A 144,179-nucleotide genomic window follows, 5' to 3' on the forward strand; every position below is an offset into this window, starting at 1 on the left:
TTATTTATTAAAATACAAATGAAATATCATTACAGAATGGTGAGCAAAGCATGGGAACCAAACCAGTGTTTCTCCATTATCTCTGCATCAGTTCCTGTCCTGACCTCCATTCATGATAGACTGTGAGGTTGAAAATGAAATGAACCTTTTTCATCCCCAAGTTGCTTTTAGTCATGGTGCATTATTACAGCAATATAAAGCAAACTAAGGCAAAAATTGGTACGAGGGTCCTGGTGGTATGACTATTATAAACCTGACCACGTTTATATGATGACATTTGAAATTTAGGGAGGGAAACTGAGAGTTTAGAGCTTAAGGAGATGTGGGAACTTAGAGGATAAGAAGGTTGAGTGCATTGCAGACAGTGGAGGTCTTGGCTGTGAAGTGTCAGAGGGAAGTTTGAAAAGCCTTTAAAGATTCTATGGGGACCCTTTATATGATACTGCCAATAGAAAATCTGTGCTTCTGGATGCTAGGGCTGAAGAATCAGTGTAATTAATAAAGCATCATAACATAGGAGATGAGCTTTGTGTACTGAGAATGGCAGAGCCCAAGAGGTGGAGCTACCCAAGGCTTTTGGCGCCCAGAAGTGAATCCCAGATGTTACATATTAAACTACAGAATTTAATTTGCGCTGTGAAAGTTTTGTTTTGGTTTGTTTGGATTGGTACTGTGCCCTAGTTCTTCCCTCTCACAATAAGAAGTACAGAACTTACTATTTTATGTTATAAAATGTACTATAGAAGTCTTACTTAGCCAATACAAGAATTAACCAGACCCCAAGTCTATACAACTCAAAGAACTCCCATACTGTTAGAATAGGCATTCGGAATGGAAGCTGTGGAACTTCCTGTTAAATTTTACACTTTCAGTGCTGAGTGTGGCTTATGCTCTCATCTACCATCAAAACAAAACAAAACATCCATGGTAGAAATAGAACTATAAAACAACTAGCTTCAGGTCCCCTTTATAGCTCACGTCCGTTACCTGAACTCAGTCCTTGTCACTTTATTTAGTTTTTCTTGTGCTCTTTTCCTCATGTTTTACTCTCCCATATATACATTGGTTCCATATATACGTATGCTATTGACTAGATTCTGTATAGTGAAAGACAGTGGGGTTTGTTTACTTACTTGTTCTATACTGCTGTATTTTTTTTCTTTTTAAGATTGTGTGACTGTGCTTAATATAATGCATTAACTTTTTTTTTTTGCTTTGTTTTTTTTTTTTGTTGTTGTTGTTGTTTTCGAGACAGGGTTTCTCTGTAGCTTTGGTGCTTGTCCCAGAACTAGCTCTGGTAGACCAGGCTGGCCTCGAACTCCCAGAGATCTGCCTGCCTCTGCCTCCCGAGTGCTGGGATTAAAGGCATGCGCCACCATCGTAAAAGATCCCACAGTTAAGAGACTTTTGAGTTTTAGAGAGACTTTGGATGTTATAAGGAATCTTAACTTTTAAAGTTTTGAAGTTTTTAAATATTATGGGACTTTTAAAAGTTGAAATGTGTTTTATATTGTGATATTGATATTAATATGCAATCTAGAGGAAGGTTATGGTTTAATAGTGAAATGATTATATGTCATGCTAACAAAGAGTCTCTTATACTGATTAATTTTTTGTAAATTTGAAACAATCCAATCATCTTGGAAAAAGAGAATTTCAGCTTTTAAAAACCTGCCTCCATTAGACTTGACTATATGCATTCTGTGGGGGCATTTTCCTGATTATTGATTGATATGGGAGGGTCAAAACCACAGTGGGAAGTTAGTCCTGGGTTATATAAGACAGTGTGCCGAGCAAGCCACGAGGAGAAAGACAGTAAGAAAGATTCCTCCATGGTCTTCAGTTCTTGCCTCCTCCAGTTTCCTGCTTTGAGTTCTTTCATGGGTGGACTGGAAATGGTAAGGTTAAAAATAATTGCTTTCCTTCACTGCTTTAGCTGTGTTTGCTCAAGGTTAAAGGAATTGGTATCAGCCTAAGAGACCCCAAGATTAAGTTCTCAGCACAAAGATTTATTTGCCCTAGAGAGAAAAGGAACAGGGAATAAGAGATAAAGACAGGAGGAAGAGGATAAGGAAGATGGAGAAGAGAAAAAGGGAGGGATATTTGTCTCTGGATAGAGAGAAGGCAGATATGGCCCATAGTTTATTTTTTTCTTTTTTTATTGATTTTTATTGAGCTCTACATTTTTCTCTGCTCCCCTCCCTTCCTATCCCTCCCCCTTTCAACCCTCCCCCAAGTTCCCTCATGCTCCCAATTTACTCAGGAGAGCTTGTCTTTTTCTCCTTCCCATGTAGATCAGATCTATGTAAGTCTCTCTTGTTAGTGTCCTCATTGTTGTCTAAGTTCTTTGGGCTTGTGATTAGTAGGCTGGTTTTCTTTGCTTTATGTTTAAAAGCCACCTATGAGTCAGTACATGTGATAATTGTCTTTTTGTGTCTGAGTTACCTCACTCAAAATAATTTTTTTCTAGCTCCATCTATTTGCTGCAAAATTCAAGATGTCGTTATTTTTTCTGCTGTGTAGTACTCCATTGTGTAAATGTACCACATTTTCCTTACCCATTCTTCAGTCGAGGGGCATTTAGGTTGTTTCCAGGTTCTAGCTATGACAAACAATGCTGCTATGAACATAGTTGAGCACATGTCCTTGTGGCACGATTGAGCATCCTTTGGATATATACCCAAAAGTGGTATTACTGGGTCTTGAGGAAGGTTGTTTCTTAATTTTCTGAGAAATTGCCACACTGACATCCAAATGAATTGCACCAGCTTGCATTCCCACCAGCAATGTAGAGTTGTTCCCTTTCCCCACAACCTCCCCAGCATAAGTTGTCATCAGTGTTTTTGATCTTGGCCATTCTGACAGGTGTAAGATAGAATCTGAGAGATGTTTTGGTTTGCATTTCTCTGATGCCTAAGGATCTTGAACATTTCCTTAAGTATCTTTCAGCCATTTTAGATTCCTCTGCTGAGAGTTCTCTAATTTGGGTCTGTACTCCATTTTTTAAATTGGATTATTTGTTCTTTTGAGGACCAATTTCTTGAGTTCTTTGTATATTTTGGAGATCAAACTGATGTGGGGTTAGGGAAGATCTTTTCCCATTCTGTAAGCTGTTGTTTTGTCTTGTTGACCATGTCCTTTGCGTTACAGACACTTTTCAGTTTCAGGAGGTCCCATTTATTAATTGTTTCTTTCAGTGTCTGTGCTGCTGAGGTTATATTTAGGAAGTAGTCTCCTGTGCCAATGCGTTCAAGTGTACTTCCCACTTTCTCTTCTATAAGGTTCGGTGTGGCTGGCTTTATGTTGAGGTCGTTGATCAATTTGGACTTGAGTTTTGTGCATGGTGATAGATATGGGTCTATTTTCATTCTTCTAGATGCTGATATCCAGTTATACCAGCACCATTTGTTAAATATGCTTTCTTTATTCCATTTGATATTTTTTGCTTTTTTGTCAAAAATCAGGTGTTCAATGGTGTGTGGATTAATATCCAGGTCTTCTATTTGGTTCCATTGTTCTTCCTGTCTGTTCTTATGCCAATAGCAGGCTGTTTTCAGTAATGTAGCTCTGTAATAGAGGTTGAAGTCAGAGATTGTGATGCCTCAGAAGTTCTTTTATTGTGCAGGATTGTTTTGGCTATCATGGATTTTTTGCTTTTCCATATGAAGTTGAGTGCCCTTCTTTCGAGGTCTGTGAAGAATTTTGCTGGGATTTTGATGGGCCCACAGTTTATAAAAGCATGGGGAGAAACCTCATGTTAGGATGAGTTGATTAATTTTGATTGACATGTTAATTAAGGTGGCCAAAAGGGGGCCTTTTCTTTCTGGACTACCAATACTTTTATAGCTGGACCTCAGTAGTCAACCTCACGGGGAGGAAGTGGCCACATAAAGGAATGGACCTTGGGGTGTAGCTTCAGGAATGTAATGTAATGATTTTTAGCAAGGCAGAGGGATTATGGGAAAAGAAAAAGGCCTGCCAGAACCGTGTTAGCCATACTTGGACTGGCTAGATTCCCTTCGACAGTGTTTTATCTCATCAATGAAAACTGAACTAAGACTATGCATAAATGTAAATATTTAGGAGGCAGTTTGACTACACATCCATTCACCAAGAACAAAAACCATACCAGAAGTAGTACATTCCTTCATAGTGCCTGTAACTCCTGGCTATAATCTATTAAATAAATTTAGAGTACCAGGTGTAATCAGACTTTCCTATCCCAAACACCCAGTCCCAAATAAATGACTCAGGGACTGAATATGAATTATAAATGCTCACACAATAGTTCAGGCTTGTTACTAACTAACTCTTGCACTTAAATTAACCAATATTTCTATTTACGCTTTGCCACGTGATTCGTGACTTGTTATCTCATTTTTCACATATTCTGCTTGCTCAGTTGCTGTCTGGCATCTCCCCTGACTCTCCTGTCTCCATCCTTGTTTTTATCATCATTCACTGTATCAGGCTGTCTCGCCCAATCTCTTCTTGCCTTGATATTGGTCAATTGGTTTTTATTAACAATGAGCATTATCCACAGCAATCAGGCAAGCATTCTCTCCCGCTGTGTAAGACTCACATCCAATCAGAAATGGTGGGTTATCCTCTAATAGTGTCATACCACGGTTGTTCCCATATGTGTATCTTGTCTGACTGTTCAGTACTGTAGCACATAGGGTCACACCTGGATAAAAACACTGATAGTTTTCCTTGTTCAGTGGCCTGTTGAGAACCTTACTATGAAAACTAGCCAGTAGGAAGGAAGCTTCCAGCTCAGTTTCAACCTTAACTTGTCTATGTCCAAATCTTAGGATCTTAACTACTGATTCTGATAGTCAACCATGAGCATTGGAAATATCTTGTATTGTTTTGGGAGCTCCCAAGGACTGATGGGCCGTCATCCCACATTCGGTCCTATGGTTGTCTTTGTTTATTTATTTGTTTTAACATAAAAACTTATGGCTTTAATAACACTATCCATCCATGCAGGTACTTCTGTTCAAGCCAATTTTAAAAAATATATTTAGATCATAAAGTAATAGGTTTCCACATAGGGGTTTTGATTTTGGTTTGGTTTTGCCAGATCTGCTGAAGAAGAAACTCTAAAGAAATAAGCGGCCCCAGAAATCTCTGTTTTCATAAGCTTGGTAGTGATTTGAACACAAATTGAAGTTGAGAACTTCTGGACTAGATATTTCTGTGAATATTTTTTATTAGAAGGCTCATTAAAATATTATTGAATTTTTGTCATGGAAGAATGTTATATTTTATATATTATTTTCTGATTCTATTGCAACCATATGGCTTTTGCTTCCTAATTAGTTATTATAGATTAGATTAATGACATTTTTTATTTTTAATTTCTGGCTGGGCATTTACCCCAGGGACTTTGCTCTTATATATTTACACTACTGAGCTACAATAATAGCCTCTTAATTGCTTAAAAGATAACTAAATAATAAAAGACTGTAGAGATGGCTCATCAGCTAAAACATTAGCAGCTTTTTCAGAGGACTTCAGTTCAATTTCCAGCACCGACATAGAAACTAACCACTATCTATAATTTCTGTCATAGGGCCTCTGAGGACACTAGGTGTGTGATGTGCAGACATACATGAAAACAACACATCCATGCAGTTAAGGAAATAAGTTAAATTAATGAAACATAACGAAACAAAAATCCCATAAAAACCCCAACAAAAATATCTTTGACTTTGAGAATAATACCAACTTAACCATAAAGTACTTTTTGCAATTTGCTAATATTAATTATAGATTAAAAGTTCATAGGAAAATAGGCTACAAAGACTACGTTGAATCATCATCAATGAATAATGAAAGCAAACTGGGCACAAAGGTTTATACCTGTGATCAGAATGTTTGGAAGGGGGAACAAAGGAATCTCTGTAAATCCATCCTGATCGACATGGATTTTCTAGGCCTGCCTGAGTCAAGAATCAGACCTTATCTCAAAGGACAAAAACAAACCAAAAAAAAAAAATGTGAAAAGAAAAATATGTAACCAAATAACTGCCTCAGAATTCTGTTTGCTTTCTTCACAGTAGTTAACACACTTGATGTGTATTTTAACTGTTTATCTTGGGTATATGTTGCTCTCAGCCCGTTAGTGCTTTGAGCTAACTTTTGACTTGCTTTCCTTTGTCTGATTTTCCAGTGTCAATACAGAACCTCCCATGCAGCTAGCTTCTAGAAAGGGTGCTGCGAAAACAGACCCGGCAAGTCGCTGTACTATGAAGCAGGCTAAACTTATAAATGTCAACTCTTTCTTGACACTAAAGCAATCTCTATGACCTGTATTGTTGGCTTTGTTGGTCTCCTTTCATTCTCCATTGAAAGATTATATTCTGCCCACATAGCTTCTACCCTAGGACACATGTTTGAACTAAGCTTAGGTACAACATCTATTCCAGAAATATTTATAAAGCATGTTAAATGAAAGATGGTTGCATGGGAGGACACTGAACAAATCTAACATAGCAGGTAGCTTCCAGCAAGCAAATGACTTCAAGCTTCAGTTTACCAAGGGCTTCACTTACAGTGCAAGACAACAATGACACTTTCCCTGTCAGGTGTTATTAGTCGTAGCAAAATTAAATGATAAATTAATATTGACTATTTCCTGAATACTGATTCCACACCTAACACACACACACACACATATATATATATAATGTTGCATATAGCATATATATTGATTTGGAAATAGGAATGTGTCAACTTAGTATCTAACAAAATAATGAATAGAAAATTTTAAATTGTTTTAAAAGAAAATATAGTGTTGATAGCAACTGGATGTGTACCAGATCCAGTGAAACAGAGGAAGACGGGCTACAACATATTCAATACACTTCTTGCTTTCAGGACCTTCTGGTCAGCTGTTACTGTGAGAACTAGACTTTTTCAAGGAAAGAGTTAAAAGCTATTGTTTTTTAACCTTTTTTTATGGATGACAGTAATGACATTGTATACTGGTATTTGCAATTTATTTCATGTGAAAGGTAAAGAATACTAGCTAACAAAATAAATATTTTAAATTATACCATGTTCACTTAGCGACAACAAGATTAGATGGTTAAAGCAGCAATTCTTATTTAGATGATTATAAAGTCTGAAATAACAAACAATAATTTAAGCAAGGTTTCAATTTTCCTTTTTTTTTTCTATTGCAAGGACTTAATTCACTCAGAAAATTGACTCTGGGTGTGGTAAGTGTTTAGCAGAGACAATGCCGTCATAGAAGAGAAGAAGGGGTGAGTCCTCAGTCACTCACCACAGTGAGTTTTTGCTAAGCTTTTTAATTTCTGGCCAAGTCAAACAATCCAGTATAGTGACTCAAGAATTATGCAATATTAGCTCTCTGCCTTGGTCAGTGGTCACACTGCCAGACTGAACAAAGGAGAAACAATGTTACCCAAGTCTTTCCCACTCATCAGCAAAGTGTGTGAAGGTTGACTTCAAGGTGTATGGAATTGCAAAGGACAACATCATTTCTCAAAAGCTAATTGTCACTTAAAGTTTTGTAATGCACATAAAAGTGACATAGTTTTTGTGGGACAGTGGTCTGTATTCTGTCAATTATATTTTAAATAAACGCTGATTGGCCAGTAGCAAGGAAGGAAATATAGGCAGGACAACTGACAGGAAGTAGAGGTGGGTCAATGAGAACAGGAGAATTATGGGAAGAAGGAAGTCCTAGTCTGCAGTGTGACCCAGCCACAGAAGAAGTAAAATGTGACTGCCTTGCCAAATAAGGTACTGAGTCATGTGGCTAACATAGACAAGAATAATGGGCTAATATAAGTTATAAGAGTTAATAAGAAGCATGAGCTAATGCGCCAGTTTATAATTGATGTAGACCTCTGTGTGATTTCTTTGGGATTTAATGATTGTGGGAACTGGGCAGAAAAGAAACCTCAGCCTACAGGTTTTCATCTGCAGACCCCCTCACTGAGTGGCCTGTGATAAACCACTTGCTGAGCTCTGTGAACTGACATTCTCAACAGAAGTGGGTAAATGATTTTCATGACTTGGTGATCAACACCTTCGTTTCCTTGACTGCCTTTTCAAATCAGCTTGTCACTTGCTTCTATCTGCTCGCTGAAGCTTTCCTCCCATCCTGATTCCTTTGGTTCCATACATTAGAATGATCCTATAATGTAGCCATTCCTTTATCAAATAAGCTCTTGCTGCAATCTGCTATGTGACCTGCACTCTACTAGTTGCTAGCATTATATGAGGAAACAAAAGAAAAGTAAAAGCTGTGCTCTGAGGACTTTAACCCTACATGATTTTCTCAAACTCTTTGGCATCTAGCTACTTGCCTGAAGCATTTCCTTCAGTCCCTTTGCTTAATTAATGGCTGATCCCAATTCTTTCATAAAATCAAGTTAAATACTACTTCCATAGGAGGCCTTCAAGTCCTCCACATACACATACACACATCAGGTTGGACTTCCAATAAATAAATGTTAACAACTCATATTTTCTTAAAAATAGCATTCAAATAGTATGGTTATTTTTGTGTGCAGACTTTGGAGGTAGCAATTTTCCCAAGCCTGGCACCACAGTGTGCCTTACTCATCACTAAATGTTCAATCTGAAAGAGTTACTGAGGTAAAGAAAATGCTGTAGTAAAATACTATTTCAAGGAAATTATGTATAAATAGATTCACTTCAAGTTGAAATTTTACCACCATAATTCACCAGCATGACACATCTATTTGTCATCCATTTCCTGAATCCCCTTCTTCTCAACAGCCCTGGGTCATTCTTAAAGTCCACAGGCACAGGAAGCATTTGCTTTTTTAATTAACAATATATCTCAAAGTACCTTTGATTTGTATTTTCCTGATGAGTAAAAATGTTGAATATTTTTAAGCATTTCTTAGCACTTTGAGGTTCATCTACTGAATAATCTCTGTTTAAATCTGTACTCCAGTTTTAACTGAATTATTATGTTTTTATATATCTTGGATATTAGCTCTCTATGGGATATGGAGTTAGCAAAATCTTTTCCCATTCTATAGGCTGCCATTTTGTCCAATTGACAGTGTCCTCTGCCTAACAGGAGCCTTTTAGTTTCATAAGGTCACACTTATTAATTGTCAATCTAAAAGGCTGTGCTGTCAATGTTCTGTTATGGAAATTGCCTCTTGTGCCAATATTTTCAAGGCTATTCTCCACTTTCTCTTCTGTTAGGCTCAGTGTGTCTGATTTTATATTGAGGTCTTTGATCAACTAGGTCCTGAGTTCTGTGCGGGGTGGTAAATATGGACCTATTTACGTTCTTCTACATGTAGACACCCAGTTTGACCAACACCATTTGTTGAAGATGCTTTCTTTTTTTCCAGTGCTTAATTCTAGCTTCTTTATAAAAATTCAGGTACTCAGTCTGGATCTTCAATCATATTCCATTGATCAATGTGTCTATTTTTATGCCAAGATGTTTTTGGTTTGGTTTTTTTTTTTTTTTTTGGTTTGTTTGTTTGTTTTGTTTTTCAAGACAGGGTTTCTCTGTGTTGCTTTAGAGCCAGTCCTAGAACTTATTCTGTAGACCATGTTGGCCTTAAACTCACAGAGATCTGACAGCCTCTGCCTCCTAAATTCTGGGATTAAAGGCATAAGCTAACCCCCTCCTGGATGCGATGACGTTTTTATTACTATGGTTCTAAAATATATCTTGAGATAAAAGATGGTGATATCTCCAGAAGTTATTTTATTATGTAGGTTTGTTTTAGCTATCCTGGGTTATTTGTTTTTCCATATGAAGCTGAAAATTATTCTTTCAAAGTCTGTAAAGTATCGAGTTGTGATTTTGATAGGAATTGCATTGAATATAATGGTTGTTTTTGGTAAGATGCCCAATTTTACTATGTTAATCTCACCAGTCCACGAACATGGGTGATATTTCCATCTTCTTATTTCTTCTTCTATTTCTTTCTTCAAAGACTTGAAAGTTTTTATCATAAAAGTTTTTCAGTTGCTTTGTTAGAGCTATTCCAAGGTCTAGTCTATTATTTGAGGCTATTGTGAATGGTATTATTTCCCTGATTTCTTTCTCAGTACAATAATCATTTGTATATAGGAAGGATACTGATTTCTCTGACTTAATCATATCCAGCGACTTTGCTAAAAGTGTTTATCAGTTGTAAGAGTTCCCTAGTAGAATTTCTAGGGTTACTTATGTATACTATCATATCATTTTCAAATAACAATACTTTGATTTCTTCTTTTCCAATTTGTATCCCCTTGATCTCATGTGGTTGCACTGTTGCTCTTACCATCTTCTCAGACACAAAGCAAGTATCAATAGATACAAGAACAATTGAAATAACTCCCTGCATCCTATCAGAACACCACTAAAGCTGGGTATCAGAAAGAACAGAAAGGTTACAATCTCATGGAAATAGAACTACTCTCTACTAAAAGAAAAATGGGGCCTATTCCCTACGAGCTCCATGTAACCCTGCTACACAGCCCCCTCCAATGCTGAGTGAATCCAAGCGCTGCCAGCAGGGAGTTTTCCTGCTATACCTCAACTCACTCTGTCCCCAACCCCACCTGTTCCCTGTGAGCTCTGTGGAACCCTGATACACAGCCAGCTCCAATACTGAGTGGACCTAAGAGGTGAGTCAGTAGTGGCCCTGTGGATCGACAGCCAGACACCCCACTCCCTAGGACTTCCACATGGGAGAAAAACCAGGGGCCCCTCCCCAGCTCCCTCTGCTTTTCTAGCCACCAGCAGGGAGTTTTCCTGCTATCCCTCAATCCATGCTGCCCCCAACCTGCCTGTTCCCTGTGAGCTCCCTGGAACCCTGCTACACAGCCTGATCCAATACTGCCTGGACCTAAGAGAGCCACAGCAAGGATTGGACCAAGACACCAAGACACTGCCAGCCTCATTTGAAGGAAGAGATGGATAGGCACCAATGCAAGAATTCCTCCAACATCCTAAAAGGCAACATGGTAACACCAGAACCCAGTGGGCACACAACATGAAGACTTGATTGTCCTAACCCAGAAGAAGTAGAATAAAATGACTTTAAACATAACTTTATGAAAATGATGGAGACATTTAAAGAGGAAGTGAAAAACTCCCTTAAAGAAATGGGAGAGAAGACAAATAAAAAGCTGGAAGAAATTAATAAATCCCTCAAAGTAACGCAAGAAAACCAAGAAAAAGCAATCAAACAGGTGAAGGAAACAGTTCAAGACTTGAAGACTGACATAGATTAATAAAGAAAACACAAACCAAGGGAATTCTGGATATGAAAAACCTGGGTAAACAGACAGGAACAGCAGAGACAAGTACAACCAACAGAATATAAGAGATAGGAGAAAGAATCTCAGGCAATGAAAATACTTTAGAGGAAATAGTCTCATTGGTCAAAGAAAACAGTAAATCCAACAAATTCTTACACAAAACATCCAGGAAATCTTGGATACCATAAAAAGACCAAACCTAAGAATAATAGGGATAGAAGAAGAAGAACTCCAGCTCAAAGGCACAGAAAATATATTCAACAAAATTATGGAAGAAAACTTTCCCAACCTAAAGAAGGATATCCCTATAAAGGTATAAGAAGCTTACAGAACACCAAATAGACTGGATCAAAAAAATCCCCTCACCATAATCAAAACACAAAACATACAGAATAAAGAAAGAATATTAAGAGCAGCAAAGGAAAAAGGTCAAGTAACATATAAAGGTAAACCTATCAGAATTACACCTGATTTCTCTATGGAAACTATGAAAGCCAGAAGGTCCTGGATAGATGTACTGCAGACACTAAGAGACCATGGATGCAAGCACAGACTACTGTACTCAGGAAAGCTTTCATTCACCATGGATAGAGAAAACAGGATATTCAATGACAAAAACAGATTTAAACAATACATATCCACAAACCCAGCATTACAGAAGGTACTAGAAGGAAAACCTCAACCCAAGGAAGCTAACTATACCCACAATAACACAGACATCTGATAACTCCCCACCAGTATAACCCAAAGAAGGGAAACACACAAACACTACTACTGAAAAATAACCGAAGTTAACAAACGACTGGTCATTAATTTCACTTAATATCAATGGATTCAATTCCTTTTAAAAAGACACAGGCTAAGAGAATGGATATAAAAACAGGATCCATCATTCTGCTGTGTAGTAGAAGGAGCAGGCTGCATCCTGCTGCCTGGGTAGCTTAACCCCTGAAATAAGCACACAGAAATTGTGTTAATTAAATTATTGCCTGGCCTATTATACCTAGCCTTTTATTGGCTAACTCTCACATCTTGATTTAACCCCTTTCCATTAATGTGTATCGCCACTTGACTGTGGCTTACTGGCATGAGTCTAACCAGTGTCCATCTTAGGCAAGAGAATCATGGGATCTGCCACACTTTCCTTCTTCCCAGCATTCTGTTCTGTCTCCTCTACCCACTTAAGGGCTGCCCTATCAAAAGGCCAAGGCAGTCTCCTTATTCAACCAATGAAAGCAGCACACAAACAGAATAACCTCAAAGATAGACACTACCTCAGAGTAAAGGGTTGTGAAAAGCTTTTCCAATCAAATGGACCTAAGGAACAAGCAGGTGTAGCTATCCTAATATCTAACAAAATTGATTTCAAACTAAAATCAATCAGAACATATAAACATAAACCATTGTAAACATTGGTTCTGTTTCCTCCTAGACAGTTCACCACAGAGTATAATTTGCCTATACTTCTGCATTGTGCATGCTTAGGTCCCAAGGAGGTCATGGGGTCTGATTGTATCTCAGATCTTGGCATCAATATCAAAGCTTCAGATAGAAAGTGATTGAACATGAAATTATCAGGTTGTCCCCATATAAAGTTGATTAGAACTCCTACAACCAGTACCAGTTGGCAACTGGCACAAGAATTAGTGTGGGAGAGAACCTGAAGCACTTCTAATATCTACAATCAGATATCCGGGGACTATAATTTAGTGATATCCTTCCTTTATGTCTATTTACCAACTGCTCAAGTACTGCCACTACTTGAAAGTCCTTGTGTAGGTGGGCATTGAAGTATCTTCTTTCACGTACAGTGGGTAGCCTAATTCTTCTGTATCTTACCAGTGTTTCTTAGGGCTTTCTCTAGTTCAATACAGTAGTAGTGATACATCTTGATGAGAAATTTACCACGCCAATCCATCTGTGAAGCAGGTTCACTTACTTTCTACCTGATAATTGAAAAATGAAAATACAACTAACAAAAACTTATATGGTCATAGGTGTGAGTTAGAGTAGGGATGGAGGTGTATTCGATAGGTACACTAAAATAACCAGACCAGCTCAAAACAACAGATATAATTTAATAACTGAAAACAGGGAAACTCACGCTACCAGACTAAAAGTTCCGATGTCCAAATGGATCAGGCGAACACTGCGCACAGAGAGTGAGCACACCTGGATCTCCAGGTTTATCTACCTGGTTCCAGGCAGCCACACCCTAGCCAGATGAGATTGCCTGAGCTTCCCCATCATCTCCCCCTTTTGTCTAAACAAGATCAATCCAAACCCAATACAACTATTTACAATAGGAACAGATAACAAATATAAAATTACAAGCAATAAACAATATTAAGCAAGAAACACATAACAAAAGTTTTACTAAGCATTCTATTTCAAGGAGTCTAAATAATGTATTGAAATTAAGTTTAGCTAAATCATGAGGAGGGTAGATACAGTTATTTAATCTTCAACTCCATCAAGGATCTGAGAAGGGAAATAATATTACTTGAGTAACCAGGAAGTACAATAGAGAAACTTCCAAAATGTGCAACAAATGACAGAGACAACTGACTACCTGGGCAACCACGAAGTCTCATTTGCAATGTTGAGGCAACCAACTTTGGCTAAGGCCTAACGTAACTGACATACCATTTTCAAAGGCAAGAAACTTTTCCAAACTATCTTACCCTGTCTTGGCGGATATGACAATCCTGTTTTATCCATTTATGGATACTCTGTATCTTTGTCAGTGGTCGAGGTATGGGCTTTTCTTTGCCCAAAGGCCAGTTCTGCCAAGAAGAAGACAAGCTCAAAGTGGAGTGTCTTTGGTGCTCAATAATGTCTTGGGAATAGATCAGTGTTGCGAGGAGCGATTGTGTCTCCCTACCACAGAACTCTAAACTAGCTTAAATGCCATTTTCTACAGCTCTTTGAAGAGGTTGAAGATTATACTATCTATACTGAATATAATCTCTATGTATCTATGTATAGATACATAGAACCTGGTTAGCCTAACTATAAATATGACAGACATAGATGACTATTGATCTATAATTCTCGATACCTATCTAATTTAAAGACTAAGAGAATAAACAACTGTGCAATAAATGAGGACAATGACCTCCAAATGTAAACAATGTATATCATTACATAAACAATACATAAATATCTTAATCAGAGGCAGAAATGTACACTGCAACATGGTAAATATATATATATATATATCAATACAATATATATCAATACATAAAAATGTTTTATACAGAGGTAGAAGCATACTCACATACAATATTCAATATAATTTAACTTTGTATCAATATACAAGAATTGATACCAGTATAATTGTCTAAAAACAATAACTCACAAATGCCAATCTATTATCACATCACCAATTATCCCTCTTTTTTTTTTCAAGAACACCCATGAGTCTATAAAATACCTCCCCAATCCCTCAACCACATACCAATTATAACCAACCCCTAAATGATGTCCCTAAACTTGAGGGCAAACTCTGCTGGGAGAGGGGACATTGTCCTCTAAAATTGCTTCCAGCTGTCATGGGGGTGATGTTTTTCCTAGGATCTCCAGGTTTATCTACCTGGCTCCAGGTGGCCACACCCTAGCCAGGTGTGAATGGCTGAGCTTCCCCATCATAGGGATAACAGCCTAAAAAGGGTGATGCAGATGCTGTTACTCATGCTTCCTAAAATTGCTTATACACAACAGCTCAAATATAATTTGTTTTTTGAAACAGAATACTACTCTTTTGTCTTGCCTTAAAAGTCAGCTTCGTTTATGATGAAAAGATCTAGTTAAATAGTCATTTCATAAAACATTATTGCACACTTGAGATATGTACGGACCTAAGTATTCTGGGAACTATTGGTTTGTCCTTGACTAATTAGTCTTGCTGTGATACCCTAGGAACACAATGTTATTGAGGCTTGTAAGAATCCATAGTGCATCCTTGTTTAAGTGGATGTCACTAGCATTGTTGGACTGTCTTGTCTGTGGTCCAAGTAGCAGGGCAGCATACACCATACCAGTCAAGCCTACTACAGATTCTATTTTCACTACAATCACCATTCAAAGCTCGTAGGCTTTTGAGTCTCCAGATAAATTGATTTCAGTATGTAGTTGTTACTTTTCTCTCCCTATGATAAATTGCCATGACCAAAGGGAAATTAAGAAACTATTTTGATTTACAGTCCTTGAAGTCTAGATGTTCATAATGATAGGGGTAGGCATGGCAGCAAAAGTATAAAAATGATATATCACATGTTGCCTGTATACAAAAATCAAAGAGAGCAAGCAGGAAGAAGGGTGAGGCTATAAATAGTCAAAGTCTACCCCAGTAAAGTGCTCCCTCCAGAAAGGTTCCACCTCCTTAAGGTTTCATAAATTTCCCCAAAGTGCATCACCAACTAGAAACCAAAAATTCAAATACACAAGCCTATGGAGGACATTTTTCATTCAAAAGATGACACCATTCTACTGATAACACCATAGGTTTATGGTTAGAGTATAATACAAAATGCATCTAGGTACACTTGTTCAACCATGTTCATTGCTGCTGTATTTATAATAACCAGAAACTGTAAACAATCTAGGTGTTCCTCAATAGAAGAGTGAATAACTCAGCTGTTTAAAAAAAAGTGACATCATAAAATTTGTAGGCAAATGGATAGAACTAGAAAAAAACAATCCTGAGTGAGGTAACCCAGACCCAGAAAGATTGATGTGATATCTATTCACTTATATCTGGATATTAGTCAATAAATAAATGATAACCAAGCTATAATCCATAGACCCAGAGAGTTTAGACATAGAGTAACTGACTGGGGGGGGGGGCACATGAATCTCCCTGGGAGGGGAAAATAGAATAGATTTTATGGATGGACTGGGAAAGAGAGGGGAGGCATTGTGTAGGATGAGAATGAAATGATCAGGTGGCAAGTGAGAGTGGAGGTTGGATTGAGGGAGGGAATAAGGGGTGTATTGTTTAGAATTGAAAGACATTTGAGGGGCTGTATGGAAATCCAGTGCAATGAAACCTTCCTATAATATATGAAGCTGATTCAAATGAAGTCTCCAAATAATGAAGAAGATGGAACCCAAATGGCCATCTTCTTGTCATCAAATGAAGCTTCCAGTACCAGGACTGCACTTCATCCAGTTGAATTGCTGGCCACAAAGATTTTAAGGAAATTCTCAAACAATCCAGGTTGTTTCCAAGACAATAGTTGGCTTGCCACACACTGACACCAAGTTCCCATTGTTGTAGACAGTACCCACACAACTCATAGAACATGGAGAGGTTTAGCTGAAGCCTACATAGAACCATCGCTTCCATGTTCTAGTGTCTATAACATGGAAAGGTGCTCTGCAGGCTACTAAAAAAGAAAAGTAAACATCAATCCAAGCATGAAACCTTTGACCTACGATCTGTCCTGCCTGCAAAATATGCTAGGGCAATGATGGCACAGACCTAGTGGGAGTAACCCACAGACAGACCTACGTCTGATTTGACTTAAGGCCCACTCCATGAGATGGGATCCATACCTGGTACCTGTGACCAAATCCCTAGTCTAGATAGCCCACGGACGTAGGGTAAAATCAATACTACTGGTCTAAATAATAATGATGATGTTAGGAGTTGTGGTGCATGTCTTTAATCCCAGTACTCAGGAGACAGAGGCAGGTGGCTCTTTATGGGTTTGAGGCCAACGTTGCCTACAGAGCAAGTACCAGGATATCCAGGGCTACACAGACAAACTCTGTCAACAAAAGCCAAAACAGAAAATAAATAAATAAAGCAGCAATAATAGTGAGCAAAAATAAAATAACTCCTAATGATAGTCTGCTAATGATTACTCCTAATGAAGAATCATCAGAGATTCTTCTTTCTGCAGCAGAAGGGAACAAATACAGAGACCTACAGGTAGATATTACACACACACACACACACACACACACGGTGGGGGTGAATCTTGGAACACAGAGCTCTAAATAAGATGCCTACATCAAATCCTTCACTTCAGAGGTCATGAAAGTGGAAGTGAAGGTAGAAGGAGCTGTGGAGACATAGGACTGTGGACACCAGGAGAGTAAGACAGTCTGAAACAACTGAACAGGGCTGATGTGACTCACAGAGACTGAAGCCGCAGCACAGGGCCCCCAGAAGCCTGTATAATCCCTCTGCATCTATGTTATCGTTTTCAGTTTAGCACTTTGATGGGACTCCTGAGTTTATAAATGAGTAGGTCTCTAATTCTTGTGCCTTATTTTTGAGCCCTTTTATTTTTCTATTAGCTTGTTCTGTCCAACTTTGATATGATGATTTTCATCTTATATTTTATTTTGTTGTTCTCTTCCTGGTATGACGTATGCTGACTAGGTGGCATTGTTTTTCTTTGTCTGCATCTTTGTCAATTTTGCACAAGCTAGGATCACCTGGGAAGTGGGAACCTCAACTGAGAAAATTTATCCATCAGAATGGTTTCTAGGGAAGTCTATGAGGCATTTTTCTTGAATAAGGATTGATGCAGGAAGGCGCAGCCCACTGGGGTTGGTGCCACTCTTGGACACATGGTCTTGGGTTGAATAAAAAAAAAATAAGCCAAGAAAGCCATGGCAAGCATGGCAATAAGCAGCTTCCTTCATAGCCTGTTTTAGTTCCTAGCTCTAGGCTTCCCTAAGTTCCCACACCAACCTTGCTTCATGATGAACTGAAAGTTATAATCTGAAATAAATCTTTTTTTCTCCAAGTTGCTTTTCATAGTCTTTATCACAGTAATAGAAAGTAAACTAAGAAAGTAAACTAAGCTATAATCACATACTATAAAGGCCATAGGTAACAGACATAGTAAAGTTTCATCAAAGTGACCAATGTTTCAAGATTAATGGAACTTAATTCTGGACTCATATTCACCTTAGTCATATCTAGTATATTCATCACTTACAGCTTATCAAGGCAAAGAAGTAGATCACTACTAACTTAATGAGTCAATTTGATGCTCTAATTTATTGAAACATTTTCCATTTGTTAGACTATTTTCCCCTCCATTGCAAATTTATTTTCATAATACTCAAGCTCAGTTTCAAATGCCTTATTAGCCAATAATTCCTTCTTATTCAACCCAGACTTTACTCTCAGAGACTTGGCATCAGGAGTCTTTAGACATATGCTTTTTCTGGTGCTGTTGGTCTGTGACTGAAATATAAGAATACAGATAAATTCAAATTTAATTTTACTTTTCTAAATGGTGTCATGAACAAATATGATAGCAATGAAGGGATTTCTTCCCTTTCCAGACCATATTCATCTGAAGTCCACCAATTCTTTAAATACTTGATGAGTTCTAATGGTTAAGTATTAGAATATGACACATGAGACATGTGGAGGCACCAACATTGGTCATAACTCACAACTCACAATGACCTCCCAAATCCATGCAGAAACAACTGGGTGAGATACTAATAGTCTTCTTAAAACATTTAATAATGAACAAAATAATTTACCTATGAGAAAGTTGGTACACTATTTGCAACTGTAATAGGACTATTGTCTAGAATTAGGAAATTCTAGTTTTTTAAAAAAATATTCAGGTCAGATAGAATGATATTGTAGTTTTGTGGCAGAATGTTTTTCAGAGTTAGAGAAGATTGTATCCAATGCCCCTTCCCAGCAGTAATAACACCACATAAAAGAAAGATAGTATTTTTGTTCAGCCTCTCGTTTTACCAAGAATGAGATTTCTGTGCCAGGGAAGAGCTGAGACAGTTTCCCTACAGTCAGCTTTCTGAGAAAGAGTGAATTAACTTTCTCATTCCAGACATTAAAATATTCTAAAGCTGGCCTCCATCTAAAGTTAAACGTCTTGTAAGCTCAGACTCTACCATCTTAAACCCTAAGGATATAAGTAATAGATTTAAAATGTGAGACACGTATGAATTTTAATCTGAATCCTGTTTGAGTGTGCATGGTTGCCAAAAATGCATATGTAGAGCCTGCTTATCTTGTGATTTAGCACCTTGCTTCTCTTTGGCCTAATGTACATGTGGGTTTTTAATAACCAAAGCATTGCATATGTTTTCTTATTGGATAGTTTTAAAGTACATAGCTACGATCTCTTTTCTGAAATTCTGATAAGGGTCTCAGAGGAATTAGTGTTTGCATGTTTAGGAATTCGTATTGGTCTTGAATTACATTTATTTCTCTAAAGTGATTAAAAGCACAAAGTCTTATAAAAAGGGACAGAGTAAAAAGAGAATTCATCAAATTGATATTGGTTGCATCACTTCTCAAAGCAATAATATAGGGTTAAACTGCCTGCATTCTCTCTTTCTGTGTGTCTGTCTCTCTCTCTCCTGTTTCTATTTAAAATTGTTACAGTGTTGAAACCTGTCTTTTCTATTAGTGATTGGTTTTAGATACTACTTCTATCCATAGTTTTGGGACTGAACTCAGGGACTTGTGTTCAAGTATATATGTCTGACTTTCTATGTTGTCCTCTGTTATCAATTGCGATCTTCCAAATATTTGTACAGTAAAATGAGTTGTAAAAGCAACCTCATTATAATTTTACAACTGTATTAAATTTATCAGTAACCCTATGATGTAAAAATTTTAATCCTAGAAAACTCTATTTTCTGTTACATTGTATTGATGTAATATGTCCATAACTATATTTTCTGTTACATTGTATTGATGTAATATGTCCATAACTATATTTTCTGTTACATTGTATTGATGTATTTAGTCCATAACTGTGCTTTTGATGGCTTAATTTCATCTCCCTTAACTCATTTACACTGAATTATATTTTTTTGTAAAATCAGTGAAAATTAGGTTAAGAGAGTACTTTTTTCATTTTCTGTAGTGTACATCTTTCTGAAGTGTCTTTCTTAGTTTTCATTGGGTTCTATGTATGTCTTGGTTTTGGTTTTCCTTTAGTACCTATATTCGCCAGGATCCTCTGGAGGAACAGAACTGATACAATGAATATATATATATATATATTCTCACTTTCTTCTTCTCTCTGTGTGTGGGTTTCTGTGTGTGTGCATAAGTATGTGTGTGGGTGGGATTTGTTAGAATGGCTTGTTAGGCTGAGATTCAGTTAGTCCAACAATGGTTGTCTACCGACAAACTATCCAAGAATCCAATAGTTGTTCAGTCCATGAGGGACTCTTCTGTATACATTGGAATGGCAAAGAAGCAGGTTCTAATAGCTGGGAAGGAATGCCTTAGTAGCAGGATAGATGAACTTGCCATCAAGAATGAGGTCAAGCAGCAAAAGCCCAAATCTTTCTTCTTCCATGTCCTTTTATATAGGTTGCCACAGACGACATGGCCCAGACTTAATGTATGTCTTCTCACTTTAAATGATCCTGTCAATAAAATCCTTCCAAGGCATGCCCAGATGTTTGGGATTTAGTAGATTCCAGATGGAGTCAAATTGACAGCCAAGATTAACTATCACAGTACCTGTCTTAGTTAGGATGGCTATTGCTATGATAAAACACCATGACCAAAAGGAAGTTGAAGAGGAAATGGTTTACTTGTCTTATATTCCACAGCACAGTCCATAATTGAAGGAAGTCAGTGCAGGAATTCTAACAGTGTGGGAATCTGGGGGCAGGAACTAACGCAAGAGGACCTGAGGGGTACAGCTTACTGGCTTGTTCCCATGGTTTGATCAGCCTGCTTTCTTCTTTCTTATTGAACCTGAACCACCAGTCCAGGGTGGCATCACCCACAATATCTAAGAACTCCCTCATCAATCAACTAAGGAAATGCTCCACAGGCTTACCTAAAGACTAGTCTAATGGAAGCATTTTTTTTTTCTATTGAGGCGCCCTTTTCCCTGATGACTCTAGCTTGTATCAAATGGACACAAGAGCAGTGAACAAAGTACCTGAATACTTGTCTATTTTTCCAATGTCTGTGGGTATTTTGCCTGCAAGTATGTCTGTGCATCATGTGCGGGAAGGTCCCACGTAGGCCAGAAGGGGACATCAGAAGCCCTGATACTAGAGTTACAGGTGGTTACAAGCACCATGTGTATGCTAGATTCTGGGAATGGAACCTGGGTTATTTAGGAGAACAGCCAATACTCTTAACGAGAAGTCATCTCTCTAGTCCCTGCTTTTTTGTCCTCGTGGGACCATAAGGAAATCCCCTGAAGTTCCATATCAGTTAATCTGCTGCTAATGGAATTGTGTGTTCTTTCTGAGCTGCTGTGTGAGAAAGTGCTTCTGAAAGTCTCTGTATTTATTTACAATGAAGTGGTACCTGCCAATATGCCCAGTTTGTTAGAGTCTGACAGAAGCCCTTCATCACCCCAGGTTTGTGAAATAACTTTGCCTAAAAGGTAAATAGATTGTTAATAAGGAGAATGTTTGTCACATTATTCTGTGTGATATTTACACAGCTTCCTCTTTGTACTATGCAATCTTATTATTTGTTTCAAACTGTCTCCATGTTTAAGGAGGATGTGAGTGGGAGGTGAAGTGGCAGCTTGGACACTTGCCATGTTTCCTGATCAGTGAGTCAACACAGGTCAGTAGGTGTCTGCTTTCTTTAAAAGGAATTATTGTAAAATTAAAAAAAAAAAAATGTAGGTCCCAATAGCTTTTCTCAGGTTCTAGACCTCAAATCAAGTTGGAGAGAGAGGTTATGATAGGAGTAGAGATACGTATTCAGAAGACCAGAAAGCTTTAGTTTCTGAAGAGACTCCTTTCCATAAGACACAACTTATGAAATTGCATTATGATTAATTCCGATTGTCAAAATGACAGGATCTAGAGCAACCTTGTAGACACATATCTGGGCTTGTCAGTGAGGAAATTTCTACACCACTCTGTGAGAAGCACCCTACCATAAGCTGGGATTCTGAACTGAATAAAAGGAAAAAGCAAGCTGAGTGTTAGCTCTCTCTCTCTCTCTCTCTCTCTCTCTCTCTCTCTCTCTCTCTCTCTCCTTCCTCTCCTCCTCCTCCTCCTCCTCCTCCTCCTCCTCCTCCTCCTCCTCCTCCTCCTCCTCCTCCTCCTCCTCCTCCTCCTCCTCCTTCTTCCTGACTGCAGATGCAGCATGCCCAGTTTCCTGGCATTCCTGATAGACTGTGCATACAATGTGGACCAGAATAAATCCTTCCTTCCTTAAGTTGCTTCTGGAAAAAATTTGATCACAGCAGCAGACAAAGAGCCAGTACAATGGCCTCAGTGAGTCGCTTTGTAGAGAAATGTCTGTATGGCATCACTGTGTGTCCAGCACTTTAGTAGTGACCAAACTTGAAACCAGAAATGTAGTTGGATATTTTTTCTTTGGCCACCAGCTCACAAATAACAACCTATAGACTTATTATTATTTATAAAAACTTTGCCTTAGCTTCAACTTCTTCCTATCTAGACCTTATTACTTAAATTATTTCACACATTTTAATCTATATTCTTTCACATGACTTGTTACCACATCTCCCTTTTACCCATCCTGTTTCTTCTGCATCTGGCTGGTGATTCTGCCCTTCTTCCCAGAGTTCTCAGTCTACCTGGAAGTCCTGCCTATACCTCCTGCCTAGCTATTGGCCATTCATATTTTTATTACACTATCAGAGCAATACATATTCACACAGTACAGAAATATCTCACATACCCAAGATGTGAGTGGCTCTCATTCGATGAGAACAGAGATTGGAAAAAAAAAATTAACTATGTGATATTTAAAGCATGAACCAAAGAGGTTCTTTTAGATAAGGGGTTCTCATCCTTCGAGTCATGATCCCTTTTTTGGTCAAACAAACATTTCACAGAGGTCACCTAAGGCCATCAGAAAACACAGAGATTAGCATTACAGTTCATAACAGTATCAAAATTATAGTTATGAAGTAGCAATAAAATAATTTTATGGTTGGGAGTCACCGCAGGAGGAACTATATCAAAGGGTCACAGTATTAAGAAAACCTTATCTATCTGAGATAGACAAGGACCAATCCTTGCTGAGAGATACACAGAGAGCAAGCGGTGGGAGACCCTGGAAGTTTTTTGTTCACTTTTCTGACCTTCTCAGAAAAATATTTGATTTGAATTTTAAAAAGAGAAGAAGAATTTCTTTCACTGTAAGCTAGTTTGAATAATAACTCATGAATTGCAGGCAAAAGGTCATGGCTAAGAGCAACACATTCGTAAATACAGGTAGATAATCTTTTATGTCCCTATTATAAAACAGGACATTGATTAATAGTTTTTTAACAGTATGTGGCCAGAGGGAGAACACTGCAGTTTAAGATACAGCCCAAGAACAGAAAATTGGCGAATCTTTGGGCTTATACCCTGGCTCACACAACAGCCGAGGACATAGAGAACAGAAGATAATTTACAAAGAAAGAAAAATAAATAAATAAGTAAAAACGTTTCTCAGCAGCTTTGAGGGCAACTTCATGAGAGTTAGAACAAATATTTACATAGAAAACCCTCAGCAATGTAATGTTGTTACAATCAGTTGTCTATGAAAACAGATGTATCACTATAAATCGTAGTCTTAAGGGGAAGATGTATACTCAAAGCTATTTTAATGCTTTGCACAACCCTCTTTTACAGTTCTTGCACTGGGGAAATAGTATTCAAGACAAACTCCAAACAGAGAGACCTTCATCATTTAAGGGGAAATAAAGTCCCATCGAGAAGTCATATTCACTTATGAATACAATGGCACAGGGACATTAGAAGTGACCCTTGAATCTCCTCCATTTCTTATTAAGTAGACATGCTGTAAAAGTTCATTACAAAGACAGTTTGTAATACCAGTTTGGAACACTATGCTTTTACTTCTTGAAAATGATCATAGACCTTTTAATCTAAAATATTCTCTACTTGGCAGTCAAGGCATTTATTTATTGGGCTAGAGAGTTGGATCAGCACTTAAGAGCACTTGTTGCTCTCACAGGTGACCTGGGTTTGGTTCTCAGTACTCTCGTGGAGGCTCACAACTGTCTGTAACTCCAGTCCCAGGGGACCTGGCACCCTTTTCTGACTTCTATAGACACTAGGCACATAAGTCTGCACATTTGTACATGCAAGCAAAAGACTCCTACACATAAAATAGTAAAACAAATAAATTTAAAAATATTTTTAAAACTGTGTAACTTATTAATTTTCTCTACCACTTCCAGAAATAATAATTTTGCCATTTTAACATAAGAATACCAAAGTGATATGATATTAGTTCCTTTACATGTGTAACTTAGATTTTCATTCCTCGGGTTATTTGTTGTAAAAAGTCCTTTTCTAAGAATTATAGATGGAGTTTTAAACACATGAAGAAATCTATTGCACTATTCCAGCCAATCCCACAAAGGAAAAGAAGACACCAGAGGGAGGCAGATCCTGATAACTGTAAATTCCAATGTAAAACTCTCAGCTCTTTCTCCAGCACCATGTCTGCCTGCACACTGCCATCTTTCCACGATGAAGAAAACGTATAAACCTCTGAACCTATAAGCCAGTCCCTGTTAAATGTTTTCCTTTATAGGAGTTGCCGTGGTCATGGTGTCTCTTCACAGCAATAGAACCCCCAACTAAAATGACTAACTATAATGTTTCTCTAAATCTTTTAGGTTGATCACACTGTCTTGCAGTTTTTGATGTTTGCTGTGTAGAGCTTTCCTTCAAACAAGCATCTGTTCCTGTGAGGATTTTCATTGACACTCAGGAAATAGAACTAGGGGTTCCACAAGTAAAGGTGCTTGCCACAAAGTCTGGAAACCCAAGTTTGATCCCTGGAGCCTACATAGTGGAAGGAGAAAACTAACTTCTTCAATTTTTTTAGAAGACATATATATGCTTGTGCATGCTTGAACACATATACACACACATACATACTCACTAAATAAATAAATAAATAAATAAAAATTATTTTAAAAGTGAAGGAAGTAAACAAATTTGATGGAGGAAGGTCATTGGTTAATTAATAAAAAAACTGCTTGGCCTCATAGGTTAGAACATAGGTGGGTGGAGAAAACAGAACAGAATGCTGGGAGGAAGAGGAAGTGAGCTCAAATGCAGGGCAGCTCCTCTCAGAGCCAGACGCAATGAAGCTCAGACCCAGGATGGACGTAGGCTAGAATTTTCCTGGTAAGCACACCTCAAGGTGCTACACACATTAATAGAAATGGGCCAGGCAGTGTTTAAAAGAATACAGTTTGTGTGTCGTTATTTTGGGGCATAAGCTAGCCAGGCAGCCGGGAGCTGGGCAGGAATGCTGCCCGCAGCCACTTCAACACAAATTGACACAGTTCAGGAAGAAAACAACACATAAATCATAGGAAATTCCTGAATCTCATAGTCAGCAAATGGGCTCTGGCAAAGGTTAAAGAAGTATGGAGTGTGAGTAAGAGGAGACTCTAAACCATAGAGCTGCCTATCAATTGCACAGAGAGCTGCAATGATCAGTTCTCACCCCTGTAGGGGTGAGATTTTCGGGGTGATGAACCTACATTGTGTGATTATATAAGTAACTCCTCACTGTTGCTTCTGTGGGAAACCCTAATTAATTAACTCATCAGTTCACTAAGCTAGATTTTGTAAGGATTCTTTCTTATGTCTTTTGTTGGTGTCTTGCAAAAATGTCTAGATATTTGCTCATATTTCCTCAGGAAAAGTCACTCAATAATATTCTTTCCATCAAGTTTCTTTTTGTGTTTATTGTCTATAAGCCTTAAGTTAGAGTTTAAATTGCAGTAAATATAAAGTGGAAAAAAACACCTCTGTAACTACAACCTCTGTCGAGAGTTTAGATACTGTGCATATACATTACACATATTCATAGTTACTACTGTTTTGACAAATGATTTTGGAAGGGAAAGTCAATATACCAGCTGACTTAAGGGTTAACTCTTTACAATCATTTCTCACATGTTCTCACACAATTCAGGAACACCATAGACCTTTTCTTTTTGCCTTGGTTTCTAGTTGTTGCCTAATTCTAGGCAATGTTTGGACTTAAAATGTGTCATGTTATAGCAAGCTTTTAAAGCAATTAACTTTTTAATGGAAGGTAAAAGCTTTTGACTATTAATAGCAGTTTTCAAATAACTTAAATAGTCTTGATAAGAAAGAAATTCAGGAGAATAAACATTTGTAGCAATTCTGTTACACAATTAAATAAACTTCACTTCAGGAATGTTCCCAAAGAAGAATTTTGGTGTGTGTGTGTGTGTGTGTGTGTGTGTGCATGCACACATGCTCATGCAAAACTATTACACAAGGAAATGAGAAAGAATAAACGTTTAAATTTTGAAATTAATATTTATGGGATCTATTTTGTCCTTTCAACAAAGTGATGATGTTTTGCCCAAGTCTTTTTCCTGCTGTTGTAATAGGAGCGGCAGGGTTGCATCCCCGGCACCTGGCCGCCCGCATGGCTAGCTTATGCCCTGAAATAATTACACGGAAACTGTATTCTTTTGATCACTGCCTGGCCCATTAGCTACAGCCTCTTATTGGCTAGCTCTTACATATTGATCTAACCCATTTCTAAGATTCTGTGTAGCACCACGAGCTGGCTTACCAGGAAAGATCTTAACCTGCGTCTGTCTGGAGTGGGAGAATCATGGCGACTCCTTACTCGGCTTCTTTCTCCCAGCATCCTGTCTGTTTACTCCACCCACCTAAGGGCTGGCCTATAAATGGGCCTAGGCAGTTTCTTTATTATTTAACCAATGACCTTCCTCCATCATTTCCCCTTTTTCTGTTTAAACAAAAAAAGGCTTTCATTTTAACATAGTAAGATTACATATAGCAAAACAGTTATCAAGCAAGAATTACAGTTACAATATTTATATCTATTTTATCTTTTATCATAACTAAGGAAAACCATAACTATAACTAACCATTCTTCAACTCCATCAAAGACTCCAGAAGGATACAATATTACCTAAGTAAACAAGAAATAAGAAACTTCAAACTCTAGAAATGACAGAGACATCTCGCTGCCTGGACAGTCACCCAAAGTTCCTCTGTACCGTTGGGGCATCCATCTTCAGCCTACAGGCCCATAGTATCCAGCAGACACATTTTCATCAAGCAGGAAATTCCAAAGACAGTTTAGTCACTTTTTGCTGTGTCCTGCAGAATGTCTCGTAGACTCTTTCATGAGTCAGGAACCCCGAAAGACCATCTCACCTTTAGGCAAGTTCAGCAGTCCTCTTTCTGTGGGTTCTCTGTGTCCAGTTTATGCAACAGTCCAGGCATGAGCAGTTTCATGCCCAAATGGCTATCAAACTCCATAAGGAGCCTCTTCAATGCCCATCTTCCTCTTGAAGTAGATTGGTGCTGCCAGGAGCAGACATGTCTCATTGTCATGAAAAGCCCTAAGTTATTAAAACATTTAAATGCCATATTCTGCAGTCTTTGAAAGATATGAAGAATGCCTATCTACCTGAAATATATCTATGCACATCTAGAAAATCTAACTAACATGACTAAAAGCTTGACAATTATCAATGATTATCCATTAACAACCTATATACATTACATTTTTAAATGAACTATACAATCACAATACCTTAATCAAGATTAGAAATATGCATATACATATAACAAAATTGACCTTAAAATCCACACCAATGTAAATTATTCATATCTATATCATGTCCCCCTTTAAATGTAAAAGAACATTTATAAACCATATTTGGGAACATGGGCGCAGTTTTTTCTCTCCAAACTGCTTCCTGCTGAATGGGGGCGTCGTTAATTAGGTCTTTCATGGTGTAACCTGTGTGCCAGGTTCATCTCAGTGGGCAGTTGAGTGAAGGAATTTTTTGAGGGTGTTCACAGCAACCTTTCAGGAGGGCGTGGTCTATCATACCATATTGGGATAGAAGCAATTAACAGGGTCTCGTCCTCTGTGAAAACAAAAGAAGACCCTCTCCAAAGCATCATATCCTTAGACCCATATTCTGAAATCATAATACCCTTATATCCATTCTGGTTTAGCTTGGCAGCCCATATAATGAAATGTCTCTCTGCAGTTAGCTCCTTTACAGTCAAAAATTTTAAAGAAAACACAATAATACAAAAAATCCAGACTCTCTGTGAATTTTCCATTTTTACGTGGCTTATTTTTCTTTATTTCTTTTAATCTATAACTATCTGTACTCTGTCTCTTTAAAGACTTTATCCTTTTTTTAAGACATTAACTTTATTCTTTATATATATTTTTTCTCTCTCTCAAGCCTACGTACATTCATCCAACAGTGTCTGAATCAGTTCTATTGTGAATCTGTAATTTTTTTACTATCCAGGAGCATTTCTTAAAATGTTAAGCACTTCTTAAAAACTTAAGTTGCACCATGTACAGATAATATGGTACCGCCTGTGTCCTGCTCAGTCCAAACCTTAACTGCGCTGTTATTACGGTAATTACGGTAGTTCCTGCCTGAGACCAGCACAGTTCAGCATGGCGGAGCTGAGCTGCTCCTGCATCAGAACCATTTGGTGCCCCTGAGTCACACACAGTTCCAGGCACACAGCAGTCCACATTGCCATCAAGCAAGCCATAGCACTTTACTCCAAAAGATCCATTCAAAGACTCTGTCTCCCGCAGGAGCCAGACAGAGATGGCAATGGCGGCACAGCCCAGAAAGCCGGCATTTTAAAACAGCCAATTTTTTCCTGCTGCTGAGTCAGGACAATTTCTTTGCGGCACGCAACCCAGAAACAGCAAAAAGCTGTCTTAAATTCTCTCTCTCTTCTTTTTAAGCCCTCTCAGGTTTTATGTGGAGTTCATTATCACGCTGGGCGCCACTCTGTTGTAATATGAGCGGCAGGGTTGCGTCCCCGGCACCTGGCCGCTCGCATGGCTAGCTTATGCCCTGAAATAATTACACGGAAACTGTATTCTTTTGATCACTGCCTGGCCCATTAGCTACAGCCTCTTATTGGCTAGCTCTTACATATTGATCTAACCCATTTCTAAGATTCTGTGTAGCACCACGAGCTGGCTTACCAGGAAAGATCTTAACCTGCATCTGTCTGGAGTGGGAGAATCATGGCGACTCCTTACTCGGCTTCTTTCTCCCAGCATCCTGTCTGTTTACTCCACCCACCTAAGGGCTGGCCTATAAATGGGCCTAGGCAGTTTCTTTATTATTTAACCAATGACCTTCCTCCATCATCCTGCTATACTGTTTTACAGCATATTAACTATGACTGAATTTCTTGGGTACTTTCCTAAATGATTGGAAGGCTCACGTTAGAAAAACCTGAAAATAAAACTTAATTATAACTGCTTGTTCCCCAAAATAAAACACTGCAAGCACCATCAATCGTTCAGGGTTGAGCCTTGTCAAAGCAAACAAGTACCAAGTCCTCTCCTAGTATGGCAAAGTGCGTTCAACAGTCCTGACCAAATGCATGAGTCACACAAGAAGCGTCCATTTATCTTGCTTGCGCTGACCAATTAAAGCATGCCCCACTTTCTATTCCTGTCTGTTGCTGTCTTTTCCTTGTTATAGCAAAGAGGTTGAGTATTTTGAGAGGAAGAGCAAGAATAGCATTTAGTGTCAGCTTAAATTTTATATTGTTTTTTTTTTAAAAAGGAATATGCTCTTGTGCACTTAAAAATATTTTTATTCTTTGACAATTTTATACACACATATAATGGATTCCACCCATTCTCACCTCCTGCCCCTATCTTACTCATCTCTTTCTCCTCCCAAAATTTAACGTGTTCCCCCAAATCCCTATCCTCACTTTCATGTCCTTTTTTGTTATTAATCATTGTATTTAGTTAGAGTTATTTTCACAAACATGGATGTGCTGCTATTTATTGGAGCCTGGACAACTTACCAACACTCCTGAAGAAAAACGAGTCCCAGCAGTTGTTAACTGCCACCAGCTCCTCAGGGGAGTCGCAATCAACAGATGAATGGATAATGAAAATGTGACAAGTATACACAATGGAATTTTATCCCCCTAAAGATAATTAAATTATTTAAATCTTATATTGAGTAAGGTAACAAAGATTCAGAAAAAATCAAATAGTTCTTATCTTGTATTATATATGGATCATCTATCTATCATCTATCTATCTATCTATCTATCTATCTATCTATCTATCTATCTATCATATATCTATCTATCATCTATCTATCTATCTATCTATCTATCTATCTATCTATCTATCTATCGTCTATCTATCATTTATCTATCTATCATCTATCTACTTATACACAGGGGTGGAGAACGTAGGGCATGTGAACAGAAAAGGGGCAACTAGTGGGTAAAGGGCGGTGAAGAAAGGAAGCTAATGTGACCTGAAAGAAGAGATAATCTATTAGTGATAGAGGAATACAAGATGGAGTCAGGTGGAGGAAGCAAATATGTTTCAAAATACCATCATGAAGCCTAATTGGTTGGATGTAATTTAAGACTTAAATTTTTCAACGCAGAACAAGATAATTAAATGAAATAAATGTAGCATGTGTCATTTGGTTTCTAATACCTAATTAGAGTCATTTCAATAATCTAGCCACTCAAGAGATTTGCAATTAATTTCTTGGCAGAGCACAGGACTTAAAACTGACCTGTGTCATACAGCTAGAGAAAGTGCGGGGCGGGGTGTTTGCAGCAGCGATACTGTCCTGTCTAGTCATTCTCTTATTTCTATCACTTTTCTTTGATAATACATTCTGTGTGTTTTTAAATCAATTTAATTTTAGATGTAAACAATCTGCTTTTATGTTTTAAGCTGTGTATTAAGTTTGTCTCAAGGAAATGTTAGAACAGGCATAATTAATCACCTTTTGCCCCTGTATCCATTTGCAGAATTTCTGTTTATGGATTGGTGTGTGGGATGTTTGTCACACACTGTTGGTACAGCAAGCCCAGCACTAAGGAAGATCATGCTCACAATGTATCAGGAAGAGTTTATTTTATCTTAAAATGGGCAAAACTGCTAAAAGTTGGCAATTTATTATAGTGCTCACTACTGATAGACAGGTGCAACTTGTTTTAGGTGGTTTTTATTTGCTTAAAATAAAAACATGGACCATAGACAATAACTGTTGAATTATCTACAAATTTTGCTGATTTACTTTTGGACATAAATTTCACTCTCTGTTTCTATTTAGGACCAGCTGTTTTACATAATGTTTTGGGTTCTGCAGACTTTTTAGTGTACCCGAGGTGTTGTATGAATTGCTTTTCCATTGTCTGTTGAGCAGTGTTCCTTGTTAGGATGTAGGAAATGGACACATGTCAATGTGTTGGTAAAATTACTTCTCTGTTGGAGACATAAAAAACAGTTACACCCCTCTTAATGTGCTAAAAGCAAATCCAGCTACAATTGCACCAAAATTTACTCTGGGGAGGCAATGGGTTTATTCTTCTTACTTATAGAGCAATAGGTGAGTTGTTATGATCAGAAACATAAACTTAATGTAGCCATACTCGAAGATTGCACACAGCATGACAATGGATCCCCAGGGTAGTGCCAGTGGAGCCCATTCTCCTCTTCCTTCATTGTCTGTCTCCACACTCTGGCTCTCACTGAGGTTCTTACAGGGGCCTTGGGGTGAAGGATGGCCACATAGCTGATTAACTGAGGTCATTCCAAGGGCAAAGGCAGAAATGTGTAAGGAGCAACAGAAGCAGGTGCCAAGAAAGTAAAACTGGTATAAAGGACCGAGAAGGACAAGGAGATCTGCATGCATGCCCAAGAATGTCTGACCCAGGCACCAAGGAGGAAGGAAGCATCGTCCTGCCCAACACCATTATGGACTGAGCACAACAAGGAGACCCACATGCAGGCCTGGGACACTCGAAGGAGAAAACACTGACCTACCTGGTGCCTTGTACCTCCAGGCAGGCAGGCACTATTATGATAAGCAAATGTATGGTGTGTTTTAGGAAAGACAGAGACAGAATGGTTTGTGTCCTGTGGACAGAGGCATAACTGGAGAGGTGACAGTGGTGAGGAATAGGCCAATGACGGGGGCTTGATTGCCACAAAAGTCTATGATGATGTTTTGGCCAGAGCTGTCTGTGTTCATGGCTGAGATACAGCTGCAGTCTGTGTTGATGTTCAAGGCTCCTGAAACCATGAAGGATAGGAGAACTGTACAGATTTGAATTTGCTGCTTACTGACTGCAACTCTAGGACCTAGAGAGTGGGTTGTCCAGCTGGGAGTCTAGTCACTCACCTCTTGGTCTAATCTATGCAGTAGGAGTCTGCGCAATTTCCTTCTTTCAACCTTTTGTCCTACACAATGTTCTGATATGGTTTTCATTTGCTTTGAAGTGCCTTTCTAGCACACATGCTTTTTGCAGAGGTCGTTGGATAAAGATGCTTGATGAGAACACAGGGTTCCGACTTTGGTAGGAAGTAAGACTTAGGTGAGGTTAACAGTCTACTTTATCTCACCATCACACTTTGATAATAAAATTTTCCCAACATAGGCTCTCTTCAAAGACTACACTCATGAGGTAGTTGTTTCCATGTCCTAGTCATTCATTTACAGAATAAGTGAGTTCTTCATCTTTTCCCATGATGTTGAAGGTATCATCCATACCAATGTTGTGAACTGTTTGAGCCAGTCAGCTACACTTAACCCTAAGGTCATATTTAGATGGATCTTGGAAGACAGACACACAAATGCAGCCAAAAGAATAAGTGAAAATCAACTTTCCTTTTACAGAATGTCACAGGGGAGGTCATGCAAATGTGTGACCCAGTGAAACATCCCATGTCTGAGTTGGAGCTCTTTTTCGTTACCAGACATTCATCATTTTCTTTTTATAACAACTTCCTTTCAGGATCTGACTCTAGACTTTTATATTACAACCAATTTTGACTCTTTTCTAGATTTAGACTTTTAGTCTTTGGCCCAACCCTCAAACTTTCTCACATTTTCTCTCCTGAAGCTCCTATCCTAATTTGAAAGTTAGTCAAAGTCTTGGGGCTCAGTGACTCTTGTAGTCCACTAATGACTTAGTGAAATAATCATCATTTAATCTGGTCTTGATTAAAAATACACAGTGTTAACAAAGCTGAGAAAAAAGTGAATACCTAGATTCCTTCCAAGATTCCCATTGTAATTTTTCCCAAAGTCATTTTAGTCAGTATGGTAGCTTACAAGGTAACAAGCTGTTTGAAACAAGAGTCAACCTTTTTCTTTTTAACTCCAACAATGCACGCACTGCAGCTAAAGGAATATCTTCAGTTTGATTTTAGCTGAATGACTGCTTGCAAAGATGAGACATATCGTCATAAAACTATTCCTTTTTCACATCCTCTGTTGCTGTTCTTTGGCAAAAGTATTTTATTTATTTGTTTCATATATATGTGTTGTATGTGGAAGTAATTCATGCCAGAGATCATGTGTGGAGGTCATAAGACAACCTGGAAAACTTTGTTATCTCCTACCAGGAATTGAAATAAGGTGATCATACTTGGCAAAAGGCACATTGACCACTAAATCATTTCTCCAACCCTGTGTCACTGTTCTTCCCAAAACAGGAATACAGTAGTTTTGCAAATTCAATGATTAATCAGAATTTTTAAAATAATAAAACACTTTAATTCATAAAGCACATGAATATAGTTTTTGATAGTCTGTTTTATTTGTGAATAAATGTATTCTTTTCTTCACAATTTCAAGATTCTACTGGAATCTTTGTATTAAACCAAGATTTTCCTTTCTTTTATTAGCATTAAGTCAAATATAATCCCATTCTTAGGATCTCAAGGTGGCAAATATTAATAATTTTTGGTTAAGCTGCCAGATAGAAACATCCATCCATGAACAGACATGAATGGATGTTCTCACAATAGTGGGATGAGACACATTTAATTCAGAGTTTCCTTCTGAAATCAAGCATCACCCCACATATGTAATGGTCAGATCACAGACACATCTTACAAGACTGAAAAGTAAAAATCTGACTCCAAACTCAAGTGATAAAATACATTACAGAAAATTTAATTGAAAACTAACTTAAGAGTATTGAAAGGCCTCCTGGGAAATAACTTATTAGTGAGCAATTTTTCTGGCACTAGTCATATAATCCATATGTTCTACAATGTCAAGTCCAGAGCCTAAAACTAAAGCTCAGGAACTAAGTCTCAAGAGCAGATAAGAACCATATCCATATTTCTTATCTACATCATTTATCATGATTTTTATGGAATTATTCACTAAAAATCCTTTTGGATTCGTCATTAATAAACATCACAGTAATTCAACAATACCAAATAATTTCCAGAACTTTCATACAGAGCTGCTTTCTGTGCAGGGATACAAGCCACATCATGAGGGAAGAAGGAGGTGCCTTGCAGAGGGCCTAGAGTTTGTAATGCTATCTAATTTCTTCTTGCATAGTCTTGAAAACTATGTTGTCCATTGTATTCATTAAAAATCAAACAAGCACACAAACAAATCAACAAGCCAGGCTTGCTTATTGATGGAGGAAGGTCATTGGTTAAAAATAAAGAAACTGCTTGGCCCTCATAGGTTAGAACATAGGTGGGTGGAGTAAACAGAACAGAATGCTGGGAGGAAGAGGAAGTGAGCTCAGATGCAGGGCAGCTCCTCTGAGAGACAGCTGCCATGCTCTCCTCTCCAGAGAAGATGCGATGAAGCTCTGACCCAGGATGGACGTAGGCTAGAATCTTCCCGGTAAGCACACCTTGGGGTGCTACACACATGAACAGAAATGGGTCAAGCAGTGTTTAAACGAATAGAGTTTGTGTGTTGTTATTTTGGGGCATAAGCTAGCCAGGCGACCATAAGCTGGGGCGGCAGGAACACAGCCCACAGCTCCTACTACAGAATGGCGCCCAGACATGGGGCACTGAATCTACAGAAAGCCTGAGAAAGCTTGGGAAAGAATAGAGTAAAGCATGTTTTCTTCGTAGCAGCAATTTCTTGGGTCTGCTCTGCTTGCTAGATGCAAGCAAGCACTCTCATCTAAGAGAGCCTTCCTGACTCAGCTTTAGCGGCAAAACCCTGCAGAGCTCTTAAGAGGTCCTGCCACAAAACACTTAAATGGTATTGATAAAAGTTGCCTGAATGCTTGTTTGTTTTCAGCTGTAGCAGGAAAAAGGTTGTGCTGTTTTAAAATGCTGGCTTTGTGGGCCATCCTGCCAGGACAAACTCTGACTCTTTGAGGCAGGAGGTCAGCTACAGAGAGAGCATTTGAGTGTTGTAACTCGTTTGCTGGCAAGGACCTTGAAACGCCACAGAGTTGTGGTGATAAACATGGCTACAGCTGGTACCTCTGCCATGAGGCTGTAAAGCTAAGGAATGGGCTGGATTTAGCTGGCAAAGTGAAGGCTCATGTGGTCAGATAAAAAAAAGAGAGATACGCAGTAAAGAGAGACTCAAAAACAAAACAAAAGAAAATTTCTAAATGATTTACAGTGTGTAAAAAAATATATGCAGGCCAAAAGACAGAAAGGAAGAAAGTAGTTGGGTGTGGTAGTACACACCTTTAATCCCAACACTTAGGAGACAGAGGGAGATTGACCTCTGTGACTTCAAGGTGTGGCAGTACACACCTTTAATCCCAATGCCTGGGAGGCAGAGACAGAAGAATCTCTGAGAGTTTAAGGACAGTTTGGTCTACAGAGTTATTCCAGGACAAATATATACAGAGAATATAAAACAAAAGTAAAAATAAACAAAATAGAGTTAAAATAAAGCCGCACAAAGATGGAAAATACACAGAGAATCTTAATACTTTATGCTATTATGCTGTCTTTGAATTGTCTGAATGCTGAGGAAGGAGCAACAGATGCTAAAAGATATTTGTTTATAAATGCTGCTGAACTAATCCAAGATAGATATTTTCAAAATACCTTGACTTCAAAATTTGGATCTAAGGATATGATACTTTGGAAAAGAGTTTCTTCTTTTGTTTTCACAGAGGATTAGAACCTGTGGATTTCTTCTATTTCAATATGGTATGATAGACCACGCCCTCCTGAAAGGTTGCTGTGAACACCTTCAGAAAATTACTTTGCTCAACTGCCTAGCAGACAGGTTATCCCATAAAAGACCCAAATAACAGCCCCCCCCCCCATTCAGCAGGAAGCAGTTTGGAGAGAAATAACTATGTCCATATTCCCAAATATTGTTTATAAATGTTCTTTTACATTTAAAGAGGGATATGATATAGGTATGAATAATTTGCATTGATATGGATTTTGCTTTAGTGATTTAAATTTAAGGTCAATTTTGTTATATGTATATGTATTTCTGATATTGATTAAGGTACTGTGATTGTGTAGCTCATGTAAAAATGTTTGTATTTAAGTTGTTAATGAATAGTTATCTATAATAGTCAAGTTTGTAGTCATGTTAGATTTTCTAGATGTACATAGATATATTTTAGATAGGCATTCTTCATATCTTTCAAAGATTATAAAATATGGCATTTTAAGTGTTTTAATAACTTAGGGTTTTTCATGACAATGAGACATGTCTGCTCCTGGCAGCACCAATCTACTTCAAGAAGAAAGAAGATGGGCATCGAAGAGGCACCTTATGGAGTTTGATAGCTATTTGGGCAAGAAACTGCTCTTGCCTGGATTGTTGTATAAACTGGACATAGAGAACCCGCAGAGAGAGGACTACTGAACTTGCTTAAAGGTGAGATGATCTTTTGGGGTTCCTGATTCATGAAAGAGTCTGCGAGACATTCTACAGGACACAACAGATAGTGACTGAACTGCCTTCGAAATTTCCTGCTTCATGGAAAAGTCTGCTGGAAACTATGGGCCTGTAGGCAGAAGATGGATGCCCCAATGGTACAGAGAAACTTTGGGTGACTGTCAAGGCAGCGAGATGTCTCTGTCATTTCTAGAGTTTGAAAGTTGCTTATTTTTTGTTTGCTTGGATAATATTGTATCCTTCTCGAGTCTTTGATGGAGTTAAAGAATAGATAGTTATAGTTATAGTTTTCCTTAGTTATGATAAAGATAAAATAGATGTAAATATTGTAATTTTTACTTGATAACTGCTTTGTTATATGTAATTTTGCTATGTTAAAGTTAAAGCCTTCCTTTTTTTGTTTAAACAGAAAAAGGGGAAATGATGGAGGAAGGTCATTGGTTAAAAATAAAGAAACTGCTTGGCCCTCATAGGTTAGAACATAGGTGGGTGGAGTAAGCAGAACAGAATGCTGGGAGGAAGAGGAAGTGAGCTCAGATGCAGGGCAGCTCCTCTGAGAGACAGCTGCCATGCTCTCCTCTCCAGAGAAGATGCGATGAAGCTCTGACCCAGGATGGACGTAGGCTAGAATCTTCCCGGTAAGCGCACCTTGGGGTGCTACACACATGAACAGAAATGGGTCAAGCAGTGTTTAAATGAATAGAGTTTGTGTATTTTGGGGCATAAGCTAGCCAGGCGACCATGAGCTGGGGCGGCAGGAACACAGCCCACAGCTCCTACTACAGCTTATGAGTCTCAGTTCATGAGCAGAACTGCTTTAATTCCAGTACAGATAATCATGGGTATAAAGAATTTCTCATTAAAGTATGTGAATCTCAAGCTTCACATGAGAGGAGTTGGACATAATAATAACTATAATAATAATAATAAACTATCTAAAATTTAATCTTTTAAAATGGTGTGCAAAAATAAAAATTTAAATATCTTAAATCAAAATTGCTATGAATTAATGAAGTTATGAATTTTTATGTTTCATGCAAAGATCAAAGAACCAACAGATAGCACTAAGCCTTAAAGCCTTTACATTTAAAAGAGAATTTTAGACACTGAGAGCCCTTGCCTCAATGAATAAGGTAGGAAGGGGTATAGGAAAATCTCTGAAGACAGTCTCTGACTCCCACATGTGTGCATAGACATATATACATATGTACTCACACGTACATACACACACAAATGCAAACATACAGACACACACGTATGCAAACTACATAGATACAAATTAAAAATTAAATTAACAAAAGGGAGTCTGTTCATAGAATACTGAAAGGTGAATGAGGAAGGGCAGATACTCAATACTACCAAATAGGAAAGAAAATAAAAGATGATAATAGGAATTAATTTGTAATTAAACTATCAAAGTTAAAAGGATATATAATATTTATAAATCATGAAAGCCCTAAATATTCTCTAGTAAGTGTATGGACAAAGTGCTAAGCATAATTGGAAGGAAATTTGGCAATTTATTTTTAAATTGTCTTTTTAAAAATTACTTATTTTTACTATTGTGTGCATAAAGTGTGTGTGTGTTTGTGTGTGTGTGTCTGCCACAGTGCATGTGTTGAGGTTTGACAACTTTTGAAAGTCAGTTCTATATTCCCACTCTGGAGCCTGGGGAATGAGCTGAGATTTCTAGGCTTGTCCTCAAGCACCTTTTCCCCCTGAACCATCTTGCCTGCCCTAAAGTTAACTTTAATTCGAAGTATGTGTACAGTGTTCTAGTATTTCATAACAAATGAGCAAAGCATCTCATTCTGCACATTGTTTAAAATTGTGGGCTGTAAGGATGGTTACATGGTTGAATGTGCACAATGCTCTTGGAGGGGATCTGAGTTTGGTTCCCAACATCTACATTATGGAGTCGTTCACAACCACCTATAACTCTAGTTCCCAGTGGTTCTGGCGTCCCTGGCTTCCAAATCCGTCTGCACTCATTGCACATATCCGTAACGAAGACACACAAGCATAGACTTAATTAGAAATGACAAGTCTTTTTCTTACAGCTCACACACATGCATTTATTTCCATAATTACAATCATTCAACAGAAACTATAAATAGCTATTTTATATTTGATCAAATATATTTCTATCTGATTGTGCAAACTTTGTAATTATTAATATTCAGGGTTATATGGTTATAATTTATTCCTTGGCACATTGTTAAATTGCATTCTCTCAGTAAATACTTTGGTATTTCTGGCTTTGTAGTTTAATGTGATAAACACTTCCAGGAGTTTTTGTTTTCCAAAATTTTAAATTTAGAAGTTTTTAACTTACAGAGAATAACATATATTTACTTCAGCACTAGTAATTTAGGCATGCTATATGTTTTGGAAGATTTGGGGAATTTAAGAAAAAATAGAATTTTTGTAACCATTATTCATTTAATACCATAGTGAAGTTGAGATGTTTTATCTTTCAAGCTTTTTACATTCTTTGTTCATTTAGTTATGAGCATAGTAACAATATTCTTTCCAATAATATTCTATTTACTTAATTTTTAATAACCTATTTTGCCATTTTCTGAACTTCTTTGACTTTTTTACAGAAACATTTTTGGGCCATGTGGTATAGAATCCATGATGCTTCCTCTTGAGCCACTAAAGTCCTGGGATTACAAACATGGTGTGATGGCTGTAGGAGTTTTCAGGTGGTGTTTTATACAAACTCTGGGTTATTTGGGTTTGTGCTGTGTGTTGGAGGTATATATCTTAGTTTGCTTTCCATTGCTGTGATAAAATAACACGACTGAGAGTCACTTGGAAAGGAAAAAATGTGTTTGTCTTACTTGTTCCAATCACTATCCAACATGAAAAGAACTCAAAGTAGGAACTCAAGGAGAAATGTGGAGGCAGAGATCGCAGAAGAATGCTGCTAGTTGCTTGCTCTTAGTGATTTGTTCTGCTCTGCTCCCAATGGTCTGAACTATTGATAATGGGCTGGGCCCTCGCTCACCAATTATTAATCAAGAAACACTCTAGGCATATTCATGGGGACTGCACAGGTCCAAACCACATTGGTTTCTAGCGTTGAGAGGGTGAAGTTGACATGTGATTCCAAGTTCAACCTAGAATCTGCTTCCAATTGATAATTGCTAACAAAGGAAACTGTTTCCTCAAGTTTCCTTTTGACAAATGTATAAAAATACGCATACCAAACAAAACAAAACTCTGAACGTGGTGGACAAGGAGGGCTGACTGAGAAGCCAAGGACAATGGCACTGGGTTTTGATCCTACTGCATATACTGGCTTCATGGGAGCCTAGTCTGTTTGGATGCTCACCTTCCTAGACCTGGATGGATCAGGGAGGACCTTGGACTTCCCACAGGGCAGGGAATGCAGACTGCTCTTTGAACTGGAGAGGGAGGGGGAGGAGAATGGGGGAGGGGGAGGGAAATGGGAGGAGGGGAGGAGGTGGAAATTTTTAAGTAAAAATAAAAAAAAGTAAAAAAATAATAAAAAAATTAAAAAAAAAATAAGAAAGAAAAAAATAAAAGACAGACCTTCATACCCAACAGCAGATGGTCAACAGAAAACAAATTCAAAGGTATTTATAGAGATTTTCTGTCTTATTTATTATGATTTCTGATTTGTATTTTTATGACTTTGTGTGTATATTTCTTATGCTCTTTGTTTTATTTTTTATTTCTCTTATTTTATTCTTTTGTATTTGAATTTTTGTTTCTAAAGAGAGAGAGAAAGAAGGTATAGAGCTGGAAGGGAGGAAAGATAGGGAGGATATGAGAGGAGATAAGATAGGGAAATCCTGATCAAAATATATGGCATGAAATGAACCTTATTTTTAATAACAATAATAAAAAAGCAAACATACAAAAGCAGAAAAGACATAACCTTACAGTCTTGCCTACTGGTCAATTAAAAAAAGGCGGTTCCTCAGTTGAGTTCCCCTCTTCCCAGGTAACTCAGTTTGTCTGCCAAGTTGACAAACACTAGCACAGTGTACAAAAGACTTTATTCAAATTCCTAACATATTCTCTCTGCTCTTGGTCAAATAACTATTTTCTCTATTGTTTTAAGGTGTTTGTATTTCTGTGTGTTTTTATTGGCATGTTCCTTCAGATCTCTTGTTTTATCAGACATGTATTTTGAAAATCAGTTATCCAATAAAGTTTTCTAACTTTTTCTGGACAAATTAATTTTTTGTTTAAGAAAATTTAATATAGAATACAATGACATCACTTCCTCCCTTCCCTATTCACTCTCAAACCCTTCCCATGTAACCTTCCTCACTACCTCTCAAAGAATGACATATTTTAATTATTAGTGTTATATATACAAGCATAATTGTATAAATATAACTTGCTGAGTTTATTTAGTGTTGTTTGTATGTATGTGACTTTGGAATTGACCATTTTGTATTAGATAACAAATTAGATTTTTGTTAAACCATCTGGTGGATTTTTTATTTTATTAATATTTTTATTTATTCTACTTATTGACCACATTTTCCCCTCCCTCCTCTCCTCCTGTTCCCTCCCAGCTTCCCATCCACTCCTCCTCCATCTCTGTTTAGAAAGGGGCAGGCCTCCAATGGACATGAACAAAGAAAGCATGGCACATCAAGTTGAGGCACAGTCAGTTTCTCCCCCTGCATCAAGGCTGGGTGAGGGAATCCAGCATGGGGAACAGGTTCTTAGAAGCCAGCTAAGTGCCATGGACCGGTATTGATCTCACTGCTAGGAGCCTTGAAAACAACTCAAGCTACACAACTGTCAAACACATGCAGAGGGCCTAGGTCAGTCCCGTGCAGGATCCCTAAATGGTGGTCCAGGGTCCATGAGCTTCCATGAACTCAGGTCAGCTGTCTCTGTGAGGTCCCTGTCTTGACCTTGACCCCTCTGGTTTATAAACCCTCCTTCTTTTCTTCAGCAGGACTCCTGGTTGGGCCTAGTGCTTGGTTGTGGATCTCTGCATCGACTTCCATCAGTTACTGGATATAGGCTCTGTGATGACAAACGGTAGAAACAAATCTGATTACAGAAAATTTAAGGCACACTCTTCACTCTTGCTAGGGGTCTTAGCTGGGTCATCCTTGTATTTTGTGAATGCTGAAAGAACAGAATGATCCCTGTGATAAACACTAAATATGACTATAAATAATGTCCTTATTTCTTTGCCTATAGTTTTCTTACACATTCATTTCATAAAACAAATAGGAAAAAGAACCCTATTTACATGTTATTGACTTCATTTCAATGTATAGAAATATAAAACTAAGCCATCACCTTTTATCTCTTGCCATGTCTGTAAGAGATCTGAGGAAGCTGACATGTAATGTGGACCCATTTTTTTTACCATAAATTAAAATAAAAATTGATGCAGGAAATTGACAATATTTTAGAAAGTAGTAATTTCTTAATAATTTTTTCTGTACATCTGTTGGTTTCTAGAAAACAAACTCAAGGAAACAGAATCTAAATTTAGTGCCTTTCTTGGAAGATTTATTACTTAAAAAAAGTATAAGCCCAGTTAAACTAACTGTTTTATAGTAATCTCGGGGACAGAATAAAAACTACTGTATTAGGTTTTTTTTTAATTCACTACTGGCACTGTCGTCTAGGATTTTACAACTTCCACAGCAAGTTAGGATGTGAAAACCACAAAATATCAAGTTCAAGAACAGTTTATATAAACAGCTCCAAGACAGCAACAGGTTTTCCAGAAGCCTGTTTCATGTCTGCCAACAGTTTGTTGGCCATAACTTTGTCCCATGGTCATGGAGAGATACAAGTATAACTTACCTCTGTGGTATCTGCAGAAGATGTCAAGTGAGAACTTAGTTAAATGATTTCTGGATTGAGTTATCTATACTATATATTATTAGGGTGCATGCAATATGATGACCAAGCAAACATGACTTCTTAAATGTCAAATCCCCCTTTACTTATCTATTGTAAGTGACAGTGGCATCATTCATTACATCTTTGTGTGTCTTAAGGGATGTACTGACACATTATTAGTTGTTCAACAATTCTGTGTCAGGTTTCTTTACATTCATTTTGCAGACAAGAAAACTGACATACAAAGAAGTAAAGATCCTTTCTCTCAAGGTTACAATCTAGTATAAGTAAACATAGAGACTTTCAAATCAGTCTTTGTGTTTTATACCGCCCTTAGTTGCAAGTTATTCTGCTACTTAATCCCTTAAATATTTTCTTTTTATGTTTCATAATTTGAACTTTAAGTGAATTTCATTTATTTCATTTATATTATACTTTCAACTGTAATACTGTCCTATAAGTGTGGATCAGATAATTTTCTGAAGAGTATTCTACAAAGACAATTGAGCTTATGTCCATCACATGGTAATAGCTGCTCTTAAATGTCTCATCCTTCTTGATTTCCAAAAGGATATTATTCCATGTCCTTAAGCAACCTTCTCTGACTTAACACCATATATTTTCAGATTTTTTTAAAAAGGGTTTTGAGAGTTTAAGTAGAATATACATCATCATCTCTATCCTTTAGCACTGCAAACAACTTTCAGGGAGTATTTAAAAACAATTATGCTAATATTTTTCATATAATGTTCAATAAAAATCACAGTGAAAGTGATTTAGAGAAAAACCAAGGGAGAATAACTTGAAATGCACCATGGGTAAAGGAAAGGAGAATCTTCCAACTCCTCAGACCCTCCTCTGCACCAGGGGAAAGTGCAGAGCTCAGTGCCAGAAGTCTAGCTGATTTATAGGTGGATTTGGTTGTTGTAAAATTAATTGTCATAAATTACTCTGAGAACAATGTAAAATGAAGAATACATGTATTGCTCTAGTAGGACAGGCTCCTCATGGGTAAATCATGAAATGTCACAGCCTCTGATAAAGTTTTTCCCATATTGAATAAATAGATTTTGCACATACAAGGGCTTGAAGAAATGCCAACTTTAGTAAAAAAATGCTTGGAATTTAATTCATGGTCAAATACAGATAGATGTGATTCCAGTGCTGGCTCTGGTTTTGCTCAACTAGACTTTGGGCTAATAACGCTACACCAAATAATTCACAATGATAGGTGAGAATATTGAAATGTTTGGTTAGTGTTTAATGGGAATGATTTACTGAACATCAAACAATGATCAGTGGGATTACACAGAGATACCATAAGGCTGATGTATCAGTTAATAAAATCTGCACTGCAGAGAAACAAACTCTTCTTTGTTGTACATTCTTTGCTTCATGGCCCCCTTTGGACTCCCAGATAGCAGTATAATATTTTAAAATACTTAGAGTCTCTTATTCATCTGCTCTCATTTTTAAAAAGCACCATTTAGATCAACCAAGAACATCGTCCATCTTCTCAAGGTCTTCAACTTCATAGCATCTTCAAAGTTCCTTTGGCATTCAAGGTCACCAATTCAGAGGCTTCAAAGGTTAAGACACAAATGTTTTTAGGGGTAGGAGTAAGGATATTTTTCTTCATTACAGAGAAATGTACTAGACAGTTGGTCTCATTAATGGAAATATCACATCTTAAGTACCTTTGTATCACTCCAATATAACGTAGTTACTGTGTGGTTCTTCCATAACACATCAAGCAAACATGTAAAAGTACTTCAATTAAAATATTTACTGGGTATCTACTATGTGAAAGATACTCATGTAGGTGGTGAGAAATATGACGTGGATTAAAAAAATCATTCGTGTTCTTATAATCCCTAGCTTTGGTTTAGACAAACAAAGAGTGCACACACAAATTATGTGTTGGTAATGACTATGGGTAAGAAAGGCAAAAGTGTTCTGGACTACTACAGAAGAGGCTCTTTTATGAAAAGGGCTATTTGACCAGAGACCACAGAGAACTCTAGAAATAGAAGAAGATGCCCACAAATATATCTTCAGAAAGAATTAAGAAGTCCAATGTTTCTGAGGTTGGAATGTATTTTGAAACTCTTTATAGAATAAAAGTGATGCCTTTGACGTTTTGTCACGAAAGATAAGCTCTATGGTAGAAGATGAGGTCAGGGAGCAGAGATGTAGCATGGCTGACTGCATAGTATTTTATAGTCAATAGTATGGATTTGGATTAGACACCAGGGGTCTAGATGGAACTCATACAATTTGGATCCTGTGTGAGGAAAGAGAGTTACTAAGATTGACTAGAAGGATTTGGGCTGAGAATTTTGTTTGGGAATTTGACAATAAGAAAGTACCACTTACTTAACCTGGGGAGATTGTGAAAGGTTGTGGATATGTTCAAAATGAGTTACATATCGGAAATTAAGGAAAAAACTTATGTGGGCAGATGGGCATGGGAGAGTGGGGTTCTAGAAAGAGACTGTGGAATATGGTATATGTTCAGAAACCTCAGAATGTTGAGGTCCTGCAAAACTGTGGCATTGAATAAAACTTCCAAAGTGATCTTTTTGAAGAGAATAAAGCCTAGCACACTGAGGTTTGGAGATAAAAAAAAAAAAAAAAAAAAAAAAAAAGGAGGCGGGGGGGGGGGAAGCAGCAGTGGAGTCTGAAGAAGCAGGCAACATAGAAAAAAGGGAAAGTGGCATTCTGGATCCATGCAAAGATAGACTTTCAAAAGAGTAATCAAATGTGTCAACTACTGCTGATATGTTAGTAGGTTCAGTATCTCCAAATTGCCATTTGTTCTTGTGGATATGACTATATTGATAGAGTTGTGGAATTACACATGCTTTAAGTGAAGTTATTTGTGGTGATACAGATGTCTTATAACCCAGCCACCTGTAAGGAGTCTATACTGCATCTCTGAGCACAGAAGACTATTTAGAACTCTAAACTCTAACCCCATGTAGAAAAATAGTGCCAAAAACATATTAGCATTGCCTTTCCTGAATTGCTTTTATTCAATTATTTTACTTCTATTAAAATAGATCAAGATAACCCAGGCACATTCCAATTTCCATGACAAAATCAGTGTAGGCAGAATAGTTTGGAAAACATAGTTGATTTAATTTCTTAGCCCACTTCCCTACAATGCTAACAAAGACCAAATATCAGGCTCAAGATCAAAGATTGGTAATAGACATTTCTTTGTTGAAAAGGAGGCACTTCTATAGATTCATTCTTATGAGACAATGATCATTACTAGTCTTGTTTAAGCACACATTCCCTAGTGAAGACACTGTTGTTATTTAAGTGATTCTAATATCTAAAGCATACAATATGTGTTAGCTTTTTACAAAAAAGGAAGTCGGATATAGTAGTGCACAGCTTTAAAACCAGCTCTTGAGATGCAGAGGCAGGTGGGTCTCCAAGTTCAAGGCCAGCCTAGACTAAAGCAAATTTCAAGACAAGCCAGGGCTACACAGAGAAAAAGCCTATTTCAAAAGAAAAAATGGAATAAGTCCTAAAATTATAAAATATTGAAACTCAATGGTAATGAGGCACAAAATGATCTAACCTATTTTACCACTGTTTCTACTAGGTTCCTTATGATATAACATCTAAATAAAAACCATTCCATATGTTTCTCTCACATTGTCCTCTTAAGATTTTTCTCATTTCCTTGACGAAGAAGGGATATTCACAGGGAGTATGGACAAATGTTGGGACACTTGGTTAGACAAGAAAGGTATAAAAGAAATTTGCCAGCCTGAGTTCACAGTCTGAAGTTGTACCAAGAACTTGCTGGTGCATGGCTTGTTCTAGGCAAATGGTGGGACTTACAGATGTTTGAATCTGCGCTTGTGACTCTTCTATTGCTTCAAGCCAACTTTATTCTTGTTAAGAATCACCTCTTCTCTATGCTGTAGACATATGCTTACATAGTTCATTGCCTTCTGCTTGAAATTTATCAGTCTTGTTTGGAAGAATGTGTCCTCTGTTGAGCCACAACGTATGCTCTTGACTTTTAATCTGATAATCTATGTTAAAAATATTTTGCTATGATTCCAGACTAAAGCTAAAGAAAAAAGTTCATCAAATACCCCTTACTAAAGTGAAAATAAAAGTATGCAGAAAAAGGGAACTAGATGAGGAAGAATTGGCAATTGGCCAACTATTTGTGACTGCCTTCTCTGGCTATGTGATTTCAAGAAAAAGCTTGGTAGTTCACATTGGAAAACCTGGAGACGCTGATTGCATAAAAACAGTTGGTTGCATTTTTATAATTGTAGACAGATCTGTATTTCCTCTCTCAACTACATTTTATTATTTAATATCAACAAAGAGTAAAAAAAAATGAGCCATTGTTAATGAGCGTAGTCTTTAGGAACAACAGAGACCTCGGCCCAATTCAAGCCCAAAGCTTGACACTGGAGGAATCTGACATCCCCCTCCCCACAACACACACACACATAGTTTATGTTCTATGTACTTCAATTTCCTTAAACAAAAATTGGCGGCAGTCCTTACATCCAGAAACAGTTCTGATGCTATAAGAATTTTAGGTGAAAATTTTAGAGTGCAAAATATTAAGACGTGACAGACTTTAAATTGACAGACTTGAAATTGAGTGGTATGTCTTAGAGACAAACAATGAATTTATATACACAGAGAAAATATTTATTGAATAAGGACATTCCTTGGTTGCAGTGCAAGGTCTTTTTGATTTACTGTCAAATGTTTAATGCGCAAACATGTATTATTCCTTAGGATACTTTGAAATCTTAATAAAGTTGTCTCACTAGAAATCATCAAGAAAAAATATATGGGAATGATAATGTGTATATGAATAATACGTATGGGGATAATAATATCATATCAAAATTAAGTGGGGGGTACAGAGATGTCTTAGCTCTTATGAGCTTGGGCTGCTCCTTCAGTAGACCAGAGTTTGATTCCCAGCACTCATGTTGGGTGGTCCACAGATGCCTATAATTCCATAAGACCTAACATAGCTGACCATCACATGCACAGGTATCAATGTGCACATATGCCTCAAACCCATACATATAAAGTAAATGTCAAAAGGACAAAAAAAAAGTGTTTTGACTTATTGCACAAATGAAAATATACCCAGGTCATGTTGGTCTTAATAGTATAGCAAAATGTTTTTGTTGTGCTGTGGGAATTTATTTAGTCAACAGCTTTTGGGGGTACTGGACTTAAAGGTGAGGGTTTGATCACTTTTAAAAGAGAGATGGGGTTCATTCTCTCTTTCTCTCTTGGATGATGGTCAGCGATCTGATCACAGCTGCCAGCACCCACAGAGCAGGGGACCGTGGCGATTCTACCTTGTTGTTCATGAGTGTTTCCCAATAAATATTTGCCACCCCTTTATCTCAGGTTCTCGTGGATTCACTTCCCCATGTTTACCCTGCTCTTGGCTGTCTGTCTATCTGACTGTACATGTTTATACTTTTGCTAGCATAGCAAAATATATACAAAAAATATAGATAAAGCTCTAACTATCTTTAAATTTAGGACATTTTAACAGTTTCCTGTCGAAATACTACACTTACCAGCTTTCTTGTAACCAGGCAAGTCAACTTCTGAAGGGAGGGGACTTTGAGATGAACCTTAATATACATGTGTAGTCATTTCCGCCGCATGAGGCTGCATCTTCATCCTGGGAGGGTTTCTCATCTGGCTGCCTGGTCCCACTATGTACGCTGCTGAGACACTGCTCTTCACTGTGTGTCCACCAACAAGCATGGTCCTGCATAAGATCAGACTCACTTCTCCTTCAGTCTTCCATCTCTCTCTCTCTCTTAAGACACTCAGTGAAATCTAAGGTTCCATGGAAACTACTGTCCATGCTTCTTTGAAATCTAGTAGAGTAATACATATTGCAATGGAAGTAAACTCAAGATTTGAGTTAAACTCATTGATTATAAAACACCAGTCTACAATGTTAACACCAGAGCGGACTGACCCAAGTCTACGCAGTTAGGATCTTCCAAATGTCAATCACGCTGATGCTCGTGACTGACAGCATTGCTCATTACGTACTAACATGTCTTGGCTTTGAATTAATGTTTTCTTTAGCCAAATATTTTGCTCAACTTATTATACAAACAGTAAAATATCTTCATATTTTCAGACACATAAAAATATCAAATCACTTAAGGACACAAGCAGCACAATGAAGTTATCAGACTTTGGTTTATTGTAAAATTTAGCAAAGTTTTTCTTATAATCCCTGACCCCTTGCTCTGAAAACAAAAGCGAAAACAATTATTGCTTATCCTTTCCCCTCTACTTATCTGTGATACTATAAGAGGGGAGAGAGCTTATTATAATAAATAAAAATAAAGATGTAACAGAGAAAAATAAATCAGTCTAGATGAGAAATATTAGGAGCAACAGAAATACCATTAAGCAGTTTAAAAATAAGCTTCTTTAAAAAGGTTGCCTTATTAAAATAAATCACACCAAAAATATAGCAGCAGAGAAGAAGGATACATACAAGTTAATTGCACACCAGTCCCATGCAAAAAAACTGGGTCATTGGCCAAAGCAGTAGTACTCAGAATCCAACTTGGGATGCTTGTGCAGAGCCTGTGAGTCCTCTATGATGGAGCTGTCACTGAACTGATCCAAGTCTGAAGGGGTCTGATGCCCTGGTACATCATCTGCCAGAGTGTCCAGGTAGCTCCCTACAGAGATGCCATCCAGCCCATCACTGCCATCATGGAGGCTGTTGTAGCTGCCATGTAAGGAGGTACCCTGACTCTCCAGCAGGCTGCACAGGCTGCCACTGAGACTGCTGCCTCTGCTGGTGATGGTGGCTTTTTCCTCAATCATCCACTTGATGGACTCGATGCTCTCATTGATGAGGAGCAGCTGGCGCATGAGCCTCACATCGGTGGCTCTGAGGTTAACCTACGGCAGAGAGGAAGAGAAGAAACACATGCTAGTTATTCTATGTTCTAGGAAAATCGCAAATTTGCTCATCCTATGTACTGAAATCCACAATTTTAAATTCATGGAATTTTTAAAAATGTTCTTTCATTTTCCTTGTGAACTGATGTCTTCTGGTGGAAGTCAGAATCAAGAACTCACTTCCGCAATATGCATCAGTCTACCCATGAGCAAATAAAAGCTCTACTGAATTTCCAACTCCAATCAAACTTATTGAATACACCCCTCAAATGGCAAGTTTGTCCGTTAAAAAAATCATTCTTCTTTTGGATAAACTAATAACTTATCTATTTTTATATGGTACTTGGCTGACAAAAAAGTGGAGAAATTCAAGAATCCTCATTAGTTTTATAGAAACCTCTGCTTATTAAATGATAACATGCCAAGCAATATTATGAAAGATCAACATTCATTAGAAAAACCTAGTTACCATATACTGCAGGAAATATCACTTTCGTGTTCTTTTGAAAAGAAATGAAAACTGCAGGGGAAAAAACTGAAGAATAGCTCTCTCTTCTTGTCCCACCCAGCTTGCATCCAGAACCCTTCTTCCTTCTGTCCCCTTTCCTCTTTGGGCACATAACACCATCCAGCTCAGTCTGTCTGGCGCTGGGGGCAAACCCTCAGGGCAAGTAGGCAGGCGAGACCTCCTTTGTCTCACTGGCCCGCCTGCACCAACCAAGGTAGGCGCTTTGTTTAGGAACTACCCAACCTGCACGGAGATCTGATCTCGGCACCAGGAGAGACAGCAGGGCGGTGAGTTTGTGACCAGTGGCGGCGGAAGCAGCCCTGGACAGGGAACTCTGAAGTTCCTCATCCCCCTCCCTATACTCCCCGGGCTCCCTGCAGAGGCTCTACCCCCCCATACTGCCTCTCTCTTCTTGTCCCACCCAGCTTGCATCCAGAACCCTTCTTCCTTCTGTCCCCTTTCCTCTTTGGGCACATAACACCATCCAGCTCAGTCTGTCTGGCGCTGGGGGCAAATCCTCAGGGCAAGTAGGCAGGCGAGACCTCCTTTGTCTCACTGGCCCGCCTGCACCAACCAAGGTAGGCGCTTTGTTTACGAACTACCCAACCTGCACGGAGATCTGATCTCGGCACCAGGAGAGACAGCAGGGCGGTGAGTTTGTGACCAGTGGCGGCGGAAGCAGCCCTGGACAGGGAACTCTGAAGTCCCTCATCCCCCTCCCTATACTCCCCGGGCTCCCTGCAGGGGCTCTACCCCCCCATACTGCCTCTCTCTTCTTGTCCCACCCAGCTTGCATCCAGAACCCTTCTTCCTTCTGTCCCCTTTCCTCTTTGGGCACATAACACCATCCAGCTCAGTCTGTCTGGCGCTGGGGGCAAACCCTCAGGGCAAGTAGGCAGGCGAGACCTCCTTTGTCTCACTGGCCTGCCTGCAACAAGCAAGGAGAGACATCACTATAACACCAGGAGACTAGCACTGCAGAGAGCCATCACTGGGAAGGTACATCAGTAGGCAAGGAGACCTGATCCGGTAAAAGAAGATCCAGAGGGGAGCATTCGGAGAAAGAGATGGGCAGGCGCCAATGCAAGAATTCACCTAACAATCTGAAAAACTATATGAAACCACCAGAACCCAGCGACCTCCCAACAGGTGGACATGAACACCTTAATCATGAAGAAGTAGATAAAATTGACTTTATGAAAGTGATTGACGCCCTTAAACAACATGTAAAAAATGCCCTTATAGAAATGGATGAGAAGTATAACAGAAAGTTTGAAGAATTGAGTAAATCAGTGAATGATACCCTAGGAAACCAAGGAAAAACAATCAAACAGATAATGGAAACAGTTCAAGACTTAAAAACTGAAATGGAGGCAAAGAAGAAAACACAAACAGAAGGTCAGCTGGACAGGGAAAATCTAGGTAAACGAATAGAGACTACAGAAGCAAGCATAACCAACAGAATACAAGAGATAGAAGAAAGAATCTCAGATTCTGAAGATACCATAGAGAAAATAAACACGCTGATCAAAGAAAACAGCAAGGCCAACAAATTCTCATCACAAAACATTCAGGAAATATGGGACACAATAAAAAGACCAAACCTAAGAATAATAGGAATAGAAGAAGGAGAAGAAGCGCAGCTCAACGGTCCAGAAAATATATTTAATAAAATTATAGAAGAAAACTTTCCCAACCTAAAGAAAGATATACCTATGAAGATTCAAGAAGCATACAGAACACCGAATAGGCTGGATCAAAAAAAAACATCCTCTCGCCATATAATAATCAAAACACAAAGCATACAGAATAAAGAAAGAATACTAAGAGCAGCAAAGGAAAAAGGCCAAGTTACTTATAAAGGTAAACCTATCAGACTTACACCTGACTTCTCTATGGAAACCATGAAAGCCAGAAGGTCCTGGATAGATGTACTGCAGAAACTAAGAGACCATGGATGCAAGCCCAGACTACTATACCCAGCCAAGCTTTCGTTCACTATAAATGGAGAAAACAAAATTTTCCAGGATAAAAACAAATTTAAACAATACGTAGCCACAAATCCAGCCTTACAGAAAGTAATAGAAGGAAAATCACTAACCAAGGAGTCCAACAATGACCACAATATCTCAGACAACTAGAGACCCTTCACCAGCGCAACACAAAGAAGGGGAACACACAAAATTTACAACTTAAAAAATGACCGGAGTTAACAACCACTGGTCATTAATATCACTTAATGTCAATGGACTCAACTCTCCTATAAAAAGGCACAGACTAAGAGATTGGATACGAAAACAGGATCCAACATTCTGCTGTTTACAAGAAACACACCTCAACCACAAAGACAGGCACCTACTCAGAATAAAGGGTTGGGATAAGGCTTATCAAGTAAATGGACCTAAGAAACAAGCAGGGGTGGCCATACTAATTTCTAACAAAGTTGACTTCAAACTTAAATCAATCAGGAGAGATGGAGAGGGACATTTTCTACTCATAACAGGAACAATTCATCAGGATGAAGTCTCAATCCTGAATATCTATGCCCCTAATATAAAAGCACCCACGTACGTAAAAGAAACATTGTTAAAACTCAAGGCAGCCATCAAACCGCACACATTAATAGTAGGAGACTTTAATACTCCTCTCTCACCAATGGACAGGTCAAGTAGACAGAAACCTAACAGAGAAATAAGAGAATTAATGGAGGTAATGAATCAAATGGACTTAACAGACATCTATAGAATATTCCACCCAAATAGGAAAGAATATACCTTCTTCTCTGCAGCTCATGGAACCTTCTCAAAAGTCGACCACATACTCGGTAACAAAGCAAACATCCACAGTTACAAAAAAATATTAATAACCACCTGTATCTTATCAGATCACCATGGATTAAAGCTAGAATTCTGCAACAATGCTACCCCCAGAAAGCCTACAAACTCATGGAAACTGAATAGTCAACTACTGAACCATTCCTGGATTAAGGAAGAAATAAAGAAAGAAATTAAACTCTTCCTTGAAGACAATGAAAATAAAGAAACAACATACTCAAACCTATGGGACACTATGAAAGCAGTTCTGAGAGGAAAGTTCATAGCACTAACTGCCCACTTAAAGAAAACAGAGAAAGCACACATTGGAGACTTAACAGCCCACCTGAAAGCTCTAGAAAAAAAAGAAGCAGACTCACCTAGAAGGGGTAGAAGACTGGAAATAATCAAACTGAGGGCTGAAATCAACAAAATAGAGACACAGAAAACAATTGAAAGAATCAATGAATCAAAAAGCTGGTTCCTGGAGAAAATCAACAAGATTGATAAACCCCTATCCAAACTAATCAAACGGCAGAGAGAGAATTTGCAAATTAATAAGATCAGAAATGAAAAGGGAGACATAACCACAGACACAGAGGAAATTCAGAGAATCATTAGATCTTACTACAAAGGCCTGTATGCCACAAAACTGGAAAATGTAAAAGAAATGGACGCTTTTTTAGATAAATACCATTTACCAAAGTTAAACCAGGACCAGGTGAACAACCTAAATAGACCGGTTAGTCGTGAAGAATTAGAAGCTGTTATCAAAAACCTCCCTTCCAAAAAAAGTCCAGGACCAGATGGTTTCAATGCAGAATTCTACCAGAACTTCCAAGAAGACCTAATACCTATTCTCCTTAATGTATTTCACAATATAGAAACAGAAGAGTCATTGCCAAATTCCTTTTATGAAGCTACAGTAACTCTGATACCAAAACCACACAAAGACACAACCAAGAAAGAGAATTACAGGCCAATCTCACTCATGAACATCGACGCAAAAATCCTCAACAAAATTCTGGCAAACCGAATCCAAGAACACATTAGAAAAATTATCCATTATGATCAAGTAGGCTTCATACCAGAGATGCAGGGCTGGTTTAACATACGCAAATCTATCAATGTAATCCATCATATAAATAAACTGAAAGAAAAAAACCATATGATCGTTTCATTAGATGCTGAAAAAGCATTTGACAAAATTCAACATCCCTTTATGATAAAAGTCTTGGAGAGATTAGGGATACAAGGGTCATACCTAAATATAATTAAAGCTATATACAGCAAGCCGACAGCTAATATCAAATTAAATGGAGAGAAACTTAAAGCCATCCCACTAAAATCAGGAACACGCCAAGGCTGTCCACTCTCTCCATACCTCTTCAATATAGTTCTCGAAGTTTTAGCAATAGCAATAAGACAACATAAGGGGATAAAGGGGATTCAAATTGGAAAGGAAGAAGTTAAACTTGCATTATTTGCAGATGATATGATAGTGTACATGAGCGACCCCAAAAACTCCTCCAAAGAACTCCTACAGCTGATAAACGCCTTTAGTAATGTGGCAGGATACAAGATCAACTCCAAAAAATCAGTCGCCCTCTTATACACAAAGGATCTGGAAGCAGAGAGAGAAATAAGAGAATCATCACCTTTCACGATAGCCACAAACAGCATAAAATATCTTGGGGTAACTCTAACCAAGGAAGTGAAAGATCTATTTGACAAAAACTTTAAGGCATTGAAGAAAGAAATTGAAGAGGATACCAGAAAATGGAAGGATCTCCCTTGCTCTTGGATTGGGAGAATCAACATAGTAAAAATGGCAATTCTACCAAGGGCAATTTATAGATTCAATGCAATCCCCATTAAAATCCCATCAAAATTCTTCACAGATCTTGAAAGGACAATAATCAACTTTATATGGAGAAACAAAAAACCCAGGATAGCCAAAACAATCTTATACAATAAAGGAACTTCTGGAGGCATTACCATCCCTGACTTCAAACTCTATTACAGAGCTACAGTAATGAAAACAGCGTGGTACTGGCATAAAAACAGAGAAGTCGACCAATGGAATCGTATAGAAGACCCGGATTTTAACCCACAAACCTATGAACAACTGATTTTTGATAAAGGAGCTAAAAGTATACAATGGAAGAAAGAAAGCATCTTCAACAAATGGTGCTGGCACAATTGGATGTCAACCTGTAGAAGAATGAAAATAGACCCATATCTATCACCATGCACAAAACTCAAGTCCAAATGGATCAAAGACCTCAATATCAATCTGAACACACTGAACCTGATAGAAGAGAAAATGGGAAGTACCCTACAACATATGGGCACTGGAGATCGCTTCCTATGTATAACCCCAGCAGCACAGACATTAAGGACAACATTGAATAAATGGGACCTCCTGAAACTGAGAAGCTTCTGTAAAGCAAAGGACACTGTCATTAAGACAAAAAGGCAGCCTACTGACTGGGAGAAGATCTTCACCAACCCCGCAACAGACAAAGGTCTGATCTCCAAAATATATAAAGAACTCAAGAAACTAGACTTTAAAAGGATAATTAACCCAATTAAAAAATGGGGCACTGAACTGAACAGAGAATTCTCAACAGAAGAAGTTAAAATGGCCAAAAGATACTTAAGGTCATGCTCAACCTCCTTAGCGATCAGAGAAATGCAAATCAAAACAACTTTGAGATATCATCTTACACCTGTCAGAATGGCTAAAATCAAAAACACCAAGGATAGCCTTTGCTGGAGAGGTTGTGGAGAAAGGGGTACCCTCATCCATTGCTGGTGGGACTGCAAACTTGTGCAACCACTTTGGAAATCAGTGTGGCGGTTTCTCAGAAAAATTGGGATCAACCTACCCCTGGACCCAGCAATACCACTCTTGGGAATATACCCAAGAGATGCCCTATCATATGACAAAAGCATTTGTCCAACTATGTTCATAGCAGCATTATCTGTAATAGCCAGAACCTGGAAGCAACCTAGATGCCCTTCAATGGAAGAATGGATGAAGAAAGTGTGGAATATATACACATTAGAGTACTACTCTGCGGTAAAAAACAATGACTTCTCGAATTTTGCATGCAAATGGATGGAAATAGAAAATACGATCCTTAGTGAGGTAACCCAGACCCAAAAAGAAGAACATGGGATGTACTCACTCATAATTGGTTTCTAGCCATGGATAGGGGCCACTGAGTCTATAATTTGTGATCCTAAAGAAGCTAAACAAGAGGGTAAACCCAAGGGAAAACATATAGATATCCTCCCAGCTATGGGAAATAGTCATGACTGATGGGCAAAAAATTGGAATCTTGGGGGTGGGGTGGGATGGGGATGAGGGGTGATGGGGAGAGAAAAGTGTGAAGGAGAGGATGAGGGGAACTGGGGGAATCGGGGTGAATGGGGATAAAGAAAGGTTGGATAGGGGAGCAGGGAAACTCATACCTTAGGTAAGGGAGCCACCTAAGGGGTGACAAGAGACTTGAACTTGGAATGGCTACCAGATGCCCAGGGCAATGTCCCCAGTTAGTTCATTGGGGCACCTGAGGATAGGGAACCTGAAATGAACCTATCCTATAATCTTACTGATGAATATCTTGCATATCGCCATAGAACCTTCATCTAGCGATGGATGGAGATAGAGCCAGAGACCCACACTGGAGCACCGGACTGAGCTCCCAAGCTTATAATGAGGAGCAGAAGGAGAGAGAACATGAACAAGGAAGTCAGGACCATGAGGGGTGCACCCAACCACTGAGACAGTGGGGCCGATCTATTGGGAGCTCACCAAGGTCAGCTGGACTGCTACTGAAAAAAACATGGGATAAAACCGGACTCTCGGATTGTGGCGGACAATGAGAGCTGACGAGAGGCCAAGGAGAATGGCACAGGAACTTTCATCTGGCGATGGATCGAGAGAGAGACAGAGACCCAATTTGGATCAACCGTCTGAGCTCTTAAGGTCCAAATGAAGAGCAGAAGGAGGGAGAACATGAGCAAGGAAATCAGGACCACGAGGCGTGCACCCACCCACAGTGACAGTGGAACTGATCTATTGGGAGCTCTCCAAGGCCAGCTGGACTGGGACTGAATAAGCATGGGTTGAAACTGGACTCTCTGAACATGGCGGACAATGAAGGCTGATGAGAAGCCAAGGACAATGGCACTAGGTTTCGATCCTAATACATGAACTGGCTTTGTGGGAGCTTAGCCTGTTTTGATGCTCACCTTCCTGGGCCTGGATGGAGTGGGAGGACCTTGGTCTTCCTGTAGGGCAGGGAATTTGGACTGCTCTTCAGTAGCGAGAGGGAGGGGGAATGGACTGGGGGGAGGAGAAGAGGAGTGGGGATAGGGGAGGGGAGAGGGGGGAGGGGGCAATGTGTGGGAGGAGGGGAGGGAAATGGGAAACGGGGAGCAGTTGGAAATTTTAATTAAAAAAGAATAAAAAAAATATATAATAAAAAAAATAAATTAAAAAAAAAAAAAAAAAAAAAAAAAAAAAAAAAAAAAAAAAAAAAACTGAAGAATACAGTAGAGACTGGGAACCCTTCCGACTGCCTCTCCACAAAGAATGCTGGATCATTAATGCATTTGCTTCTGAGGAGAACCAAACTGGGAGACAGGGACTTCTCTGGCCACAAGAGGGCCTACTCACAGCCGTTATGGTTTGAAAATGGATTCTCATTCTTCCACTTGGGATAGCAAGCAAAAACCTGATCATGCCAATTCTCTTTCAGAGATAGGACTAATTCATATATGGAGGTTTCTAGACTTATCAAAACCATTCATTCTTGAGTGACTCAAACCACAAAGAAAAAGAAGCCTATTGTCATCAGAAATTTGCTTTCATTCAAGAGGACTTCCTGTTGGGGAGTTAATTCATAACTGAAGGTGAACTTTGGATGGAGTGAATGTGTGAACAAACAGGAAGGGGTAAAATCTCCAGTAGATAACAGCTGGGGGTAGTGCTGGGAGAACAGAGTCCTTGCCTAATTAAGTGCTCTGGGTTCAACCCAAAGAGACAGACAGAGACACAGAAAGAGAGACAGAGAGAAGAAAGAAGAAAGTTCCACTCTAGAGTAGAATTTTCAAAACATAATGAAAATATAAGTGTAAATACAGGAAGTACAAAGTGCACTTCTAAAATACCTTGGATACACTCAAATATTAAAGCAACTTCAGTATATTCTCAGTAAAAGGCACAAAGGATAAATCCACACGGAAAGTAACAGGTAAAAATTGGCCTCATGATATTCCCAAACAGAAGGATATGAACTCATTAGGCCTCAAGTTGCTTATTATTTTATGGTGTTTCAATGACTTTGTAATGACTGTGACCAAGAAGGAGGCATTCTGAGAGTCCTTGTGTCCAAATTCACCCACATACCTTAAAAGCCATCGACAGTTCAAAGTATAAATAATGCAAATATTTACAAATCATCAACAATGCAGACAATCCACTGGTGAGTACAGAAAAACTCCTACAGAATTCTTCAGTAAGCCTCTGAAGTTGAAGACATTTCGCATGCCTATTAGATGCATGGGGCAAGATTAGCATTACCATTTCCCAACCACTCCCCAGATGGACAATAGACGTCTGTTCCCGTATGTGTGCTTTATCCCCAGAAAACACCCATCTGGGTCCAGGTCTGACTAGGTCCATCACCACTCTTCATTTCTCAAAGTCTCCTCAATCTTTCAGATAGACTGTTCCCAGTTACTAACTCTAGTCGCTTCTGCTGATCCACAAGGCCTCTATGGTGCTTTGTGTTTCTATCTCACAACATTGCTGAATTTTGTGCAGTTTTATACTATGACTGACTGGTGATATATATCACAAATATATGTGTATACATTGTTCTTCTCAATTAAGTAACAAGTCCCTTAAAGAAGCCATTCTTACCATTCTTTTCTACTGTAAAATCATTCCTAAGTACTTTTAAAAAGTATTTGGTCATAATTTTAGATCTTTGAAATATCTTAAGATACTAATAAATTTACACTTCCAGAAACTAAATAACTCAAGGGTTAATATGTACTAAGAATACATTTTTTTTGTCAGCAATTTTGGTCTTGTAGAGTGGTAACATCCCATACACATTTTTCAATTTTATCAAGCAATAAGAATAAAAAGAAAATAGGCTATGAACAAACAAAAGTTTCCTTTGACCATAACATGATTTAAGTAAGGAAGTCTTTTGTTTCTATGTGCAAAACATTCAGATGCGATTGAGTCATTGTATGGGGTGGGTTAGGAAAGTAACGTGGTTGAAGCCTGTTGATGCAGATAATGATTATAAATATAAGAGCATGTAACCCCATGTGCTCTAGGGCAGTAAACAGTGTCTGCCAGATTGCTGGGTGTGCTGGTTTCTGTGGTTGGCTGCTGCTGGTCCCTTCCAGGAGCTCTTGTCTGTTCCACAGGGCCTTCTCCCAGAACGAAGGTGTGGCTATGGTATTGATGAGCCCAGGGAGTATGAGCATTCCACAAAAACTGAATCACAATGTTACTCCTGTCTCCAGTGGTTGCCCCGCCTTTCTATGCGGTAATTCATCTCAGTCTCTGTGATGACTGCACCAAGAACAGTGTAGCTTTGCCACAGTGGCAGGAACCTGTGGGGCTCTCAGCTGGAGTCTTGAGAGCCCCTTGACTTTATTCTAAGCATACTGAGAGATGGCCCTCATCAAGCTCTGAGCTTCAATGTTACCGGAAAGCCCATTCCTGATTAATCATGCCCAGTCCTCAAGTCCAGTTACAGATTGAATTTCATGACTATCATTTCCTGCATATTTATGACTTGTTAGAATCAATTAGCTTATTAATTGTGCATGAAGGAGTTTCAGACTACATGGGGACTTTGTCTGCTTAATCATCACCACTTGCTAAGACCTAGAACAGTGTCTGGCACATAGTACCTATTCAGTCAAGCTCTGTCCAATGACTGAACACTAGTTTTGCTCCAGATTGGACCCTTGGTCAGCAGCCTGGAGCTCTGTGTGTGTTGGTAGTAATAAGGCTTGAAAGGAAGGAAAATCATCAGGAAAAAACACCCCAGGACTGACGCACTCCCAAGCATATACTCTTATTTCTATTCATTCTCAGCACTCTGGCACTGAGTATAGAGTCTCCCAAACTTAAATTTACAGAGTATAAGATAGCATCTCAAAGGGAAGCGGACTTCAAGCTGTGAGTCACAGTGCACACATGATTCTGTTTGCTCAGGGGTGATAACTTGTTCTAGCACAGCACAGGTGTTCTGCAAATACCCAGTGAAAGGAACTGAACAAAGAGACCAAACAAACCACGTTTCTCCTCCCCAGTAAAAGTGTCTGTACCAACTGATTCAAAGCCACTCCAGTATCGGGCCCCTTTCCCTCCTCACTCCCCACACCCTATCCTGATCTTTACAATTCCTGCTGTGTGCTTTGCCTTCACCCTGCGACTTCTAACCTTCACGTTGGTGCCAAGTAAGTTTTTGGCTTCCGGGGAAAGTGCTGAAACTTCATGTCATTTCTAACAAGTGGTGGACTGGGTTGGTACAAAATTTGAAATGAAGAATTTACAAAGAGCAAATATTCCTAAGAACAAAAATGTCAAGATCTGTTCTCTTCTGAACAATCCTTTTTAAAAAAAATTTGTTCATTTATTTATGTATTTATCTGTATAGAGGGTGAGGGTGTACAAGTGTCTAAGACAGGAGTTTAAGTCATTCTAGAGTCTGTTCTCTCCACAGTGTGGGTCACAGGGATCAAAGTCGGGTCACTGGGCTTGACTGTAGTGTATGTGCTGTTCTTTTGGAGACAAGGCCACACATGCGCAGAAAATACAGCCTCTCAGTGGACTACGAATCCCAGCGGTACAATGGAGAACCACGCATGCGCAGGACATTTTCTCCAAAAAGGCCCAGAGCCCTTTAAAAAGCAGTGCGTTGCAACCCGCCTCCCCTTCTTTTTACTTTCGTCTCTTCACCCCGGTCCCTTACCTGTTGTTCCCCCCATTAAAGTTTGCCCACATGGGACCCCGCGTGTCTCGTGTCTCCTTCCCAACCCCGCAGAAATAATAACAGTATGTGCTAATGTTCTCCAGAGTATTTCATTGGTCCCATATGGTCCTTCTCATGGGAAAGGAACCAGTCATGAATTAGCATGATGGAATCCAAAGAAGAACACAGTTACATTTTCAATTAACCAAAGAACTGAGGAGGCTGGAGAGATGGTTCAGTAACAGAGAACTGGACTGCCCTTGCAGAGGACTGGATTTCAATTTCCAATATCCAGAGGGTGACTTACAACCGTCTCTAACTCCAATTCCAGGGGATCTGAGGGCACTAGGCCTGCGAGTGGTGCACGGGCACACATGCGAGAAAAACACCCATATGAATAAACAAAAGTAATATTCTCTCAAAGTTAGCGAACTGATCTTCAAGATGGTGATGAAGAGGAATGTGACACACGGTACACGTCTGCCCTTGACATGATCTACCTGTGATCTGTAGTCAAACAAGCTTGGTGTGTGGGACTTCAGATTCCCCAAAACAAAGAAAAATCATGGATTTCTATTTTGTTCCCTACGAACCACAGGGCTTGGTATGGACAGCAAAGCAAGTCCTGTGAAATAAAGAGGAATCCTGCTGGGCGGTGGTGGCGTACACCTTTAATCCCAGCACTTGGGAGGCAGAGGTAGGCGGATCTCTGTTAGTTCGAGGCCAGCCTGGTCTACAAGAGCTAGTTCCAGGACAGGAACCAAAAGCAATGGAGAAACCCAGTCTCGAAAAATCAAAAAAAAAAAAAAGAAGAAGAAGAATCCTGATCACTGAGACGCTTGTCTCCATTCCCCTCCGAGGTTTCATTTCAGGCATTACTTTATAAGAAAGCATTACTGATCCTAAACTGCCACACTTTACTTTCATATTCTTTGTCTTCCTTGAGGCTGTGTGATAACTAAATCGTTTTTGCTATGAGGAAATCAGATGGGCCATAAGAAGACAGTGAATTTTTGCTCAAAAGCTCCAGCATGAAATGTTAGCAAAAAACTTTTGGTTAAAACTGAAATTATAATTCAACATGAATTATAATTAGCCTATCAGAAATTGTGTGAAAATAATTATTTGAATCCTCACCATTTGAACTTAATGAAAATCACATTAATGTTCCCAGGCAAACATGTTTTTTTTACTTATTATTACTTTGTGAGTGCAAATGTCTGATGAATATATATAAATAAAGGCATGTGTCTATCACAGCATGTGTGTGTGTCACAGCATGTATGTGTCACAGCATATGTGTGTGTCATAGCTTGTGTGTGTCACAGCAAGTGTGTGTCATAGCATGTATGTGTCACAGCATGTGTGTGTCACAGCATGTGTGTATGTGTCATGCTTGAGGACTAGGTAAGATACCTCCCATAAAGACCTCTATCTTTTCACCCTTTCATTTATTAACACCAAGTTCAGTAAACAAAGCAGGCCGTCTCCTAGTTACATGTTCCTACTGTAAAACCCATGATACAATTCCTGAAAGAGCCAAAGCTATGATATAAATTAGGAAAAGGAAAGTTCATTGCAAGTCCATCATGAAGTCTATGGGACAAGGGAAAGAGGATAGATGGGCTTTAATGATATACTCTATGCCTAGTGTCCAGCCAGAAGGAGCAATGAACATCTCTTTCTTTCTTTATCCCTCCCAATTACAGTTGGAGAAAGTATATGGTTCTCGACAACACTCTGTTAGAGTCACATTTATTTCCAACTTTTTTATCAAACTTATTTTACAGATATTTAAATTTTAAGCATGAATTGGAGGGATATTGGAAAGGTACCTGGAAGATTACTTTTTTAGCAACTTGGCCTAGTTTACGCATTTTCTTAGGGCTTCTATTCTGTGATAAAATGCCATGACCAAAGTAACGTGGTGAATAAAGGTATGTTTTCACCTTCTACTTCCACTCACAGTCTATTAACAAGGAAAGTCAGGGCAGGAATCTGGAGGCAGATAGTGAAGCAGATGCCACGGAGGAGTGCTTCCTGGCTTACTTCTCAAGGACTGTTCCTTCTTACCCACCCTAGGACCATCTGCCCAGAGGGCACCCACCACCCACAATGGCCTGGGCCCACCTCCATCAATCTGGTAGAGTCATTTTTTGATTGTGGTTCCTTCATCTCAAATTACTCTAGGTGTTGTCATATTGACATAAGCTATCCAGAAAATGCACGTCTCCATTGTGTGACCTTCTGGTCCTAATTCTGCTCCTTCTATGAATCACCATGTAATGATCTGACAATCACAAGAGACTTCCTGCCTACTCATGGTTGGATCCGCTGAGAGCTTTATTGATAGCTGTATTACACAGCACATTTTTCTATCTGCCTTTCTCAGCAGACCCATGAGGACACTGCTGTCTCTCTGCAGTCTGGGAAGATACTGTACGAAGTTTCCCTTCACTGACTTTGGTTTAGAACCTTCAGGAGAAATGCCTGTGACCACATCCACCTTTCTCGTTTGGTTCAAAACTTAGACCAAAATTTGTTTCTAACTGAAAAGGGGAGGGCTTAATTTTGAATTCTGACACCCTTTGTCAGCTTTGACAGCCTTCATTTACATTGCTCTCTGGTAGAACTGAACTATAACTACAATAGTTTGCTCTATTTCCAAAGCCTGATAGCTGAGCAGTTTCCCCAGTGACCACATTACTGAGAAAACACTGCCATCAGTCCAGCTGACCAGTGACATTTTTGATGACACAGACAGCTGAGTTCGGTTATTTGAACAAGGCACGTGTGACTTCTCTAAACCTGAAACCAGTTCCAGGACAAGGGCAGCTTATGAGTACTTCTCAGCTCCTTCCGGTAAGACTTCGCCTTGCTAAAGAGAGGTGCAGAGCTTTTCTTTCTTATCTCATCAGGTTGTGCTCAAAATGATACCTTTTTCATATTCTAATAGACTGAAAGTCAACTTTTTCAATTGTCTGAAGCACATCTGAGGTTAATGCAACAGACTGAAAATTACCTGAGCCAAAATTTCTTTAGAGTGAGTTAAACATGTCTCACATTCACAGCAGAGAAGCTGGTCCACACAGACCATAGACCAGAAGGTTTTCCACTAACATGAATTATTCTCCATATCCATCTTCTCCTTAAAGTAGCATTTCCAAATAATGTTTAGGTCACAGGGTTAACTTCTCGGTGACTGTAGTGACCAGGTTTCTTTTTGTTTGTTTGTTTGGTTGGTTGGTTTTTCAAGACAGGATTTCTCTGTAGCTTTGGAGCCTATCTTAGAACTAGCTTTTGTAGACCAGGCTGGCCTCAAACTCACAGAGATCCATCTGCCTCTCGAGTGCTGGAATTAAAAGTGTGTGTCCGGTTGTGACCAGGTCTCTTTTCTAAGAGGATGCAGGGTGGTATAATGCCAAGTGTTCAACTACCAACCACAGCCAATGCACACATACACACTTATTTACTGCTGTATTGTTGGCTAGTTCATGCCTACTTGATACAAGCTAGAGTTTTCAGGAAGGAGGGAACCTCAACTGAGAAAACACCTCCAGAAAATCCTTTGGGTTGATGGTCCTGGGTTATATAAGAAAACAGACTGATTAAGTCACAGGTGTGGTTGATTATAATAATATAGTCCCAGATTATTTATATATTATTTATATAATAATAAAGTTAGCCCAGATTGGAGTATAATAATGGTTGTATAGCACACAGGGACCAAGCTGGTAAGCAGCACCCCTCCATGGCCTCTGGATCAGTCCCTGCCTCCAGTTTCCTGTCCTATTTGCGTTCCTTTGCTGACTTCCTTCAGTGATGGACTATGATATGAAAGGACAAGGCAAATAAACCCTTTCCTCCCCAGGTTGCTTTTGATCATGATGTTTCATCACAGCAATGGAGCAATGACTGAAACATCCCACCATTGTTTTGCAATAACAGATAATCAATTTATAAGGTGTAAAGATTTATTTGGCTCATGTCTTCACACAACACACTTTGAGCATGTGGCAGAATAGTACCTCACAGGGAGAGTGCATGGGAAGGAGGCCTATTTAACTTGCAATGGATGTGAAACAGAGAAACAGGCTGGGATTCCAGTATCAAGACACAATGCCCAGCAACACAATTTCCTTCTAGAAAGCTGTACATGGTAACTATTTTACCACCTTCCAGTTCCCTGTCCAAGTCAGAAATCAAGCCTTTGGACACATGGACTTTTTGCATTAAGAGCCAAACTCTGCCATATAAATAAACAAATTATAAATTGAGCTAATATGGAAAATGTGTGATAGATACATTTGCAGTAACATACAAGGTAGCCTTTGCTACAAACACCTGTTAACCAATTGCGCCTCAAAGAATGCCTTATTTGTTCTTGATGAACTCTTGGACGTGTGGCAACCTACAAAGACAGAATTGCTGACACCTCACTGATGCTTTTCTCAGTAATTATTTATCCTTAAATTCGAGTTACCTGTGGCTAAACTATCTAGTACAGTAAAAGAGTATGCATTAACACTGAAACCTGTGTTAGCCTTATACTGGTGATGTTACTGCTTTATCCATGATGTCAGCAATTTCTTTGGTGAACTGTATAACTGGTTTTGAATATACAACCAAGATTTCCTGTCCCTTTTCACTGTAAGTAAAGTAACGGGGACATTTGAAAATGTATTTATTTTTTATTTTGTGTGTACAGATTTTTTTGTCTGCATATACATCTATTACAGCTTGTGTGCTTAATGCCTACAGAGTTACAGAAGGTAGGTTGTAAGCTGCCATGAGGGTGCTGGGAATTGAACAAAGTCCTCTAGAAGAACAGCCAGTGTTCTTAACCATTGGGCCATCTCTCAAACCCAACAAGTACATTTTAAAGTTTAGTCTTCAGTATTAAAATCATCTCTGACCTTTTAAAGTCTAGAATCAATTAATTAAAGCGCAAAGACTTATTTATAGTGTTTTCCAGTTTTTGTATATGCATTCTCCTATCATGGCTAATTTTTAGTTAGCAATGTGATGTCAGCAAATGCAGTTGATAGGTATTTGGAACACCTCATATGGAGTATTTTTATCTCTTAGATACAAACAGAAAGATTATATTTTTTATTTTGGGGAATTTCATATTTGCATCATTTCTACTTTTTCCTACAATTGCTCGAGTGTCCCTACCCTCACCTTCTCAAATTTATAAATTCATATTATTTAATTATTAGTGTATGTATGTATATATGTTACATATACTATTATATATTCATATGTACCATGTATACATATAAATTTATAAATACAACTCTTGAATCCATTTAGTCTTAGTGTTGCCATATGTAATCTGTTAAGGACTGACCACTTGGGACTGGATAACATCAGGAGGCTCATCCCTGGGAAAGACTTGTTCTTCATCTCTCAACATCCACCAATGTTGTTCATCTAGGGGGTGAGGCCTAGTGAATTTCCCCTATCCACACAGGCATGTCAACTGACCTTTTCATTCTTCTTTTTTTTTTTTTTTTTTTTTTTTTTTGGTTTTTCGAGACAGGGTTTCTCTGTGGCTTTGGAGCCTGCCCTGGAACTAGTTCTGTAGACCAGGCTGGTCTCGAACTCACAGAGATCCACCTGCCTCTGCCTCCCGAGTGCTGGGATTAAAGGCGTGTGCCACCATCGCCCGGCAACTGATCTTTTCATTCTTTAGGTCTAATTTAGGTAACCATATTATTGAAATCCCATGGGTACAGCCTCCCTCTCATGTATAGAAGGCACTTGCTTCAAGACTATAACTGAAGTAGAAGGAGTAAGATCATCAAGAAGTGGTTGAGTGCTTGCTACCTTTGTATAACACTGATCTGTAGGCATACAGCCATACCTAATGTGTTAACAGTGAGTCTGACAGGAAGTTCCCAAAGCTCCTAAAAGCTTAATAAGCAGCTTATGCATCCCAAAAGGTGTTGGTTTTAGAATCACTGTGAAGATAAAGGCTTTATTAATCTATCATATTTTGTGGTAAGGACATTTAGGGACTTTCATTTTATACTTTAGAAATTTTATCTCCAGATATATGATTTAAAAACAGAATGCCCCTGCTTTGGAGAAGGAGAAGGAGGGAGAAGGAAGAGGAAGAGGAGGAGGAGGAAGGGGAAGGGGGGAGGGAGAGAAGAAGGAGGAGGAGGAGGAGGAAAGAAAGGAAGGAAGTAAGAAAGAAGGAAAGAAAGAAAGTAACAAAGGAAGAAAGAAAGAAAGAAAGAAGAAAAAGGAGGTACTTTTATCTTTACTACTAAACAGAACTTGCGATAATGTAAAACATAATGAAATTATTAATGTTGAGGTAGGTATGACAGGCATTTGGGAGCCTGAGGCGAGATGATGGTGCCACCTGGGTTCCTCAGCAAGACACTGCCTCAAATATAAGAGGTTGTTTATGGAAATGGTCAAGTTCTATATGTGGATTGTTGTTTTACTGTCAATCTGAGATCCATATGATAAGTTACTGAGCTCCAGGCAATAGCCAGAAAGGGGAAAGCCCGGCCCACCATTCCCAGGCACCTCAGTGAGCCTGGAAGCACATTCTTGCAGAATTGAACCTAGAGATAACTGCAGTCCTTAGCCTCACCCCTGCTCTGTACCTTGGTGGGGATCTGCTAGAATCTCTAAGCCAGGGCACTCAGTTAAAATGTGCTCAGACCCCCGACTCAAAGACATTCTGAAACAGCTTGCTTTTCTGTGACACTGAATTTGAGGGAGCACAGATCACAGATAAATAATCACTGTGGCAATCCAGCCACACTTTGATCAGCAAGGGCCTAGAGGGCTTTCAGCTTGTAGATACTTAGGAAGAATGGCAGGCCACTGTGTCTATGGAATGTTACTCTTCTAATATCTAACAGGTGGGTGTTTAACAACTGAGTAAGTAGTTAAGTATTTATCAGTAAAAACAAAGACTATTCTCGGTAAGGCAAAGTCAATATTTAAATAGCTATCTTGATTTCCCACGGGGCAAACTTTCTTCACCAGAGAAGGCTGTTTCTTACATTGAGGCGTGATAGCGGAAAAAAATGTTTGATATTTAGTGACACAGCAGATACCCTCAATGGAGATAACTCACATAATACTCTTGAGTATAAATAAAAGTAAATAATTACACTGATTAGCAGATCTAAACTTACATCATAACATTCAGACATGATATGAAGAAGAATTTGGAACAAACTAAAAGATGAACATAGTGCCTTTGTTGAAGTTTCAATATTTACAATCATCTTCTATTGTAATTTTTCTTTTCAAAATTGTTCATTTAAGTTGAAAATTCACTTTGAGTTGGCCTCGAAAGAGAAAAAAATATGGAAGAAGCATGGGATGAGATAGAGTTCTCTGGTGATAAATATACTACAAACCAGATTTTTTTTTACACGTTAATTCACTGTCTTTACAACGGGTGCCCTGCAAAATGATGGCTTTGCATAGGAAATATAACTGAAGCACTGGCATCTTATTGTGATGCTCATTTTCAACTGTTGTTAGTGTTTTGGCCGCACTTGTGATCTGTTACAAAGCACGAGTCTCAGGCTTGTCCTGCTTTCCATACAGTGCCCAACACTAACTAAATATTTTCACTTGGGATTACAGGCAGGACTCTCCAGACAGGAGCAGTGCTGTAAGCCTCATTGGTGGAGACAAGGGTGGGAAGGGGAGCCCAGTAATAACACCTGCAATATCCCAGCACCCTCTGCAGTACCTCGACTTTCTGTTCTATTGATTTATTCAGGTCTCACCTTATAAAAACAGCTCTGGGAACACTAAAAAAAATGCCATTATCATAAGCTTCCTAGGCCATATACTTAGATAGCTGCCTTCAATATAAATTTGTCAATATGTATGTCATCACACACACACACACACACACACACACACACACACACACACACACACACATTACTGAAGCTGATTGATAGTTCCCGTCGTGGTTCCAGTCTGACAAGTAACAAACTATAAGAAAAGAAGCTGAAGAAACTACAGGTCAGCAACATCCTTAGAATAACCATAGCACTGAGGTCACAAGGCAAACTGAAGCCAGGGACACAAGTCAATAAAATCAATGCGTACAGAAACAGAAGTCCAGAAGTCCAGAAGCAGGCCGCCCCAAGCTAGGACCAATGTCAGCAGCAGTGTTTTAAAGGGCAGTTTGTGAGGTGGTGTAGGCCTGGTAGCACCTGCCTGTGAGTCAGTCCAAACCTCCAGCCACACTTGCAGTTCCACCTCCAGGAGTCCTGATGAGTTCCCCTCATCTCCTGGGTTTCTGGCAGTGTGTACTCTCAGATCTTTCTGCTCTCCTTCAGCAGGACTCTCCTTGAAGGAGGTTGTTTTACAAAGACTATTAAAGTTAGGTTTTCCCTAAAGCGTAACCTAGTTGAGAGAGGGAAACCCCTCAAGTCAGCTCACTATAGAACTCTGCCTTCAGCTGCCATCAGCAAACCAGATACTGGTGTGTAACGCGAGGGCGGGGGGGGGGGGGCTGGGGGGGTGAGGGGGTGGGGGGGAGTTAAGAGGGAAAGTGCTTCAGGCCTTTGATCCTAGTTAGGATTGCAGGAGAAAAGTGAGAGATAATAGACTGTCAAACAGGAGTCCCGGGGGAGGAGATTTCAGTCACTTGACACCACAGCTAGCATAAACAGCAAACAGCCCCACTCTGACTAAAGCTAACAGGGAGCCCCACTTAAAGGCCTCCAAACCCAGTTCCTTCTTCATCTTCAACAGCCATAGAAAACCACAGAAGTCTAGAAACAGACCAGAACAGCATAAAAAACAAACACAACAACGAAAAACCACAAGGAAAATAAGGATAAGAAACTACTTTTTTTTTTTTTTACAAACAATTTAAACTAGAGAAATACTTATGTTCTGAAGGAAAGAGGGAAAATCAGTTCTACCACAAGAATTGCATACCCACAGCATCACAGTGAAAGAGAATCAGATTGAAGTTTAATCAAGTATGGACTGTTCTTTTTCCCCTTCAACTTCATGGAAGGCCTTCCCAGTCCAGGTCTGACACAGCCAGCCTCTCCCATAACCCACTGGCAGGAAACAATTTAGCAGACTTTGGCTGGTAGGAGAGGCATTGATTGAATGGTTGAATAGTAGCCAAAACAGCAAAGGTTTTCTTTTGTTTTATTTAAGAGCTATTAACAAGCTTAGCAATAACATTACCAAGACACTAGTGCCACTCTGGTAAATATCCACAGAGATAACAGAGACTATCACCCCAACTGAAGAACTTCACGTTCAAGAAATAAACCTTATTACCTTTATTTTTATCCTCTGGGCCTATTAGAAAAGACCAAAAACAATTTAATAAGGTAATTTTTATCATAGACTTTTAAACTTTATTGGAAATAGACTTCTGAATCTAAACATACAATTTCAACATATCCTCAAATGATTCCCTAAAACAGATTAAGAGCATGACCTGATTGCCTAGCTTGATTTTTCTTCTCAGGTAATCTGCTGTTTACTACCAATTTGGCTCAGACTTACAGGGTCATAAGTGAACTTGGAAATTTGTGTCTCAAAGATGTGCAAATAAATGACTTCTGCCAGGATTATCTCAAAAATTTGTTTTATTGCTCTAAGGGACGTGTAACAGTTTCATCTCTAAATGAGGCATTTGATCTTAAGTTTTTCCTGAGAAAATATATAGCCACAGTACATTCATTTAATTTTGTTTTGAATGAACTTTTAACTAAGTATTGGTTTTTCGACTTTACATTCCCTGAACTTGGTTTCCTTCCTTCCTTCCTTCCTTCCTTCCTTCCTTCCTTCCTTCCTTCCTTCCTTCCTTCCTTCCTTTGTTGTTTCTGGTTTGCTTGCTTTGTTGTTTCCAATCTATGCAGACCCATGTTTTACTTAACCCTGTGATCACATCAGGTCCATTTCACAACTAGATAATGGCAGGTTTTAATTACACAGTCAAGTACGCCTCAAAAACAAAATGTGTGTAAACAGTCACTTACAGCAGTTAAGGAATATTGCAGCCAGGAAGTCTCACATTCTATACATCTTCAGGGGTACCTAAAAATGATAATCTGGTTTCATGAAGGGATGACTTCATGGTCTCTGTGGGAAAACAGAAATCTGTCCAAATAATATGGGAGGCAACAGTGGCTATAGCTGGTTGCTCTCTTTGTTTGCTTGTCAACTTGCTAAGACCTGTGAAGAAAACATTCCTTTTCTGCTAAAGTGAAAAATAACCCTTTGAAGTCGGTGGCCTGTGTTTTCTAGTGTCCTGTGCCCAAGACCATGAAAATGAGGTTTCAAGTACTGTATGTGTCTGTGGACTAAACAGAGAAAATCTTTTACCACTCACTAATAACATTGTGACATGCAGGACCAGCCAGATGGTTTAACAAGTAAAAAGTCCCTTGTTACATAACACCTGACTCAAAACTCACAGAAAAGCATGGATGCATGCACACACACACACACACACACACACATAGACACACACACACAGACACACACATGATTATGGTGATGATGATATAATAAAAATAAACATTTATGGAAGAATATGAGTGGGCAGGAGAGATACCTCAGTGATTAAGAACAATGGCTGCTTTTCCAGAGGTCCTGAGTTCTATTTTCAGCACCCACAAGGCACCTCACAACCATCTATAACTCAAGACCCAGGGCATCTAAGGCTGTTTTCTACTGATCCTCACAAGTGCCAGGCACACATGTAGTGCATTTACATACATACAGGCAGAACACTCCAGCACATAAAATTAAAAAGTAAATATACCTTTCTTTTTCAAGTGTCCTAACTTCACATTATAGCTATTTTATTGTTTCCAAGTACACACGACAGTGTTTTAATAAAATAACTAAGTCTACTCCAAGAATCCTTCCAATTTTCCTTTCTAAATATAAGCCCAAATTGAGGGGGGGACTAGAATTAAAAAATGTCTTTCATAGCCAAACTTTTCTTATGTTCTCTGCAAGAGCTCTGGGTGCAGGGCCCTCCATGAAGACAACTAGACAGCAGTCAAAAAATCATACTGTGATCCAACAGAAGTATTTGTAAATAACAAGAGAGCTCGATGTAGGTACCGGGTTGCCCAAATCCCAGCTACAAGGAAGTAAAAGAAGAAACAAAACATAAATATATAAATGAAATAAAATTTGAAAAAGCAAAGACACTTCCTGGAGAACTTTTCTGCGAGCTTTTCTTCTAGATCACAGAAGTCTGGCTTGGAAAGTTTGATTTCTTCATCCACCCTTCCCATCCCAATGGCTGCCCTCACTGCGCTGTAGACATCCTCAACAAAGGCTTGTTTTATGTCTGTGTTTCCTGTCCTCAGCCTCTTTTGAAGAAACACGTTCGTTCTTATATGGTATCTGCTGATAAACACTGCGAGGAATCTTTTGGCAACTGACACAAACACAGGTGACTTCAGCACAGTACAGATGATGCTGAGGGAGCAGAAACCAAGGAATGAGGGTAGTAGCCTAGCAAGTGACTGTCAAGTTAGTATCTCCTGGTCTTCAATCACTGTTAATTAAGTTATCTATTCCTCACCTTTTGTTTGATATAAAAAGCCATTCCAATTACCCAGCACAGTGATACACTGAATTGAATACTTCAGGATAGCAAAGTAAATACATCTTTTGGTTAGGAACAAGGTGAATTCCATGAGGAAAAATGCAGACTGAAACTGCTCATTCGTTCCCAGCCACTTAGACCAGAAAAACCACACAGAAACTACTTTAACTCAAGCACTGCTTGGCCAGTGACTCAGGCATATTTATTGTAAGCTCTTACATCTTGGATTAACCCATTTCTATTAATCTATATCACAGTGAGGCAATGGCCTACCAATGAGGTTCATGCCTATGTCTCCTTGGGCAGCTACATGGAGTTTCTCTGACTCCACCTACTCTCTCTATATATGCAGAGAGAACAGAAATAAAAGCAACCCACTTTTTTGTAGACTAAAACTGCTCATTCGTTCCTAGCTACCCAGACCTGAATAATTACACAGAAATTAATTGAAACACTGCTTGACCAATGATACCAAATCAGGCATATTTCGAGCTAGCTCTTAGATCTCGAATTAACCCATTTCTATTAACCTATATATCACCACTAGGCTATGGCCTACAGGTAAAATTCTGGCATCTGTCTCCTTTGGCAGTTACATGGCATCTCTCTGACTCTACCTATTCTTTCTATATATCTCTGTGTGGATTTTCTATCTGACTTTATTCTGCACTGCCATAGACCAAAGCAGCTTCTTTATTAACCAATGGTAATAAAACATTCACATCATAAAGAGGGGAATCTCACATCATCTCCCTTTTCTGTTGAAAGAAAACGGAAGATTTTTAACTTTAACATAGTAAAATTATGTATACAAGACAGTTATCAAATAAGAGTTATAATTACATAGAATTATAGTTACATATCCTTAGACTCAAATTTTGAAGTCAAGATACCTTTGGGTTAACTTTGGTAAGTTGGTTTAACTTAGCAGCCCCCAGAATCAATTGTCTCTCTGCAGCCACAAAATTCAAAGAAAACATAGTAATATACATGATCCAGACTCTCTGTGTATATTCCATTTTTACATGGCTTATTTTGTTTACTCCTTTAATCGATGACTGTCTGTACTCTTTTATATTACTTTTACTTTCTCTTTAAAGACTCGTTTTACATTTTAAAACCATTTATTTCTTCTTATAACTATCTATACTTTTTTTCCTCTTACAAGTCTACATACATTTTTTTAAACACTTATGACTTGTTTAAAGGTTTATTTCACTTTTGAATTTGATATGTCACGTGGATATCTAGACAGATACAGTTCTATCATAAATAACCTGTAAATAGATTTAAAGTGGAAGTGATATGTGCTTTGCTATGTATTTACTGCTAAGATGCTTTGCAATCCAAACATCCATTGACAGTGTAGTTGAAGGCCTTGCCGAGAGACCATAACCTTGATTTTAGTTTTGTTGCCTCTAGTAGCATACTCAGACTTAAATCACCTAGTCACTCTTTTCATGTTTTCCATGTCCTCTTTGATAGATAAGAATACTGAAGATCATTCTTAATATTACCTCTATCCCTAAAGTTCCTTGGCTTTCAAAAAAAACACTTGTTAGAAGTGCATGGCCATTGTAGGGTTTGCGAAGAAAAGGGAAGGATTCTCCCTTTGCTCCATGAGACATAAGAATGAACTGCCATTGATTCTTGAAGAAACTATTGAAAGAAAATCTATACATAGATAACGATTTTCTGAGGACGGTCATGCACAGAGATGTAAAAAAGTGAACGTGCGACATGTATTCAGCCCATCCATTGATCCCGCAGCCAATCCATTGATCCCACTGCAGGACACAGACAGCAACCTATACTAAAGAAATAAATGAGAGAGGAAGGCAGCATGTGCAGAGAACAGGAGACACATTGTGTCACTGAGGAAAGAACTCATATGGTGGGGACATCATTTGAGTTGAGCCTAAGGAAAATAACCACTTGCCCAGAAATACAATGATCCTTTTGTGCTTAAAGCTGACAATCCATCTGGAAGAGCTAAAATGTACAGTGTGGTAAGTGGAAGTGGGAAAGCCGAAGGTGGGGTGGTGCCGACAGCTTATTTACATGGAGAAGCTCCTTGCATTTTCCTGCGTAGTTCTTGATTAGAGATTTGACTTTTGTGCGGCAAGATGCTGAGTGAACTCCCTCGGAAAGTGTGTTTCATTGTGCAGGGTTTTATGAGCATCTCAAGCCCATTCATTCTCATGGGCAAAAATGCACCAATAACAATAGCAAAGGAAATTAGAGAAGACAGATTTGGTCATGTAAGACAGGGATTTAAGGACTTCTGCTTGAATGAACAAGGGCCCAATTTAATCAGGTCTCTGTAGAAGGACAACTGACTCTTCAAATGCTGTTTTCCAAAATGCACGCAATTACCTCTTTCTCTTGAGTTCAAAGTGACAGGTCCACTCTGGTGGGACTGGGATGGGAATAAAAAGAGGTTTAATTTGCACATGAGAAGAAGCAGCAGGCTGCTTCCCATTTCTCAGCTGGGGTTTGAAAACCAGGGCAAAGCACTTTTGGGGGCTGACACTGAAAGGCCTAGCCCACTGACACCAAATTCTTATTCTGATCTCCATTTCCTCCCCATGCACTCAACTTTGCTGTCCCTAAATTCTCATAGAAAATACATTCTTCTTCTTGAATCGTTCTCCCTTTGTGTGTGTGTGTGTGTGTGGGGGGGGTATTCTTAAGTTTCTCCAGTTTATGTCTTTAAAAGAAAGAAACCAAAAAATACAAAGGATATTGTGACATGACTTCAAATGCAGTGAAGCTCACCGTTCCCAATCTCAATTTTACATACATTATGTTTTAATTGAAATTTTGAAAACTGTTCTTGTTGAACATGGCTGTGTGTGTCTCTCATCCCACCTAGTAATAGGCTGAGGTCAGAGATGCTGACTTTAGGACTGCCTGGACCCTGCAGCAAGATCTAGTTTCAAACAAAAAGAAGGCTCAGTGATTAAGAGCACTTGACTGTTCTTCCAGAGGTCTTGAGTTCAATTCCCAACAACTACATGGTGGTTTACAACCATTTAAAATGGGATCTGATTCCTTCTTCTGGTGTGCATGAATACAGAGCCCTCATATATATAAAATAAATGAATAAATAAATTTTTTTTTTTTTTTTTTGGTTTTTCGAGACAGGGTTTCTCTGTGGTTTTGGAGCCTGTCCTGGAACTAGCTCTTGTAGACCAGGCTGGTCTCGAACTCACAGAGATCCGCCTGCCTCTGCCTCCCAAGTGCTGGGAAATAAATAAATTCTTAAAAAAAAAAAGATTTCCTCTTTAAGTAGCATCCTCATACCAGCCTAATGAGATGGACACAGAAAAACTTTTTTAAATGATCAGAAGTGAGTTCAGGAACACATTTTCTTTGGTGTTCCCCTAGAACCCACAGGGGCACTGAGTGCTCTGTATACTTAGGAACAGTTAATTCACCAGTCCCTACTGGCATAATTCTCAATATTCTCAATATGAAGTCATAGCCTAATGTGAGGCTTCCTCCAGGAGCACAGCTGTTAGAGCTCATGGAGTCGTTCAAGTTTTTGGATGAATGGGCCTACGAGGACGGCTATATAATAATTATAATTAAGAGACACATTTTTGACTTAAGCAACTCACTAGAAAATAGTTTAGTACTAAATATAAGAATTATGATCTTTATCAAGCTGTAAAAGCTCTAAAATTTTTCTGTTGTTTTATGCCTTAGAAGTCACAATTAACTTTATGCCTAGAAATTATCTAAAATAAGAGATTTTAATTTCTGTTTGAACTTGCCAAGAGAGATAGCTAGAGACATTATTTAACTGTGCAAATTACTAACACATCAAATATTCCAATGATTTACTAGGCATGGTTTCCACATTTTTAGGAATGTACACAACTACTTCCTCAAAATCTAAACTCAGTATTGCCAAACCCTTTTGAGTCTTCAAATGTAGATGAGCTAAAACAAACCTCAGACAGCTTGATATCATATTAAAACAAACAAGCCTAGTTTTGACTTCAAAGGATAGGTTATAATAGCATTCTTCCATTAATAGGTTTTGCATTTCTGTCTGCTGGACAGGTTACTTAACATTTTCTCTACATCAGCTCTCTAACCCACGTAATGACGGTACAGTGGTGGAAGTGCATGAGATACTGAATGCAGCCTGTGCTCAATGGAGTTTAGATAACTTCATTGCTTTTGAAATTGCAGCTATGTGGGACCAATAAACACACAGATTTAATGTACACAAGGACTATAGTCAAGACTACAATATGGCATACCAGAAATTTGCCAAGAGAGTAGTTTCAGATGATCTTACCACAAAAATTTCTCAAAAGTTAGCATTTGAGATATGTTAATATGGTTGACTTTGTAGAAGCTTAACTATATAAATACAGCATCCTAGTCACCTTAAATGTAAACAATAAAAATTATTATGGCATATAATTTTAAAATGCTTGGCACGTTCAAGGAAGATAGAATGTACATTTATATTTATTTAAAGACCGATGCTGTGTAGACTGGGCTGGCCTTCTGCTGCACCTGGCATGAAAATGAATACACTGAATCTTATTTCTGATAAAAATTTGGTTATTTAGTTGATCAAGGGTGTTATTTAAAACTTGACTTTAGCATACTAAATGTATCCAATCAGCAATGCATCAACATACCTTTAATCCCAGCACTTGGCAGGGGGATCTCTAGAGTTTGAGGCCAGCCTGGTCTACATATTGAGATCAGGTCTGTCAGACTACGGTGTGTGACCCAATCTCAAAAAACAAGGGCGGGGGGGAGAGAGAAAACAGAAAGGAAAGAGGGGAGAAAGGGAAGGAGGGAGAGAGAAAGGAGGAGAGAAAATATATACCTAATCCTTTTACTTAAGTGACTATAGTTTTCATTTATAACATTTAAATCTAAACATCTGGTACCCATGACACTATATTGCTCTAAAGATTTACTTCTGAACCGGGTTGATAAATTCCTAAATGTTTCAACGAAACAATGAAAAGATGGCCTACAGCTAGGTTTAGAAATTGTAGATTACTAATGCTAAATTTAAAAAAAAAGCATAGTTAACGGTAGAGTTGGACTACTGTACTTTATGAAACATATACAAACTCAGGACTGATGATACACTGGCAAGGGAGCTTAAGTTTATCCAGTATAATTTGATGATGCCTTAATTGTATAAAGACAATAACTTATTCAAATAGAAACAACTCTAGAGACTGGACATAGAACATCCCTGCACGACTGTACTCTGTTATATATTATGCCATGCTTGCTTTAAAGGAAATTCAACAAATAACAAGCAGGAATCACTCCTCCGATTTTAACGATGCAGAAGGGGAATAACAAAGGCTTTACAATTACTGACTCCACAAAGGTGGCTGAGAATACAAATATACATTGTTTTCTATTTTTAGCCTCTAATATTGCTAATTTCTGACAACTGCCGCTGCCAGATTAAATGCCTCACAAAGAGCTGTTCTAGCACTGCAAAGTAGCATCCATTCAACGTTAATTCATCGCCTCCAGTTTTGAAGGCCCGCAGATGACGATGATAAAAGCAGATGTCTGACATATGGCAACAGATGGGTCAACACATTTTAAAGAGCTGCTGGGAATAACATGATTCACTTTTCTCAATTCATATAAAAATTAGGTGAAAAGAATGGAGCAGAAGCAATCTATGCAAGGCAGGCTTAATGGGCTCCTAATTTTCCACAGTTTTTATGTGCCCTACAAAAATATGGGAACTGCAGTTTGCAGGGTATTTCATGTTACTGTGTTGGTCTTATCCAGGTAGGAAATTCATAAGCAAACATCAGAGAAAGGTAGACAGGAACTTGTAACACCTCTGCAGAATATGTCAGTTGATGGCAAGAATTATTAGAGCACATGGTACATGATATATTCATCAAGACATATCCAGACCTCAGCTCCTAATTCCAAGTACACAATTCTTGCTTGTGTGATTCCCTAGTCTAGTGTGACCTGAAATTTTTCATTTGCAATTTTATACTTATACATGCCCTTTATTATAATGCAGACTTAGGAAAAATTAATTTGTAAAACTCTGACTCAACCATGATACTGCAGAAACACCTTCAGATAGAAGTCTGCCCGGAGAAGTAACATTACATTACTGCTCTGAAAAAAGGGAAGTCCACCATCACTTAGAGGTGGTTCCCCAGTAAATAAAATGAAAACAAAAGGTGCTCACACTGTGAGAATTGAATGACTGAATTTTGTTAAGTAGCATTCTTAATCACATAGTAAGCCATAATGTCAAATTAATAAGCTTTCTCTTGGGTATAAATAGAAAAAGAAGAGGAGGGGGAGAAGCAGGAGGAGGAGCAGGAAGAAGAAGAGGAAGAAGAAGAAGAAGAGGAGGAGGAGGAGGAGGAGGAGGAGGAGGAGGAGGAGGAGGAAGAAGAAGAAGAAGAAGAAGAAGAAGAAGAAGAAGAAGAAGAAGAAGAAGAAGAAGAAGAAGAAGAAGAAGTTGTTGTTGTTTGTTTTGTTAGGGTGTCAGTCAAATAAAAACTTTTATACAAAATCCTTATAAAATTTCCTAAATCAAACCAAAACTGCCAGGCTTTCTTCACATTTGAACACAGGAACGAAAAGAGCAAGTCCAACAACAGAAGCTCATCTTTCATACGACTGCTCACGGGAACATGAGCTGCTTTTATGGCAATTAAGATCTTGGCGGGCACAGGTCTGAAAAATCTAATCTGTATTGTATCTAGACTCCCCCGACATCAGTCAAACAACCTGGTTCTGTTACCAATGTCTCGCCTGCTTCCGGAAGATGATTACAAACTGAACGCGGAACTTGTCTCGGCTTTGCCTGCGCTGCTTCAATAGAGCGAGCAGACTGTGATGGTATTTTTTTCCGAACCAGCAGGCTCAGCTGGGCTGATTCGCAGTTATCAGAGTCCACTGTGAGAGAAGCAGGGTAAAGATGCACCTGCCATGATGTGCTGAGTTCTGCTCAGACATAGTTTTGCTCAGTACAGTCCAGCTGATGGCAGGAGTAGGGGGAGTTCTGCCAGCCATGCACTGCGGAAGCAGTGGAGCGGTGTGTTGTTTTCCTATTGGTTTTGTTTTATAATCTCACAGAGAAAGTTTTAATTTTTACTTCTCAAGGTTGCTTTCATACTGCCTGGCATATATCCCAATAACAAAAAAACAAGACTGCAGACAAAAACAAGTAGTCTTTAAGCTACTTTAGTGTCATAACTACAGCTAATACTTCAATGAATTTCCCTTCATCTAATCTTAATAAAATCGCTAAATGGCAGAAGTTATTCTCTTATGAATCAGTGGGAATGAGACTCAGGCCTTATTCCCAGTCGCTCTGTGGCTTAACTTGTTGCTCTGTTCCCATGAAAGAGCTCGGAAAACAGAATGCACATGCTCTTTTACAGAAGAGAGGCAATGTGACAAGAGAAAATGCCATAAAGAACTTAGAATCAGTCAAGTGATTGCAGCGACTCTGCAGGCACACGCCTTTAATCCCAGCACTTGGGAGGCAGAGGTCAGCCTGGTCTACAGAGCGACTTTCAGGACAGCCAAGGCTCTTACATGGAGAAGCCCTGTCTTAAAACAAAACAAAACATAAAGAATTTGAAAATCATGTAAAAACAGTGACATTTATTCCTTGACCTAGGAATTATTTGAACATGAAATTTAGAAAGTATTCATCAAAATTAAAATCTAAGAAACAAATAATTCAGTATTATAGGAATGCACACACAAAAGACCATTTTCGGGTAATACAAATGATGTTTAAGACAGTCTCTCTCTCTCTCACATACACACACACACAAAAAAAGACAGTTACTTACAGAGGCCAGAGAGATGGCTAGGGCTTAAGAGCACTCACTGGTTGCTCTTCCGAAGGATCCAGGTTCAATTCCTAGTACCCACAGCGTGGCTCACAACCATTTGTAACTCCAGCTCCAGATCATCCAAACCTACTCTTGACCTCTGTGACCATCAGGCATGCAAGTGGTGCACAGACATACATGCAGGCAAAACATTCACTCACATAAAATAATTTTTTTTTTTATGGGACAGTTGCATGGGGAAAATTTGCAAGCACAATATGAAGCAAAGGACTGGGCTCCCAAAAATGTAACGCTAGAAATGAAAAAGCTCATCTTCTACAAGGAAAACAACTGCAGAAGAAAAACACCCAAATAAAAGGAAAATGCCACTAACAAAATCATGTAGTCTGGGCAGCTGTTCATGGAGAATAATGGATCTATGTCATTAGGATGATGGAAACATCTAATTTTTCTCTGGAAAACTTAAATATGGTAACCCGGGCAACTTTAATTTTTTGAAATCATATTATGAAACCACAAAACCATTCTAACAGTGGAGTTACATTAGGAAGAAAACAAATATTTGTATCACATAAAATTTTAATAGCATATTTTGTTTCTATTCTTGTTCCAAAAATATGCTGTCATGCTTTACTTTACTGCACATTTTATTTCTCAGTAATCAACAATGTTTTCTTGTTATGGCTAGTTCAAAGGTATATCTTTTAAAGATACTAGATATAATACACATGGAAACTGTTTTTCTCTGAAAAAAAACAAGAAAATGAACAAGCATGCAAAAATACCCCTACCTGCATTGAGTAAGTTCCCTAAAATAGCAATTATAATTGGTCCTTACTGACTATCCAGCCATACTCAAACTTCTTAGTTTGTCATTCTCTCATTTAGCATTATTCCACCTTTTTATTAATCTTATTTTCACTAACTTTTTTATTTGTGGGGGCATATTTCGAGACAGTTTCTCTGTAGCTTTAGATCCTGTCCTGGAACTCACTCTGTAGACCAGGCAGGCCTCAAACTCCCAGAGATCCACCTATCTCTGCCTCCTGTGCTGGAATAAAGGCATGCGTCACTACCCCCCGGCAAGATTTATTTATTTATTTATTTATTTATTTATTTATTTATTTATTTATTATATATACAGTGTTCTGCCTGCATGTATGCCTGCAGGTCAGAAGAGGGCATCATATTTCACTATTGATAGTTGTAAGCCAATATGCGGGACCTCGGAATTGAATTCTGGACCTCTGGAAGAGCAGCCAGTGCTCTTAACTGCTGAACCATCTCTCCAGCCCCTTTATTAAGACTTAACACAGCCATCTGGCTATCTTGGTCATTAAGGTTTCACAATTAATTCAAGCTTCTTACTGATGTGGGATTTACCTCTGTATGCTGTGATTACCATTGATGAATAAAGAAACTGCTTTGGGCCTGTGATAGGGCAGAACTTAGGTAGGTGGGGAAAACTAAACAGAATGCTGGGAGGAAGAAGGCGGAGTGGGAGGGGCACCATGGATCCACTGCTGGAGATGGACATGCTGAAACTTTGCTGTAAGGCCACAACCTCGTGGTGATATACAGATTAATAGAAATGGGTTAAATTAATATGTAAGAGTTAACCAATAAGAAGCTAGAGCTAATGATTTAATTAATACAGTTTCTGTGTGATTATTTTGGTTCTGGGCAGCCATGATGAACAAGCAGCCTCCCCCAACATCTTACTACTTCCAGTTTGCTCAAGCAATTACACCTCTGAATCAGCTGCTATTGTCCAATCTCCCTTAGAGGAGTAATCTTATAAATTAACTATTTTCCTGTGAATCTATTCCTAATTCTGAATTTTTATACTCTGTTCAATTCTAAAGCTGAATAAATTCTAAAGCTATGAGAAAATTTGAATGTTATGCCCTGGCAATGTTGAAGCATGCATGGGCATCCCATAGGTTCTGTTGAACTTGTCATATTGGGTTTCATGGTCTAAGCTGATGAGGACAACTGACCAGGTCTCTCCCTTAAGAGGGCACAAGATCTCATTACAGATGATTGTGAGTCACCAAGTGGTTGCTGGGAATTGAACTTTGGACCTTTGGAAGAGCAGGCAGTGCTCATAACTGCTGAGCTATCTCTCTAGGCCCTAGCTATGAAAAAATGTCATATATTGAGATATCTAAAAAAGGATCAAAAATCAAAACCAATACTAAGTAAAATGTTTAATTGTTTGATCCTCAGGATAATAAATCAGAATTAACTACATATAACATGGGAAGGGAGGGAAGAGCCAGGCAAAGGGAACCACTGATGACAAGAGGTCTGGAAGGGTCTGAGGAAGGGAAATGGGGCTCCAGTTGGGAATTAAGATACAAGTGTATAGCTCCTGAACCCAGAAAAGAAAAAAAACTAATTTTCTTTATGAAAATATAGCTTTATTACAAATCATGAGACCTTTGAGCTTTGCCAAGAATTTTTAATACCATAAAAATTAAATTGTTTAATAATAACCCCATGCATTATTACCTGGTTCACTGGTAAACTACCTGAACCCATGTCCCGGGTGTTACCTGTATCCCTTATGGAGCATATCACAGGAATCAATACTGCAATACCTAAGAATATGGCTGTGTTGACTTCATGCCTTCTACTGAAACATTTCCTGAGGTGAAGATGTGGAGCCCCATCTAGGGAACGTATTGACGCTGTTAAATGCTGTGCTTATGAATTTCATCTGATCCAACAAGAAGCTAGAGTTTGGAAACAAAAGTTGCTTTATCTTTACTGCAACAAACCCAAGTGAGTGATTCAAAAAAAAAAAAAAAGTAACAGTACATTCCTCTGTAAGAACTGGGTGAAATCCAAATGGAATCCATTTGTCTCGAGACTGAATGCAAACAAACATGACCCAACACTTCATGTGGTAAAACTGCAGCACATTCCCAGGAGTGAGGCTGGACTTTTGGAATCAGAGTGTAAATGGAAATGCATTTCCTCTATTTATATTGGCCAAGTCCTTACACCTGGAACAACCAGTTCTGAAAGTAGGGAAGCTGGCCTGTGTTTATCAGTGTGAACACTCTCCACCTCTGCATCTTTATTTCCAACTCGGCAACGCGAGCACTTGCTATTGCTCCTAAGAGAGTTAACTAACAGCGAACGGCTGTGTGTAAAAGTTTACAGGGCAGGCAATAACCTCTCAGCCCACTTCATTACGAGTGCCAATGAAGATGATGGCGCAGTCTGACGGCCGTACTCAGAACTCATATATGAACCTAAATCAATGCAGACATCTGAGAAAACAGTTCCATGTTGTTCCAAGCACAGCAACGGAGAATGGAGATTTCAGATCCCTTTCCTATGAATTACTATGACACTTATAGGTTCATATGGCAGTGGCATATAATCAAGCAAGTTCCTTCTTTGGTTTGTATACATCCCTCTCCAAAACTTGCCTAATAAAAACAGCTTACAGAATATTAATTCTGTTTAAATGTAAGGTAATGATGCTTTTTCTTTATCTTTTATTCAAGCTATAGTTACTGGATACCTTTTGTAGAGCAGAATCTTCCAATTAGCCTTTCAAAGTTTCTCATGGGTCAAGTGATTGAGTGAAGAGATGACTTTCTGGAACAGAACTGGCATAAACCAAGCAAGAAGAGAAATTTCGGGCATGCTGTTCTGAGGTCTTTCTGATGCTTTAGTCAGACCAACTTGTATCTTCTAACTCAGTAGTTCTCAACCTTCCTAATACTTGACGCTTTAATACAGTCCCTCATGTTGTAGTGACCCCCCCCCAAACATAAAACTGTTTTTATTGCCACTTCATAACTGTAATTTTGCCGTTGTTGTGAATCGTAATGTAAATACTTGATACTTTTGCAACCAATATGGGGTTGAACATTGATCTCTGGTAGGCTTCTGTGAGACAGGTCCTAGCAGTGATCCATCACAAACACTTTTAAGGACAAATCTGAATTCAACATATGCAGGAGGAGCCGGGCAGTGGTGGCGCACGCCTTTAATCCCAGCACTTGGGAGGCAGAGGCAGGCGGATCTCTGAGTTCGAGGCCAGCCTGGTCTACAAGAGCTAGTTCCGGGACAGGCACCAAAGCTACAGAGAAACCCTGTCTCGAAAAACCAAAAAAAAAACCATATGCAGGAGGGAAAAAAGACTCCCCCACCCTGCCCCTGAATGACTGTGTTGGGAAGTACTCACTAAGTTATTGGGAATCATAGAGGCACAGAAATATCATACTTGTAGTCTTTAGAGATTTCAGAATGTTTGTGTGTGTGTGTGTGTGTGTGTGTGTAAGAGAGAGAGAGAGAGAGAGAGAGAGAGAGAGAGAGAGAGAGAGAGAGAGATGGAGAAAGCAAGAGAAGGAAGAGAATGAGATGAATAAATAAGAAGTTTAGTGGTAAGCACAGTGCACTGGTTTCGGCCCAGTTTTCCACAACTCTTATGAAAAGACTAAAATGTTACAAAAAACAAATCATTTTTAAATGTCTGCCACATATTTAGAATTTTTCCTGTAGAGGATTTGAGTTAGAAAGACTGGTTATAGGCAGGAAAATTTCATGCAGTGGTACTTCTCAAAAGGCAAAGACTGATGCCTTTGGGAAAGGCAATGTTCATGCAGCTGTGTACAGACCAAAATATCCAGAAGGGAATATATAGTAACTGCTTTAGTTACAACACCAGATTATGTGATGACCACTTTAGATCTTTCTAACTAATACAGCTTCAAATGAAGACACACACACACAAATAGATTGATTCATCAAAACCCCTACAATATCATGATACTATAGAGAAATCCAGTGTTCCTCTTTCTGTTCACTCATCTTATGATGAGAACCTCGCTTATGGGACGATCACTACAATGTTGCTAACTGTTTTAAAGACCTCAGATATAGTACGCCCCAGCCACTGTGCCCTCCTAATGTCCTAGGGGTACAACTGTCTCTGCAATACAATTTTATAGTCACATCGTGGTGTCAGAGGACTAAAGTAAAGGCTTGGATTCTCAACCATGGGCCATGTATAAACCTAAAAAAGAAGCTTTTTTCTGCCCTTAATTATTTCTAATCCTCTAGTCTTGACAAGGACTATTTTTTTTCTCTCTAAAAGCCTTTATTTAAACATTTTTGGTGGGCCTAATGCATTTTCCTCAACTACTCTAGCCAGCAGCATTTGGGCTATCATGAGCCCTGAGTAGAATGTTTGCAATTGCCTCAGAGTGTTTACTAATCTCATTATTATCGAAGTGGGATGGACCAAATGCTGGGCACAGCTATTTTATTTACATTTTTTTGACTTTTGCTTTGCTTACATTTGTTTGTGACTGTCCCTTGTTCTTCCCTCTTGAAGGAAGAAAGTATTCAAAGTATTAAATTTTTTTGTTTTTGTTTTTAATTTTATAGGAGCCTGCAGTTGAGAGACTTTGGGTATTTTAAGGAGACTGAACTTTAAGAAAATAAGTTTGAATTGTTTAAATACTGTGGGATTTTGAAGTTATGCTATGGTTTATATTGTGGTGTTGACATCATATCTTGGGGATAAACAAACAAGAATTAAGACTTAATAGAGACATGTTTGTGTGCCAGGCTGGCAAGGACTCGATTGTGCTGGTTGCTTGCTCATCGTCAACTTTACACAAGCTGACTCATCTAGGAAAAGGGGATTTCAATGGAGCAGTTACCTCCCCATCAGCTTGGCCTATAAGTCTGAGGGCAATTTCTTGATTAAGGATTGATGTGGGAGGGCCCAGCTCACTGTGGGTGGTTCCAGGCCCAGGTAGGTAGTTCTGGATTACATAAAATAGAGCAAGTAATGCTTCTCCATGGCCTCTGATTCAGTTCCCATCTCCAGGTTCCTGCCTTGAGTTCCTGCCTTAACTTATCTTCATGATGGACTACAAGCTGTGAGAAGAAACAATGCCTTTCCTCACTAAGTTGCTTTTGATCATGGTGTCTTTTCATATAAAAGAAAGTAAGCTAATACAATGAATATTCATTCTATTGTTTCTGTTCCTCTAGAAAACCTTAACTGGAAACATAGTCAGCTACTACACAGAGAGGACCAAGAGGTAATTGACCAGCCACCATGCAAAACACCCCACTATCTAGGCCCTCCATACTGGGGTAAAACCCTGGGTCCCCCCACCCAACCTGGCTCTGCTTCTCTAGCCAGCTAACAGGTGAGTTTCCTACAGATAGGCTGCTCCAACACCCCATCCTATTCATTGGATGCTGAAAGTTACAAGTCCCACTCCCTTGCAAACCTCCTACCCCTACTCCCACCACCACCCCACAAGCTCATTGGAACTCTAAAACACAGCCTGCTACTACACAGAGAGGACCAAGAGAGGAACTCTGAAGCACAAGCTGTGACTGCACAGAGTGGACCAAGGGAATGAACCAAGAGAGCAGGCCAAGAGAGAGGGCCAAGAAAGACCCCAGTGGCTCCCTGAGACACAGATCATGACAGTACAGAGCACACCAAGAACAGTTCCAACAGACATAGGTGGATTGAACCAAGAGGCAAAGACATTGCCAGGATCAATTGGAAGAGATGGTTAGCTGTCAATGCAAGAATTAATTCAAACCTAAAAAACAACATGGTAACACCAGAACCCAGTGGTCATACAACAGGAAGACTTGATCATATTTTATCCAGAAAAAGCAGAAGAAAATGATTTTAAACATAACTTTATAAAGATGATGGAGACCTTTAAAGAGGAAATAAAAAATTCCCTTAAAGAAATGGAGGAAAAGACAAACAAAAATTGGAAGAAATTAATAAATCTCTCAAATAAACCCAAGAGAAAACAATCAAACAGGTGAAGCAAATAGTTCAAGACTTGAAAAATGAAATAGAGGCAATAAAGAAAACACAAACAATGGGAATTCTGGAAATGAAAAATCTGGGTAAAGGAATGGGAACTACAGAGGCAAGCATAACCAATAGAATAAAAGAGATGCAAGAGAGAATCTTAGAGATTGAAGATACTATAGAGGAAATAGATTCATTGGTCAAAGAAAACATTTTCCAAGAAATTCTTAACACAAAACATCCAGGAAATCTGGGACACCATGAAAAGACGAAAACCTAAGAATATTAAGTATAGAAGAAGGAGAACTCCAGCTCAAAGGCACAGAAAATATATTCAACAAAATCATAGAAGAAAACTTTCCCAACTGAAAGAAGGATATCCCTATGAAGGTACAAGAAACTTACATAACACCAACTATTTCAACACCTTCTCTCTCCAATGGACAGGTCAACCAGACAGAAGCTTAACAAAAATAAGAGAATTAACGGATGTCATGACTCAAATGGACTTAACAGGCATCTACGAAACATTCCACCAAAACACAAAAGAATATACCTTCTTCTCAGCACCTCATGGAACCTTCTCTAAAATTGACCACATACTCGGTAACAAGGCAATCCTCAACAGATACAAAAAAATTGGAGTGAACCCCCTGTATCTTATGGGATCACCATGGTTTAAAGTTAGAATTTAACAACAACACTAATTGCAGAAAGCCTAAAAACTCATGGAAATTGAACAGGGCTCAATTGAACCACCCCTGAGTCAAAGAAGAAAAATAAAAAGAAATGAAAGACTTCTTAGAATTCAATGAAAATGAAGACACAATGTACCCAAATCTGTGGAACACTATGAAAGCAGTGCTAAGAGGAAAGTTCATAACAATAAGTACCTACATAAAGAAACTGGAGAAAGCTTACACTAGTGGCTTAACAGCACACCTGAAAGGTCTAAAACAAAAAGAAGCAGGCTCACCCAGGAGGAGTAGATGACAGGAAATAATCAAATTAAGGACTGAAATCAATAAAATAGAAACAAAGAATATAATACAAAGAATCAATGAAACAAAGAGCTGGTTCCTTGAGAAAATCAACAAGATAGTCAAACCCTCATCTAAGCAAATCAAAAGGCAGAGAGAGAGAACATCCAAATTAACAAAATGAGAAATGAAAAGGGGGACAGAACAACAGACAATGAGAAAATCAAAGGAATCATTAGGTCATACTACAAAAACTTGCACTCCTTGACATTGGAAAATGAAAACACTGGACAATTTTTTGAATAGGTTCCAGATAGCAAAATTAAATCAAGATCAGGTGAACAATTTAAGTAGACCTATAACCTGCACAGAAATAGATGCAGTCATCAAAAGATTTAAAAAAAAAAAAAAAAAAAAAAAAAAAAGGCCAGGAACAGATCGTTTCAGCACAAAATTCCACCAGAACTTTAAAGAAGAGCTAATACCTATACTCCTCAAAGTGTTCCACACAATAGAAACAGAAGGAAAATTGTCAAGCTCTTTTTTATTAGCCTACAGTTACCCTGAAATGGAAACCACATAAAGACTCAAACAAGAAAGAGAATTACAGACCAATCTCACTCATGAACATAGATGCAAAAATACTCAATAAAATACTGGCAAACTGAATCCAAGAACAGATCACAAAAAAACCCAATGAACCAACCAACCAAACAAACAAACAAACAAAAAAACCACTATGATCAAGTTGGTTTCATCCCAGAGATCCAGGGAAGGTTCAACATATGAAAATCTATCACTGTAATCCACCATATAAATAAACTTGAAAAGAAAAAAATACTATCATCTCATTAGATGCTGAAAAAGCATTCAACAAAATACAACACCCCTTCATGATAAAGGTCTTAGAGAGATCAGGGATACAAGAACGTATCTAAACGTAATTAAAGTAATATACAGCAAGCCGACAGCCAACATCAAATTAAATGGAGAGAAACTCATAACAATTCCACTAAAACAGGAACAAGACAAGGCTGTCCACTCTCTCTGTATCTATTCAACACAGATCTTTAGGTTCTGGGTAGAGCAATAAGACAACAAAAGAACAAAAGGAGATCAAGGGGATTCAAATAGAAAAGGAAGAAGCCACAGTTTTGTTATTTGCAAATGATATGATAGTATACATAAGCGACCCCAAAAACTCTACCAGGGAACTCCTGCAGTTGATAAATACCTTCAGTGATGTGGCAGGATACAAGATCAACTGACAAAATATCAGTAAACCTCCTATACACAAGTGACAAAGAAACTGAGAAAGAAATCAGAAAAAAAAAATCACCCTTCACAACAGCCACAAATAACATAAAATGTCTTGGGGTAACACTAACCAAAGAAGTGAAAGATTTGTTTGACAAGAACTTTAAGTCTTTGAACAAAGAAATTGAAGAAGATACCAGAAAATGGAAAAGATTTTCCATGTTCCTGGATGGGCAGGATCAACATAATAAAAATGATAATCCTACCAAAAGCAATCTGTAGATTCAATGCAATCCCCATCAAAATCCTAACACAATTCTTCACAGACCTTGAAAGAAAAATAATCAACTTCATATGGAAAAACAAAAATCCCAGGATAGTCAAAATAACCTTGTACAATAAAGGACCTTCCGGTGGGATCACCATCCCTGACATCAAGCTCTATTACAGAGTTACAGTAATAAAAACAGCTTGGTATTGGCATAAAGACAGAGAGGTTTACAAATGGAACTGAATCGAAGACTCAGATATTAATCCACACACATATGAATATCTCATTTTTGACAAAGAAGTTAAAATTATACAATGGAAAAAAGAAAGCGTCTTCAACAAATGGTGCTGGCATGACTGGATATCAACATGTAGAAGAATGAAAATAGTTCCATATCTATTGCCATGTACAAAACTCAAGTCCAAATGGATTAAAGACCTCAATATAAATCCAGCAACACTGAACCTAATAGAAAAAATGTAGGAAGGACCCTTCAATTCATGGGCACAAGAGACCACTTCCTAAATATAACCCCAGTAGCACAGACACTGAGAGCAACAATAAATAAATGAGACCTCCTGAAAAGAAGAAATTTCTGTAAAGCAAAGGACACGGTCAATAAGACAAAAAGGCAGCCTACTGAATGGGAAAACATCTTTACCAACTCCACATCAGACAGAAAACTGACCTCCAAAATGTATAAAGAACTCAAGAAATTAGACATTAAATTTCAAATAACCTAATTAAAAAATAAGGTATAGAACTAAACAGAGAATTCTCAACAGAAGAATCACAACTGTCAAAAAACACTTAAGGAAATGTTCAACATTCTTATCCATCAGGAAAACAGAAATCAAAACAACTCTGAGTACCATCTTACACCAGTTAGAATGGCTAAGATCAAAAACACCAATGATAGATTATGCTGGAGAGGATGTGAAATAAGGGGGACACTCCTCCATTGCTGGTGGGAAAGGGAACTTGTACAACCACTCTGGAAATAAGTATGGTGGTTTCTCAGAAAATTGAGAATCCACCTATCTCAGATCCAAGCAATACTACTCTTGGGCATATATCCAAAAGATGTTCACTCATACTACAAGGACATTTGTTCAACTATGTTTATATTTGTAATAAAACCTGGAAACCACTTAAATGCCCCTCAACTGAAGAATGGATAAAGAAAATGTGGCACATTTACACTTTAGAGTACTACTCAGTGGTAAAAAAACAATGACATTTTGAAGTTTGCATGCAAATGGATGGAATTAGAAAAAAAAAAAAACATCCTGAGTGAGGTAACCCAGGCCCCCAAAAATGAACATGGTATGTATTCACTCATAAGTGGATACTAGCTGTAAAGCAGAGGATATTGAGCCTATAGTTTATGATCCTAGAGAAGCTAAGTAACAAGGTGAACCCTAAGAATAATATACATAGATCCACCTGGAAAGCTGAAATAGAGAAGATCACCTGACAAAATTGGGAGCATGGAGGTAAGGAGAGAAGAGAGGGTGGAAGAGGAAGAGGAGGGGAGAAGGGAAAGGAGGAGGAGACCTTGAGGGAACAAGATAGTCAAGTTGGAGGAAGGACAGATGTGAGAGCAAGAAAAGAAAATTTTTATTGAGGGAGCCATTATGGGGCTAGCAAGAACCTGACACTATAGAATTCCCAGGAATCCATAAGGATGACCACAGCTAAGATCCTAAGCAATAGAGGAGAGAATGCCCAAATTGGTCTTGCCCTGTAATCAGATTGATGAATATCTTAAATATCACTATAGAACCTTCATCTAGCAACTGATGGAATCAGAGGAAGAGACCCACAGCAAAGCACTGGGGTGAATTCCCAACGTCCAGTTGAAGAGTGGGAGGAGTGAGAATATGAGCAAAGAGGTCAAGACCATAATGGGTACACCCAATGAAAGAGTTTACCCGAGTTAATGGGAGCTCACCAATGCCAGCCAAACAGGAAGGGAACCAGCATAGGTCCAAATTTGTCCTTCTGAATGTGGGTGACAGTTGTATATCTGGACAGACTGTGGGGCCCCTGGCAGTGGCACTAGGATTTATCCCTACTGCTTGTATTGAATATGTTCCTTTTGGGAACCTGTTCTCTTTGAATGGATACCTTGGTTAGCCTAGATACAGTAGGGAGGGCCTTGGACCTTCCCCAAAGTAATGTGCCTTACCCTCATTGAGTAGTGAATGGGAAGTGAGGTGTGAAAGTATGTGGAAGGAATGGGAGGAGGGGAAGGAGTAGGAATTGGGATTGACATGTAAAATGAAAAATAGTTTGTTTTCTTTTTAAAAGAAATAAAAGAAATTTAAAAAGAACGAAAACCTTAACTAACAAAGTATGTATATATAATTAATTTCTCTAGTCCATAAATAATTTTATAAAATATTAATAAGATCAAATGTCAATAATACTTACTATATTAATAATAGCCCAAATTTTCTATCTTATGCTCACATATAACCAACTTGACACTACTGATTTAGGTTATTCAGCTCTCTTTTTCAATGTACATGTTTGAATGAGGGTGTAAATATTTCGTGTGTTTGTCTGTATGCATGCATGTGAAAGATAACCAACCCCTGTCATCCTAGAGAATGCCATATGCTTCCTGTAACTCAGGGCTTCTCGGTGTCCAGGAAATGATGAAGTAAGCTGGACTGGACAGCCAGTGAGTCCCAGGGAACTCCCGGAGTGTTTCTTTGCAGCTCTGGGATGACAAGCATGCACCGTCATGCCAGGCACTTTTATGGGCGTTCGTGGGATTGAACTCAGGTCATCATGTTCATTTGGCAAGCACTTAACAGACTGAGCTATCTCTGAGTTTTGTTGGGCTTTTAGTAAGGATACACAGTAATAAACATACATATGAACTGTACTTTTGCACAAACTTATCATTCCTTTCAGACAAATTTCTGCAGCACTGGTACCGATGCCAGAATTAATAGGTTATGGAGGGAGTACCTTTTTTTTTTTACAATAACATCAAGCTCATCAAGGAACTTTTAGCACACAGCCCACAGCAAAACATCAGTGACAATACTGGTACTCTTTTCTCTTTGCAAACAAGCATCAAAGTGTATTGCTATTAGTCTCTAATGCCACAACATAATCACAACACCTTAAGTATGCTTTGGAACAACATGAATGGTAATATAGAGATGATATATAGATGACAGATAGATAGATGGATAGACAGAGACAGACAGACAGATAGATGGCTAACATATATAAATAAAAGAATGAGAGAAGATTATTTATTGGCTTAACCTAGAAAAATAGCTGCATCTGAGCTGCTAAGAGTCATGAATATAACTGGGCATAACGGCACATGCCTTTTACCCCAGTTTTCTGGAGGCAAAGTCAGGTGAATCTCTGTGAGTTCAAGGTCAGTTTGGTCTACATAGACAGTTACATACCAGCTAGGGTTGCACAGTACAACTCTGATGGGAAAAAAAAAAAAATCTCTACACACTGGTACTCCTGGTATCAAAACTTGCTGTAGATTTGTCTAGTTTGTGTTCATGCATTTATCCTATTTATCCCCCCCCCCTCTGTGTGTGTGTGTGTGTGTGTTTAGGACAGAGATCAATGTTCAATGTTGGATGATTTTCTCTATTGTTTACCTCCTTATTTGGGGAACAGGGTCCTGTGAAGAACCTGGAGCTCACCAACTTAACTAGACTATGGGTTCAGCAAGCTCTATGAATCCTCCTCTGTCTGCCCCACCCCCCAGTGTTGGGGTTACAAGTTTTGTTGCTGAAACTAAACTCGGGTCCTCAGGCTTTCTCAGAAAGCACTTTATGGATTGTGCCAACTTCCCAACCCCTACCTGTGTTTAAAATCCCCTTCTGAAATATACGGAGGCTCTGCTGGACCGAAGGGCTACTATCTGAACAGCAAAAATCTGGGATTGAAAGACAAAAACAAGGCTCTGGGAAATAGCTCAGCCATTATGAGCAGTTTTTGCTCTTGCAGAGATTTGGTTTCCATCACCTACATGATGGCTCACAACTCTCTGTAACTCTAGTTCCAGGGGGTCCAGGAGACCCAGAGCCTCTGACTGACAATGATAGTTGTTCAGGGGTTCAAAAGAGTTTCTCCATTAATCCCAGTTCCATAGCTGTGTCTTAAAACCTCAAGTCTCAATGCTGGAAAATATCTTTTAAATGTGACTCTCTTCAATGACAGACAGGAGGTATATTTTTCTGACAGCACAGGATGGTTGTTATGGGTTTAATCTATAAAACAATGTAGCATGCTTCTATTTTGCAACCTGAGTGGAAAGAAATTCCTCTCTTCCAGAAAATGTTCTTAGGATAGGTGTGGCGGTGTATTACTTTAACTTGAGCACTTGAGAGGCACGGTTAGTTGACTCTGGAAGTTTGAGACCAGTCACAGTTACACAGTAAAACACTGTCTCAAGAAAAGAAAAAGAAAGAAAGGAAGGAAAGAAGGAAGGAAGGAAGGAAAGAGGGAGGGAGGGAGGGAGGGAGGGAGGGAGGGAGGGAGGGAAGGAAGGAAGGAAGGAAGGAAGGAAGGAAGGAAGGAAGGAAGGAAGGAAGGAAGGAAGGAAGGAAGAGTAAGGTTATTTGGCCAGCAAGATGGCTTAGCAGCTTTGATAACCTGAGTTAAATCCCCAGGACCTACCTACTTACATAGTAGAAAACTGATTATTACAATTACTACAAGTTGTCCTCTGTTCTCTCTCTCTCTCTCTCTTTCTCTCTCTCTCTGTCTGTCTGTCTCTCTCTCTCTGTCTCTCTCACTCTCCCCCTCTCTCACACACACAAAACACATACACACAATACATGTATTGTTTTTTTAAAAAATTGAAGAAAATGTACTTTTTATATGTGTCAATAATTCCAAAGCACATTCTTGGGTATGGGATGGGACAGTAATTTGTAGATATTTGATGGATATATATTTACCTTCTATGAGCTTCTAGAAAATGGCATTAGGGCTTTTAATCTTACGCTTACCTTAAGGAAGCGTAGCTCAGAGGATTTACTTATTACATTAAGAATGCTAACATTCTGAGGCAAAATGACAGAGAAGCAGCTGACTTCAGTAAAGAAATAAAAGGACATGACTGCCCCTAGGTATGGTGGAAGAGAAAGTTTATTGTAGATAAGAGGGAGAGCATAGCCAGAGGCAGGGACATCTGGGAGAGTCTGGAGTGAATGTGACCCTGAGTCATGTGAGGAGAGGTGGGGAGGAGAGAGCCAGATCAAGAGCCCAGCAGGTTAAAGGGTAGATGATAGATCATGTAAACAGAATGGTTGGATTACGTAGGAAAAGGCAACTGGGGAGAGTCAGCTTCAGTCCCTGGACTGGAGGTTAGGTTGGGGTGATGGGTATTCCAGACATACCCTGTTACAGGTAGGGACTGAGGGGTGCAGAGAGAACCTGGAGACCAGGTTCACTCTGATATGTTAAATTGACACCTTAGCCATTCCTCCCAGGTTTGATACCTAGGAGCAGTTACTGTCTTTATGCCTATGTTAAACCCTTAATTTGCATGTTGCCAGGGTCACCCAGGGCTCCTTCTCCTGCCTCCCCCCCCTCCCGTCTCCAAAGTGGCATCTGGCACCTGCTGACACATTGGTTTGTGATCTTTTTCTGGCCAAATTATCTTCCCATTTTATCTTTACTACCATCTTGAGAACTCATTAAGGAAAATGCCTTCCATTTCCCAGCTTTTACCTAGAGGGGTCTAAGTGATAAAAATCTCCTTGCCTGCCCTGACAGGTGCCCAAAGTAAGTGTGATGTTAATTTAGTGAAATTAAAATCTGCTTCTTATGGAATTTTAAAGCCTTTTGTTTTGTTTTTTAAGTTACAAAAGCAAAGAAACCAGTTAAAATGTCAGGGGCATAGTAAAAACAGGAAGAAAAGTAGCCATTAAAGTTGAGTATAAATCTGTTTTCAAGATTTTTCAAACATTTTAAATTGTGTTCTAGCACCATTTATGAACTTTTCTTTCAAAAAATACTTCTAGATTTATTTATTCTATTTTATGTATTTGGATGCTTTGCCTGCATGTATGTATGTGAGTGCTAGGAACCCAAACTTGGTCCTCTGCAGAAGCAGCAAGTGCTCTTCACTTCTGAGGCAATTCTTGAGCCCCATTTTTTCCCATATGTATATGTGTAGTCCGTGGAATGGTTCCAAAAACTTTATTGAAACAAAAGTTGACAATCAGTTGCTGTATGTGACTGTGTAATAGTAAGAAAGTTTAAGGCACTTCGTTCAGATTTCTATACTCAGAGACACTGAAATTTCCAAACTCTGTCCCCAATATGGAAATCAGGACACAGCATTCTCACATCGGCCTTCACCCGGCACCACCCTACCTGAAGACTGCAAAGTGTCCCCACTTGGGACAGCCCTGACAGGGATCCAGATTGTCACTCCTGGTCAGTACATGTCCTAGCCCACAAAGTACTTTGATTTTCCAACTAATGATGGTCTAGAAAGGTAAAGTGAGGAGCATTCATTAGATCCCTTGTGACTACTATTTCCTGCACTTTGCTGATTGCTACCATCATCTTCTGCGTTTCAAACTTATTACAGAGTAAATCAATGAAAATGGTTTTAGAAATAGTTCAGCAATCTTTTGAATAACTCATAAAAAGTATGGCATACGCTAGCTTATTAAACACTGAAAATAATTGATAGGCATTACTTATACTTACTGGAAGAAGGTTTAAGATAATCTGAGATTATAAAATGCAGTCATATTTAATAACCAATGAGGTTCTCATTGTAAGAAAATTCTTCAAAATGAATCTCTGGCCGGGCGGTGGTGGCGCACGCCTTTAATCCCAACACTTGGGAGGCAGAGGCAGGAGGATCTCTGTGAGTTCGAGACCAGCCTGGTCTACAAGAGCTAGTTCCAGGACAGGCTCCAAAACCACAGAGAAACCCTGTCTCGAAAAACCAAAAAAAAAAAAAAAAAAAAAAAAAAAAAAAAAAAATGAATCTCTGTATATACTGTAGAAAGAAAGCTCCAAAGAAGCAATGTTGAAGCAAAGAGAGTCTCTCAAAACTTACTTTAAAAACAAGAAGAAAGACAGATAGACAAAAGCAAAACCTATTTCTGTATATGTGTATGATGTATATGGGTTTGGCATGTACCACAGTGTGTGTGTGTGTGTGTGTGTGTGTGGTGTATAGGTCAGAAGACAGCTGTTAGAGATAGCCAGCTTCTTCCACATGTGGGTTCCAAACTTGAACTCAGGAGAAAATGCCTTTAAATATCAAGTCATCTCAATGACCCCAAGAATGAGTTTTTAAGGTTGACTTTTTGTTCTAGATCCCTAAGGTCAAAGGCAGGAGTGACACAGAGACATAATTATTGACTATTAAATGAATCCATACTCGCAACAACCCCTATCACATATCCTGAGGGTTTGTTCTGTGGGTTTTGACCATTTTATGAGGTACTGTCTTGAGATATCATACATTTATAATAGCTAAACCATTTTTAAAAGAAATTTCTGGAATGCAGACAGTGTGGGAAAAACTCATAAAGTAAGGTGTCATGAGTCCGAGTGATGATATTGGTCTCTGGCTAACTGCATGGCCTTAGTCTGCTTTCTCGACCTACCTCTATGCCAAGAAAAAATTATTTTTCAAACTGTGGATGAGAATACCTCCTTTGTTGTAGTCTAGCCTTGAGTACAAATGATATGACACACACTAAAATGAACTGAAAAGTAGGGAACAAATAGTATTGGGTAGATTGTGTTTATTCATTTATTTATTTTGTGGTGTTTTGGTTTTATTTTATATGACAAGGCCTCACTGCTACCCAGTGGCTGGCCTGGACCTGACAGAGATCTGTCTGCCTCTGTTGTAGAACATTATTTCGACTAAATGGCCAAAAGAGAAAGCTCGTTACATTCCTCAGCCTCCCAAGTGTTGCACCATGCACACAATTAGTGGGTATATTTTACATCAGTGGCCTCACACCTCCCTCCAGTTTCATAAATTTCATGTGTAATGCTACATTTCATTCCTGTCTTAAAAAAAATCTCCTAATCTCAAAAATCAAAATGAAAAGTATTCACATTGAAATTTTTGTTCCTTCCCCGCAAAACATCCTGAAATTACCTACGATTGGCCTATTGTATCCAATTACGCTTGCAAATGTCTTTACCGATATTTTCCTTACATGTGGCACTATTTGTATTGTTAAGAAGGGCATCAACTTTAAGGAGTTGGGCCAGAAACAGCTTTTTACCCCTCTTCAGTCTCTTCACTCATTTTTCTGCTTCACAAACTACCTCCGTGATCTCTAAGAGCAGTGGCTACAGCATTTACAGATGAGAATGAAAGACGCTGTCCATGGAAGCATAAAAGGGGACGACAGAAGTAAAGAGATGGTTCAGAGGCAGCCAATGGGAAATGCACTTGTTGTATACACAAGCATGAGGACCAGCTTCTGGGCTCACAAATGCCAGATGCATTCATGTAATGCAGTGATCAAGCTGGCTAGCTAGACTAGCCAGATGTACAAGCACTGCATCTGTATTTAAATAAGGTGGAGACCAGTTGAGGAACACATATGATATCAGCCTATACATGCACTTGTACACAAACACACACATTATACATACATATATGCATGCATGCATACATACAAAATACACATATACATTCAGGGGGGAAAGTTTTAAAGAAGAGAACAGTGATAGTGGTGGAATCATACATATATATATATATATATATATATATATATATATATATATATATAAAACTTTAAAGCTGGGCATGGTGGTGTATGCTTTTAATCCCAGCACTTGGGAAGCAGAGGCAGGCAGATCTCTGTGAGTCCGAGGCCAGCTTGGTCTACAGAGTGAGTTCCAGGACAGCCAAAGATACACAGAGAAACCCTGTCTTGAAAAACAAAACAAAACAAAAAAATGTCTTAGGTGTTAAAACTAATTGCAAGTGTCTGCTGCACTGTGTTCTTAGGGCACTTGTCCATTCTAATAGGAAAAGAAAATGCCTAATTCTGGGGGATCCCTAGAAAGGGTTATGCATAGACAGTTAGAATGTGTTTGAGGACAAAATTTTGAGAACAAGCACACACACACACACAAGATGACAATTCTAGACCATCTAATCTATGAATAATAAAATAAGATGCCATACTGAGCCTACTACTAAGGAGGATGACTCAGACGGTAGGTCTGGAAGGTTATGTCCTTGCTGACTGTCTGCCCCCTCGACTCTGGATTGCTAGGAGTACACAAAAGGAACCACAGAGCTGTATCTATTCCATCTTCACAACAAAACTGCCAACTCTATGTAAGACAAGTCAGTTGCTTTGCAATTATACCTAAGCAAAGATTTTGAATACCAACAAGAATAACATAGAGACAGAGGGGAATGATAGCCTTCTTGACAAAGAAATATACCTTAACTGCCTTCTAAATGTCTGAAACTAGTGTTTGAAAGATTTACTCAATGGGGATCTTGGTTAGAACACCAAGTTTATCAACAAGCATCTATCCTGACCCAAATTTTTCTCAGTCTACAGGCATCACAGAGAAAATATAAAGAAGTTTCATTAATTTGTTGTTGTTGTCCACTTGCCTTTTTACAAATTAATACCAGAGTCCTGGAGAGATGGCTCCAGGTATGAGCACTGTGGTTCTTTCAGAGGACCCATGCTCAGTTCCCACTACCCATATGGTGTTCACAACCATCTGTAACTCCAGTTCTGGGGTATCAAACACCATTTTCTGGCCTTTGAGAACACCAGGTATGAAAGCAGTGCATACATTCATGCAGGCCAAACATTCATACACACAACAAAAGTAAATATTTAAAAAAAAAACTGATATTCCAAGGTCATCTGAAATAGCAAGATATAGTTGAAAGAAAAGAATTTTTATCCTCTTGGAAATTACCACTAGGAAAACTAGATGTCTTCCAGATATTCTTGGTGCAAATGATCAGTTTTCTTCATCCTGCAGTACTCAATACTACAAATAAAAGGCAATTAAGCACAAGAGATTTGAAAGCCCTTAGTAGACAAACTCATTGATTTAAAAAATTGTTTTTACAATTATGGACTTTGTGAGGGTTTCTATACACATGCATGTGACACCATGGTGCTTGTGTGGAGGTCAGAGAGCAGCTTGCAGGAGCTGAGTCTCCATGTGAGTCCTGGGTAGCAAACTCAGGCCATCAGGCTGGGGCAAGAACCTTGACACCCTCTAAAGCCCAGTGGTTCCCAACTTTCCTAATGCTTTGACCCTTAATACAGTCCCTCATGCAGTGATGACCCCAACCGTAAAATTATTTTGTTGTCACGTCATAACTGTAATTTTGCTACCATTATAAATATGATATGTGGCCCTGAAATGGGTCGCAAGCCACATGTTGAGAACCACTGCCTAGATTTAAATGTAACCGTCTGCAGTAGTGACTCCGAATTTGGTGGATGTTTGGAGTGTTTAGACTCTAAGCAATCTCACTTTCTTTTACTTTTATATTTTATATTTCAGAACTCATTGCTTACAAAGATACGGTAACGACTTAATAAATATTTGGAGGGATTAATATGCACAATGTGTATATGTGTATTTAGACATATTTAGTGAAATATGAACAGTAACAAAAATAATCTGCAATGCAAAGACATATATATATTTCAATATTGGAAACATTCTCAAATATCAAGTGAGTACTTAAGACATGAAGTCCTTAATTAGACAAGATTTGGAGATCTAGTGAGGGTCTTTGGAATGAAATTCTACAGTACTTTTGATAGGTCATGACCTCTGAAGACTGTCTTTTTGCTCGGAATTTATTACTAGTGTCTTCCAATCACAGAAAGTGAGAATGGAAGGACGCTTAGATGTGAACCCAGACAGGAGGTTGCTTGTGTAAGAAGCCCTTCTCACCTCCTGGGGACTGAGGGCCTCTGTTGGGTGGCAGAAAGTGCTGTTGGTTTGTGGCCATTTTTTTCAGAAGGTTTAAAAAGAGATAATTTCCTCCAATCAGCTCACCACGGCAAAGACAAACAGATCTAGAGAGGCTAAGACTCGCAAGGGCAATGAATGAATGCCTCAGTCTAAATACATCCGGAATAACGAGTCTCAGATCTACTTGACCCATTATCCTAATCCGAGGTTAACAGAAATGGCAGAGAAAACAAGTGCTGATTGAGGACTAGAGGAAAGGGTAAGAGGCAATCATTAGCAAATCCCTGGGCTCCGGTCACCTGCTCTCCAGGATCAAAACAGTGAAACAAGCCATTCATAGGCACATCAAGAGCGAGTAGCCATTGTTTCTGAACCAGCTGTGGAGAATCTACTCCACAGTGGCCTTGGGACAGCTGCAGCTGCTGCAGCAAGGGGAGGGCAGAGGAAAGCAAACTACCAAGGCGGGCTGCAAGGACCCCACCGCGCCCCCTCTCGGACAACTGGAAGGCATTTCTGCGTTAAGTGCATTGGACTAAACCACCCTTGGAACCCAGGCGAAGCGTAAAGAGCTCACAGTAGGCCCAGACCCGCGCTGCAATTGTGGGCCTTAGGTAGGCTGGTGCGGGATAATCTGCTGGCAGCAGCACGGTGGTGCGCAGTGAGTGACGCTATTAGAAAGTGGGGCCGACTGAGCTTCAAGAGCACCCGGTGACCGAGCGAAGTCCTCAGGGTTCAAGCTTAGCTGTAGTCTAGTCCAGAGGCGAGTTCCCGCTCTCCTCCCGGCCTCTCCCATGCTCCTGGGTCTCAGGCACCCCGGTCCCCAGGTCACCGCTGACGCATCACACTCACCATCTCCTGCCTGAGGACGTGCAGTTTGGTCTCCAGCCTTTCCAGGGCGCTGGGGTGGCCGCGTCGTGGAGAGCCAGAGGCAGGGGAGGATGAAGAGGAGGAGGACACAGACGGCGCAAAGCTGCTGCAGCTGCTGCTGCTGCTGCAGCTCCCGCCAACCCCGCTGGGGTCCGCAGCCCCTTCTCGGGGCGCCGGCTCCTCCCCGCGCAGCGAGCGCGCTAGGCTCTCGGGCACTTTGCGCCCCAGTTTCAGCTCAATGTCTCTGAGGTCTGGCAGCGGGCCGTCTTCCATGACTCTTTGAGAGGGGCGACAGTGACAGTAAAGGCAGAGGGCGCAAGGAGGCGGCGGCCTGGCGGACTCCGGAGCTCAGCAGCCGGTTCTCCGGGCCGGGCCTGGGTCCCCGCGGGCGCCCGTGCGCTCCATGCCGCGGGCGCAGTCGGCAGATCTGCACCCGGCCGCGGTCCAGGCTCTGCCGTTCCGCAGCTAGCAAGATTAGTCAGATCGCTTCATTCCTTCTTCTCTGGCCACTCCACCTCCAAGTCGAGTTAATTGATACTGCAGAGAAGGGCAAAAGCTAGTGCGTTATACCAAGAGACAGGAGAGAGCAACGGAACCTGCTCGAGGGGAGAAAATTCCCATTTCAAACTGTCCATTCACATCCCTGCGCCGTTCACAGTGCCCATCTGGTATTACACCACACAGAATAACGATGTGGCCACACTCCCGGGTCGTTTCATTTTCCAGCCATATGTCTCCAAGGATCGTCAGAAAAAACAAAAATCTCTGGTCAATGAAAGAAGTGGGTTCGTCGTGTTTCTATGCGGTATGGATGCATTTAAGGTAGAGATGATTAGCAGTGTCCTTTGCATTTAGGCTGTCTCATCCAAGTCATTGTGTTCCTCTGAGCCTCAGAAACTTTAAACTAGGCTGGCAGGTGGACCAAACCAGGGCCAACCCTTGTACCGTATATCACAGACAAGAAGAGCAGCAAAATCTTCCCAATCCTGAACTGACTTTTGAGTCCTACTTCAGATGAGCATATCCATATTAGGTTACTAAGCTGAAAGTTGTCCCGCTGACAACTACAACCTGTTAAACATATTTTTTAAATTAGAGGTAGAAAAAATGGCTATATTTTATGTCGTTTTCCGTCCCCCAGTCTTCCTAACAGCCAATAAGCTTAGCATTAGAAAACTTGCCCAATAATTCCCCAAAGAAGACCGAAAAGAGTTAATCAATCAATAGTTCAATGAAAATGTACAATAAAATATAATCGCCCTAGCCATAGTCCAGTACACTACCGCACGCCAAAATGAAAATTAGAATTGCCCAGATATATGTATAGATCTATGAACACTGAGGTGGCAGCAGAATCTCAAACAGAGAAATTGCTGGATCCTTTCTCTTTAATTATGGAAGAAAAACACTGAGAATAACTAGTGAAGTCATTCTTGTCTTCCTTGAGAATTTACCTATATTTTTCTTCTATTTAGGAAAACACAAAACTTTGTAAACCATCGATCTGCAATACTTCTACAGAGTAAATTAGTATAAAGTCCATAGATTATAAGATTGCTTGAGCATGGTATTTGTGTCAATGAGAGCAGAGAATACCATTTTCAGTCCATTAAACTATAATTTTTTGTTTCTGTTAAAGTATTTCAAAGTTGACCTTTTTTTCTGGGAGGACTAGATAGTTGTGTCCTTGGTTTTTCTGCCCCTCCCCTTCCCATTCAGCTCTTGCATTAGAAAAAAAAAAGACACATGAGTTTAGAGTTTGTTTATATCATTTTCCCATCTAAGAAACCTTAAAAGGAGAGAAAATATAGAGCTTCTGAATGAAATATCTCACGTCAGGGAGAATGCTGCTGAAATTGTCTTGTCAGCAAGCCAGGACTTTGCATGTGTTAACTCTTCTTCTTGAAAAAGATAAAGTCATAAGAAAAAAAGTCATGTTAGGTGGCTCACTTCAAAGTCAAAACCACCATTTATGGAATCAAAGGAGAACAAAATTAAGCCTCAACTCTCCCATAAAACTGCATTACTGTTTTAAAACTGGCAAACCGCAAGCTCATTGCATGAGGATTGTACTGTGCCATATAATCATGGACGCCTCTCAAGTGAGTCATGGATAGCTTTTCATTATAAACTCGAAGTCCAGCTCGGAACTGGGTGTAAAGCAAACCTCATGTGTTCAATATCTAGCTTGAACTTGGTTCAAAAAGCCACCCTTAAATTATCATCAGCACAGTCCCTGTGCATAACTCAGACAGTAGCCAACAATAACAATAGCTTTAAAGAAGATATGTTATTCTGGCTTTTGAAGAAAGTCTAAAGGAGAACCTTATAAAACAAAGTGTGTTGTATATTGTTAACACTTTGTTCTGGCGAAATATAAAACAAATTTCAGCTGTTGAAGAAAAGGTTAGTTATGTTAAACTTTGAAAGGTTCTGTATGATCCCTTGTGATATTTTTGTTTAAAATATAAATGTTGCCGGGCAGTGGTGGCCTACACCTTTAATCCCAGCACTCGGGAGGCAAAGGCAGGCAGATCTCTGTGAGTTCGAGGCCAGCCTGTTCTAAAAGAGCTTGTTCCAGGAAAGGCTCCAAAGCTACAGAGAAAAACAAAAATAAATAAATAAATATAAAAAATATAAATGTTTTGAAGGCCCAGTTTCCTAATTTGGGGAAGAACTTGGAATCAAAATCCTTACTAGGCCTAAGGAGAATATGGTATATTTATCTTCTCTTTGGTCTGATATGATAATACTTCTCTCTCTAAATTTCTGAAAATTGGATTTTTTTAATGTTTGGTCTTGAGCACATTTTCTGTTAATTTTAGAGATGTGTCTATGAGAAAATGCGTGAGAGATTTGGCCAGTAGGTCTTGCCGTGATGTGGAAGATTAGTCATAAGCAGAGCAGTGGGCTCTAGATGGGCTGTGGGCTGGGAGTGGCAACAGGAACAGTGTGTGTGGGGGGCAAGGGGACACCACGGAGAAAAAGCAAACAAGGACAAAGCACTCTGACTACACTGCTTGTCCACCTCAGTGCTATCCAAATCTCAGGGTATTCATCAGAAGTCTAAAGCACTGAAAAGCAGAGCTGTACAACCATTGAGGGTGGACAGTTTCGACACATTAGTAGGTGATAGGTTCAGGGACTGTCTCAGGTCTGAGCTCCACTGGCCTTTCTGCTTTATGGAAATACATAAGGAAACTAACAATGGATGTTAATCCACAGAAAACACAGAGATACCAAACTTCCTCTCCTGTCGGATTGTGTTCACAGAGAACAGAGGCCTCTTATTTGTTCTAGAAAATCCCTGTAGGTTAATTAAATAGGAGTATTTTTGGACTCAGATGACACGTTCTCAAAGAATGCCCCGGTCACATCAGACAGAGGTGAGGCATGCTTCACACATTCCTCACTGAGAACACTTCCTGGTCAGAGCCCAGGCCTCACAGCCCAAGCAGACTCAGCAGGACTGGACTGTGGGGCTAGCACCACTCCCTAGTCTGCTGCAGCCACTGTGGTCAAACAAGAACAGCTACTACCTTTGCTCTGGCACTGACTGAGCATCTGCCCAGCTCCTGCTGGCACAGAGTTCAAGGACCCGAGCAGTCTTTTCCTGAGACTCCGCTCCCCACAGTGCAAAAGAAAATGAAGTTGCCAGCAGGCTCAAATTACCCTTAAGGGTTTTAGGAAGTAAGTATTTCAGGTTCTTTGGATCTTTGATTTAAATGCATACGACTGCTGTATCTGAAAATTATTTTTGTTCACCTTCAAGGTGGAACAAAGAAGATGTCATGACTTTACCCATACATAGGAGAATTATATAGCTACTAAAGCCATATTTATAACATCATTTAATTTGCCTATCATTTTGTTGATGGCTTGGAGCTGTTTACCTATTAACATCATTTAGTTCACAATCAACTTGAACAAGTTGTACAGGTGAATGCCATAACTCTTGTCATCTGCCTACCATCCATCCGTCTACCTCCACCCTATCTATGCTTTACCTTTCATGTATCTGAAATGTTTCTGTCTAAAAAGCACAGAGCCTTTACACAGCACTCTTTGAAATCTAATTAATATTTATAATCAGAGCCAGCCACTTCCTGAAGAGATTTCGTACATAATACTAAAAGTAGGTCACTGGCATCTAAGCCTCCCTTATCCCCTCTTTATCATCCTCGTCAAATCTCACTTTGCCTTCATTATTTGTACTCGTGCCTGATTTTCTCTTTCACGCTTTAAGTCAGCTTTTCCAAATTGGACACAGACGGAGAAATCTTGGTGCTTTGCTCTGTAGCCATCCCAGTGTGCTTTACAGGACGATAACTTTGATTTTGTATTGGTAAATGTTTACAATATGCTCCATGCAAATATGAAAAGAATTGATTTATCACTCTCTACAGTGATATAAAGGCCTCCATAGTATCCATATCTGTCATTGAGAAGTCAGCCTGAGCTGAGGGGAGACGTGCAGTGGCCCAGCTCAGTAGAGTGCTTCTCCTCTGTAGGTCAGATAGATGGAAGGAACTACACTATTGATGGAAATAAATAATAGCAAATTATTTATGGAAATAAATACATTCGAGAATATAGGGCAATCAAATGACAAAAATAAGAAGGTAATAACAAAATTTGAGGGTTTGTTGTATTTGTTTGCATTTATTTAGTCAAAAGCTTATACAATGTAATTTCAAAATAATTGGTATGGTTAGTAGTGGGTTTGCAGAAATTTCTGAAAATTTCACAACAATCTCTTTCAAAATGGTATGGGCTGGTTTCTAGACACCTCTACTTCGGAGTTTCTACTACTGTGACAGGGGAAGTGAATGCCCAGAACACCAGACAGTTCAGAATGCTAGTGAAATCGCTTGTATTTGTTTCCTTGGATTGCTATAGTGAAGTTTCATGGGGGGGCAGGGCAGCTTAAAACAATAACAATTTCTTATTTTCAGTTTTTTAGGCTAAAGATCTCCAGCCATGAGTGACTCAGATGTCCCATGGTAGCACAGCTCCAACTACTGCTTTCATATTTGCTGGTTCTTTGCTCCATGACTATATCTGAAATTGTTTCTTTTAAGGACATCTTATTGGCTCACAGGCCCATCCATCATATCCCAGTGTATCTTGTATTAGCAAATTACAACTGAAGAGATCTCATTCCCCAGTAATCTCACACTCTGGATACCACAACTGAAACTTAGCTTTCAAAAGCTACTGACGAGGTGTGGTGTGTGTGTGTGTGTGTGTGTGTGTGTGTGTGTGTGCTTTTAAAAGCATTTGTGACTTGGTAAGAGTATTTTTGTTATCTTAGTAAGGGATGCATTTGTATCATATATAAAAGATAAGCACTATAATTATGTACTCAGAATAATAAAACAATGGCTACTGGTCATTATGTCCATAATATTCATATCTATATGATGGATCATCAGCAAGAAGCTTTCTGTCTTTCTTTTTTTTTCTTTTTCCTTTTTTTGGTTTTTTAAGACAGGGTTTCTCTATGTAATAGCCCTAGCTGTCCTGAAACTCGCTCTATAGACCAGGCTGACTTTGTAGAGATCCACCTACCTCTGCCTCCTGAATGCTGGGATTAAAGGCATGTACCACCACACCTGGCTGCAGGAAGCTTTTTGCACCAGAAAAAAATATTTTAACTCAGAAAATCACAAACTGTTTTGATAATTTGGGAAGAAGTAGAAAAGTACTAGGTGGAAGCTGTTACAACCTGAAGGAGGTTGATGACCAACCCCTGCAGTTTTTCACTGTGTAATGCTCCAAACAATCCAGAGAAAAATACCGTTAACCCTCCTCTGTAAAGACACATTTCAAAGTCCAACAGATCAAAAATGCCGTGTTCTACTCATGGCAAGTAAGGAGGCCGGGATTACTCCTAAATTGTACTCTACCACCAACTTCGTTTTGTTGTCTTTCTGCTTTTGGTTTGTTTCTCTGATTCTGGGTTTTTTGTTTTGTTTTGTATAAGAGTGTTTTGCCTACTTGTGTGTCTGGGTATCACTTGTGTGCCTGTGGCCCTCAGAGGTCAGAAAGGGGCATTGGATTCCCTGGAACTGGAGTCACAATCAGTTGAGAGCTACCATGTGGGTGCTGGGAATCGAACCCAGGTCCTCTGGAAAAGTAACCAGTGTTCTTAACTACTGAGCCATCTCTGTAGCTCCCTACAGTTTTCTTTACCTCCAAATAAACGTGAGTCTTTGTTCAGAATATTTAAAGGAAGAGATCCACCTGCCTCTGCCTCCAAATTGCTGGGATTAAAGAATTGTATCACCAAGTCCAGCCCAACACGTAAATAAAAATATAAAAACATCTTAAATTATTTTTTCTGATGAATTAGGGGACTTTATACAGCAGAAGAAGCAGAGTTCAAAAAATATAAGAGACAGAAAGAAGAAAAAAAGAGAAAACTAATGGAGGCTCTTGCATAAGAGTCATGATCAGTAAAAGGTAAGGGACATGGGAGGGCAGCTCCCATTCTCACCTCCCACTTCCTATGAACTCTCACACCCTTGGAAAGGACAAGGTCAGCACTTGAGGCCAGATCCTCATTTGGGAGAACTTAGGTCTGGATAGTACAGAAATTAGTGATTTGACTCACAACTGATGACCCCAAGGGAAATGTGAAAGTGCTTGTGAAAAAATGCACAATGGAAACTTGTGAACTTAGTCCATGTTGGGTAGTGGGATTGTGACCTTCTGGCCAGGGAGACTGCTCCTCTCTGCCTGATGAAGCAAAGGCCAAGGGCTTGGCAACTTCTCAAGAAAAAAGTCAAGGTACCCTGACATTCCAGAAAGATGAAAAAGAACTGCAGGGCAGTTGCTCAACTCCTCCTTAGTTCCTGTGATCTCCCCAGATCCCAGCCTCCTATGACAGCTAACTTCGTAGTGGCTGACCCTTAACTCCATAATAACCTTTGTCTTTGGTAGTTCAAACTCTTCAAAGTTTATTTTAAAAACACGCTAAATTCTGTTTAAATTACATCATGCCATCATGCAGTACCAGAAAGTGTTTCATCTTTGGTTTGAATTTGTAACTCTCTGTTGTTTCTTAAGGGGCCAATGGAGAAGATAAATGATCAGAAATATCTGTGAAGCCAGAACCTAGATTTGATCTCAAAACTGGATCGCGGTCAGGGATGTATATGAGCATCTTAAATGGAATGACTGTGCTCTTCTGTGAGACCTCTGGCTAACAAAAACAGATTTTAGAATTATTCACTTCTTTTGTCCGCTGTCAATTCTAGACAGATTCCATAAGTATTTGGGTCATGGATCCATTACAGGAAAGGTTCAGTTGACATATAACCTGACATTAAATCACTCAGAATTAAGTGGATGGGGGTTAGTCGGGGGAGGACTTCCTAGTTTACTCGAATGTAGCCTCTGTTTTACAGAATTTAGGTTTCTTGGTGTAATCTGAAGCCTTTGCTTTGGGTTGTAGCACCTTTCCTACTTATTTAAGTCCACTTTGGTTAAAACAGTATTTACAGATCAAACCATATTTGGTTGAGAAGGCTTGTATTTCATGTATTTTTTCTTTGATTGGAAATATATTTTAATACAATATATTCTGATTAAATTTTCCCTTCCCTCTACTTCTTTGAGTTCCTTCCCACCTCCCATCCAGATCTGTCCTTTCCTGTCTCTCACTAGAAACAAACAGACATCTAAGGGATAATAATAAAATTAAAAAAATAAAATAAAAAGATAAAACAAAACCTAACACATTGCAAACAGAATGAAAAGAGCCCTAGAAAAGGAACAAGAAACATGGATATAGAGACCCACTCTTTTGCACACTTAAAAATCCTATAAAAGCAGAAAACCAAAAACTATATTATAAATGCAAAAAACCTGTAGGGCAAAAATTTTGAAAGTAAACTGGTGGAATTAAAAAAAAAGAAGTAAAAAAAATAAAAAAGAAACCAAAGAAGAAGAAGAAGAAGAAGAAGAAGAAGAAGAAGAAGAAGAAGAAGAGGAAGAGGAAGAGGAAGAGGAAGAGGAAGAGGAAGAGGAAGAAGAAGAAGTCCTGATTCTGCATTATGGGACAAGGGACCTCCAAAGATGCTGCCATTGAGTTCCTTTTCTGTTGGCCATCTGTTGCTGGACATGCAACCTATCCTTAAGAATAGTTTGTTTTCTCACTGAGACTCTCTTGGAGAAAACTAACTTATTTGCTAGTGTTTATCAATTGCAGAAAGATTCTGGGTTTGTAGGTGGGGGCAGATAATCACTTAGCCTTTCAGCTCTAGAACACCATCTGATAAAGACCTGTGCAGGCTTTGGACATGCTACCTCAGGCTCTGTTGTGAGTAGAAGGCCTTGTTTCCTGAGGTTCTGCTCCCCTCTGTCTTTTACAGTCTTTCCTTCTCCTTTCCTGCAGAGTTCCCTGAGCCGGAAGGAGAAAGGTTTTGATGTGGACATACTGCTTAGGGACGAATGTTTCAAAGTCTCTCACTCTCTGCATAATGTCTGGCTGTAGGTCTTTATATGTGTTCCCATATGCTGCAGAAAAAGCGTCTCTGGTGATGGCTGAGCAAGTCATTGATCTATGAATACAGCAGAATGCACTCAGCATTAGGAGCCTTTTTATTGCTATGTTCCTTTAGTAGAAGAGTAATATTTGATTTTCCTTTATGTCCCTGGACTATCTAGTCTCAGGCTCTTGGTCACTCAAGCAGTGTTGGGTATGGTTCCATCTTGTGGAGTGGGTCTGAAATTCAATCAGATCTTGGTTGGTTACTCCTACAAGCTTTGTGCTACTTTTGTATAAGCATAACTTGCAGACAGGACACCTTTCTAGATCGAAGGATTTGTATATAAATTGGTATTTACTTTCCTCTTTTGGTAGCAGCATTTCACATTATTTAAACAAGCATTTCAATACATAGATAGACATATAAGGAAAAGACAAAGAATAAAGAAAATAGTAGATGTCAGCCCCTGAAGCTTGAGATAGGAGAATAGCAGAGTTTGAGGCCAGCATAGGCTACAGAGTAAGACCCTGGCTCATGAAACACGCAAATAGAAACAATAACACAAAACCTTATAAACAATAAAGAAGTTTCGAAGTCCTACGTCACACTGTCAATCATTTGTCTATGTCCAATGCCAAGGCCCTTTCTCCCTTTTTCTTTTGCTCTCCATGGGTATTTCTTTAAGCATTCTTTTCTGTTCCCATCATGGTAATGCTTCACTGTGCTCTTAGGAAGAGGAATGAGCAACTCTGAAGAACTTGCAAGCTGTATGTGTGCACCACTTTCTCCTCTCGTGTCTCTGTAAGTTTTTCTTGGTGTTTTCCCTCATCACACTCAGTGATTGTGGATTGAGACAGGTTCTTGGGCATGCCATTCCAGTTACCTACAACTTCATCCTCAGCCCTCTCTCTTATTTTTAACCTCTTTCTCTCTTCCTTCTATTTTACCCATTCTTGCTTCCTGTGTTCTGTCTGTCTGTCAGTCTGTCTCTATCTCTCTTTCTGTTCTTCTCTTTCAAGTTTTTGACTAGAAATATGAGGTGTCTTCATACTGGTTAAAGCAGATTTAACAGATCACTAGAGTTTAGTACTCTGCATCTCAGCATGCCTTTACAGCTGCCATAGAAAGTAAATCCTCTAAAATAATGATTATAAATTAAGTAGGGGTGGGAGAGATGGCTCAGCATTTGAATGCACTTGCTGCCCTTCCAGAGGAACAGCACTCACTTCCCAGCACCCACATGGTGACTCCCACCATCTGTCACTCCAGTCCTAGGGGAACCCAAGGCCTTTTTCTGGCACTTCTTGGCACTAGACATGCACATGTGTATGGACATTCATGCTGCAGGTAAAGCAGGAACAAAAACAACACACGTCCACATAAAATAAGTAGTAAATAAAATATAAGAAGAAAGTAGGTCCCTTTACCATGTCACAGACACAACCTGTGCTCAGTAAACTTTGACCAAGTTCACACAGGTGCACATTTAGGAGAAGCTTTATCTGAAGGTAAACACCTCTCTCTGAATCCAGAGACTGTGTGCTTAAGCAGTAGGAAATGCTCTCGCACTCTGTTGGTCGAAATTGCCAGGGCTCAGCTCCCTTCCTCCACCTGAATGCAACTCTTTACAGTTCTGCAGTGACTGAGAATACCACCTGTCCTGTCACCCAGAGCCTTTCCTTCCTTCTTCACCAACTTGGAGTCTCTGTTCTTGTGTTTATTAAACCTTGCAGAACACATCTGTCAAGTGGGTAGAGAGAATACCTTATTATCTTATAGTAATGAATATGAGGGCCAGGAACTCAGGAGATAGAGGCAGGCAGGGCTCTGTGAATGCTGGGCTAACCTAGTCTACACATCAAGCTTTAGGACATCTAGAGTTGCACTCCACCACACACACCCCCAATGCCACATCTCAAATAAAAAACCACAGAGAATCATTGAACTTTGGGCTAGCGAGCTAGATGGCTATTGACGGAGAGTGCTTGCTGCCCTTCAAGACATCCTGCATTTTGTTCTAGCATCCCTGTCAGGTAACTCACAACTGCCTGTTACTCCAACTGATCTTATGCCCCCTCTGGCCTCAGTGGGTGCCTGTGCATATGTGATAGAGAAACTCACATAGATGCATATTAAATACAATAAAATTAATAAAGAAAATGTAAGTGCTTAGTTGACAGAAAAAACCTCAACTAATTCTAGAATTTGCTATTTTTCAGTTAACAAGTCCTGTGTTGTGTGTAGCTTTGCTCTACATTTCTTCCCCCATGATTTTCATGCCATGTTAGGAGTCCTGATGAATGTCCATCCTCTAATACCAAGTCCTACCTCCAGCCTTCTTGGAAAGTAGATATGAGTAAGTATTATTCCTTTGCAAGATCTGTCGAAAGATATATACCATCTCTACCTGAGTTAGGCAAATATGTGTAGCTCCTTCTGTGATTTCTGTATTCCACTTGTGTAAGATTTGACAATGTCCCAAATTCTAATTATCATCACTTAGTTTGATCCTTACATCATGATAAGTATAACAAAAATAAATGTGTCTCATTAATATTTTAGGAGACAAAACCACCCAGAGATGTAAGCGACTTAATGAAGGTGATAATTCAGCGCTGTTACCATCTCCATTGCTGTGGGCTGGCTGTGGCTCTGTTTTTGACCCTGTTAGTAGCTTGTCTCCATGCTGCTCCCAGGAACCTGCTTTGGTTATTCTCTTGGTCTCTGGAATCCATAACATCTGCATTATCTATTATTTTATAAAACCATCTTGTGAAAAATTGAATTTCTTACTTTTCTCAGGCTATATCCTGCACTTCCTTTTTAAATTGCTGGCTCTGTAATCTGTGACCTCAGCATCTCACTGTCTTCACTTTGTCTCTCACCCTTACCACTGTATTCAGGAGTTATGCCATTGTACTGATGTTTTCTATCCTGAAGAGTCTACTGTAGCATAGGCTCATCAGTCTGTGATTACATCAGGATCCTAAGTGCTCTTTCTTTGAGAAACATGAAGTGTTTTTCTCTTCTAATTTACAATATATTGTCTCTAAATACTTTTTGTTGTTGTTCTTTGTTTTTAGAAACAGGGTCTCTCTATGTAGCCCTGGCTGTCTTAGAACTTACTTTGTAGACCAGGCTGGCCTTACCCTCATAGAGATACCACTGCCTGTGCCTTCCAAGTACTGGGATTAAAGGTGTGTGCTGTGATTTCCAGGCTTCTGTAATTACTTTATTTTAAAAATTTATTTGTATGGCTTTAAAGAGATGTAAGTGTCTCCATTGCTTGTAAACTTAATACAAAATTGTTCCTACATACAACACTGCCTTTCTGGTTGTAGTTTAGCTTCCAGACCATGAAATATATTTTACTTCTTCAACAAAATAGTCAAGGGCACCCTAAGTCAGTGTTTTGTTCTAGGAGAATGGTCTAGGGCCTTGCTGATAATCTCCTTTTGCTCATATTTGTCACTTCTTACTCATATCTAATTCATTCTTCAACATCCAAGGCTCATTTTTCCTCTTTTCTACTCTCTCTTCCTCTCTCCTATTTTCCCTGTTCTTCCTACTTTACTTCCATTTCTTCTTTCCTTTCCTCCCATCCCTGTGGCCTGTATGTGTCATGTGTTATGGTAGAATAATAACAATAAGAGAAAGAAAACATAAAGAAGATCTGACTCTTGTGTCTTGAGAATTCGGTCAAGTGAATTCAGCCTGCTGCATAACAGCCTCAGTCAAGGGCTCTGAGTCTACATCTCTCTCACAGTTATCAACATTCATAGAACTGGATCAGAGGGGTCAGTACGACTTTCCAACGTGCCAAGCAAAACATCTGACTTGGAAACGAAGGAAGGAATCATATATGACTCCTAGTCGAAAGGCTTATAATTTAGCTGAGAAAGTAGATTGTGTGTTTTTAAAAATGTAGATCATATATTCTGACTTGTATGCTAATTGAGAAAAATATAGCTCAGATAGTAGCCAACGTGTGTGCTAGAAAACATACAGAAGGCCTCACAGATAAACAGGATTTGTGGGGAGAAATATATCTCACAATAGTGGTTAAGCAGGGGAATGATGTTTCCCAGAATCTAATTCTATATTTTAATGCAATTTCCTTTTGTCTATAAATTGAGTCTTGATAACTCTCCAGCAGTCTTGTTTGTTTTAATTTCCATTTATAAGAACTGATTTCAGCCAATGAAGACTGTTGCATGATTGCATATCCACACCAAACTTACTGTAGATAACCATATTGTAATGAGCACTAATGAATCACTCGTTCTTTTATAACTCACCTTTAAGCTTTACAATTTGGGGTTTTACTGTAGGGAAAGCTAACACATATAGAATAAGTAACCCATCAAGTCTTTCTTAAGGGGTGTTAGGAGTTTCAATGTGACCTGATATCATAACACTTTGCTTCCCACTTTCCATTAAAATTCCTTGGAGCTATCTATGCGAGACATTATTTGCTTTACAAATACAACTATCAGCTTTCAGAAGCGTTCAGAGAATTAATTTATGTTCAAATGCTGTACATACAGGTGGAGGTTACCAACAATAGTACTATTCTTAATGTTATTGTTTGTTCTCATAAAATATTTCTTAGACAATGATGTTTCCTAATTATCATCTTTCTAAACCATGCTCTTGAATGAAAAAAAAAATGAAAGTCACTGAAAGACTCAACTTGGAAGAATATAATTGGATTTCAGAGCACCCGTGCTTCAGGTTCTCCTATGACTTTGATACAAGTTGCTTAATCTCTCTGCATTTGAGTTTTGTCATCTCTACTATAAAGTTAATTACACAGATATCATAGAACTAATTAGATGCTTAAGTTAACTCCGGCTAGTACCTTGCTTGAGAAAGTTGAACTGTCTGGAGCTGGTAAGGTGCTGGAGCATGTCTGTAATTACAGCTTTCAGAAGGCCGAATTAGAATGCTGAGTTTGAGCATAGGCTACCCAGAGCAACCGCCTCTCACTACAAGAAGAATGGATTAAAGGAAATGAGAGAAAGGGAAGGAGGGAGAGAGGGAAGGGAGGACAGACAGAGGAAAAGAAGCAATGAAGGGAAAGGGGCTGACCACACAAGGTTTTCATGGCTCACAGGCAGGAGAAGAGCTTCAAGATTTCTCTGACAACATATGCGAGAGCTTCAGCTCTGCACGCTACTCATGCTCTGTGGCCTGATGTTCATGTGTGTGGGAAACACACAATGAGTGAACTCTTAAATGGCCAAGGTACACATTTCGAGCCCTCAGTGCTATTCACGTGATATAAGGTAGCAAAACAAACACTTTAGGTTGCAGTCAGCTGCCTAAGTTTCCCTGAAACCAAGGCATGGACTCTGTTGTCATAGTGATCCAGCCATTGTTTGTGTTTTGTTTGATTTCGGTCATACAAAGCCCCAACTACTTTGCAGAATCAGTCTTTCTTCCTCCCTCCCCCACTGCCTTTCCTTCTCTCTCCCTCTCCCTCTGCTTCTGGCAGAAAGTGATGACAGTGTACTAAGTATTGTGTTTCTGCCACTTGGGACATATTTTATTGTAGAGATTATGTCCCATCTCCCCTGCCACAAAACAGGGAAGTTGAGCCAGGGTGGATTAAACATGAAGGTTTCTACCACTATGCTTTATTCGCAGCTTGTATTGTTTCAGGCCAGACAGTGAGGCTCTGGGAGGTCACCCAGAGGATACCAGGAGAAAAGGAGGCTGGCTCGCATGTAAGGAAATGGGTGTGTGACACCCCACGCACACTCGCTACTGTCAGTACTTGCATTTAAGAAAATGGGTGTGTGAAACCCACGCACACACTTGCTCCAGGCAGTCATTTGCATCAACCCTTCTCTTCAGACTAGCAGTATGTTTATTTCTCTCCTAAAGTACAGCAAAAGCAAAAAATAACCTTTTTCTTCCAGGTCAGAGTGCTGACCTAACTTGGAAGATGTAGAAAGTTGACATTTGGATAGCTCTTTGAAAGAAAAGCTTGTTACTATTAGAAGTGCACCAAAGTGTGGAGATGAGTGTCCTCTTCCTCCTACCAGAGGGGTCTATTCTATTCTCTGCTTGTTTCCAGAATTTGGTCAGTGCTGAAAAAGAAAGCCCAGTCGATGTTTATTGAATGTTTTATACAGCACAATCTGTATTTGGTTACAGAAGATGTTGGTGAAATAAATCATGCCCTAGACTTGTTGCCTGTATGGTGAGCACAAGAGGCATTTGCAATAACAGATTTCGTTGCTGTTTCAGCCATGAAGCTATTCTTGTCTGTGGTTATAACTGCTTTGGCCACTTGCTAAGTTGTAGACCTTTTGTGCTTCTTATTTCAGTGGCTTCAAACTTTCATTCTCCTATTCAGCAAATGAGGAAGACAGACGTACATCATAGGAAAGTAAATCAGCTTGTTCAAGGTTGTTTGGAAGCAAAATATTTGTATCTGACTCCAAATACATTTCTCATGGGCTATCTACAGTCCCCCAAGAAGTACACCATTGGCAGTTATTAACAGTTAAATAATAAGGCTGATGATGCTTGTTTGCCCACATATTTCCCCTCAGAGATATACATAATACCTCAAGAGCTTAGGCTTCAATTAACTTCACTGCTCTGGAAAAGACAAAACAAGAACACTGGAACTCACCGTGGCTGGAATGGGAGAAGTGGGGGACAGGATAGCATGGAACAGGATAGGGACAGAGATAATGATTTAGAGATTAGGAGAAGCAAAGAGGCAATGAGAGGAACTGATCTCACAACCATTTTCCGATAGTGAAATAAAGCAATAAAGCAATAAAACAATGCTTGAAACCAAAGGAAGTTGGAGACTGTGAAGAGTTTAGTGTTTAATTTGGCGAGGGCATGAGAGATTCATGGTTGGATCTACTAGGTCCTCACAAATGCAGGAAACCACTTCAACCAAACATATTTTGGTGCCTGTTTTTCTGGGGCTCAATTAACACTTGTGCACATTATGAAAGAAATTCTATGATATCACGTGTTCATGAGTGTCTTAGTTTGGGTTTTATTGTTGTGAAGAAACACCTTGACCATGGAGACTCTTATAAAGGAAAACATTTAACTGGGGTGGTTCACTTACAGGTTCAGTCCATTATCATCATGATGGGGAGTATGGCAGCACATGGCAGACATGGTGCTGCAGAGTTAGTATGATCTCTACATCTAAGTTGGCAGGCCGCTGAAAGAGAGAGTGACATTGGTCCTGGCTTGAGCATTCGAAACCTCAAAGCCCACCCCCTGTGACACACTTCCTCCAATAAAGCTACACCTACACCAAGAATATGTCTCCTGTTAGTTCCAGTTTCTATGAGCCTAAAAAGACCATTTTCACTCAAACTACCACAATGAGTATGGGCATTTGTAAAAGCTCCTGAATGCATCTCTCCAAATAAGTAGGTAGGAGTGATCAAAAAGATTTTCATTTATTTTCTAGGATAGAGTGGCTCACTGTTTTTAAACGCATGTGTGAAATCAACTTGGAAATTTTTGACTAAAGAAAATTAACTTTTTTTTCTTTAACTATAGAACAAATTAGTGCCTTTTGTTGGTTAAGGACATCCTAAATCTTAGAGAAGAGAGTTTATGGTGCTAGGATTCAGGCCTTATGTTGGCCCCTGTTACCTGGCAGGATGCACCCAGGTTCCTTGGCTGCTACTTAGTCAGTATGCAGGTGCAAAAGGTCCCTTTAAGAGACAAGTTCATTTCTTTAAGAGACAAACCCATTTCTGCTCTCTTTTTGGCTGCTTTTCTGAAGTAGCAGGCTGGTCCTTGCCTCTTCTCTCTGTATTTGTCTTTCTCTTCCCTCCCCCACTCCTTGTATTCAGTAAAACTCCCGTGTAAGCTCTGTCTGCCTGGCATGTCTGTCCCTCACCCTCTGTGGAGTCTCCACCCACCACACGGCCTCTTTGCCCTCCAAAGTCCCACTCCTTTTACACCATATGCATTTTTTAAATTTGCATAACCACGGAATCTATTTTTTTTCATAAAATCTCTGTAACTTTTGTTTTGTATAAACTATTGTTGCGGAATGCATTTCTACAGTTTCAATAAAAAAAACGTGCAATGCACATCTATAATCAACTGCAATGTTTGGTTGTGGGACTGGCTGACACTGTAGCTCGGGACACAAAAGATCTCTTTCCAAACCCTTGAAGTCCTTTGTCATATCACTGTGATTTCTGCTATGCCAGTGGTGACAATTCCGTCGTACTCAGATTCAGGTGACAAACTGAAGGTGCCTTTTAAGGAAACATGGTATTTTTCTGTTACCCACTTCTCTGATTTTATAAGTATTTCCCTTACAACATTATACACAGTGTCCTCCACACTTCCAGGTATCTCCACGCCGTCCAGATCACCTTCTTAGCAGGAGGTGTACTTTTTACTTTTCAGGGACCTCTGCCTCATACTGGTCCCTGGGCTCCTGTGTTAGTATACTAAAATAAACAAAAGTGGGACTGGTTCTTAAGATAAAGAACTAACCTGCCTGCCGAGGCAAGCTCATTTAAAAATGCAAATGCTCTCCTGAAAGTATAAACAGTTGAGCTATGTTTTCCAACAGCCCCCCACAGAGCTAACGTGTAGGCAAAGAGCCAGGCTCTTTGATGCTGGACTAATTTGATAGGATTAAAGGGGAAAAGGAGAAGGAAGGAAGCTGAGGGTATGGACCAGCTTGAAGCTGAAAGACAGGGCTAGAGCTTACACAAAGGAAATGAAACACACTGAAAACTGGTCAAGGTCCAGAACTGCAGGATCAGACGCTTGGGTGGGTGGGTAGAAAAACTTGCCTCAACAACAAATCACCTTTGAAGCAAATCAGGAATCCCTCTACCACAGTGGTTCTCAACGTGTGCGTCCTGACCCTTTTGGGGGTTGCATATCAGATATCCTGCATATCAGATACTTACATTACGACTCACAACACTGGCAAAGTTATAGTTATATAAAACAGCAATGAAATAATTTTATGGTAGGTGGTCCCCACAACATGAGGCACTGTATTAAAGGGTCACAGCCTTAGGAAGGTTGAGAACCAATGCTCTGGTTTGTCAGGGAACAAGTGGTTCTGCACTTGAAAGAGGATAAAGCCAAGTAAACCAGTGATGGCATACACTTTTAATCCCAGCAGAAGCAGAGGCAGGGAGATCTTTGTGAGTTCCACACCAGCCTGATCTACAGAGCTAGTTCCAGGAGAGCCAGGGCTGTAAGAGAAACCCTGTATCGGTGAGGGGGGAGGAAGGAAGAAAGCCAAGTAAAGTATAGAAAGTCTAGTATATCCATTTCACCAGGGAATGTCAAGGGCTTAGATCGTCTTCTAAACACAGAAGGAAGTCCTTCTTGCAAAAAGTAGGCACAACATAACACGCCTGTGATCCCAGCATTCAGGAGGAACAGACAGGAGGATCAGCAGCTCAAAGTCATCCTTGGTTGCTAATGTTTGAAGTCTGCTGGGATACATGGGATATTTTGAAGAGAAATTAATAAAATTTTTCTATATATCAAAGATCATTTGAATTTCAGTCTGTAAAGAGGGCATTTAACACTTTCCCCAAAATGCTCTGGAGTTCATGGAGTAATTTCCTCTGCATTTTGAATCAATTTAAATTTGTTTATACTCACTGAGTGTATCAATACTCTCGATAAGATGAATTGAGCTTTCGATGACCATTTTATCCTCATTAATTATCCTTTATTTTTTGTGAAGAGGGTGATCTTTCAGAACATCCATTCATGCTGTGTGTAGACTAATAGTTCCCTGTTCTCTTAGGGCCTACAAATGTGCAACTGAGTCAGTATGGGCCTCTTCAGCTGTGTTAGGAATGCAGGCCGATGGAAACTGCCATTAAAGCTCAGGTAAATGTAATTCTAGCTACATAAATATAGTCTTCACAGTATACCAAGCAATCAGAATCTTGCTATGAACTTAGGTTTCCCATCTCCCCACCGACATGTGTGTATTTTAAAGGCTAATAAAAAAAGGTGGATTCTGAGCAGGAATGGTACTCTTTAAATAAAATTTGAGAGGCATTTTATAAAAATAAAAGATACAGTTATGTTGGAAGTACATAACCCAAACAGCTTTGTATAAAGGATTAATGCTGTGTAAGGCAGAAGACACAATTTATAAGAGGCAACATGATTATATACATAAATTACTTAGGAAATTGTATTTTGTGTATCAGGATAAAGGTTTAGGGAGCACTCCTAACCTGAATAGAACCAAATCCCTCTGAATAGAACCCAGCCCCACATGAATTGGTGAAATAATTGTCTGAGCAACTAGAGATAGTAGTAGGTGCATTAAGAAAGGGAAAATAAATAAATAAATAAACGTCAGACATATCTTAATCCCAGAACTTTGGAAGCAGAAGTCGGAGAATTCCTATTCAGTTCAAGGCCAGCCTGGTCTACCCAACAAGTTCCAGGACAGCCATAGCTACACAGTGAGACCTTTTCTCAAAAACAAACAGGAATTAATAATAACAAAATTTTAAAAAGAGGAAATAAGAACACAGATGACCCCATGCTGAGTTCCTGATTAGAGTACAATGAAGCCTAAATATGCATCTGTACCCTAGATAAAAACAGTGAGAACTCCAAATAAGTATTTCCCTTGACCTGGCAAGGTAGCTCATTGTGAAAGGTGATTGCTGCCAAGCCAGAAGTCTCAGCTTGATTACTCAGACATACGTGGTAGTAGGAAATAACCTGTAAGTTATTCTCTAACGTCCATACAAGGCTTTGATATAGGTAGGACTGTGTGTATTTGCACACATACATTTACATATATACAAGAGTGGACACAAAGGTACATACATACATACATACATTAAGTACACAAATAAATGTAATTTGAAAATAACTTTTCTCTTTATTGTATAAAATATAACTAAATCAGCCCCTGGGGCAGGAAGACTGTGAAAAACTCTTGTGTTTTCTGCTTCCTTTTCATTTGTTTTTTTTTTTTTTGTTTGTTTGTTTTGTTTTGTTTTGTTTTGTTTTTTGAGACAGGGTTTCTCTGTGGTTTTGGAGCCTGTCCTGGAACTAGCTCTTGTAGACCAGGCTGGTCTCGAACTCACAGACATTCGCCTGCCTCTGTCTCCCGAGTGCTGGGATTAAAGGCGTGTGCCACCACCACCCGGCCTTCCTTTTCATTTGTAGTTTCCTTCAATTCTTTCCATGATTCTTTCTAAGACTGTACCTATTCTGCTGTTTTGAAGCATTAGATTCAGGCAAGGTGATGATGGTGTTAGCTCCAAACATACACTTGCTCAAAGAAAGGGATTCCTCTGACCAGGTCCTCACAAGAACAGGGAAACGCAATTCATCCAAATCTATGTCAGTGCCTGTTTTGATGGGGTGGAAACAACACTTGTGTATTTCATGAGCAGGGAGGGAGAGAAAGTGGAGAGATGGTCCATGGCTCTTTTCTCTCTTTTAATCTTAACGACTAAGTCACTTATAAGAAATGTCCAATGCAAGCTAAGACCATGTCTCTCTAGCTCAAGATCAGAAGGAGGACTGAGAACTGGAAATCCTGAAAGAAACTAATACTAGAAGCATAGCAAAGTGATTCTCCAAAATGTGCATGAACCTTTAACTCCAGGTTTGGATCTGATGGTCAAGAGTACAGAGCAGAGTCTTTGATGACAGAGCCAATATGCAGAGTCAATGTTAGCACTCCAAAAGCATTTAGCAATGGAAGATAGGAGATATAGAAACCGTAGGTTGACAATGTGAGTATAATGTGGGAGAACCTGACCAAATTCATAAAATAGCAAATCAACTTTCACCATGGGAGTTATGAAGATTATATAAATTAAAAGGAAAGTACAAAGGAAGATGTACAATTCAAATGGGAAACAAAGGGAAGCTGAAAGAGAATCATTCACATCACAGCAGGACTTAGATCAAGGAACATTGTGGGGGGTGGGGGGAGAGAAGACTCGCATAATAATGAATAGGTAAATTCACCAAGAGGACCCAGAAATTCTACATGTATATAATTTAACAACAAAAATTCAAAATAAATAAAAAATAACTGGTGATAAAGCTTAAAAAATAGGTAAATCTACAATTATGTCCATGAAGTCTTCGATATTTGCCTCTTAGTAATTGATGAAGCAAGATGACACAGAAAGAGTCAGGTGGTACTCCACGCCTTTAATCCCAGTGCTCAGAAGGCAGAGGCAGGTGGATCTCTCTTGTGAGTGTGAGGCTAGACTGGTCTACAGAGCAAGCTCCAGGATAGCCAGGTTTATGTAGAGAGACTATTAAACCAGCCTGTCTCCATCTTATGCTTGAAAGACATCTTATAGAAATGATAAAATAGATTCATTTCTATTTATGAAATCCATATGTTTCTTATGGATTGGATTATAACCTACCTGTAACGTTAACCACAAATGGCTCCCCACTGCTTGTTATAGGAAATGGTAACCATGGTTTTGTTTCAAGAAGATTATATGACCATCTTGCTGTGACCACCTTGGATCCACGTCTTTGTTTCAGGAGACTGTTGGCACTAGTTTGTTATACTTACCCTCTGCTTCTGTAGCATCACTTATTCAAGAGCCAAATCCTCCATTGGGAAACCCCTGCTCCTCAGCTATAAATGCTGCATCTTCCCCACATCCAGGGCTGAGCTTTTAAACCCTGCCTTAGGGGCGACAGCCATGCACATGAATAAAGCTTGCTGTAGTTAATTTGGCAATGATTTGGGTTGGTCTCTTTGCATACGTGGGACTAACAAGACTGTCTCAAACAAATAGGAAAAACACAAAAAGGATGATGCAGAGAAAGCCAAGAAACTTCAATAACATCCATAGGACACTCCATTCCTTAGTGAAGGAAGCTCTTTCTGGTGCCTAATAAATGCTCAGCAAGAAAACTAGATCCTAAACTGGAAATGAAATATAACAAATATAAAAGAGGTGATTCATATGAGATCTCTCCTCACATAATAACATAATATAACCAGAAATCAGCCCAATTCTGGATACCTTTATCACCACAACACCCTTTATCCAAAGCTCAGGGAATATCTCAGAAGACAATGGACAAGAAAGGGCCAGAGGAATGCCAGTCGTGCTGGGAAACATTATCTTCTGAATATGCCATAGCCATGCATTGAGGAAACCATAGCAACTGCTGTCACCTGTACATTATGTGGACCTTCAACATTCCAGCATGAACGAGGGAGGCACACATGAGATCTCACCCCTAACAGTGTAACTATTGACAGTTAATGGCTGCTGGAAACTTGGGAGTTGTTTCTTCAAGGGTATAGCCACCAGTAAGCTGTCCATGTTTGAGCAGATAAGCCCACACCCCACACCCATACACATGTAAGCAACCCTAATGAAACTCCGCTATTTCAGATAAATTCATGAAAGCATGAGCCAAAGAAGAAGCACTCCAGATGGAGGGGGAATCAGAGAGGGATACACTGTGTGTGTGTGTGTGTGTGTGTGTGTAAGAGAGAGAGAGAATGTGATCAAAATATATGCGTATATGCAATAGTCAAAGAATAAATTAAAATTTATTAAAAACGTAAAACAAATATACATAGATCTATGATGTGACATTACAGGGAAGAAGTTTCTGGATCAGAATCTGACTCTCCTTGGCGGTTTTTCCTTTTCCTTTTTTTCCTTGGTGAGCAGGGGTGTTCGTCTGCTGTACCAACCTATTTGATAGTGTTAGCAGCATGAAATGTCTTGGTAGACTCAAGAGTAATCCCTTGGTCTGATTATCATTGTGATTTTTAGTGCTTATTACTGCAAAATGACCCAGCCTGTCCTCCCTGACACCTCAAAACAGCTAACAAATAACAGAATTAGGAGCCTATCTGCTTTGTAGCAATCTCTCAGAATCTCAAATACCTGTTTGGAAAACTGTAGGTTATGCTTATCAATGTGCGTCTTGAGAGTGTATTCTTTAAATGCTGTATTGCAATCATTATTCTGATTTCTATATATAATAATTAGAATTTCAAATATAGTTAGAATAAGGACAAGGTGAAATTACCAATGTTTATTATTCCTTCAAAAGAACTGCTTCTCTCTATTCTGTGATATTCAGAATATGACTAAGCTTATCAAGTCAAGACACCAAGAAGTGGGTTCTCTTAAGTGTAAGAATATATGTAGGTATAGAGATGATGGAAGAGATACGGAATTTAAACTATGTGATGGTCCAGCATTACAGATTGCCCAAGATAGACTGGGTGAAAGCGCTTGGCACTGTACAAACTTGGCAATCTGAGTTTGGTCCCCAGAACCTACACAACCGTGAAGAGAAACAACTACACAGAATTGTCCCCTGACCTCCACATGTACATTGTGACATGCATCTAACCTAGTTAGATGCATCGAACCCAATGCTAACAAATAAAATTTTAGAAACTGTAAAAATTAAAAAAAAAAATCTTCCTCAGAAAATTATAATTCTTTCATTCAGCAAATCCACTGTGGCAGTTGTTTTAATATGCCAGCCAGGGTGTGAAGAAAGATGAACAGTTTGATATCACCAGAGACACAGGCAGGAAGGAAAGAGGAGCATAGAATGAGTAAGGTAAAAAATAAGAATAAGCGATACGCAAAATGCCATGGGTGTGCCTGCAAGGGGGCACCTACCGCTGGTGAGGGAGGAAGAAAAGCTTCATTTGATAAAATAGAACCCCTCAGACTTCAAATACAGGCTTCACGGGGAAGCATGATAGCGTTTGCAGGAGAGAAGAGTAGACTAAGCATGGATTTCTCTGGAAACACTTTCTCAGAACTGGTGAGGCAGTTTGCCTGGCGGGGAACTGAGCCACAGAAACAGCTCTGAGAGTGCTGTGAGAACCAGGCGCAATCATTGCCCGCATCTCTGAATCATCAGAGTGGGAAGAGCTCCTCTGCCCTGTACATAAACAACCTTTGTCTGGGCGAGGGGAAGGGTGGCCTGGGCCAGACTGAACTGCTCTGCTGTGACTTGCGTTGTGGAAGATGAGGCAGGTGTTACAGCAGGGACAGAATGTAAAAAAAAAAAAAAAAAAAAAAAAAAGTTTTATGTTCTTCTTGAAAACAAATGGACAGCTAAGCAAAAACAAGAGCGTTTTCAAGTAGGGTAACCCCAAGTAAACGACAGCTCCTTGGGAATGAGGCTGCTTCTGGGGAAGGAAAATTTTTCAACAAATGGTGCTGGAATGCTGGACATTCATATTGAAAATGAAAATTAAAATTATTCCAAAATCCAAGGTACATTCATTTACCTATAACTCAACTGATAAAAGTATTTACAAATTTCAGAGGGAAATGGAAGACTCACGTTGGTTGATAAACAAACACAGAAAACAACAGACTAAAAAGTTAAGCAAAAAGTTAAGCTTAATATCTGAATTCACATGAATGAAATTCGAGAATTAAAAGATGCAGATGAGTGGTTTCCTGTGGGAAGGTAGAGGATGAGTTGAAGAGAATGTGAGACTATTTTTTGGGTGTAGTTGGGATTTATCTTTGATAAGGCTTTGCCTTACACAGAGGCATACCCATTTTCTGCATATAACTTTACCAGAAATCAGAAAAAATAATGAGTTCCACTTAACTTTAAGCACCCCAAAATATCTGGTAGGCACTGTGCTGTTATACATAGTTACTTTGAAACACACTAAACACTACCTAAATTCAGAGGAGTGGCTAAATGAATTGGCATAAACCACTTTTGCTGTAATGTTAATTAGTGAATTTAGGTGGGAGAGACAGAAAATACGCTGTTTTTTTTTCAATTTTGCTCCACCTTAAAATTTTACATAATTAACATGAAGATAAATTCATTTCTGATAATTTCCTTCCACATCCTTTAAGTGTAAAGCAAGTGTTTAGACTCATTATTTTTAAAGGCAGACAGTCCTAGAGTGACATCCACCTATTTACCCTCCCTTCCATTAGAGCCAAATGAAGTCACAGGGTGGATAGATGTTGTCATAACTAGTTAATAAGGGTCTTCTCCTGACACTCCCTACTCTAGTACAGTGCTTCAGGGTTTAGGGCTGATAATTACCAAAGCACAAGTCCCTAAAGGGAATGGGAGTTGTGAGTAGGACCTCAATCAGGTCATTACAGACAGACAGTTAAAGCTGAAGGTGCTAACTGTGGGAACAAGCCTCCATTAAATGACTGACATGTTCAAGCTATAAAAAACAAAACAAACAAACAAACAAACAAAAAACCCCAAACTTTCCAAATGCTTTGGAACAATACCACAGTCAGCTAAATTCTCCCTTTAGCTGCTAGTATTATCTATACATTGTTCTGTTTATGACCCCAATAATATTTGCACAGATGACTGATTAGGAAATTTAAAAGTATAATTACTGTATTTCTCCATTCCCTCTTGTTTCCTCATACACGGCGTCATGTATCTCAGGAACACTGTCAACCACCCAGCTGGGCAATCCTGAAAACGGAGGGTAATTTCTGATTGCCCAATTTCCTTAAGCCTTCACCCATCATCAAGTCTGATTAATTCTGAATGTTCCAAGACACTATCCACTGTTCTTTTTAATGTTGCCGTCTTCCCCTACAGTTATCGTCTTTGCTGTGGGTTACTCCCCGAGCATCTTTGCCACCTTCGCTTTCCTCATTCCCACTGTTTCCTATATAAAAGCTAGGTAATTTTTCTCAAAATACATCTGTACTGTGTAGTTTGTTTGAAATCTTTCATTACCCCCTGCCCTGTGCTTTGTCATACTCTCCTCTGTGTAAATTCTAAGACTGCTGGACAGGCTACTTTGTCTCTCCAGATGTTCCGCTCCACCTGTGTGTCTCTGAAGAGACCACATACCTGGCGAGTTTTACATGACCCACCCTCTCTGGAATGCTCTTCCCCCAGCTTGTCTATCCAACTCTTTCTGGTTTGGAGGTTGTTCAGATATAAACTCTCATGTGTCCAGAAGACTTGCCTGGCCACGAAAAGCTGCTCTCTGTGTTTCAGTGTCTTCTCTAGATGAACAAATGCAGGCTTTCCTTATTGGATCCTCCAGCTTATTTCCTCAGGATCTACACTGAAAATGCCAAAAATCTTTGGTATAAACTAAAACTTACTTTCACACTGAACCAATTCCACCTTATTTTCATGCAGTCACTTTTTAAAGAGTATGTGGCTGCTACTATGATTTGAAAATCTTAATATTATTTCTTAATTTCTAGGAGATCTTTTTCATAGAAGATCATAAGAATAAAATGCTCTTATGTGATATTTTTGTTGTTCTGTTTAACAAGAGACCTTATATCCATGAAAAGTTCGAAGCACTACTACAGAATTATGACAGATACATTAAAAATAAATTAAGTAATAAAAATAAAAAAAACATTTCATTTTTGGACTAAATTGAATAGCTTTTTGCTTGTTTGGTTGTTTTTGTTTTGGTATTTGTAGTTAGAATGAGACACTTAGAAATGAAAGGCTTTCTTGAAAGAGGATCCACCCAGACACAACACTGGCAGAGATGGAGGATGAGCTCACTAGGCACCATACCCTACTGAGACTTTACAGTTGAAAGCTGACAGTTGTCTTCCTGCCACCACACCAGTGGATGCTAATGCCCCTAAACCTGCTCCGCTCTCCCTAGAGGACAGAGTACTCCTCAAACAGTTAACTAGGTCTCTTGAGCCTCGATGGACAGGACCTCACACGACACCTGCCTTCTCATCTCCCCCAAGGAACAGATGTCTGCCTTCTCCGGCATGACAGTTCATGGGATGCCTTTCCAGCCACACCTTGCTGAACGTAGACACCTGGCTCCCCCCTTCTCCATGCTACCCAGTGCCCACAGGAAGTAGCCAGATTTGAGTCTACGCCCTTTGTTCCCAAAGAGAGATTGAGTGTTTGTCATAATCACCATTCCTATTTTCTGTCACCCCTATATCCAAAGAGTCTGAAATGTCAAGTTGGAAGTGTAGGCCCCAGTCCCTTGCATCTATCCCAGCCGCTAGGACTGGTCTGGACTCCAAATCCCAGCAGGCCAGATTCTGACCCCTCCATGGGGATGGGCTCAGGACCACTCCCCAGGGTACTTAAGAGGAACACGTGGTCTCCCTTTTTTACTCCCAGGGGTCGTCTCAGGGTCACCTGAGAGTGCAGATCTCCTGTTAAACCTGGATATTTCTTAGTTTGCCTTGTTTTGATTTGGCTTGATTGGGAAATTTTGCGTCGGTGGGGAGCTTGTATTAAATATTTTTAACAAAAGCTACTTTGAGAAGAGATTCATTCTTCTTATTCTTTTTAATTCTTTTTTATTTTATTAATTTAATTTTATTAATTTTTATTTTATTCTTTTTAATTATTTTATTAATGACGGAGGAAGGTCATTGGTTAATAAAGAAACTGCTTGGCCTGATAGGTTAGAACATAGGTGGGTGGAGTAAATAGAACAGAATGCTGGGAGGAAGAGGAAGTGAGGCAGACGCCATGCCTCTCCTCTCCTGAGCCAGACACCATGCCGATCCTCTCCAGAGCAGATGCGATGAAGCAAGCCGCCAGTCAGACACGCTGAATCTTTCCCAGTAAGACTGATGCTACACAGATTACTAAATGTTGTGCTTTTCTGTCCCTTTAAGGGACAAGCTACGCCCACTCCCATTACCTCGGACTTGCTCGTCGCCATCTTGCCCCTTCCCTCTTCTGTTTCTTCGGCGTGCGTATGCGTTTTCTCTGTCTCTTTTCCTCTTTCTCTCTTTCTCCTCTCTCTCTCTCTCTCTCTCTCTCTCTCTCTCTCTCTCTCTCCCCCCCCCCCAATAAAATGCTTTATGCCTATCTTTGTGTTTATGTGTCTGGTACCCGCCGCCACCGGCCGCACAGTGCGTGCCCTCCCGATGGTGGGAAACTGTAGCCGCTTGTCGCTGGCTCCTCCAGTCCGCATCGGGGACCGTTTTAAGAATAAGACTAAATATGGGTTAGGCAAGTTGTCAGAATTAGCCATTAAGAGGCTAGAACTAATGGGCCAAGCAGTGTTTAAAAGAATACTATTTGTGTGTTGTTATTTCTGGCCATAAGCTAGGGAGGCGTCTGGGAGCCGGGTGGCAGGAATGCAGCCCGCAGCTCCTACTACATATTAAGATTTTTTGAAACTGGGTTTTTCTGTGTATCCTTGACTATCCTGGATCTCTTTCTTTCTTGTAGACCAGGTTGGCTTTGAATTCACAGACATCTGCCTGGCTCTGCCTTTCAAGTGTTGTGACTCAAGGTGTGTGCCATCATTGCCTGGCTACATTTTTTTTTTTTAATATATGACCTCTGGTAGCTTTCCTTTGCTCTAGTAATGACTCCAGAGCCACATACATGTGCAGTACTGATTTGGGATATTATGGGATAAAACAAAAGAAAATAGGACATGAAGTTAGGAGGGGTCATATTGGGGATGGGAAGGGGAGATACCATATGTTTCACTATATACATCTATGAAATTCCTAAGAATAAAATAAAATAAAAAGGGCCCAGAAAGGGAGATAACTCAGTGGGCTCAGCCAGAAACCACTAGATGTTTTCCCATGGTCCCAGGGTGGATTTCCAACATCCACATTGTAATGTTAAACCCTGCAGTTCCCCCAGGGACAGCAGCTGGCCACTGCAGGTAGTTTAGGGTAGCTGTAGGTGGGAGATCACGGTGGTGGGCCACAGCTGGGTCCCAGGACCCGAGGCCTCTTTGGGTCCCAGGCAGGTGTGAGGCAGTGGGTAAGAGACCTTGGAGGGTCAGCTGGTCCCATGAGTTGCTGCAGTGGATGAGAGACAGAAATGGATAGACAAGCCATTCAGAGAGAGGGTTTGGGTATAGTTTATCCAGTGGGTTATAGAAGTGGAAGGAAAATCTGTTTGCCTCAGCAGACAGGGGAAGAAGTAGGAGAGACTTGTCTCTTAAAGGGACAGGACAGACCATTACATTCCCATCTCCTTTTTATAATAAAAAGTCTTGAGGTTGGCAAAACAGGTTAAAGGACCTGGGATGCCAGATTCTCAAGACTGCTTCCTGATTATTTGTGGGTGACATCTCGGGGGGGACCTGAGAAAGCTGGGTGCTGGTCACATCTTGAGGTAGCTGGTCTCTTTGCTATGGTCTGGTGTTTGTGGTATAGAAATGTCTGGTGTCTCTTACACCTGTTTAAGGTATTGGCAGAACAGAGGATAGAGTTAAGTTTAGGGAAAAAATAGGGAATTGAGAAAGGTGCATCTGACCTGTTTAAGCTGGATCCTTTAATTCAGCTGCTTGGAACTCACAAGAATTTTTTTGGGTTTTTGAAAACATAAGTTTTAAACAGCACCAGAATGATGGTGACAGACATTTTTGCAGAGTGAAAAGTATCTTTAAGACTATTAAAGGCAGTGTGAGAGAGAATATATTAATGAAATTTGTTTGGTGAGGCTGTCCTTTTAAATGACAAAACCTCTCAGCTGTCAAAAAGCATCAGAGATTTTTGAGAAGGATAAAATTTATTTTCCAGATCTCTGAGCAGTTGAGGGCTGTTTATTGGGTATAGATAAGTTATAGAATCTGCCTGGAGAGTTGTGTCCAAGCTTCACTCTACTGACTCTCAATTTAACAGGTAATATTTACGCTTGTAAAAGACAGAACTCCAAAAGCTACAGAGAAACTCTGTTTCAAAAGCAAACAAACTAATAAAAGACAGAAAGAAGAAAAAACTGCCTGCGATAGAAGGTTAATGGCAGAACTGATAATAGTAGAGAACAGCTTAATATATTTTAAAATAGGATTGAATTACATACACAGTATTTTTTTGTAAGAGACTTAAAAATACATACCAATTTAAAACATGAGACTTATTGTTTTGTAGTCTGAAAAGAGATACAATGAACAGACAATTATAACATTTAACAGTAAACATAGGTGTATTTAAGTTACATGTATGCACACACACACAGTGAACAGGAATTGGGTGAAGTGGATGCTTTTGGTGGGCCCTACCAAAGGCATACCAACGCACAAAACAGACATGTAACTGAGTCAGCACCAGGGAACCAGACAGGTAAACCACTCAGTAAATATGGCAGGACTTGATCATTTCTGATCTGGCCCTCAGTTAAGGTGGCAGTGAAGTCACCTGACCTCAGTTAAGATGATTTTAAAGTCACCTGACCTCAGTCAAAATAGCAGCGGTCACATGTTGTATAAAGAAGCCACTTTTTTTTTTTTTTTGAGCCGAGGAGTTTTAAACATAATAACAAGAGGGACCTAGAGGCATGATCTGCCATATTGCCTCAATGCCACATGCTGCGGCAGGGAGAAAAGGCTGGAATTGAAAACAGCTGTCTCGTGGATCTGACTAATCTTGTCAGTTTTCATGGGACCAACGGTAGCAGTGGCAGGAATAGCATAGAGGAAAGGAGCATTTTCAGACGAGGAAGAGTCTGCCCAGCGAAAGGAAAAGCAGAGCTATGGGACACCGGCAGAGTGTTTGCTGGCGGGTGGCTGATAGTTTGAGGGTTTATATTCCATAGTTGAAAATGTGAAAACCAGCGAATACAGCGACACCACAAGGCCTGTAGAAGAACATTTTTTTTCTCTGCAGGTGGGGTGTGAATGAAGCTGACTGGTCGTGGTCCAGGCAACTCGGAAGCCAGAGAGGCTAGAGGCCTTTCTAAGCAGTCTCTCACAGCAGGGACCACTTATGAGTGGTCCAAAAGAAAAGGAAAAGAGAAAGAAAAATCTGAGACACCCTGGATCCCAAAGTGCACACATTGCTCAGCGTGTGCTGTGCTAGTGCAGGAGGATTACCCTGGGTTGTCCAATCACATTTATAGCTATGGGAAGCAACCGGAGATGAATGTCAGTGAAGGGCTCAACCATAGCCATGAAGGCTGTGGTTGGGACAATCCCTCCCCCTTTTTTTTCCATAGGATTCCTGGGAGCTCAATGGTCAATTCCTCAGGTTCAGAGAAACGGTTAAGCTGACTGGAAGGGGAAAACTCACCACCAAAGATGCTGGTGTGCATAGACAGAGCTGTTGTAAAGAAGCACAGTTCCTGAGGCCAGGGTTCCATGTGTCCTCAACTGGCCTGCGGATGGGCAGGAGGGAATATGGAAAGAGCTTGGCCGAGTCACAGAGCATTAAATGTTATGATTTAGATAAAATGGTGCAGGTCCCCGAGGGGTGGCAGAGGTTAGAGGGCCACAAGGAGCCACAGTGGGTGAGAGACAGATATGAATAGGCACACCATGCAGAGAAAGTGGGTATTTATTTAGTGGGTTATGGAGGGAAAAGGAAAGGGGAAAGATGGAGAGAGAGAAAAAGAGAGAGAGGGAAAGAAGGGGAGAGGAGAGGAGCCATGACAGTAGCCGCCTCTTCCAAAGAGATACAGGGCAGAGAGAGTGCAGGCTGAAAGTAGAAGGAAGATCTACTTGCCTCTGTGGAAGGGGAGGAGTGTGTGGGGCTTGTCTATTAAAGGGACAGGACAGACCGTTATACACATTGAGGCTCACAGCCATCTGTAACTCCAACACAAGGGAATCCTTGGTCCAATCTGGCCTCCATGTGCACTAGTCATGCATATGATGTACTTGCAAACATATATGCGAGACACTAATGCACATAAAATGAAATATTCATTAAAGAACTAAAAATTAATTTAAAAATCCTGGCAGTGGTTTGGCTTCACAGTTTAATTTTATGGAAAGGAAGAAGGACTTTAGGGAGAACTTTAGAGTCTTCATGGAGTCAAATAGACAGCAGAGGAGTCTCTCTGTTCAGGCCTGGGGAGTCAACACTTCTTCCAGCTTCCTACTTCCTCTTGACACCACCCTTTCCAAACAGACTTAGATGTTTCCTTAGATGACTAACATCCAGCTTCCAAACGGCTGTCCAAGGAGTGATTAGTCCACTCATGTACTGTCTAACTCCCCCTTGCCCTCCTTCCAGACTATAATCTCATTGAATGAGGGGTTTCTTTTTATTGGTAGTTAAAGAACTATATAACAAGCTACAAAGTATCATTAAACGACAATAGAAGAAACAGAGTTGCTAAGCAAAGGTAGTATGACTCCAGATAGGTAATCAGGAAGTTGTGCTGAGAGCTGTAAAACATGAGATAAAGCCCATATGCCTGTAAAACACGAGCAGAAGCCCATATGCATGTAAAACACGTGAAGAAGCCCACATGCATGTAAAACACATGCAGAAGCCCACATGTGCTGCCAGACCTTCTTCTCACAGGTCTCTTGAAGTTCCTGAGGCAGCATAAGACCACAGCCCTGGAACCCTTGGCAATAAGCTGAAGACTTGATGGTAATAAAGTTGGGTTCCCAGGTACTCCTGCTGGACACTGTGCAGCACAATCAATTTAATGACGTATATAAACAGTTGGAGGGTTTAATGTTTTCATAGATTTACAACGTCAAACTGAAGTCAATTTTCAACAGGGATGTAAGAACTTTAAAGTCTAAATGGATCCATATTCAATCTGCTAGATTTAAATCTAGTGTTATAAAAATGTGGGTTTGTAAATAAGCAGATAAAATACTTAAAATCCTTTCTCTTTTCACTGATCTTCAGGTAAGCTGGTTTTATAAGGACAGAACTTCTGTTAGGAGTGGGTTTTTTAGTTTTGTTTTCATAGAGAAAAAGGGATGTGTTTGAGCTGAAGAGATGACTCTGCAGTTAAGAGCGCTGGCTGCTCTGCCAGAGCCCCCAGGTTCAATTCCCAGCACCCACGTTGTGGTTCACAAACATCTATAATTGCAGTTCCAGGGATCAGATGTCCTCGCCTGGCTTCTGTGGGCACCAGGCTTACACATAAAACACAGACAAATATGCAGGAAGAACACTGATACACATACAATTAAACTTAAAAAAACAAACCAGACCAAAACAAAAAAGCGAAAACAGAGAAAGGGATGTGGGGAGGTGGCAACTTCTAGTGGAAACGTCCATTTTTAGTTTCAACTTTCTAGACAAACAAGGTGCCCGATAGAGCTTTGGCGAGGTGGACACACATTTCCCCACTGCTCCCAAGACGGCTTCAGGGATCTGTCAGACAGTTCTGGTCTTGGTGGGCACTGCACTTACATGTACACCCCTCCACATACACAGATAGCTAAAACCTAAATAAAGAAACAGTTAGCATAGAGCATACTTTAGGAATGAAAGAAAAGCAATTCACATGATCTCTTAGACTCTATCAAGATAAATATAAAGGTAAATAGTAAACATTAGTTGGAAAGTAATCCAATTCTATTTGTTACAATAATCTGATTGTTGGGACACAATTTCTCATTGTGCACTCATACATTGATGGATATTTACCAAACAAGTTATACATTTTCAGAACACCATTTGTTTATTAAAAGTTAAAGAGCAATAAATGAAACAACACAAGATTAAAGAAATACACCAAATTTGGGGATTGATTATACACACAAGGAAGGTAATATGACCAACACATCAGGCCAATTGAATTTTAAGTAATTCTGTTTTCCCTTCTACTCCATTGTCTTTGTTTCATGGCCTACAGGTGTCATGCATAATGCATTTCCAATTACCTTTTAAGTTGGAGCAGATGGAATTGAAGGGTGGAACAATGACCATTGTCCCTTACCCGTATTGGCTTCAGCTTTTGTGTATAGTATTATATCCCGTGGCTCCTGCACGCCTATGCCAAATGCTGCTGCCTTTTGAATTAAAATTGGTTTTTAAAAATCACCTTAAGGAAACCCCCTAAAGTATTTTTGTAACTTCCTGTATCCTGAATGCAATTTTATTTCGGAAATGCTAGGGAAGGAAGAATCTTAGCTCCCTCTTGTCCTGGCCCAGATAAACTCACACCTTATTCAATCTAATAAAATAACCTCAAAAAAGTGTAAGCATGTAAAATCGTGAATGGACAAAAGTTAGCTAGAGACAGCCAGCCAGGTCACTTTCAATAAACTTGAACCTTTCCAGTAGACTTGTCTTTTTGTAGACCAATGAGTTACTTTTATTTTCTTCTTCTGGAAATTCAGAAGTTTCCACAATAGATTACATAAAGCAATAGTATTCCACTGTTAAAATCTCTGTACTCATACAAAGCCTTGGCCTAAGGGTGAAGTAAAATGACCTTCCTTATGATGGGGTAAGCCTGCTGGCAGTGCCTGAGTTATTCTTCTCTCAGCATATCTGCTGAATGCTTTCTGAACATAAGAAACATGGTAAGTCTATATTATATAGGATCATATCTACAGTTATTATTTGAAGAAGATGCATTGATGTGACAAGCTGTGGCTAGCCGTGTTGGTACCATGAAGTCTGATTTCATGTGAAGTAGACCGTGCTATGATAAGCCAAATGTTTTTACTGTTTGGGTATCTTGAAATGAAAAATAATGAACTGATAGCTGGAGACAGAAATTACCCCAATATAGAAATATTTTTAAAAAACAAAACAAAACAACAAACAAACTAAAAACCCCTTGTAGAATCAATTACATGAGGAAAAAGGGCAAAGTGAAATTATGAGAAAACAGACTAGGAGAAAATGAAATTGAGAACTATAGGGAGTAGAGTAGAGTAGGAAGAGAGAGAGAGTTTTTTTTAAAATGTAATTTTTATGTAATAAAAATACAGAGGCTCCAGCAATTTTAGTAGCTGTTGTAATCATTGATGGCTTGCATGCCTCTGGTACATTCATACAAGGCTTTACCTGAGAACACAGTGGTAGTTTTCCAAAAATCCTATGGTTTAAAGCAGGACAAAATCTAGGAGAAAGGGAGACCAGAGTGAAAACTCCAGATGCCATGAGGCTGTGCCACTTCTGCAGCTCCAGAGGTATCTGTTCTGTGCCATCTTCATCTTCCCTTAGCTGCAGATGGTCCACAGCCTCACTTGGGTCTCCGCCTCTGTCTTCACATGGCATTCTGCTTTGGATACATTTCTAATTCCCATCTAATTCCTTGTGATTAAAAAGCACTTGTCCTCCAGGCATGGTGCTCATATCCGTAGTCTTGACAACCTGGAAATGGAGGCCAAAGGGTCACTCCAAGTTCCAATCCAGCTACAGTTGCAGACTGAGATCTTGTCTCAAAATGCAACAAACAAAGCACTCATAAAACTGACCACTTAAAATAAAGTAACACCAAAATATAGGGAGATTTGGGGAGAGGAAGGGGTGAGGGAAGGGAAAGTGGCATCAAGAGAATGTAATGAGAGATTAAGAAGTTATATACATGAAGACATCATAATGAAGTCTATTGTTCATACCATTAATATATGCTAATAAAATAAGAAACAGAGTAACCATCTGTTGATCCATACTCCCATAGTCTGAGGTCCTTGACAGGCTGGAGCAGAAGGTGGTTCAGCTGATTGTTTAAGGCCAACCTAGGTAACATAGTGAAAGGCTATTCTAAATTACAATTTCAACAGGGACTAGCTCAGAGGCCGAGCATAAGCCATTTTCATTGGGAGTATGATGATGTCTTATCGTGACTGTGTTTCTCCTGGATTATTACTTTCTCAATTCTGTCTAATATTCAGTTGACTGAATATTAAAAGGTGGTGATGGTATTGGTGGTGGGGTTCTGATTGTTCCAAGTCTTAGAGAAAACAACTTCGTCCTTTTTTTTTTTTTTTTTTTTTTTTTTTTTGGTTTTCGAGACAGGGTTTCTCTGTGGTTTTGGAGCCTGTCCTGGAACTAGCTCTTGTAGACCAGGCTGGTCTTGAACTCACAGAGATCCGCCTGCCTCTGCCTCCCAAGTGCTGGGATTAAAGGCGTGCACCACCACCGCCCGGCCAACTTTGTCCTTTTGAATTCTATGTGAGGTCAGCTCTGAGTTTGTCTTATATAGGTTTTGTTATTTGAGATACGTTCATACTGTCCCTAATGTCCTGACAGTTTTCAACCCTCAGAGCATTGACTTCTATAGAATGCTTTTGTTTGATCATAAATGAGCATACAATGCTAATTTTTTATTCTGCTAACACGAGTCTTATGGCTTTAGAACTCCGCATCTTGATCCATTCTTCTGTTTTTGGGTAAACTCCACTTAGGTCTAATAGAGCTTCTCAACAGGACACTAGCTGAGCAGTCACAGCAAAATCAAGGTTTCATAGCTGTCAATCAGTAATATTGGTCTGTTTTTGTTGTACTCTTTCTTCTCTGGTATCCAGGTCAGTTTGGCATGACAGAATAAAGTTAAAAGTTTCAACATTTTAGAATAGCTAGAGAATAATTGGTGTTAGCTGGTTTTTAGCAACTTGATAGAACTCAACAGCAAAGTCCATGGATTCTGGTTCTTCATTATAGAGGCTGGTTGTTGCTGATGTCATCTCACTACTTTTGATTGATTTAAGTTTTCTATAGATTCATAGCTGTGTTTTCATATGTGTTAAGAAATGTACCCATTTATTCTACTTCTCCCATATTGTTGTTAATAACCTTTAAAGTTTATGGGTTCTTTAGAGGCTCAGCTTCCTCAGCATATCAAAGAGCATATCTGTTTACTTGGGGAACTGTGTATGTATCTTTGTGGAGAATCCAGGAGCATCCAGCTCACAGATGGCTTCCTCTGTTTCTTCCTTGAATTAGTGCGTAGAATTCATTATCCATTTATTTCAGAAGGCTTTCATCAGGCCGAATGCTTCAGGAAAGGCTGGGAAGCTACCTTCTGTGATGGTGGATGGATAGATGTGGTTCCTGGCCTCTTTCTGGCCTCTTTCTGGGTTTCTCTGAAAGATGAGTAAGTTCACCTTGCTTAGACTTGGGGACTCATCATTTCTCAGGACAAACTGCCTAGCTTCTTCCCATGGATGAGGATGCTTCCCATGCTGAAAATGTTTGGGTAGGACCATCCCACCATTCCCAGGCTTAGCACCTGAGTGTGGAGTATACAGAATCATCTAGAGTTCTGGACAGAGGGGCTGGCCTCAGCGACCTCTCAGGGATAGCTGCACTGCAAGGGTAGCATATCAGCTGTGTCACAAGAGATAGGTGGGTTTTCAAGACAATACCGTGCATCACAGATCAGGAGACTTTGCTTTCTCCTAACGTTTCTATTTGATTTTGAACCTCAGACTTTCTGCTTATAAATTTTGTACCAGCTAAGGAACTAAGCACGTCCTTCCAAAGAAGAGTACACAGCAGTGGAGCCTGACCTCTGACTGAACCTCAGTGAGTCGCTGCCTTTCCTCAACACTTTGATTAGGTTGTCAGTTTTGAGTCACTCCATGTTGTTCCGAGAGTTTAAATTGATCTTCCATACTGATTCTCAGTAGAGAGAAAACTTGAAATGGTCCAAAATACCTGCCAATAGAGACTGCACTAAATAAACAATAATAATTACAATACTGATAACTAGGATTTAAAGTCTATGTGAGCCTCATACTGTGTTTCACAGCAAACACATTCCCAGTTTTCCCCCTTTGAATCTTGGATTTCATTTGTACCTCTAATTTTCCTATCTTTTGAAAAAAATAGTTTCCTATTAAAGTCACAATCAATGTATCGATTTGTGTGTCCAACTTTTCTCTCTTAGTACATGGATTCTTTCTCCTCTAAAAGCTTTTCAACTGGGAAATAACTTTATTTATACGCAAGCACATTTAAGCTTGTACAGCATTTAAAAAACATCTGCAAGTCAGTAGAACCGAAAACTTGGAGATTCACATGCAATAATGTTCCTTTTTTGATAAACAATAAAACCTGATGAAATTGTACTCCCAAGTGCAAGTTCAGGATCTGTTACCTCCGGATAATATTCCTCTGGCATTTGAATATTTTAAATGGAAGAGCATTGAAAAAAGAGCCGAAGCTGTGTGTGGTGTCACATGCTTCACTAGACGGCAGAAGAAGGTGAATTTCTGAGTTCAAGGCCAGCTTGGTCTACTGGACTACAAGGAGAGAACCTGTCTTGAAAAACAAAAACAAAAAAACAAAAACAAAAAAAAAAAGGAAGGAAAAAAGGGAGGGAGGGAAGGAGGAAAGAAGGAATAAAAAGGAATAAAAAGATAAAAGCAGAAATGAAGGTCTTCTACCTTCCCCCAAGGCAAGCCACACACTCATTTGAGGGATCTTTTCTGTAACTGGGACCAGGAAAGACAGGCTCTTGTTTCCTGGGAGCAGAGGCATCAAGAAGAATCAAATAACACCTTGCTATGTTTCCTTCAGTTTGGACATTTATCACCTCTCTTCATTCAGCCATGTTAAGCCATATTTACCATGTTTGTCTGTTCTTCGGCAACCCAAACATAAAGCATTCTACTTTATCCATTTAGTTATGTTTTCGTTTTTCTTTGAACTCTTCTATGATCAAACTATATTCAATCAATTTTATGATGTTTTCTTACTCTGCTTTGTTGCTCGTTTGACTTTCTCGTGTTAGTCTCTCATTTCTGACAAGGATGCTGCCAGTGGCGATGGGAGAGGCAGAGCTGCCTTTCCTCCTCTACTGACTCCTGGGATTCCAAGCAGTTTGGTTGGGGTGTGCCCTCTCTGGAAGGACCAAGGCAGGTGAGTCCCAGGGCAGCTCTTTTCCTAGCACCTTCTGGCTCTTGGAATTGACTCTTGCAGGAGCTTGCTGAATCTCTAATCACAGCAGAATTACTTAAGCGCTTGCTTATGACACAGCTTTGCATATATGGTTTTTCTCTGTTATGATCTCCTGGAGCCCATACCCTCTGTGTGTTGTAAATTATAGTCCCTTATTCATGGTAGGAATGACTTCAAGAAGTGAGCATATAGCAAAACCCTTGCCACAGTCTATATATTCTTTGTTTAATTTTTTATTAGTTCATTTGATCAATCTGAAAAAAAAAAACTGCTGTAGCCAACCACATTTAGAGACAACTAAGAGTTCACCGTAGACTAAGCACAATGCAATTTCTAAATAGGTCTGTGTCATTGCAGAATTTAAGCTGTAGGTTTTAAAGGGGATCTATGACATCTAGCCTATCAATGCATTTCCAAACACTACATGTTTACAAAGAATCTTGATGTATTTGTTTAACTCCTCTTATGGGTAGAGATGTGTTTTAGCATTTGTGCAAGAAGACTCGGACCACAGTGCCCTCAGTTCCACATTTTATGCAAAATGCTGGTAGTTATGCCAGGCTTAAATCTGGAAATAGTGATGAGGTCAGTGTCAGCTTCAATACTAAATTCTGGATATTAAATATAATTTAGTTTTTTCTTTTTTATTGGTCTATTCTTACTTATTTATTTATTTATTTAATGGAAATCTAATTTATTTTATTAATCTAGAAATTAAATTTAAATAAAAAGAAAGTCTGTTTAATACTGTTTTTGCATTTCTCTGTAGCATTCCAGCATTTGAGCATCTTTAACTGAAGGCAGAAATGGCTGGGACAACAAGGGAGAGAACTTTGGGTTGTAAACTCTATTTCAAGACATCTTCAGTGACATCATGCCTGCTGGCAGATGAATCAGTGGCATCACAGCTCCCAGCAGATGAGTTTAAAACACGTTCTTCAGATTTTTCCACATATATCAAAGGTATTCATATGTGTAGAATGACAAGAGACAAAGATTTAGAAACACAGATAAGAGCTGTGAACTTGCCCTTGTTGCTTTAATAAGGATTTTAAACTCAAGAGTTCTTTTCCTGGAGGCTCGGTTGTGAGACAAACCATCTATGAAGTTAAACTTCTTTGGCCTCATTATCTCAACTTTGAAAGGAGAAAATTTGCAGGAACAGAATTTCATCTGAATAAAAACTCTGCTGTGTGATGTTATTTTTTTCCATTTTGTTTTATTCACAAATGAAATCAAACATATTAAACTCTGAACTTCAGCATGGCTGGGGAGGCTATCTGTCAAACAGAGCTCCTACTCTGTAAACATCCTTCTCCTCCCCTTCCGGGTTTTCAGGACCTTTTCTCTAGACTCTCTTTTAAAAAAATCTGCTTGAAGGGCTGAGGCCTGATAAGATCAGTATTATTTAGATGCGAATATCTGATAAGACTTCAAGACTTCGAGGGTCACCTGTCCCAATGCGAGTTTACCAAGGGTCAAAAGCTTTAAAGTAGAAGAAATGAATCTGTAGCTGTGGTATTCTAGGAATTAGCTGCTTCTTGACGTAGACGTACACGCCTTGCCCAATTCCCTGGGCTTTAGTGTCTCAGAGGTGTTAAAAGTCTGCAGCCTTCCGGTTGGTGTAGCAAAGGCCCAAGTGTTAAGGACTCTTTTAAAACTGGGCCTTTGTTTTTCTGTGTCCTCTCCCAGGATGCTTTTGTTTAGGGTATGTTTATCCCACGTCTCAACTTCTAGATTAGTTTTGCTGTCGTCACTTGGCCTAACAGCTGATACAGAAGGTGACTCCCCCTAGCAACAGTGGGCCAGGTAAAACCAGTTTTGTAGCTTGGAAAATTAGATTTAATGGCTTGTTTCACATCAAATGTTGTAAGCCGGGTATGGTCGCTCACAACTGAAATTCCAGCACGTGGGACGTTGAGACAGGGTTGTCTTAGATGTGAGGCTGACCTTGGTTTCTAAGGCAGCCTGGGCTACAGTATAAAATCTCATCTCAAGAAACAAACAAACAAAAAACAACAAAGTGATGGAGAAAAAGAAGATCCTGGAACTGGTAGTCTTTTTGCTTGAGTCAAAAATAGCCACTAGTTTGAAGGGTCGACTCTGACCTGGGTGGCGACCTGACATTCTAGTTGGACATGTTGGGAGACTTTGGCCTAGAGCCGGCCCCCAGGAAGGTGGGCTTCTTTCAAGCCAAACTAAAGAGATAAGAAGGACCATTTATTACTTAACAAAATGCTGTTTGTCCTGCCTTCTTTCTCTTTTCTAGCATGCTTTCTTCAATACCTTGTTCGTCACCCCACTTCCTTACTCGTGCTCCCCAAAGCCTCCCTCCTTTCTTTCCTGGGATTTTGCTCATTGTTGTACACAGCATGGTGTCTGATCTTCTATATCACTAAGTTTAGAGGTAAGAACGGGTAAATGGAGACAGCCTGTGTCAGAGGTTAAAGCTGTAAGGGGGAGGGATGTTGACAATCAGACTTTAAATCTCCCTGTCCAGAATCTGTCCAGAATGGAGATTTGGAAATTCAGTGTGGCTGGGGGTGGGGAAGGGGGGTTTGTTTTTACCTTTGGGTGCTAACAGTGTGACCAAACAACAAGCAAAAACACTATGTCTTTTTTTTTTTAATTAGGAAAATTGATGATAATAGTTATCTACTAGTTTAATATTTCTTTTCTGATTTTGTAAAAAGCACAAATCATATACCCATTATGAACGAGTGCATGTTGCACTTCAAAATGGGTCGCTGTGATAAGAGGCCTACTCTGTACAGGCATGTTACCCTTAAGAGGTCTGGATGAGAGTTGGTTACTCTGCCAACTGAAGAATTAAAAGGAAGCACAACAGAAGGCTGTGGGAAAACCTCAAACCTGGCAACCAAAATCTGCCTCTGAAGAAAGGCTTTTATTAGGAGTGAGGAAATGTGAGTACACAGACATGCAGCAAGGCACACAAGGAGATTGCTCATCTACAAACTAGAGAGGGAGCCCAAAATCTGACCTCTCTTTGAGAGCTAGAGGTTTTAAGGGTCATCCAGAGGTCCTCATTTCAGAATTTATGGTTAGTTAATTTGAACAAAGACAGGGATACCAATAGGCCCATATCATTGGGGTAAATATGTCTGGATAAGGCCTTGAACTTAACTTGCTCATCACTGCTTGACTGGGGCACGGTGTTGAGTGAGCGCTATTGACATGTGCAAAAGCCTGCTTGACCTTTAAGACCTTTGTGAGGAGGAAGAAGCCCCATATTATCCATCTTTATTTTCTTTCAGAGGCCCTCTTTCTGCCTGCCTACCAGAGATCTAAATCCTAGTCTTACACAAGTGTGTGTGTGTATGCGCACACACACAAACACACACACACACACACTCTACCCACTGCGGTGCACAGACTTGAGACAATGCACTGACTCTTGTGTATGTATGCTTGCATGGGTTCCCATTTTTTTTTTTTTTTTTTTTTGTGGTGAGATCCCTTTAGAGAATGACATGGTGCCCCCTGGTGGAAGATGGAAGATGTCACCACAGTAACAGCTCTGAAAATTGATTCCTTTCAGACTTATTCGTCCTGATAAATATCTATGTGCAGAAGTCATTACTTTGTGGTGAGTGATCTGCAGGATATCATCACTAAAATAAGACATGATTCCCACCCTAAAAATTGCAGCATTTCTGAGATGTAAGAGTAGAAACAGCCAAGAATATGCCTTGGGCATATTGGAGTTCAGAGAAAATTCACAAGTATGGCGGCGGGGTTGGCATTTCTTCTGAAGGCTGTGGCTCATAAAGGCATTTTTAAAGCAATTTTTTAGCATTTGATTCAAATGCATTGTACATATTGATGAGGTTTAGTGTGATATTTCAAAATATGTATATAACATGCCCTAGTCAAATACAGATATTTTTGTTTGTTTGTTTATTTATTTATTTATTTATTTATTTATTTATTTATTTGAGACAGGGCTTCTCCGTGTATCCCTGGCTTTGTAGATCAAACTGAGCTCAAACTCGTAGAGATTTGCCTGTCTCGACCTCCCCACCATCACTCAGCCAAATACAGTTTCTTTATCCACCCTCCTTTCCACCCACCCTTATCAATCTTAGGAATTGATGCTTAGAATTTATTTAGTTATTTACTTTTACTTCAAAAGGGTTCACATCTCCTGTGTGCCTGGTGCCTTCAGAGGCCAGAAGAGGGTGTCAGATTACCAGGAGCTAGAGTTGAGTTGGTGGGGGGGCTAGGAACCAAACCTGGGTTTTATTCAAAGCAGCAAGAGCTTTTGACATCTGAGTCATTTCTCCAGTTCCATTTATCATTACTTTACATACAGGTTTTCACCCTTTGCTTATGAGGAAAAACATGAGGTTCTTCGTCTTTTGTATGGGACTTATTTCACTAAACAATGTTCTCTTCTTCCACCAGTTTAGTTG

General features: G+C 39.4%; 1 protein-coding gene across 1 annotated transcript; it reads right to left on the bottom strand.

The window, feature by feature from the left end:
• Positions 1-45,833: 45,833 nt before the first annotated feature.
• Lurap1l (leucine rich adaptor protein 1 like) lies at positions 45,834-102,595 on the bottom strand. Its single transcript, XM_057785626.1, has 2 exons — positions 101,700-102,595; positions 45,834-49,772 (listed from the first exon to the last, which is right to left on the bottom strand). Exons 1-2 carry the CDS (start codon positions 101,988-101,990, stop codon positions 49,395-49,397), a joined length of 669 nt encoding a protein of 222 aa, XP_057641609.1. The 5' UTR covers positions 101,991-102,595; the 3' UTR covers positions 45,834-49,394.
• Between the last annotated feature and the right edge of the window lie 41,584 nt (positions 102,596-144,179).

The sequence above is a fragment of the Chionomys nivalis genome, chromosome 11 (genome assembly GCF_950005125.1).
Source record: "Chionomys nivalis chromosome 11, mChiNiv1.1, whole genome shotgun sequence".
Lineage (NCBI taxonomy): Eukaryota > Metazoa > Chordata > Mammalia > Rodentia > Cricetidae > Chionomys > Chionomys nivalis.

Bases quoted from the DNA above. Each gene is read 5' to 3' on its own strand.
- Lurap1l (XM_057785626.1), bottom strand. From the start codon at position 101,990: ATGGAAGACGGCCCGCTGCCAGACCTCAGAGACATTGAGCTGAAACTG. The intron at 49,773-101,699 runs GTGAGTGTGATG...TCTCTGCCGTAG, and splicing joins ACGTCCTCAGGCAGGAGATG to GTTAACCTCAGAGCCACCGA.